At 42.7% G+C, this 103,307-nt stretch overlaps 6 protein-coding genes across 9 annotated transcripts; 4 read left to right on the top strand and 2 right to left on the bottom strand.

Moving 5' to 3' along the window:
- Nucleotides 1-20,853: 20,853 nt before the first annotated feature.
- LOC112069905 (chromodomain Y-like protein 2) lies at nucleotides 20,854-54,531 on the top strand. The gene is made up of 7 exons (XM_024137296.2): nucleotides 20,854-21,120; nucleotides 31,177-31,852; nucleotides 35,769-35,986; nucleotides 49,657-49,829; nucleotides 50,315-50,525; nucleotides 50,677-50,820; nucleotides 51,170-54,531. Exons 1-7 carry the CDS (start codon nucleotides 21,094-21,096, stop codon nucleotides 51,326-51,328), a joined length of 1,608 nt encoding a protein of 535 aa, XP_023993064.1. The 5' UTR covers nucleotides 20,854-21,093; the 3' UTR covers nucleotides 51,329-54,531.
- A 3,120-nt stretch (nucleotides 54,532-57,651) lies between these two features.
- LOC112069904 (COX assembly mitochondrial protein 2 homolog) lies at nucleotides 57,652-62,969 on the bottom strand. 2 transcript variants are annotated; one of them, XM_024137294.2, is made up of 5 exons: nucleotides 62,587-62,969; nucleotides 62,013-62,079; nucleotides 61,804-61,874; nucleotides 58,264-58,335; nucleotides 57,652-58,130 (listed from the first exon to the last, which is right to left on the bottom strand). In XM_024137294.2, exons 2-5 carry the CDS (start codon nucleotides 62,047-62,049, stop codon nucleotides 58,047-58,049), a joined length of 264 nt encoding a protein of 87 aa, XP_023993062.1. In that variant the 5' UTR covers nucleotides 62,050-62,079; nucleotides 62,587-62,969; the 3' UTR covers nucleotides 57,652-58,046. The 2 variants fall into 2 exon arrangements, with proteins under 2 accessions (XP_023993062.1, XP_023993063.1); XM_024137295.2 differs by lacking the exon at nucleotides 62,013-62,079 and having other exon boundaries at nucleotides 61,804-61,915; nucleotides 62,587-62,947.
- Nucleotides 62,970-63,414: 445 nt separating this feature from the next.
- Nucleotides 63,415-70,285, top strand: LOC112069903 (centromere protein N-like). Of its 2 annotated transcripts, none has more exons than XM_024137293.2 (10): nucleotides 63,415-63,715; nucleotides 63,905-63,950; nucleotides 64,054-64,113; nucleotides 64,282-64,355; nucleotides 64,502-64,675; nucleotides 64,792-64,893; nucleotides 65,046-65,100; nucleotides 65,240-65,349; nucleotides 65,444-65,570; nucleotides 70,068-70,285. In XM_024137293.2, exons 1-9 carry the CDS (start codon nucleotides 63,545-63,547, stop codon nucleotides 65,567-65,569), a joined length of 918 nt encoding a protein of 305 aa, XP_023993061.2. In that variant the 5' UTR covers nucleotides 63,415-63,544; the 3' UTR covers nucleotide 65,570; nucleotides 70,068-70,285. The 2 variants fall into 2 exon arrangements, with proteins under 2 accessions (XP_023993061.2, XP_070294868.1); XM_070438767.1 differs by having other exon boundaries at nucleotides 65,444-65,565; nucleotides 70,066-70,249.
- A 244-nt stretch (nucleotides 70,286-70,529) lies between these two features.
- On the top strand, nucleotides 70,530-81,135 carry LOC112069902 (ATM interactor-like). Its single transcript, XM_024137292.2, has 4 exons — nucleotides 70,530-70,883; nucleotides 74,714-74,839; nucleotides 77,598-77,797; nucleotides 79,328-81,135. Exons 1-4 carry the CDS (start codon nucleotides 70,653-70,655, stop codon nucleotides 81,105-81,107), a joined length of 2,337 nt encoding a protein of 778 aa, XP_023993060.1. The 5' UTR covers nucleotides 70,530-70,652; the 3' UTR covers nucleotides 81,108-81,135.
- Nucleotides 81,136-84,301: 3,166 nt separating this feature from the next.
- On the bottom strand, nucleotides 84,302-88,628 carry LOC112069901 (uncharacterized protein C16orf46 homolog). Of its 2 annotated transcripts, XM_024137291.2 has the most exons (4): nucleotides 88,450-88,628; nucleotides 87,409-87,466; nucleotides 86,799-87,029; nucleotides 84,302-86,521 (listed from the first exon to the last, which is right to left on the bottom strand). In XM_024137291.2, the coding sequence occupies exons 3-4, from the start codon at nucleotides 87,000-87,002 to the stop codon at nucleotides 85,634-85,636; spliced, it is 1,092 nt and encodes a 363-aa protein (XP_023993059.1). In that variant the 5' UTR covers nucleotides 87,003-87,029; nucleotides 87,409-87,466; nucleotides 88,450-88,628; the 3' UTR covers nucleotides 84,302-85,633. The 2 variants fall into 2 exon arrangements, with proteins under 2 accessions (XP_023993059.1, XP_023993058.1); XM_024137290.2 differs by lacking the exon at nucleotides 88,450-88,628 and having other exon boundaries at nucleotides 87,409-88,439.
- A 602-nt stretch (nucleotides 88,629-89,230) lies between these two features.
- On the top strand, nucleotides 89,231-91,205 carry LOC112069900 (protein phosphatase 1 regulatory subunit 3E-like). The gene has a single exon (XM_024137289.2). The coding sequence runs from the start codon at nucleotides 89,375-89,377 to the stop codon at nucleotides 90,296-90,298; it is 924 nt and encodes a 307-aa protein (XP_023993057.1). The 5' UTR covers nucleotides 89,231-89,374; the 3' UTR covers nucleotides 90,299-91,205.
- The last annotated feature ends 12,102 nt before the right edge of the window (nucleotides 91,206-103,307 follow it).

Raw genomic sequence — 103,307 nt, 5'->3', positions numbered from 1 at the left:
TTGTGTGTGTGTGTGGTGTGTGTGTGTGGTGTGTGTGTGTGTGTGTGTGTGTGTGTGTGTGTGTGTGTGTGTTGTTGTGTGTGTGTGTGGTGTGTGGTGTGTGTGTGGTTGTGTGTGTGTGTGTGTGGTGTGTGTGTGTGTGTGTGTGTGGTTACCTTTGTGAAGGACTTGTCTGCCCTCTGCAGGGTGAGAAGAGACACAGTCATCTCATTCACCAAACTCCTATGATGATGGGGCCACCAAACACCTCGTATTTTACTACGTTATGAAATAGAACATAATTAGTTATATTCTAATATCTAAATGTCATTGCATTACAAGTTTAGCTACAAGTTTAATTAAAACTGAACAGGGAGTTTCATCTTCCTAACAGATTAGAGTGGCTTGTGAGAGGAGTGACTGGAAAAACACACATCACTCTTCAGGTCTAATTTCTCCAATCTACAAGCTAATTCGCACAACTGCAAATAAGATGTAATGTAATTTCCAATTAGGACATGACACTGCCATTCAGTCAGTCAGATGTTGTGGAGGGGATGCGTCTGTCTCAAATCAAATCACATCAAATTGGATTTGTCAAATGTGCCGAATACAACAAGTGTAGACCTTACCGTGAAATGCTTACAAGCCCTTAACCAACAATGCAGTTCAAGAAATAGAGTTAATAAAATATTTACTAAATAGACTAAAGTGGGAAAAAAATTATAATCTAAAAGTAACACAAGAAAATGACTAAACAATAACGAGGCTATATACAGGTGGTACCGGTATCGAGTCAATGTGCGGGGTGTACAGGTTAGTCTAAAGACCATTAGATGAGAAGCATGTGATGATGCTATCTGTTCTGATTAATAATGACGTCACCTGATTCAGCTGGGCTAATGGCGCTCTATTCATTYCTGCTGCTGCATTAACATGTGATTAAGAATGTTGAGCGTCCATCAGAGAAATGCTGGTCTGTTAGAGAAATTRTTGAAAGCGTATCGTAGTAGGACGGAGTTGTACTTCTTCACTGATCTAAGGTCAGATTTACATTTCTACCTCCTATGGTTATGGTTAAGATTGGGGGATGGTTARCTGATCCTAAATCTGTGCATGAAGCCAGGGCAACATCTACCAACAGTTTAATGTGGTGGTCTGTAGGAGAGGTAGCAGTGTAGCAACGTTTTCTTCTATAATACAACAACGCCATCTAGTGCGTGATCAACTGAAGCGTGCCGTGATGTCCCGTTTCAGTCAACCTGTCCTTAAGTAAACAGATTGTATAGAGTAGACTACATTATGACCAGGGACTGGTTAACAATTAGAGGTGATACTGTTCTTTACCTTGATGTATTCAGGTGGGTCCTTGATGTCCTCCTCTCATTCACCTCCTGTACGGCCTCAGTTCTTCATGTAGAGCCAAGCAATACAGCTCTGCTCTCTCTCTCTCTCTGAAAGTCCTGTTGTGGGATGGGTATGTTTGCATAGTGTTAGACTTTACAGCACAGAGGACAAAAATACAGCCAAGAACAGTGGTGGAAAAAGAACCCAATTGTCATACTTGAGTAAAAGTAAAGATACACTATATGGCCAAAGGTATGTGGACACCTGCTCGTTGAACGTCTCATTCCAACATCATGGGCATTACTATGGAGTTGGTCCCTCCTTTGATGCTATAACAGCCTCCATCCACTCTTCTGGGAAGGTTTTCCATTAGATGTTGGAACATTGCTGCGGGAACTTCTTTCCATTCAGCTACAAGAACATTACTGTGGTCGGGCACTGATGTTGAGCGGTTAGGCCTGGCTCGCAGTTGGCATTCCAATTCATCCCAAAGGTGTTCAAAGGGACTGAGGTCAGGGCTCTGTGCAGGCCAGTCAAGTTCTTCCTCACCGATCTCGGCAAACCATTTTTGAATGCTTCTCGCTTTGTGCACGGTGGCATTGTCATGCTGAAACAGGAAAGGTACTTCCCCAAACTGTTGGAAGCTTCCCCAAACAAAGCTTCCCCAAACTTCCCCAAACAAAGTTGGAAGCACAGAATCACCTAGAATGTCATTGTATGCTGTAGCGTTAAGATTTCCCTTCATTGGAATTAAAGGGCCAAAAATCAGCCACAGACCATTATTCCTCTTCCACCAAACTTTACAGTTGGCACTATGCATTGGTGCAGGTAGCGTATCTGCAAAACCCAGATTCGTGGGTCGGACTGGCAGATGGTAAACCGTGATTCATCACTCCAGAGAACGCATTTCCACTGCTCCAGTGTACAATAGCGGGAAGCTTTACGTCACTTTACACCAGCTTAACACCGCAAGCTTTACACCAAACACCAAGTGTTTGAGGTGATGTGTTGATGGGGGTTCGTTTTCTCAGCCTCAACACTGGAGATGAATAAGATATGGACCTGACTGGCAGGACCTCCGCACTACAGAATATATGAAAAACATTATTGCCCTTCAATTAATTACCCGCCCAGCCTCCCAACTTTTACTGACCTGCAGCTTTCAGCAGACGTCCGGAGACATTTATATACAAAATGTCTTTTGGCAGAAACCTGCTGCCTGGATCAGCAGGTGATTAAAGTTTGATCGGAAATATACGGTTCGGTTCTGATTGAAATAGACGCTCAATCCATTTGTTGCATTCTATTATTTGAGTGCTGGCTGATTTAGTACCTGAACAAAAACCCTGCAGGCCTATGGACACCTCTCGGCCCATCAGATTGCACGACCGGGCTAACCGTTTTATACGCTTTTTGGGTGAAACCTTTTTTTATGAAAAGTACAGACCATTATACAGTGGATAAACTATTAAAATATGTATTATTATCATAATGATATGATCTTAATTAATTCATTGGGTTATGTGCGTCACAGCACCGGGGTCTTGTAAGAGCTCTCCTACAATGACAAGCTTGTGAAAAGTTAGGTGAGTACTGGTACAGTGCGGCATATCTGTTTTATTTACTGGTCAATGGAGTCTGTAAAGTCCTTTTATTTGAAGCGCTAGATGAGGACTCAAGACAGTGAATTCATGCATTATGTACTGGCCATTAATTGCCTTCGAGATGAACTAGAGATGAAGACAAACAGCCGTAAAAGCCTGAATGTTTCATGACTTCTAAGGTTTCCTGCCCTCCTCTCCTCCTCTTCTGTGTCCTCTCTTCCCTACTTCCTATCTCTCTCTCTTCTCTCAACTGGTCCTTCCTTAGTGTTGGCCGGCTTCTCTAGCCTCCATCCCAACCTTTAACTCATTTTCCATCTATGGCTCCAGATCCGATCATCTCATCTAGGTGTCTCTAGGCCCTCTCCTCTCTATGTGTATGTCTATTATCTTCACTCATCTAGGTGGTTCCTTCCTATTCCCATCTGTTAATCATATCTAGTCGCTCTATCTAATCTAGGTGTTCCTTCACCTCTCCTCTCCATCTGTATGTCGCATATTATCCTCTCATCTCTCTAGGTGTCTGCCCTCTCCTTCATCTGTGATATTCCCATATCTGATCTCTCATCTCCTCTAGGTGTCCTCCCCTCCCTCTTCCTCTGCCATCTGTAATGTTCCTTATCCAGATCTATCCTCTTCATCTCATCTAGGTGTCTCGCCCTCTCCTGCTCCATCTGTATGTCCATATCTATCTCTCATTCCTGCTAGGTGTCCTCCCCCTCTTGCCTGTGCCATCTGTTAGTCATATTACTCCTCTATCTAACTGGTTGTCCTCGCCCTCTCCTCTCCATCTGTATGTTCGATATCTATCCCTTCTCTCCTGCAGGTGTCTCCCTTCTTGCTCATCTGTATGTCCATATCTTCCTCTCATCTCATCTAGGTGTCCCCCTTCCTCTCCATCTGTATGTCCATATCTATCCTCTCATCTTCTAGGTTCGCTCCCTCTCCTCTCCATCTGTATTCATATCTATCCTCTCATTCTCTCTAGGTGTCCTCCCCTCTCCTCTCCATCTGTAATGTCAGCATATCTAGTCTCTCATCTCATTAGGTGTCCTCCCCTCTCCTCTCCATCTGTATGTCATTCTATCCTATCATCTCGGTGTTCTCCTCCTCTCCATCTGTATGTCCATATCTATCCTCTCATCTGCTCTAGTGCTCCTCTCCTCTCCATCTGTATAGTCCATATCTATCTCTCTCTCCATCTAGGTGTCCTCCCCTCTCCATCTCCATCTGTATATCATATCTCCCATCCTCTATATTCTCCTCTGGTGCTCTTCTCCTCTCATTGTATGTCCCCATATCTTTCTCTCTTCTCATCTAGTGTCCTCCCCTCTCCTCTCCATCTGTATGTCCATTACTATCCTCTCTATCTCTAGGTGTCCTCTCTCCTCTCCATATGTATGTCCATAATCTATCCTCTCATCTCTCTAGGGTGTCTCCCTCTCCTCTCCTATCTGTATGTCGCATATCGTAGTCCTTCATCTCATCTAGGTGTCCTCCCCTCTCACTCTTCCATCTGTATGATCCATATTCTATCTCTTCATCCTCATTAGTGTCCTCCCCTCTCTCTCCATCTTGTATGTCCATATCTATCCTCTCATCTCCCAGGTGCCTCCTTCTCCTGCATCGTATGAATTATCACTCTCTTTTTGAGGCCCTCTTTAAATACCTCCAATATAAGGGAGGTGTTTAGGTTTTTTGGAACAGGCCGATGTTTTTAAAAAAGCCTCCATGAAGAGAACACCAGTGAAATTCATAGATTGTTGTTAGCTAAAGTGATGTGTGATATTTTGCAGGACATGAACAGCAAAATTAGATTAGGAGTTTAMTCAGCCATGCAAATGTTTACACAATTAAATGCAAATCAGGCACACATTTGAGCTGAAGGACATTGTCTGCCCAAAGTCACATTTCATTCAGCAAGTAGTATCCTTGGGGTAAAATTAGTGATATGGCCTGAATTTGACCAGCACTGCAGGACAAGCCCTGTCTTACAATTGCCTCTGCTAACATTAGCCGTAACTATAGGCCTTCTCATGAGTCATTCCACATCCCTTTTGATTAGCTGAGGTGATTCGGTCAACTGTGAAACGCATATCTAGAAACAATTGTTATTTGATTGTGATTGGAAACCTTGAACACTTAAATATTATCGAAAAATAAATGTACAAATACATAATATGCACTTATTTTTGGCCGTTTTTTCCACCGATTTCTTTTGTAACAGTTTTGAGCCAAAATATTTTTTACAATGTAAAAATATGATATGAAAGTTGAGTTTCTGAGTTTTCCAAAACAATATTGTGTGCAGTGATCAGGGCCAGTCCTAGTCTTTTGGGGGCCCTAAGGCTAAATGTTTTAGTGGCCCCAACTTGATGGTGGAGAATAATTTTTCCTGCAATACTAAATTTTTTGCCATTTGGCGTAGATTTTCTTTTGAAGTTTTAAAGCAAGTTTGCTGCAATTCTACACATTTTGTCATGACTTATGCTATGTTAATATGATATGAGTGACTAACGAAATCTATGTGGGCCCCCTGGAAGTCAGGACCTCTGGACAAGTGCTCTGTGTGCCCGGCCAATAATTCGACCGTGATTACTACAAGTTTAGATAGCTGGCTAGACTAACTTACCAATAAAATAAATAAATAAAAAATATATGTATAACATGTTTACATAACATAACAAGAGAAAAAGTGCTGATGGACAACCACATGTTTAAATAGCACCTTGTGTATTCTAGTATTCTAACTCTCAACAGTAAGTAACATTTTTTAATTGGGGTGGGGTGCCCCTTAGCGACCACGGGACCCTAAGCGGTTGTGTTTGTGGCTTAGTGGCTAGCGGCTAGATAGAGGATTTTCTAGATAGAAGCCTGTTTCATCATGGGCAGTGCCATTGAGGACTTTCACAATTTTGAAGTAGTCAACTGGGTGGGACTTCCTATGGGTTAAGGAAGGCTCAAGTAATTAAATCTGGGTCATCAGGAGGGATCAGCCAATGAATTATGCTCGTGAGCAAACATTCAATAACTGCAGGTGGCATTGAATCCCCAACCTTGGCTTTATACCTGTTCAGAAACACACTCCTGGTGGCAGTATGCCTCCTTTCAGTTTGTTTACCAATCATAGATGACCTCAATAACACAGTCTGTGCACTCACAGATGCCATAAAGGGACATATACAAAGAAGAGTCCTTTATCATTCTCTATGCTAGCGACCCATATTGACTAGGGACGACGTCATGTGATGAAACATTCATTTTCAATGGAGGGAAAGCGATGAGACGCTGAGTGGGCGGGGGAGCGTTGGGTGAAGGCGAGCAGGATCAAGAGAGCATGAACAGGGCGGGACTGAAGTTGGGGAAAGCTGAACTTTATACAAATGCTCAGCAATATTGCGGCGCAATTAACCAATCGAAGCTCACCATAGCTTCCAGACCCTACTGGATTGGCTGTTGATACCTAGCACTACGTACAATGCTGTCGGCTTACTAGCACCCATATGATGGGTGAAACTAGCGTGGCTAGGCAAAGTATCGCTGTGTAGTTAATCACGGCCGTAGGGCCGGCCCTGGCGATGAGTATTTACGGTTAGACGGAGGGTCGGGACCACTGTACACATTGACCCTGCTGTGGTCAATTGTTCAAATGAGAACATGTGGTTATATGGCCTTGGGTTCACCAGAGCTACCTTAACTACAGCAGAGCAACCATACAGACGTCATGAAGCCAATCCGCTTACATGTCAAGGTGCAGACACGAGCAATAAAATAAATCAATAAAGAGATTAATTATTGATTTCATATTTATTCAGTTAAAGGGAGAATATAAGTTATATTTTGTATTCAGCAAACCACTGTGTTTGTTCAAGGGAAGACATGTCAAGTCTCTATCTGTGTCTCATTGTGGCCAAACCATTGAACAGCTAGCTGTCGATGACAGTATGTAGGACGATGTCAGAGAACTCTAAATACAAAGACAATATTTTCTAAGTTTGTACTCTGACACAGTCGTTCAATTGGTTTTGGCGCCGAACATTTGTTTGTTGCTCCGCTAGGTTAATTTGTCTTATCATGCTTTTTGTTAATTTAAATGTTATCACTAACAAGTGCACATGTTTTGGGGTAATGAGATCACGAGAGATCGTGTTTAGAACTTAGACCTACCTGCATTCTTTCTAGCTGAAGAGGTGACATTTTGGGAATTTATTTCTGTCTTGCTTGCAGGAAGGTGACTCAAACAGCAAGTAGACTAGTGGTTAGAGCACTGAGCCAGTAACTGAAAGGTTGCTAGATCAAATCCCCGAGCTGATAAGGTAAAAATCTGTCGTTCTGCCCCTGAACAAGGCAGTTAACCCACTGTTCCTAGGCCGTCATTGTAAATAAGAATTTGTTCTTAACTGACTTGCCTAGTAAAAAAAAGTAATAATAATTTAAAAACAAAGCGGTATTCAGAAGCGGTAATTATCATGTGGTTTGGGTGATGCTAGGCCTTGTCGCTAACCCTAGGGGAGAGTGTATTGTGTTGCAGGCAGGTGCAGAGATAGAGCTCTACCTGTGCAAAGCACATGCCCCTTTGCCATTCCAGTCTCCAAAGTGTACTTTTGGGTGATGGTATAATTATTATTCATTTTTTTTAATATTGTTTTTGTCATTTTTGTTCGGAACCGACTGCCCGCATGTCATCATCAAGTTCGCCACACCCACACCCTGTTCGTTGGTTCCACCTGTTGATCTAACCTGTAGCCTACAGAGCTCGTGTGCGCCCAGTTGCGCCTGGTATCCAAACGAACATGGCTTGAGAGATGCGGTTACCGGTCGAGTGCGTGTAGCTAGCTAGCTACCTAGTTTAAATATCAACAATACTGCCACAGCAGCATTACACTTCATTAACACTTTATAACACTTGATTTAGCCTACACCATCATCAATATTCGGTCTGGTTGGCTGATACACAGTAGAGAGAGGCAGAAAGACATAGAGGTAGGCCTCAAATACAATCAGTAAAAGAAATGGAGCTAGCTAACTAGCAGATTTACATCAATTATCATCATCAATGATCAGCTGATAGCCCACCTGTCACAGCTGTTGAAAGGAGAGGACCAAGGTGCAGCGTGGTGAGCGTACATTTTCTTTATTTTAATCAAAATGACACCGAACAAAATAATAAACACTACAAAACAAACCGTGAAGCTAAAGGCAAAGTGCCCTAAACAAAGTCAACTTCCCACCAACACAGGTGGGAAAAAGAGCTACCTAAGTATGGTTCCCAATCAGAGACAACGATAGACAGCTGCCTCTGATTGAGAACCACGCCCGGCCAAAGAAAAATAAAACATAGAAATAAAGAAACTAGAATGCCCACCCTAGTCACACCCTGGCCTAACCAAAATAGAGAATAAAAACCAGTCTATGGCCAGGGCGTGACAGTACCCCCCCCCCCCCCCCCCCCCCCCASSGTGCGGACTCTGGCCGCAAAACCTGACTCTAAAGGGGAGGGTCCGGGTGTGCCTCCTTTACGGCGGCGGCTCTGGTGCGGGACGTAGACCCCCCTCTGCCTTTGGCTCCCCCCACTTTGGTAGCGCCTCTGGTGCGGGGACCCTCGTTGCGGGCCCCGGACTGGGCACCCTCGCTGCGGGCCACGGACTGGGCACTATTGCTGCGGTCCCCGGACTGGGCACCCTCGCTGCGGGCCCCGGACTGGAGGCTGTCGCTGGAGGCTCCGGGCTGGAGACCGTCTCTGGAGGCTCCGGGCTGGAGACCGTTTCTGGAGGCCCCGGGTTCTGGCTGGATGCCCACTTCCACCCGGCAAATGCGGGACGCTGGCACCGAGCACACCGGCCTGTGAATACTCAACCGAGACACAGTGCGCATCACCCCATAGCACGGGGCCTGACCAGTCACATGCTCGCCACGGTAAGCACGGGGAGTTGGCTCAGGTCTCCAACCTGACTCAGCCACACTTCCTTGCCAGCCGTGTTCCCTCATAACGCTGCCGCTCCGCCTTAGCTGCCTCCAGTTCCTCCCTTGGACGGCGATACACCCCAGCCTGCCTCCAGGGTCCCTTACCATCCAGGATCTCTTCCCATGTCTAGGAGTCCTCTCTACCACGCTGCTTGATCCTTTGGTGGTGGTGGGAAGTTCTGTCACAGCTGTTGAAAGGAGAGGACCAAGGTGCAGCGTGGTGAGCGTACATTTTCTTTATTTTAATCAAAATGACACCGAACAAAATAATAAACACTACAAAAAACTAACCGTGAAGCTCAAAGGCAATGTGCCCTAAACAAAGTCAACTTCCCACCAACACAGGTGGGAAAAAGAGCTACCTAAGTATGGTTCCCAATCAGAGACAACGAATGACAGCTGCCACACCCGGGTGTGGTTCCCAAACACAAAGAAAACATAGAAATAAAGAAACTAGAATGCCCACCCTAGTCACACCCTAGTCACACCCTGGCCTAACCAAAATAGAGAATCAAAACCTCTCTATGGCCAGGGCGTGACACCACCCTCTTTTCCTGATGTCAATCGTCTTTAGGTGGCACTCTTACTAGCTTGCTTACAATTTGTGATGATGAGTGAGTGTGTTGTTGCAGAAATAAATAGGCATATGCAACAACAACAAAAAGGTATTATGTTATGAATTTCGAGATATGATTTATGAAAGTATTTAATTTATATTTTGAGCACATGCCCCCTGAAAGGTGAAACGTCATCGGGTTTTTGGTCACCTCTCTGACCAAGGCCCTTCTCCCCTGACAATTCCTTCGACCTCATGGTTTGGTTTTTGCTCTTACTGGCACTAACTGTGGAACCTTATATAGACAGGTGTGTGCCTTTCCAAATCATATCCAATCAATTGAATTTACCACAGGTGGACTTCAATCAAGTTGTAGAAACATCTCAAGGATGATCAATGGAAACAGGATGCACCTGAGCTTAATTTTGAGTCTCATAGCAAAGGGTCTGAATACTTGTGTAAATAAGATATTTCTGTTTTATTTTTTTTATACATTTGCAAAAATGTAAAAAAAAATCTGTTTTTGTTTTGTCATTATGGGGTATTGTGTGTAAATTGATGAGGGGAAAAAACAATTTAAACCATTTTAGAATAAGGCTATAACGTAACAAAATGTGGAAAAAGTCAAGGGGTCTGAATACTTCCGAATGCACTGTACGTTAGTCTGTGACTGATCATTGAAGTCGTTTGTGGTGACGAGGGGCGTTGTACGAAACAAAGTAATCAGCTATTGGATTGTCTCTAACCAATCAGCGTATCAAATGCCGCTTTACCCACGTGTGTTCTGGCTCTAGCCCAACCCACTGAATTCTGAACAAATCACACCGTCCTGAATGTGTTTGCATTCAGTGAAGGGTCGGGGAGGTACTCAGATCCAGATTCACTGTGGAGAATAAACTAACGTCTGTAGGTGTGGCGTAGAGTTTTGCCGGAGGATGGAGTCTGGGTAGCCAGGCAATATTTTCCTATCCTCACTGTAATAAAAGTTCTCATACTAGATATTGCAGCGTGACCACGCTATTTAAAAATGCACCAAATACAACAACCTTACAGTGAAATGCTTACTTACAAGCCCTTAACCAACAATGCAGTTTTAAGAAAAATACCTAATCAAATAAGAAATAAAAGTAACAAATAATTAAAGAGTAGCAGTAAAATCACAATAGCGAGGCTCTATACAGGGGGTACCGGTATAGAGTCAATTTGCGGGGGCACCGGTTTGTCGAGGTAATTAAGTAACTGATTCCACAGCCTTTTTTTCTTTACTCAACTCTTCAGTCAAAGTGTCACCTGAACTTGACATTTTTAGTTGGTCCAAGCTTAGCTCCAACATGAGAAAAACGTAGGTAAAAATTCTGTCAACTTAAAATGATGTGTTTGCTCAATTTGCCTCATATGTTCATTCAACTAGATTTTTTAAATTTTTGTATTATCTTACCTAAAACTAGTCACAGTGCTTTTAACATACGTTTTAAATGTACATATTTGACACGCATTGACATACATGATTACATTGTGCATGTTCCTTCATACAGTAATTAGTATTCAACATCTCTTCACCTGGGATTTGAACTCACATAGTAAAATGAATATAGTAAAATATGTACATATGTACATTCCTGTATTATGTCCAGTCCCTGTGTTTTCAGAACCCTGCATGAACACAAGTATCCAGTGTACAATTAGGTTTCCTACCAAACATGTATACAAACTTCAAATAGACTCTGGAGTTCCACTGAACACCTTAGAACTGATGTACATTTTTCCGAATTGTCCATTTTCATCTGATCCAGCTAGATGCTCTTGTGATCTCTTTCTGTTCCTGCACATTATCCTCCCCTGGCTAAAGATCACAACGTCGACTCCAGAGTGTGCAGTGCTGAGTGTGTTGTGCTCTGGGCTGTGACAAAGATTGTATTTCTGCACCAATGGGACCAAAGGGGTTGTATTTCTATGTTGCACAATAGGATCAATACGTTAGCAATCTAACTTTTATAAACTTTGAATAGAGACTCTCCAAAAAGACTGTTTTTTTTTGTCCAGGAGTTGGCTTCATCAGGGTCCATGAACCTGGATTTTAATTCCCAGATGAATGTTGAATAAAAGGTTGGATAGAAATATATGAATATGCGACATTTAGAGAATCTAGATAATCAGATATATAAAGTTGTTAAAGCTGGCTAATTCATTGATGCTGCTTTGTGACATAGCCCCTATACTGTTCAGAGCCTGTGTGTACACAACACGCACTCCTACACTCAATGAGGAAGTGGGCATTTCCTGGTAGTGTTTACATAACTCCAGCTAGATGTTGCCCTCAGGAACTGATGTAGGATCTGGGTCAGCTTACACTCTTTGAATTGTAACCTTTGAGGAAAGGGGAAAATACAAACACTGACCTAAGATCAGTGTTAAGGGCTAGTTTATCCAACTGTGTTTACATGGTGCTGTGTGGCTGCTGTCAAACACACAGAGCATATTTGGCGATGTTAACAAAAATGTATGTGAACAGTCAGGTTTGAAACCATGTTGTATATTTGCCATATGGCTGTGTTAGCATGCTAGCTAAAGTCGGGGCATTTGCAAATGCAAGTCTGCAGGTCTCAAACAAGGGTGATCATTATGTGAGCTTGGCTCACCCAATCCAGTTTCCTTTTTCTCCTAATGCATTGAAATGGGACAGCTCTATGTTTTCATTTTGCCCCCGCCCAATGCATTGCTTTAGAAAGAAACCGAAATCTGCTCTTCTGCAATGAGAACATCCCTACCCCAGACATTGGCAATGATGAATAAAAGTAATTCCCCAGCAAAGGCTGCTCCAGAACGAACAGCCACTTGAGGAGCAAAATAAATCAAAGTTCTGGGGAGTCTCACACAAGGCGATAAAGCCTGAAGTTATGTATTACTTTTGTCTGATGCCTCATGACTGTTTTCGACTGAATCCTTTGCGGGCCACCAGGAGAGAAATGAATAAGCTATGTAGAGCATGGGGCTGCTGCGAGGAGGAATGGCTACTGTGATAGAGTGGAATGGTTCCTCTTTCTCTGGTCAAGGATTCACAAACTGTTACTGTGTAACCACACTGCCTGTTCTGTGGTGCAGAAGGAAATATTCAGCTCTCTAAAAAGCATTTGGTGTGGTGCATGTTCCATTTCTCACACAATTGATGATATCAACTCAGCATCAGGATGTTGTTTAACCCAAATTCTGGAACATTGCTCATGGCAGCCATTTTTTATTTGTCCTCTAATCATTTGTCTCACTCTCACTCTTTCTGTCTTTCTCCGTCTATTTCTTTCTATTTCTCCCTATCTGTCATTGTCTCTATTGCTTACTCTCTCTGTCTTTCTCTCTCTTTCTCTTCTCCTCACTATCTCTCTTGTTTCTCTTCCTCACTAACTCACACTCTTCCTCTCTCTCTAGAAGGCTTTATTTATTCATATGCAGTGCTCCCTGCTCCTCTCTCCTGGCTACCTGCCACATGACTATGGTTTGACCCTGTTAGAGCTGAAACACATTACCCCGTGTCAGGGCCGGCCCTAGACATTAGCAACCCCCGACCGCAAGAAATACATAATTTTTTAGGAACTAAGTCTGGGTCTCAACTTACTGTTGAGAATTAGAATAGCAATTTCAAAATGTGATTGTGCATCAGCAGTTTTTCTCTTGTTATGTCAGTCACTGACTGTCACTCAATTATCCCTTGACAGCTATTTATTTTGGTATTGGTAAGTTAGTCTACCCAGCTGTCTAAACTTGTAGTAATCATGGTCAAATAACCGACCGGGCACGCAGGGCATGTGCCCAGGTGCCCTGACCTACAGGGGGCCCCCATTGATTTTGTTCGTCACTCTCACTCAGATATCATATTAACATGGCATAAGTCTTGGAAGAATCTATAGAATTGCAGGAAATTAGCTATAAAACTGCAAAATATTCTCTCCACCCCATGGAAAAATGTGTAGAATTGCAGAAAACCTTCTTTTAACTTGCTTTTAATGCATAAGCATGGTAGCAATTGAAAGGGAACCGTTTGGAGATTATGGGAATATTATTAGACCAGTTGAGGACACAACAGTTCACCTAACACAAGACCGACTCCAAACATTACACTGTTGATTACACTGTGAATTTTACATTTACTGTACACATTTGCCACATTTGTATGATAACGAAATGTGAAAATACTCTGGATACGTTCAGTAAAATAACTGGAAACCACACACCCTGAGGCTGCATTCATCGTAGCTGGGGATTTTAACAAGGCTAATCTGAAAACAAAACTCCCTAAATTCTATCAGCATATCGATTGTGCTACCAGGGCTGGTAAAACCTTGGATCATTGTTATACTAACCTCCGCGACGCATATAAGGCCCTCCCCCGCCCTCCTTTCGGAAAAGCTGACCACGACTCCATTTTGTTGCTTCCAGCCTACAAACAGAAACTAAAACAACAAGCTCCCTCGCTCAGGTCTGTTCAATGCTGGTCCGACCAATCTGATTCCACGCTTCAAGACTGCTTCGATCACGCGGATTGGAATATGTTCCGACACTCGCATTAACATCTGTTAACCATGTGTATGTGACAAATAAAATTTGATTTGATTTGATTTGAAATAATAAGAATATTCTTTAAAATGTGGGGTAGGTGCAACATAAGACAACAACAGTGATAAGGGTTTGAGTAAGAGGAAACTGGTGTCTCCAAGTAGCCACACATCTCTCCAAAGTGTTGACAGTTCCTAAGTAATTTCAATGCACTTGTATGACTCAAAGAAGTGTCTTCAACTATAAGGTGCTTTTTTGAGCTCTCCTAGCTGTGCTGTTGAGGAACTAGAGCAAGAACACTTGTAGTTGTTTTGTTTGGAACACAGCCCTGCAGTTGTTTTGTTTGGAACACAGCCCTGCATCCCCGCCATCACACAATTACTGTTGTTTACGCAATCCAAAAACGTCCATTATAAATGACAATCTGGGTCAGGTGGGCATCATTTGAAAGGTTGTTCTATTGCCAACATGACTAGCTAAGTTATAAAATATGATCTTACAATGTTAGGCTTTCACAGGGCAATTCAGAGAAACAGATCATAATGTTGGTGCGTATAGAAAGGAGTTACACATGCCACTTTGTCTGTTTTCTTAACAATAGACAAATATAGGCTCATTCTGTTCAGAACAACCCAGGGTATGACGCTATGTCATCTTGTAACCGTACATCAAACATAGCGATTATAAACGTTGACACTGTACATGACATTAGTTTTATGTTGACGAAATGTGAAGTGAACATTTGGCTTGCTTGTATGACATCAAAGCGGTATTTACAGTTGAAGTGGTAAGTTTACATACACTTACGTTGGAGTCATTAAAACTAGTTTTCAACCACTCCACAAATTTCTTGTTAACAAACTACAGTTTTGGCAAGTCGGTTAGGACATCTACTTTGTGCATGACACAAGTCATTTTTCCAACAATTGTTTACAGACAGATTATTTCACTTATAATTCACTGTATCACAATTCCAGTGGGTCAGAAGTTTACATACGCTATGTTGACTGTGCCTTTAAACAGCTTGGAAAATTCCAGAAAATTATGTCATGGCTTTAGAAGCTTCTGATAGGCTAATTGATATCATTTGAGTCAATTGGAGGTGTACCTGTGGATGTATTTCAAGGCCTACCTTCAAGCTCAGTGCCACTTTGCTTGACATAACGGGAAATCAAAAGAAATCAGCAAAGACCTCAGAAAAAAATTGTACACCTCCACAAGTCTGGTTCATCCTTGGGAGCAGTTTCCAAATGCCTGAAGGTACCATGTTCATCTGTACAAACAATAGTACGCAAGTATAAACACCATGGGACAACGCAACCGTCATACCGCCCAGGAAGAAGATGCGTTCTGTCTCCTAGAGATGAACGTACTTTGATGCGAAAGTGCAAATCAATCCCAGAACAACAGCAAAGGACCTTGTGAAGATGCTGGAGGAAACCGGTACAAAAGTATCTATATCCACAGTCAAATGAGTCCTATATCGACATAACCTGAAAGGCCACTCAGCAAGGAAGAAGCCACTGCTCCAAACCCGCCATAAAAAAGCCAGACTATGGTTTGCAACTGCACATGGGGACAAAGATCGTACTTTTTGGAGAAATGTCCTCTGGTCTGCTGAAACAAAAATAGAACTGTTTGGCCATAATGACCATCGTTATGTTTGGAGGAAAAAGGGGGAGGCTTGCAAGCCGAAGAACACCATCCCAACTGTGAAGCACGGGGTGGCAGCATCATGTTGTGGGGGTGCTTTGCTGCAAGAGGGACTGGTGCACTTCACAAAATAGATGGCATCATGAGGGAGGAAAATTACGTGGATATATTGAAGCAACATCTCAAGACATCAGTCAGGAAGTTAAAGCTTGGTCATAAATGTTTTATTTTTTTTCACCTTTATTTAACTAGGTAGGCTAGTTGAGAACAAGTTCTCACATACAACATCACAGAGTTACACATGGAATAAACAAACACACAATCGAATTATACAGTAGAAAAATCTATATACAGCATGTGCAAATGAGGTAGGATAAGAGAGGTAAGGCAATAAATAGGCCATGGTGGTGAAGTAATTACAATATACCATTAAACATTGGAGTGATAGATGTGCAGAAGATGAATGTGCAAGTAGAGATACTGGGGTTCAAAGGAGCAAGATAAATAAATAAATAACAGTATGGGGATGAGGTAGATTGGAATGGCTATTTACAGATCGGCTATGTACAGGTGCAGTGATCTGTGAGCTGCTCTGACAGCTGGTGCTTAAAGCTAGTGAGGGAGGTAAGAGTCTCCAGCTTCAGAGATTTTTGCAGTTCGTTCCAGTCATTGGCAGCAGAGAACTGGAAGGAGAGGAGGCCAAAGGAAGGATTGGCTTTGGGGGTGACCAGTGAGATATACCTGCTGGAGCGCGTGCTACGGGTGGGTGTTGCTATGGTGATCAGTGAGCTGAGATAAGGCGGGGCTTTACCTAGCAGAGACTTGTAGAAGACCTGGAGCCAGTGGTTTTGGCGACGAGTATGAAGCGAGGGCCAGCCAACGAGAGCATACAGGTCGCAGTGGTGAGTAGTATATGGGGCTTTGGTGACAGAACGAATGGCACTGTGATAGACTGCATCCAATTTGTTGAGTAGAGTGTTGGAGGCTATTTTGTAAATGACATCGCCGAAGTCGAGGATTGGTAGGATGGTCAGTTTTACGAGGGTATGTTTGACAGCATGAGTGAAGGATGCTTTGTTGTGAAATAGGAAGCCGATTCTAGATTTCATTTTGGATTGGAGTTGTTATAGTGAGTCTGGAAGGAGAGTTTACAGTCTAACCAGACACCTAGGTATTTGTAGTTGTCCACATATTCTAAGTCAGAACCGTCCAGAATTGATACTGGACGAGCGGGCAGTTGCGGCGCAGCACGGTTGAAGAAATGGGTCTTCCAAATGGACAATGACCCCAAGCATACTTCCAAAGTTGTGGCAAAATGGCTTGAGGACAACAAAGTCAAGGTATGGAGTGGCCATCACAAAGCCCTGACTCAATCCTATAGAAAATTTGTGGGTAGAATGAAAAAGCATGTACGTGCAAGGAGGCTACAACCTGACTCAGTTACAACCAGCTCTGTCAGGAAGAATGGGCCAAAATTCAGCCAATTATTGTGGGAAGCTTGTGAAAGGCTACCCGAAACATTTGACCCAAGTTAAACAATTTAAAGACAATGCTACCAAATACTATATTGAGTGTATGTAAACTTCTGAACCACTGGGAATGGGATGAAAGAAATAAAAGCTGAAATTTTACAGTGCCAAATCTGCCATTTCAACCTGTCTATGGGTGTGAGTGCTTAGAACCCCAAAAGGCTAGGGCCAGCCCTGTCCCCTGCTTCAGAACTGAGGTATCAGGGATGGAATGGTGCATACCCCTTCCTCTCTACCTTGTGGAAGAGCCTGGAACTGGATGTAATAAAGTAGAGGGGACATTCTCCTAGTTCGTGTGATTGGAGGTCAATGTTGGGATTCTGGCCAATCATCTTTTGGCCTATAGGGTTGATAGGATATCATACACTGTTCATTGTTGATGCCTTCTCTCACACACACACACACACACACACACACACACACACACACACACCACAACACACACACACACACACACACACCACACACACACACACACACACACACACACACACACACACACACACACAACACACACACACACACACACACACACACACACTCCAAAACCTCTCAAAGGTTTATGCAATGCACCTTTCTCAAACACCTCAGGTACTGTGTCACAGGATAACAGGGTTGCATTATACAGTTGAGTCTCTGAGTGACTTCAGATTATTCTGAGATATGTATCATGTGCCATATGTTTACTGCTCTGGGCAAGTGTTCTGCACACATCAGTTGTTTATGAAAGCATCCACAACAATATGATGAGTTCTGATAAATCTTTCTGATGCAATGGAACAACAGTGGACTAAGAAAATGCCTGAAATGGTTGAAAAGACACAAATCAAACAATTACTGAATGAAGTCTGTTGAGGACAGATTGTTTGAGAAAGAAATGTCTTAAATATCGCCAATAATGAGTAATCACTCCCACTGATACAAGGTCAAATATGTCTGTGAGGACTCTGTGGCTCAAACACAAAATTTCTATGGTTTATAATGACTTCAAGTGCTGTAAAAGACGGCTGAACTTTGATGTGTAAACTACAGGGGGAATAATGAGATAGATAAAGGCTTTTGTAGCAGATTTGTTATTGTATGAACACCTCAGAGGCAAAGCATAGTTAAAACCTAGCTCTGTCAAGAAAGCAAGCCACATAAGCCCATGACTAAAGGCTTGATGACAACAACATAACAGTACAGATTTTCCAGAATAGATGAAGTGTAAAATGGGGTTTTAAAATGTAAATAGACTACGGAAATGACCATTGCTATGGGATTCACACTGGTTGTTTTTTTATTAGACAAACACTTCCATGTATGACATTTAGAAGTGATAACAAACCACACCCACTACTTTCCTGCTGGTTTGTCTTGTAACATATAGAAGTGGGACACAGAGGCTATATATTACATGCTGTATAACAAAGTAGAGTAGAGTCCTTGCAGTTCTGTCCTTCTCTCCTTTTGCTCTCTGTGACCAAATATTTGGGAGTAGGTATGAGGTGAAAGTGCAAACAGAGAGCTGAATCATGTGTTCAAAAGGGCACACCTTCCGTTGTGCCTGATAATTGTGTTGTCATTCTAACAGTGAAGGGCATAAACCCTTTGTCATGGTCTGAAATAGCCATGATAACATGGGCGTTTGCCAAAGCAGCAGTAACATGTACTTAAGGGCAGGTACGATGGGTTATTATGCAGTCATAAGTCATTGTAGACTTATCAGAGCACTTATAAACCCATCATAGCTTAGTAGTACTGTACATGACAGGCCTACAGCGGTTTTGTAGACGGAGACATTTGTGTCCATCATACCAATACCGTATAGTGTTTTCACAACTAGAAATACAGAGAATTAAACTTTTTCAGGGATGTCATTTCTTATTCTTCTCTTCTCCCTCTCTCAGTTTGGCCTTGCTTTGCACATAACACTTTGCCTAGTCATGCCAAATACAATGAAATGCAGAGCCGCTGGAGGTATATGAGACTCTGGTGTTGGTGCACCTCCGGCCTAAACAGTCCAAACAGTTTCAGCAAAGGGAAAAGGTGACTTATCCTCAGAGGGATCTCATACAGCAAACTGGAATCTACTCAGACTAGACTTCCTCTCTGTCATTTCCTCATTCCCTTGCTGCCAGAGATGTCCCTAATTTTAAAAGCAAAACGTGTCTGAGTCAATGTTTTAACATGCCAGTAACATCCTACAAATCCTTCTCACAAAAATGTTCAGCACTTGTTTTCATACTCCAAGAGAGGGTTGTGTAACAGTTATAAAGTGGTGTCAACCTCTGACAACATTGAGGAAACTCCTAGGTTAATTTGCCTGTCATTAAATGGCCAGGGAAACCATGATTCAGAATGAGGCTGTATGAACTGCAGTAGGAGAGAGAGCGCAGACAGGGGAGAGTAAATGGGGTCACAGGAAGATCCACAGCCTAATTTCCCATCAACCGTGCTGCGGTGTGGCTGTAGAGGCCGTTGTTGGGGTGGGGGTTGAAGGGTTTTGTTTGTTGTCAGCCACACACCACACACACACCACCACACACACACACACACACACACACACACACACACACACACACACAACACCACACACACACAACAACACTAACACACACACACACACACACAACACACACACACACACACACACACACGTAGCCTTACTGGAACACAAATAACCCCTACTGTATGTCTCTGTGGAGATAAACCAAGTATCTCTAAATATCTGGTGAGTAGGGGCTAAATGTGTGTTGAGCATTTAAGAGTTTAATATGAAAGCAAACCACAGCCAATTAAAGGGGTATCACATGACTATAATATATAGAGCAATAAAATCTAAATTATCTATCTATTTCCCTCATACACTTTCCACTAAACTGTAAACTGTCAATAATTGCCGATGTGACATACACAACTGTTTAAAGTACCATACTGTTGCTTATCACTGTCTTCAGTCTTCTTTGCATTGCATTATGGCTATTGCCCATTTGTCAAGTCAAGGCTGGGCAACCCTGGATGTGGAATGCAACAGGTTCTGAAGGATTATGTTTTAAAATGTAAATAAACAAATGTGAGTCTACACTATGTCAGTATTGAAAAAGCAGTGATAATCCTATTCTTAATTAAATGAGTTTAGCCACCAACTAAAACACGAAGGTATTCAGAGGAGCACGCCTATTTTATTAAGCATTTAATTTACACCTAATGAGTAAATGTAACCCATTCATTATTGGAAAAGTAGGCCTATCTCATTTAAGGTAAATAAATGTTAACAACTATGTTATTACATGGAGAACAGTCATTACAGTGAGTGTCAGGGTCATCGTGTCATTTTAACATTTAATGTGGAAAAATTGCAGTAAAATGGAAGAAGGCAATATGTTTACTATAATTTGCAATGACAGTTCTTTAATAAAATGTACTACATTGCATACATCCCAATAACACATGTGCTAAGTGAAATTGATTCTAAAACCAATTAGTTCTTCAAATGATCGTCTCAATTCAACTGGACAGACAGGAAAGCAAATTGGACTCATTTGGTGTCCCTCAACGGAAGACGTCTATTCATCAGCCATTTGGTTCATGGAGATTGGGCTACCTCTACAGCACAGACAGCGCAGGGGACTGGAGCACATTTCACACATGATTACGTTCATACGTTGACTAATTTCAGTCATCCACTCCGCACTGAATAAACAGCACCGCCCCAATCTCCCCTTGGTTGTTTGTTTTAAGTGAAGAGCGATCCATCGCAGAGCGCCGGGCTCGATTGACACTGTCTGATGATCTGCTACTGCGGCTGGCTCAGAATAACAAGGCTGCTCGCTAATACCTGTGTATCGGGGCTTTCGCCAAAACACCGAGCGAATAGGATCCAAAAAAGCCAACAAGGCAAGCAAGAACGCCGCGCCGCCGAAGTCCGCACCACATGATGGCTTCGGGAGACCTTTACGAGGTACTGTGAAACCATGTCTAAGCGACATACTCTGTAGTATTGACGAATACTGGAATTAGGAAGTAAGGGGAGGTCCTCGTTTATGGTGAAAAAACGAAGTCCTAAACCCTTTAACAGGCGTAACTAACCAACCCTCTCGAGAAGATGAGGCTCGTCTTTTTTTCGATGTGCCTCGGCGACTTTTGTATCGGGTGAATTGTATAGAGTTGTGAGTGTTCGAGTTCGCGATAAGATCATAAAATATAAACTCCCTGTCGGTCGCGCTTGTTGAAAGTCATGATAAAGTGACAAGAGGACTAAACGGAGACGTTAAATTGCTCCAGACGGGTGATGTTTAGGGAAGGTGCGCATGCCAGAGGATAGGCAATGTATTATTAGCCTAGCAAACATTTAGTGGAGGTGACAACAATGTAGTGGAGAAGCTTCGATGGAGTTATTGTGGTTTAACTAGATGATGCATGTGTCATGCCAGAATGTGCGCCTCAACAATTCCGGGGCGAAAAGTTTGCTACATGTTGGGTGATGGAGGGATGGAATAGCCTAGAAGGTCTCGATGATTACGCGCACATCCCACTGGGCACATACGTCAGTTCAACGTCTAGTTTTGATTTAGGCCTAGATTTGGTTGAGTTTTCAACCAACGTGAATTCAACGTAAAATCAATGACATGGTGCATTTTTTTGTTGGATTTAGGTTAAAAGTTGGGTGAATAAAGATGCCCTTATGTTGATGACTTTTTGCAAATCCAGTTCTCCGCGTTGATTCAACGTCATCACATTGCTTTTCGGGGGTGGAAATTATGTGGAAACAACGTTGATTCAACCAGTTTTGGCCCAATGGGGGTGGCATGACTTTTATGGTGATAGATTGACCAAGATGTTGGCAGCAATAAGTACAGTCTTCCATGCTTGTATTGTGCTTATTGTTGACAATGTTGCTGACTCCAACTCTTCTTTATTGGAGGAGTGGTGTCATGCGACCATGTTTCAGTTTCTTTTCACCATGGCCTATACCAGTTGCACTACAAGGTCATAAACTAGTTGGATTGCCTGGTCATCACCAGATAGGTAAATAAGTTGCCTTGCACTTGACCTATTGTGTGGCATGTCACCATCAACTGTTGACCAGGTTGACATTAGTGCTTGTTCTCAGCTGTGAGCTATTTCCTGTGGTTTGTTGTCATAACTAAAATGTGTGCTTTCCTCTGATTTATTGGCTAGGAATTCTCTGTGACATTGTTTCACTATTGCTTTGAGAAATGGTTTAGTCAGTTGAAATGGCTTCTGAAAATATCCCCGTCTGACTGTTTTCCTTAGGCTGTAGTGATTTATTATAATTCTTATTCATTACATTTACATTTGAGTCATTTAGCAGACACTCTTATCCAGAGCGACTTACAGGAGTGAGTGCATACATTTTCATACTGACCCCCCTTGGGAATCGAACCCACAACCCTGGTGTAGCAACCGCCATGCTCTACCAATTGAGCCATTAGTAATAACAAGTCATTTTTAGTCATTAGGAATAACATTGTCATAAGGCCTACATTTCCTGTGTTTGCTGACATAGTTGGAAAATGTGCATGTCCACTTTCCACCAAATACTCCTCTTCAGGTGTTTGAATCCATATTCATTTTAATCGTTGCACCGTAAAAAAACTTTAAAAAACAATGCAGTAATGAGAAATGCACTTAAATGATGGGAGGTCTGTTGCTCTGTATAACCTAACAAGCCCAGGTCACATTTCATATGGCATATTAATTGGCTACAATGTAAATGTGCAATTTCTGACTGTCAAAATGGTGGCGATCACTTATTGAAATTGACAGTTAGCACATGTTCCTTCTGGAAGTGCCTTTTTTGCACATAGATCTGTGTATTCCAGTAAGCGAGGTAAACTGGTTCAATCACATGTGGTAATACAAGTATGAGAGGAAGACTTCACTATCAATAGTGTCCCTCTGTATGACTCATGAATTGGATTCAGGAAATGTAGGCCTGTAAGTGTGTTACATGTGAAGGTGTGTTTAGGCTACCTAACAGACTGTAGGACTATGATACACTTCGTTTAGAAGAATTAAGAAGCTATGATTTGCCGAAGAGGAATTTGAACTGTAGTTTTTACTTTCCAATTAGGAACTACAACATCTAGGCCTATACACCCAGTTAAATGCCATGCAAGTTGAATCAAAATGATCTGAATCAAATTTGAAACATTGAAGAGCTCAGAATTATTGATATTTCAAGATCATGTCTCAACTTTGTGAAATTAAGTTTTCAGAGGAATATCTTTGAAATATAATAGGCCTATGATTGTACAATTATGCTACTTTCTTATGCACCATCACTCAGACATTAATCTCTCTGTTTCTCTCTCTCTGCTTCTCTTTCTGCTTCTCTCTGTCCACACACACACTCTCTCTCTCTCGCTCTCACACACACACACACACTCATTTTATGTTCTCCTTCTCCATATCTCATATTGATTGAGATGGTCTGGTCTATTCAAATGGCCACCTACACTAGATGCCCCAAGCTCCAATGTCTCAGAACACCTGCAGTTCTGCTAAATCCTCTGCTGTGTGACTGAGCAGCAGTAATCCTATGGATTAGCAATAGATAGGCTATATTTAGGAGTTTGTGTTATGTTATCAAGAAATGCATGATATGATGTAGGGAAATATGAATATTCTGTTATAGAAATAAATCACATTTGTACGCCTCCAGAAAATGTCATGAAAGTGGTCATGGAGTGAGCTAAATTAGAACCTTTTGATTAGTCAGCAAGTGATATAAATATTGTTCAACTTGATGAGCTGTCAAGGTGCAGCTGAAATAATCATCAGTTCATTATTCTCTTCATTTCAAATTCATAAAGTAATCAAGTTGTTAACCATCAACATGCAGCCTTTATCAGCACAATTGAAAGACACAACACACGACCACAAGTTCTTGTTCAAAACAAACGTAGTTGTAACTGGCCATTGGGAGCGGTGGAGAGAGACTGGAGGAAACGGGGTGACCTCGCAGGGGGAAACATGAGGGCAATAAACTATGCATTGCATGGGAGATATACAGCACTTAATGGGTCGCCAAATACACTGAAGCTGTCTCAGAGACAGTATACTCACAATGTGTTCTTTGAGTCTTCAAGCCCATTGCTTAATTTGAGATTTGGCTTCTTTCATGAATTCGGTGTTCACCAACAAACATAAATGTCAATTTAATTGTAGAAGGACTAAATTAACCCCTATGACAACCTTTAAACTGCAGTACTCATCCCTGGAAGACCTCAGTGTGTTCCTGCTATACCTAGGCTCTGGGTACTGTGAACAGGATGCTCAGGACAGGCATCTCCCCCTCCACTGATTCCCTGCCAGCTCATAGTCATGTATTGTGTGTGTTGTTGAACCCCTCTCCAACTCACTCCCCTTGTCTGTTTTACTAACCTGAGGAAGGAGAGTGTTTTCTCTCTCTAAAGTCGGCTTTGATCTGGTTAGTGTGACAGTGCGCGGGGAGGTAAGCATCATAATCGTCTCTTCATGACATCCCTGCTGCTCGCCCATCTTAGGTTGTTTAGTCATACTAATGTGCACAGCACCTTGGGTGGCAGGAGCATTTGTCACTGCTGGAGCTCAACAGCTCCACATCCACACCTAAAGCCTTTAAAATTAAACATTCTCCTGATAGCCTAGTTGGAATGCAGAGGGAATAGAGGAGGTGTGTGTGTGTATTTATATTTTGTTTCTCGTGTTTATGTCCACTTGTCTGCAAATGTGCACGTAATCAGTGTTTCTTGGCTTGTGACTCCTATTGAATAGTTGGTGAACAGGCATACAGAAATAATCAATTTGGAAGTAAGAACCCAGCAGGGTGACATGTCAGGTCCGGCCACTAACAATGGACCTTATGTCAGAGTGAGAAAGAGGATGTTACGGTCTCATTACACCAGCCCAACTGTGTGTGTGTGTCTGTGTATGTGCATGCATGCATGCGTGTGTGTGTGTGTGTGTGTGCGCTACTGAGATTGAACGTCTGCCCCCTGCTGATTGTCCCCCTTGGGGGTGGTCATTGTCAGAAGGAGCAGACTGGCCAGGGCCACCATGGCGCTGTAAGAAGCAGCTGGCTCCAGGGAATGAGGTGAAGACTCCACAGCACAAGTCTCTTTAATATATCTCCTCTCTCTGGTAATGAGCAAGCTGGGCACAAACCACCATTCAGGCTCAATATGATACACTGTGTACAGTGCATTTGGAAAGTATTCAGACCCCTTCACTGTTTCCACATTTTGTTACGTTACAGCCTTATTCTAAAATGTATTAAGTAAATAAAAATCCTCATCAATCGACACACAATTTCCCAGAATGACAAAGCGAAAACAGGTTTAGACATTTTTGCAAATTTATAAAAAATAAAAAAACAATACCTTATTTACATAAGTATTCAGACTCTTTGTTATGAGACTCTAAATTGATCATCCTTCAGATGTTTCTACAACTTGATTGGAGTCCACCTGGGGTAAATTAAATTGATTGGACATGATTTGGAAAGGCACACACCTGTCTATATAAGGTCCCACAGTTGACAGTGCATGACAGAGCAAAAAAACAAGCCATGAAGTCGAAGAAATTGTCCGTAGAACTCTGAGACAGAATTGTGTCGAGCCACAGATATGGGGAAGGGTACCAAAAAATGTTCCGCGGCATTGAAGGTACTCAAGAACACAGTGGCCTCCATCATTCTTAAATGGAAGAAGTTTGGAACCACCAAGACTATTTCTAGAACTGTCCTCCTGGCCAAACTGAGCAATCGGGGGAGAAGGGCCTTGGTCAGAGAGGTGACCAAGAACACGATGGTTACTCTGACAGAGCTCATCTGTGGAGATGGGAGAACCTTCCAGAAGGACAACCATCTGTGCAGCACCACCAATTAGGCCTTTATGGTAGATTGGCCAGGCAGGAGCCACTCCTCAATAAAAGGCACATGACAGTCCGCTTGGAGTTTGCCAAAAGGCACCTAAAGGACTCTCAGACCATGAGAAACAAGATTCTCTGGTCTGATGAAACCAAGATTGAATTCTTTGGCCTGAATGCCAAGTGTCACATATGGAGGAAACCAGGCACAGCTCATCACCTGGCCAATACCATCCCTACGGTGAAGCATGGTGATGGCAGCATCATGCTGTGGGGATGTTTTTCAGCGGCAGGGACTGGGAGACTAGTCAGGATCGAGGGAAAGATGAACTGAGCAAAGTAGAGATATCCTTGATGAAAACCTGCTCCAGAGCACTCAGGACCTCAGACTGGGGTTCACCTTCCAACAGGACAACGACCCAAAGCACACAGCCAAGACAATGGAGGAGTGGCTTCGGGACAAGTCTCTGAATGTCCTTGAGTGGCCCAGCCAGCGCCCGGACTTGAACCTGATCGAACATCTCTGGAGAGACCTGAAAATAGCTCTGCAGAGCTTGAGAGGATCTGCAGAGAAGAATGGGTGAAACTCCCCAAATACAGGTGTGCCAAGCTTGTAGCGTCATACCCAAGAATCAAGGCTGTAATCGCTGCCATAGGTGCTTCAACAAAGTACCGAGTAAAGGGTCTGAATGCTTATGTAAATGTCATATTTCATTATTTTTTGTGTGTGTAAATTTGCCAACATTTCAAAAAAACTGTTTTTGCTTTGTCATTATGGGGTATGGTGTGTAGATTGGGGGGTCTTTAATCCATTTTAGAATAAGGCTGTAATGTAACAAATTGTGGAAAAAGTGGGGTCTGAATACTTTCTGAATGCACTGTAACTGTTATACACAGGCCAGCATAGTATCAATGTGGAGCGGCTCTGTATTTATATGTACCTGTTGCTCATCCCATCACTGTCTGGTAATGGGCAGATGGCCATTTGGGCTCAGTGTCCTACTATGTGTTAATGGGCTTGCTGGGAGGCAGACGGCCATTCCGGCTTTCTGTGTGTGTGTGTTACACAGATGTGTATGTCGTGTTGAGCTCTGCTCGCTCTCTCCTGTGTGGGAGTAAATTACTACTTTTTGTTACTCCTTTTTTCTTTTAAAAAGGCATTTCATTACACTCTCCTCTGTACACACACACACACACACACACACACACTGCCCCTCCCACCTTCGATGCGAGGGCTAAGTCAAGCTCCATTGAAGTCATGTGGGTGGGAGGATGTTTTCTAAAGGAAAGGAGAAAAGCATTTGAACTGGAGGCAGGCAGCTACATAGCTAGTTGGGAGGGTAAAGTATAGTAGCCAGACTGATGTCTGCATGCTCCTTCGTGTGGGAGTCTGCTTGTCTTCCCACAGCATGTCATCCGCAGCATTGTGTATGAGACCACTAAACACCAAGGAAATGCTGGGGCTAAATGTCAGGGCACTTCCATCTGGTACAAGGTTAACTGCTGAAGAAAAGCAACTCTTGGCAAGATGTGAGGTTGTGTGATGGAGGTCTGGATCAAGAAATGGATTACAGTATAAAACAGACTCTGTTCTCAATAAAACACCCCCTTTTCAATACTAATTTGGTTTCTATCTTTGTTGTACTGTCAGAGAACAACCAAGGTCAACAGTTCACGTTAGTAGCTGACAATCAGTGTACTGTATATTCATTTGCAAACTAAGAGGCCATCACAGATTATTGAAGAGGACACCATAGATAGAGTTATGTCTATTAACACACTTGAATTCTACAGTGTGTGGCTTCCTAAATGTGATAATAAAGATTGAATGAGCCTATTATTGCTTTTCTGCAGCATGTAATGATGGTTATTGGAATAAAGCATGAATGGCTACAGAGAACCTCAGTGAGGTCCCTGAAGCATCACGGTCTGCTGCTAGTTTCTCCAGTGCCATTATCAACTGCTTCCATGAGAACAGGAGATCTAGGGGGAAGGTCCCTCCTGAGATGATGTGGTGGAGGGCGTGAGAGAGCTGCTGTCAACCAATTAGGCTTGTTTCTGTCTGCTTGGTCTCTGGGGGAGGACATGCAACAGGAGAACACCTGTACTACACGCACATCTATACACACATGAACATACTCCGAAAACAGAATGTTATACAGAATAATATAGACCACTGAAAGGGTCATGACCCATGACCCAGAGAACATAACCTTTATTATGCATCCGAGTGTCTGTGTGTAGAATGGAGAAAGCTCCCCCTTGACTATTTGTATTCTGTGGTCATTCATAATGGCTCTGTCATGTGTGTGTGTGTGTGTGTGTGTGTGTGTGTGTGTGTGTGTGTGTGTGTGTGTGTGTGTGTGTGTGTGTGTGTGTGTGTGTGTGTGTGTGTGTGTGTGTGTGTGTGACCATGAATATCCACAGTCATATTTAAGGGTTCTCCATGATAGCAGCCTACATGTCAGCCTATGGGTTCTTATCTCCTTCCCGCAGTGGGTCCTACTGTATCTGCCACCGGCAAGACGTTACAAATGTACTTTTAGGAATCAACTATCCCCGGAAGCCGAGAGACATACACTACATGACACCACTACAAAAGTATGTGGACACCTGCTTGTTGGACATCTCATTCCAGAATCATGGGCATTAACATGGGAGTTGGACCTCGCTTTGTACACATGGGCATTGTCATGCTGAAACAGGAAAGGGCCTTCCCCAAACTGTTGCCACAAAGTTAGAGGCAAAGAATTTTCTAGAATGTCATTGTATGCTGTAGCGTTAAGATTTCCCTTCACTGGAACTAAGGGGCCTAGTCCGAACCATGAAAAACAGCCCTAGTCCATTATTCCTCCTCCACCAAACTTTACAGTTGGCACTATGCATTGGGGCACATTCTCCTGGCATCCGCCAAACCCAGATTAATCCGTCAGACTGCCAGATGGTGAAGTGTTATTCATCACTCCGGAGAACGCGTTTCCACTGCCCCAGAGTCCAATAGCGGCAATCTTTACACCACTCCAGCCGACACTTGGCATTGCGCATGGTGATCTTAGGCTTGTGTACGGCTGCTCGGCCATGGAAACCCATTTCATGAAGCTCCCGACGAACAGTTCTTGTGCTGACGTTGGTTCCAGAGGCAGTTTGGACCTCTGTAGTGAGTGTTGCCACTGAGGACAGACAATTTTTGCGAGCTGTGCGCTCCAGCACTCGCCAGTCCTGTTCTGTGAGCTTGTGTGGCCTACCACTTCACGGCTGAGCCGTTGTTGCTCTTAAACATTTTCCCTTCACAATAACAGCACTTACAGTTGACCGCGGCAGCTCTAGCAGGGCAGAAATTTGACAAACTGACTTGTTGGGAAAGGTGGCATGCTATGACGGTGCCACATTGAAAGTCACTGAGCTCTTCAGCAAGGCCATTCTTCTGCCAATGTTTGTCTATGCAGATTGCATGGCTGTGTTCTAGATTGTATACACCTGTCAACAACGGGTGTGGCTGAAATAGCCAAATCCACTCATTTGAAGAGGTGTCCGCATACATTTGCATATGTCTAAGTAATTCATGAAGTTATCTGTGCTAGAATAGTCTGAGATGTTAAGTTTTACTCTAATTTTGAATGGAGATGAGATATGCTGCCCTGAAGTTCCCAGCTCTCTGGAGTTGGTACTATTGGCCGGCTTGAGTAGTGTTAATATAGAGTTTAGGAAGAAGAAGTGCTTTGTGCTTGTGTCTGTAGCTTATACTGTAAGTGTCTATATGTCAAAACCAAATTATTTGGTCACCTTTGAAACAGATTCTTCCCCTTCAGAGATCCTTCTGTTTAGTCAGGGGTGTGTGTGTGTACTATTCCACTGACTTCTACTCTTTATCAGTACATTTGTGTTCCTCTGCCAGTCCTTCTGTGTTGGAGCCAGGATGGAATTGCTTCTATTGTTGGTCTTTCTGTTTGTGTGTGTGCTGTTCTTATTGAGTCTGTCTGTGTCAGTCTACACTTTAAGGTATGTGATTTGTATTATTTGTGTTTTCCAGATATAGCCGCTGAACATTGAACGCTTCCTCGTTGGTAATGGACTTGTTCGGTGCTACCAAACATGGTCTCCATCATTACCAGCTCTCCTGAGTCTAGTTATTGTGCATTTGAGAATATGTCAAAAACACCCTGCCTGTCTGTTACACAATGGACAAACTAGACTGTAGTGTAGGCATTATAATCASCMATTTCWTTTCATGTTTCTAAAACAATGAAATCTCTCAAGTGAATGAGAAAGTGCCCATTGCTTTCAGACAGCAGTTTGGAGTCACGCTTCTCACTTGTCTATTGGCACGACATGGCTTTCACCTCGAAGTGATTATTAAATAGTTTGACAACCCTGTTTGGAAGCTTTCAAATGATATCAAACCCAACTGTTTATCTTTTTTCAGTGATGAAACATGGATGTCTCATGGTAGGGTGGGTATGCAAAAGGGGTCAACTTTGAGCACCTTTATCTCCTGAATGTTTTGGCAATTATGTCAAGCAAGTCACTTTCTGACCACTTCTACCATGGGCAAACATGCATGGAAGGTTTCGTTCAAATCCAAAGTGGGGCAGTCAGAAAGTGATTGAATCCATATAGAACTGCCCGTATGCCAAAATACTCAGTCTGTCAGCTCCACATTTGACATTATTGAAGTTACAAACTTGAAATGTACCACTCTGACTTGATGATCAATCCTCTATCATCATCCACAGAACAGATATCTGGTTCATCTGTATGGTGTGATCACAGTGCTGCTCCCATTGTTCCTCTCCTACATCTCCCATAACCGCTCTCTCTAACGCATGGTGAGAGCTTGCCTATCAGCACAGCAATTCCAGAACAGAATCACTGATAGACTGGTTATGCTAACATTAAAGAGGAGAGATTCAAAGTGGAGCTCTAACCTAGTCAGACTTTATTTACATCCCTATTACACATGCTTACTAGAGAATGACATGGTGACAGGTGGTACTTTTTGAATCTGATTTGAAATCATTACAAATGGTATCGTGTGCAAATTTATGAATGAATCGCCAAGAAACTGATAGGTATTTATTAGGTAAGGATAATGTCATTGAATTGTGATCATGTCTGACTCTCTTTCTTGATTTTCTCCCTCTAGGTGGAGCGGATCATGGACAAGCGGCGCAACAAGAAGGGCAAGTGGGAGTACCTGATCCGGTGGAAGGGTTACGGCAGCAAGGAGGACACCTGGGAGCCCGAGCACCACCTGCTGCACTGTGAGGAGTTCATCGACGGCCTGCATCTGCACACCCAACACAAACGACCCAAACCCCCCAAGCTGCCCCCCGGGACGGCAGGGGGACCGTGGAGGCCGGGAGGGCCCCCAGGGGGGGTTGGACCACACCTCCTATCCGCCCGTCCTCCCGCCCCAGACACCCCGAGAGCACGAGCAGAGGCACGTAAGAAGAAAAGGACTAGTGTTAGTCCAGGGTCCGGGGTTAATCCTGAGGCAGGAGTAAGGGAGGGCATGGGTTTGGGGGTTGGTACTGGAGCTTCTCAGAAGCAGAAGAAGGTGAGCGGAGGTGGAGCTGGAGGAGGAGGGGGGGGGAAGCATGTCTCTCCACACAGGATGACCAAAGCTATGCCGTACAAGGCTCCTCCGGGGGGACTGCAGTTTGTGCCCCCGGTAAGGGCCCCTCATAACGGACTACAGAATGGAGAGATGGACCCTGTCCTGTACCGGGCAGCAGCCGGGACACACAGACTGACCCATGACACGGAGAGGGTGATGGGGGGCATGGAAACCTCCGGGACACCGCTGGTCAATGAACTAGGTAAGTGACGCACTCTGGATGGTGTATATATACCTTTATTATAGATAGTTGGACCATGAGTTTGTCCTGGCCAAGTGACCTGGCCAGGAAACATTCGGGCCCCTAGCTATTGATTGAATGAACATGTGCAGAGAACTCTAGGATTTCTAGTAGGATTGATAGACAGAGGGATAGACGGAACATTTACATCACAGCTTGAGGTGATGCTGGTTTGCTCAGTCAGCTTGCTATCTTGCCAATGGTAGCTTACATAGTAGCCCAGTGGAAATTACATTGTTATATTGTTGTTGTCATTTTCGTTTTCACTCAATTCCGATTCAATGTAGTTTTGTTCTCTATTGAATTACAGTGATTCCAGCGGGATGGGAATATTTGAAATGGAAACGCATTGTATCCTGGACAGTTAGTTACATGCCATAGTGGATTTGGTAAACCAGGTTGTATCTCAGCATTGTACCARATGTATAAGATGTAGATGAGACAGCCAGAGGATGCCTCYGTAGCCTATAGTTGAATGCATGCTCTGTGAGGTCCTTATGGTTCAGTATTGTACTACTGAGAGTGGTGATAAGGACAGTGAATTTCAGTCCCGGGTCACAGTCCAAGACTAGYCTCATTGAGTTAATGATTATATTTATAAAGTCCTTTCCACCTCTGTCAGGGTCAAATCACAATGTGTGGGGGCTGTTTGTCATCACATTGATAGTTAGATTCTTCTACATTTGTCTGGATAGACTGGCTGTTTGTCATCACATTGATAGTTAGATTCTTCTACATTTGTCTGGATAGACTGGCTGTTTGTCATCACATTGATAGTGGTAGTATTTTGCACTCTTATTATGATTTTGTTTTAGTACAATCTCATACCCAAGCAAATCAGTGCCATGTGGCAAATTTAACACATTACAGCATACTGATGATATACTGAAGGCAGTTAATGGCCACATTACCACAGTGTGTTACACTTTACAACTTGAAACACAATACTATTGTACACCTCATATTTGTGTTAGGTGTGAATCATGTTCTATAAAGCATTTTATTGTTACTGTTCTCTATTATCACTCAGGATAAGCTGGAGCCCTAGGCCACGGTAGAGCTGTGAAGATGTTGAATAATGTTCGGTTATCTGACTAGAACAAGACATGGAAAGTCACTGGATTTATTTGCGTCAAACTACGAAGAAAAGCCAAAAGCAGGCATGCTTGTATTACCCTTGTAAAAAGCATAAACAATCTGTGTGTTTCCACAGACAATTATTGTTTTCCTATCCAGAATCAGTAGACCCCAGCTGAAAGGCACAGCAATGGGCTCATAAATGTGACCTGTTTCAAGAAGCTAGGCTTATGTCGTACGTCACTACTTCACAGGAGAGGCATTTGAACGTAATTGTTTTATTTTTATAAAAATGTGTTTTTGGGCAGAAATGCCTTCTGGAATATGTGAACGTTCATCTGTCTTAATAACAAACTTGTATGCCATGTGTAAATAGAAATACAATTGTTAAATTACGAGCCTAGTTGGTTTAGCCACGGAAAAAGGCAGTAACCTTCCCGCTAGCCATGATTGGCTGAGATAATTGCTGGGCTGGACTTGCCGAGAGATGAGTTTGGATTGGTCTGCCATGTAGGATGCTTCTGTCAATAACAGAAGCCTTCCTACCGCAGATTTTTTGAAAGATTTAACGTTAGCCATGGAGAACTGCAAAAGTGTTGCTACTGCTCGAAACAACATTGCTTCCCTGAATTTAGCAGGTGCTATTGACAAAGTGGGGAAAAGTTGTGGACTACTTTCTGCACACGGTCAGTGTGAACTGGAGTGACTTGACACAACGCAGGCCAAACAAGTTGTACAAACAAAACAGAAACACAGGACGTCCTATTTAGTCAGCTAAAGGGGTTCCAGAATGCTTTGAAGCATCCATCCATGTTTACGGGTAAGAGTCTAGCTACACTTTCAGATATTATACATGTCTAATTTAGTCAGAAAGTCGTTTTCATTGCAAGTTAAAATGTACTGTTACCTAGCAACCGTTAGCTTGCTGGCTCGCTAGCTACTGTTGCGTGTGATCTGTGTAGTAATATTATTTGTATCTCAGAATGCCTTTTGCATTGCTAGTTATAGCCTAATGTTAGCTAAATAGCTAACAATGAACCTAGTTGGTTAGCTTTAGCTACCTGCAGAAACATACTACAGCATTTCATGCATGGTGGCTAGCTATGACAATCAGTTTGTATTGCTAGTAGTATGGGTTGGGGACTATGATTAATTGTTTACCTAGCTAGCTACATGTCTAAACAAAAGACTCCACTTCGCCAGATTACATGACCCATCAAGTTAGGTGTGTCTGGGGGTGATTACGGCCATCTATTGTATTTCATGAACATGTGTACATGTCTAGACAATAGTGACTCATCCACATATCTAGATGTGGCTGGGGTTATAGCATTTCTTTCACATGACCCATCAATTTAGACAAGTGTGTCTCGGTAAGCGTCATCTAATAATTATAACATATTTGTACAACATTTCTATCTGAACACTTTCTATTTTGATATTGCTACTATGGAAATATACAAGTAACCATTTCACTGTACCATTTACACCTTTTGTATCCTGTGCATGTGACAAAAAAACTTTGATTTTGTTTGATATAGTGTGTGATTACCAGAGACGGTAATGTAAACAACAACATTGCCTGCACCAAAGGCAGATTAGTATATAGGCAAAGGACTACATAGTGTATTGTTACCTGGAGTTGTTCCTTATTGTAAGCTACTACATTCACCACTTTTAGTCTTGAAATCTTTGGTTTACCTTCATAGAAACATTTGCCTCAATATGGTCCCATCGCAACGAGTGTAATAGTTTATTGGTTGGGTGATAACATTGACCTACGATGTCTAATGTCACGAGATGACAGAGGATGACAGAGCCTTGGATTGTAACATCTGGCTGGGGTCTGGGGACTCTGAAAGGCCTACCTACCCCTGAGGGATCAAACCAAGGTTTGGACACTGTTTTCCAGCATTTACGATCTAGCTCTTTTTCCCATGGTCAAATCAGATCATAGAATACTTGTGCTGAAACATTTGTTGTGATGAAATATATTTGTAGAAATAGAATAAATGATCATTGTAGTTGGTAATGTCTCAATGGGTCAAGTTATGTTTTCCTTGGTCAGTAACTGAATGTTGGTCCCTGTTTGGTCTTCTGTGCTCAGTAACTGTTCTATGTTGACCTGTAAACAAAATGAGTCACTTTGTGTCTCTCTGAGGATCCTAGTCTTGCATTTGAATGTTGCCACAGTTTACCCCAGACTGGGGAATTGGTGTGAATCCATTCGCTGTGCTCATTTGCAGTCATGCCTCTTTCATTGTCTTAGAAACGAATAGAATCAAGATGGGGTCTGATTCAGTAGTTATGATACGTTGACAGGAGCAGCATGCAAAATGAGGATGATGTTTCCTGATGATAAAAATTGATATAGCCTTCTCACTCTTTCAAGGGAGTATTTTAAGAAAGTGTGAATAGACAACTATTGACATACAAACAGAGCAATATAGTTGATTTAGTTTTTTTTCTTCGATATCAGTAATGCACATCCCAGCTCTACAGAAGTTAAAATATTATTTGCATGTCTATTGTGTCACTAGCTGAGCTGGCACTTGCAGTACAACTGTGTGCACAAACGCTGTCTCTGAATAAGTCTTCCAGTGAAGAGGCTCAAGTACACCCCTTGAGATGCACCATGTCGTTTTCCAGGAAAGTCTCTCTTAAAGTAGGGTACACTGCTCTGACTCCTGATGGATCCTCAGCCCATCATGCACTCTGCCCATCATGCACTCTGCCCATCATGCACTCTGCCCATCATGCACTCTGCCCATCATTCATTCTGCTCCATATGTTCCAACAGGCTCCACACTCTCCAACGGTGAGGTGAATCTGCACAGCTCTGTGAAGAGGAAGCTTGGAGAGGACAAAGGCTACGTGTTCCACAAGCGGCTGAGGTACAACGTGCGGCAGAACGAGAYCAACTGTCGATTCCGTGACATTGTCGTCAGGAAGGAGGAGGGCTTCACGCACGTGCTGCTCTCCAGCCAGACGTCTGACAACAACGCACTAACACCAGAGGTAGGGGATACGATACACACACACAACANGCACTAACACCAGAGGTAGGGGATACGATACACACACACAACAACAACGCACTAACACCAGAGGTAGGGGATACGATACACACACACAACAACAATGCACTAACACCAGAGGTAGGGGATACGATACACACACACAACAACAATGCACTAACACCAGAGGTAGGGGATACGATACACACACACTCATGAATGCACGCACACACACAACAACAATGCACTAACACCATAGGTAAAAGCTTTGACACAGAAATTGGACTCAAGCTGTGCATTACCTTTTTGAATAATTCAGTACCTAGTGTTTTTTCCCATGTATGTACTGGAGCACTACATAATGTATATGTCACTATGCATTGGCTCACATTTTAAATGAGTAAAAATGTGACTCGACTGAATTACGGCTTGATATAGGAGAAAACCCACTGCCTCTCAAATGACACTGGTGCCCAGTTATCAGAGAGTCCTTAACTAATCATTACCACTGCTGAAAAGCTGGTATTAATTGGCCAATTAGTTCCTCTACTGCTCTGACTCCACGGTACTGGAGGCTTTGTCCTGGCTAACTCACAACATGGCTGTAACAACTAGGGCCAATGTTTGTTCAATTTACTTTTTCGCACCCTCAAAAGAGCTTATGTCATTGGCGACTGTTACTGTAGAAAACTGCCATGAGCTACCGGAGAAGCTCTAGTTATATGCAAGATTCCCTTGCACAAAATCCTTCTGCTTAAGTGTGGAATAAGGCTTACTCATCCACTCTCAAGTGCTGTATTTCCGTACTGCTCTTCTATGATATATTCCATATATTTCCGAGCTGAGTGGTCCTCCTTTAGAACATCTTCTCTTAGGAGATGTGTATCTGTCTATGTGTGTGTTTGACTGACAGCTGACTGCTTATTTCCCCAGGCATCAAGCTATTAATGGGGTGGCAGGTAGCCTAGTGGTTAGAGCGTTGGACTAGTAACCGATAGGTTGCCAGATCAAATCCCCGAGCTGACAAGGTAAAAATCTGTCGTTCTACCCCTGACGGACTGACTTGCCTAGTTAAGTAAAATAAAATAAAAAGCTGTATGCTGTCATGTATGAGTCTGACACTTCCCTGTGCATCCCAGTAGGCCATGACATAATTATATGTTTGTTTTGTAAATCAAATCAAATGTATTTATATAACCCTTCTTACATCAGCTGATATCTTAAAGTGCTGTACAGAAACCCAGCCTTAAACCACAAACAGCAAGCAATGCAGGTGTAGAAGCACGGTGGCTAGGAAAACTCCCTAGAAAGGCCAAAACCTAGGAAGAAACCTAGAGAGGAACCAGGCTATGAGGGGTCCAGTCCTCTTCTGGCTGTGCCAGGTGGAGAATATAACAGAACATGGCCAAAATGTTCATAAATGACCAGCATGGTCAAATAATAATAATCACAGTAGTTGTCGAGGGTGCAGCAAGTCAGCACCTCAGGAGTAAATGTCAGTTGGCTTTTCATAGCCGATCATTAAGAGTATCTCTACCGCTCCTGCTGTCTCTGGAGAGTTGAAAACAGCAGGTCTGGGACAGGTCAGGGTTCCATAGCCGCAGGCAAATCAAATGTTATTGGTCACATGCAGATGTTATTGCGAGCAGATGTTACTTAGCGACAGCGGTCTCACTCTTACCACCTCTCGTCTTCTCCATGTTAATGTGCTCGCTCCCTCAATCACTCTCTTACCCTCTTTCCACCTTTGGACACTTTCTTTCCTTTAACCAAGCCTGTAGATGACCATTACTCTGTATATGGAAATGCATATTTAACTGGCTCTGGAGTGTGCTTGACGTGATCTTATACAAGGTCAAAAGCAACCCAGTATTTTTCATGGAACATTTGCCCTCTGCTGTATGTTCCTCCAGTTGTGCCAGATAAATTAGGGATCATTGGGGGTGAAAACCTTCAGTCTGTGGAATCACTCATGCTTTGTCTTTTTTTCTTCATATTATGTCTATTTCCGATAAGCTACCCAGGAAAGGGCAACAAATAGCCCATATTATTATATTTAGCCTGAGAAATAAGGTTTATGAAATCAATAAATTGCTAAAATCAGTTAACATTCAAACACTGCCTTCAGAAAGTCATCACACCCCTTGATATTTTCAAAATTTAGTTGTTACAGCCTGAATTTAAAATGGATTATATTGAGTTTTTTGGGTCACTGGCCTACACACAATACCCCATAATGTCAATTTGGAATTATGTTTAAAAAGTCTGGCTGCACATCTGATTTGGCTAACATACTGTAAATTGAGAAATTATGTGACTAAACTGAAAAAAAATAAGAATAAATTGTATTATGAAACCAAGATAAATTACAAAGTAAGTTTTGAATACTTTAAATGAAATTATCGGCAGAAAGACTAATTCAACTCAATCTTTCATTGAATCAAATGCCTCGTTTGTCACACAACCTTTTGATGTTGCCAATTACTTTAAGGTAGAGTGGCCAGACGGAAGCCACTCCTCAGTAAAAGGCACGACAGCCTTGCTTGGAGTTTGCCAAGAGGCACCAAAAGGACTATGACCATGAGAAACAAGATTCTCTGGTCTGATGTTACCAAGATTTAACTCTTTGGCCTGAATGCCAAGCGTCACATCTGGAGGAAACCTGGCACCATCCCTACGGTGAAGCATGGTGGTGGCAGCATCATGCTGTGGTGATGTTTTTCAGCGGCAGGGACTGGGAGACTAGTCAGGATTGAGGGAAAGATGAACGGAGCAAAGACCAGAGAGATTCTTGATGGAAACCTGCTCCAGAGCACTTAGGACCTCAGACTGGGGCAAAGGTTCACCTTCCAACAGGACAACGATCCTGAGTACACAGCCAAGACAATGCAGGAGTTGCTTCGGGGCAAGTCTCTGAATGTCCTTGAGTGGCCCAGCCAAAGCCCAGACTTGAACCCGATCGAACATCTCTGGAGAGACCTGAAAATAGCTGTGCAGCGATGCTACGCATCCAACCTGACAGAGCTTGAAAGGAGCTGCAGACTAGAATGGGAGAAACTCTCCAAATATACACTACCATTCAAAAGTTTGTGGTCACTTAGAAATTTCCTTATTCTTTAAAGAATAGCAAAACAAAATTGTCTATTGAAATAACATTAAATTGATCAGAAATACAGTGTAGATATTGTTAATGTTGTAAATGACTATTGTAGCTGGAAACTGCAGATTTTTTTTATTTTATGGAATATCTACATAGGCGTACATAGGCCCATTATCAGCAACCATCACTCCTGTGTTCCAATGGCACGTGTTAGCACGTGAAGAAGAAAGTTATTTGTTTCTGGCCATTTTGAGCCTGTAATCGAACCCACAAATGCTGATGCTCCAGATATTCAACTAGTCTAAAGAAGGCCAGTTTTATTGCTTCTTTAAAATCTGGACAACAGTTTTCAGCTGTGCTAACATAATTAGAAAAGGGTTTTCTAATGATCAATTAGCCTTTTAAAATTATAAACTTGGATTAGCTAACACAACATGCCATTGGAACACAGGAGTGATGGTTGCTGATAATGGGCCTATGTACGCCTATGTAGATATTACATAAAAAATCAGCCGTTTCCAGCTACAATAGTCATTTACAACATTAACAATGTCTACACTCTATTTCTGATCAATTTGATGTTATTTTAATGGACAAAAAATGTGCTTTTCTTTCAAAAACAAGGACATTTCTAAGTGACCCCAAACTTTGAAACGGTAATGTAGGTGTGCCTAGGTTGTAGCGTCATACCAAAGAAGACTCAAGGCTGTAAACACTGTTGAAGCTCCTTTGGCAATGTACTGAGTAAAGGGTCTGAATATTTATGTAAATGTGATACTTCAGTTTATTTGTAATACATTTGTAAAAATGTCAAAACCTTTTTGTTTGTCATTATGGGGTATTGTGTTTAGATTGATTAGGAAGAAAAAAAGTGTCAATTTTAGAATAAGGCTGTAACGTAACAAAATGTGTAAAGTCAAGGGGTCTGAATACTTTCCGAATGCACTGTATGTCATGCATGTATTGATGTCATAGAGCAGCATTCAATCAGTCATTCTGTATTGCGTTTATTTTAGTCTGTCTATGCAGTATTTGTGGAACCCCCACTGGGTGAGACCATTATTCCATGAACCCTGAGGTCGTCTGGAGCCTCCATAACCCTGCCATCACCCCACTCACTGACCTTAACCCATGTAATCTGGTTACTAGGGCAGGGACAATACCGGTATCTCAATATTTTTCCCATGGCAAAAATGAAAGCACGAAGCAAGTCTTTGGTCCTTTTTCAAAACCTGCTGTATGTTAAATAGTGTGCTATAGTTTGGAAAATAAATAGATGTGGCTCTGGATGACAACACAATAATGTTTGTTTCCAAAATTAGGGCTGTTTTCCTAAAGAAGTTAAGTCCGCTTCGTGTTTTGTTTCCTTGCCACGACACTAACGAGTATCACGATACTGGTATAGTCCAGTCCTACTGATTACCCCCTGACCCAAATTAACCAGTCTCCCAGTCAACTCAATTCAACATCTCCTACACACTGCATAATCCCTCCTGAACTTCAGCCGGATGTGGTGTGTGTGTTTGTGTGTGCATGCCTGCTCCTGTGTGTGTGTCGATGTCAGATGAATTAATCCGGCTCAATTCAACCTGGGGACAGACAGACAGGGTAGGAGAGTGATACTGACACAACTGGAGGGGGTGAGGCTGGCATGGTAGGCTGTCTGTAGCGGTGGTGAAGACACTGCAGCCATACAGTGTCATTCAGAAGCCAGCCCTGTACACAGGCCCTGCCTGGGAGCCATTTCCAGGAAGCAGCGGGGGGCATCCACAACAAATTGGACTAGAACCATATTACGTGTCGCTCCCTGAGAAGGGAAATTCACCACATCAGGGACAGACAGCCAAAAGCTGTGTGTGTGTGTGTGTGTGTGTTGTGGTGTAGAATGAATAGTGTAAAGGTGACCATGGATACAGTGGGGCAAAAAAGTATTTAGTCAGCCACCAATTGTGCAAGTTCTCCCACTTAAAAAGATGAGAGAGGCCTGTAATTTTCATCATAGGTACACTTCAACTATGACAGACAAAATGAGAAAAAAAATCCAGAAAATCACATTGTAGGATTTTAATGAATTTATTTGCAAATTATGGTGGAAAATAAGTTATTGGTCACCTACAAACAAGCAAGTTTCTGGCTCTCACAGACCTGTAACTTCTTCTTTAAGAGGCTCCTCTGTCCTCCACTCGTTACCTGTATTAATGGCACCTGTTTGAACTTGTTATCAGTATAAAAGACACCTGTCCACAACCTCAAACAGTCACACTCCAAACTCCGCTATGGCCAAGACCAAAGAGCTGTCAAGGACACCAGAAACAAAATTGTAGACCTGCACCAGGCTGGGAAGACTGAATCTGCAATAGGTAAGCAGCTTGGTTGAAGAAATCAACTGGGGAGCAATTATTAGGAAATGGAAGACATACAAGACCACTGATAATCTCCCTCGATCTGGGGCTCCACGCAAGATCTCACCCCGTGGGGTCAAATGATCACAAGAACGGTGAGCAAAATCCCAGAAACCACACGGGGGACCTAGTGAATGACCTGCAGAGAGCTGGGACCAAAGTAACAAGCCACCATCAGTAACACACTACGCCGCCAGGGACTCAAATCCTGCAGTGCCAGACGTGTCCCTCTGCTTAAGCCAGTACATGTCCAGGCCCATCTGAAGTTTGCTAGAGAGCATTTGGATGATCCAGAAGAAGATTGGGAAAATGTCATATGGTCAGATGAAACCAAAATAGAACTTTTTGGTAAAAACTCAACTCGTCGTGTTTGGAGGACAAAGAATGCTGAGTTGCATCCAAAGAACACCATACCAACTGTGAAGCATGGGGGAAACATCATGCTTTTGGGCTGTTTTTCTGCAAAGGGACCAGGACGACTGATCCGTGTAAAGGAAAGAATGAATGGGCCATGTATCGTGAGATTTTGAGTGAAAACCTCCTTCCATCAGCAAGGGCATTGAAGATGAAACGGGGCTGGGTCTTTCAGCATGACAATGATCCCAAACACACCGCCCGGGCAACGAATGAGTGGCTTCGTAAGAAGCATTAAGGTCCTGGAGTGGCCTAGCCAGTCTCCAGATCTCAACCCCATAGAAAATCTTTGGAGGGAGTTGAAAGTCCGTGTTGCCCAGCAACAGCCCCAAAACATCACTGCTCGAGAGGAGATCTGCATGGAGGAATGGGCCAAAATACCAGCAACAGTGTGTGAAAACCTTGTGAAGACTTACAGAAAACGTTTGACCTCTGTCATTGCCAACAAAGGGTATATAACAAAGTATTGAGAAACTTTTGTTATTGACCAAATACTTATTTTCCACCATAATTTGCAAATAAATTCATTAAAAATCCTACAATGTGATTTTCTGGATTTCTTTTCCTCATTTTGTCTGTCATAGTTGAAGTGTACCTATGATGAAAATTACAGGCCTCTCTCATATTTTTAAGTGGGAGAACTTGCACAATTGGTGGCTGACTAAATACTTTTTTGCCCCACTGTATATATTCTAAAAGCAAAATGCATGTGTATGCAATACGTGTGTGTTAATTTGTCAGCGTGTGCTTGTGCATGTGTGTTCGCACTGGGCTTGTCTTTGCACTCTGTGTGTGTGTGCGTGCTGCCCTAGGCTTGGCCTCTGGGCCGTGTGTCTTTCCACGCCATGCAGCGTCTGTGTGGGTTGAGGTCAGCGGGCTAAGCATCCCTCCACAGAGAGCTATCCACCAGGGGAAACAGCGTTAGCACGCTAAAGGCAGGTAACACTCCTGCTAGTACAACTTAAATCCTATATCCCTCTGAGGGAGTTATGAAAGAAATAATACTAGAAATGGGAACTCACTATAGCTGCTACAAAGGAAACCCCTTTGACATCTAATAAAGCAGTCTTTTTTATGATTTCTGTTTTTTTAACTCCCTTTCAGCCCTTCCTCAACTCTTCATACAAGCTAACCACTTCTTTGGTATTTTATTAGGATTCCCATTAGCTGTTGCGAAAGCAGCACTCTTCCTGGGGTCCAAACAAAACATGTCATAATAAAGACATTAATAAACAGAACAGCTCAAGGACAGAACTACATACATTTAAAACATCACACACAGCCTACATATCAGTACATACCCACACATTATCTAGGTCAAATAGGGGAGAGGCGTTGTGCCGTGAAGTGTTGCTTTATCTGTTTTTTAAACCAGGTTTGCTGTTTATTTGAGCAATCTGAGATGGGAGTTCCATTCAATCATGATTCTATATAATACTGTATGTTTTCTTGCATTTGTTCTGGATTTGGGGACTGTGAAAAGGCCCATAGTGGCATGTCTGGTGGGGTAAGTGTGTGTTTCAGAGCAGTGTGTAGGTTGACTATGCAAACAATTAGGAATATTTAAGTAGTGTTTCTTATAAAGAAGAAGTGGTGCAGTCAGTCTCTCCTCTACTTTTAGCCAAGAGAGACTGGCATGCATAGTATTGATATTAGTCCTCTAATTACAGTCAGGAACAAGATGTGCCGCTCTGTTCTGGGCAGCTGCAGTTTTTCTAGGTCATTCTTTGCAGCACCTGACCATATGACTGAGCAATAATGAAGATAAGATTAAACTAGAGCCGGCAGGGCTAGCTTTGTGGAGTGGGGTGTCCAAAAAAGCAGAGCATCGCTTTATCACTGACAGACCTCTCCCCATTTTTACAACCATTGAACCAAAATGTTTTGACCATGACAGTTTACAATCTAAGGTAAAACCAAGTAATTTAGTCTTGCTCAACAGCCCCATGTATTCTTATTCAGATTCAGCTGAGGCCTAGAACTTAGGGAATGATTTGTACCAAATAAAATGCTCTTAGTTTTAGAGATGTTCAGGAATAGTTTGTTACTGGCCACCCATTCTAAAGCTGACTGCAACTCTTTATTTAGGGTTGCAGTGATTGTGTATAGGGTTGAATCATCAGGATACATACAGTGCATTCGGGAAGGTATTCAGACCACTTGACTTATTCCATATTTTGTTATTTTACAACCTTATTCTAAAATGGATTACATTGTTTTTCCCCCCCCCATCAATCTACACACAATAACCCATAATGACAAAGCAAAAACAGTTTAGACATTTCTGCAAAATGTATAAATAAATAAAAAAACTGAAATATGACATTTACATAAGTATTCAGACCCTTTACTCAGTACTTTGTTGAAGCTCCTTTGGCAGCGATTACAGCCTCAAGTCTTTTTGGGTATGACGCTACAAGATTGGCACACCTGTATTTGGGGAGTTTCTCACATTGTTCTCTGCAGATCCTCTCTAGCTCTGGCAGGTTGGATGCGTTGCTGCACATCTATTTTCCGGTCTCTCCAGAGATGTTTGATCGGGTTTAAGTCCGGGCTCTGGCTAGGCCACTCAAGGACATTGAGACTTGTCCGGAAGCCACTCAAGCATGGTCTTGGCTGTGTGCTTTGGGTCGTTGTCCTGTTGGAAGGTGAACCTTCGCCCCAGTCTGAGGTCCTGAGCGCACTGGTGCAGGTTTTCATCAAGGATCTCTCTGTACTCCGTTCAGCTTTCCCTCGATCCTGACTGGTCTCCCAGTCCCTGCCGCTGAAAAACATCCCCACAGCATGATGCTGCCACCACCATGCTTCACCGTAGGGATGGTGCCAGGTTTCCTCCAGAAATTACCCTTGGCATTCAGGCCAAAGAGTTCAATCTTGGTTTCATCACACCAGATAATCTTGTTTCTCATGGTCAGAGTCCTTTAGGTGCCTATTGGCAAACTCCAAGCGAGCTGTCATGTGCCTTTTACTGAGGAGTGGCTTTTGTCTGGCCACTCTCCATAAAGGCATGATTGGTGGAGTGCTGCAGAGATGGTTGTCTTTCTCCACAGAGGAACTCTGGAGCTCTGTCAGAGTGACCATCGGGTTCTTGGTCACCTCCCTGACCAAGGCCCTTCTACCCCGATTGCTCAGTTGGGCTAGGCAGCCAGCTCTAGGAAGAGTCTTGGTTGTTCCAAACTTCTTCCATTTAAGAATGATGTAGGCCACTGTGTTCTTGGGGACCTTCAATGCTGCAGACATTTTCGGTACCCTTCCTCAGACCTGTGCTGCGACACAATCCTGTCTCGGAGCTCTACGGACAATTCCTTCGACCTCATGGCTTGGTTTTTGCTCTGACATGCTCTGTCAACGTTGGGATCTTATATAGACAGGTGTGTGCCTTTCCAAATACTTTCCAGTCAATTGAATTTACCCCAGGTGGACTCCAATCAAGTTGTAGAAACATCTCAAGGATGATCAATGGAAACATGATGCATCTGAGCTAAATTTCGAGTCTCATAGCAAAGGTTCTGAATACTTATGTAAATAAGGTATTTTTTTATTTTGTTGCAGAAAAATAAAAACCTGTCTTCACTTTGTCATTATGGGGTATTGTGTGTAGATTGAGGGGAAACAAATATTTAATACATTTTAGAATAAGGCTGTAACGTAACAAAATGTGGAAATAGTGAAGGGGTCTGAATACTTTCCGAAGCCACTGTAGAGAGGAGGTTTGATAGCAGCAGCAATGTCAAGTTAGGATTCTGCCTTCTCTGTAATTAAGGGGAAGATTTATGCTGGGATCTAGAGCCATACACACTGATGGCTCTGTCTGTAGCCTCAGTTTCTTTGGACAGGTGTGAAGAATTACACTGAACAAAAATATAAACCCAAGGTGTAAAGTGTTGGTGCCATGTTTCATGATCTGAAATAAAAGATCCCTGAAATGTTCCATACACACAAAATGCTTATTTCTCTCAAATGTTGTGCACACATTTGTTTACATTCCTGTTAGTGAGTATTTCTCCTTTGCCAAGATAATCAATCCACCTGACAGGTGTTGCATATCAAGAATCTGATTAAACAGAATAATCATTACACAGGTGCAGCTTGTGCTGGGGACAATAAAAGGCCACTCTAAAATGTGCGGTTTTGTCACACAACACAATGCCACAGATGTCAAGTTTTGAGGGAGTGTGCAATTGGTATGCTGACTACAGGAATGTCCACCAAATCTAATTTGATATAAACCGGCCTCACAACTGCATTTCCGGCGACTTGTGGGCGAGTGGTTTGCTGATGTGACATTGTGAACAGAGTGTTCCATTGTGACGGTGGGGTTATGGTATGAGCAGGCATAAGCTACGGCCAAACAAACACCATTGCATTTTATCGATGGCAATTTGAATGCACTGAGTTAGCGTGATGAGAACCTGAGGCCCAATTGTCGTGCCATTCATCCGCCACCATCACCTCATGTTTCAGCATGATAATGCACAGCCCCATGTCGCAAAGATCTGTACACAATTCCTGGGATGCTCTGGATTAATGTGCTCGACAGCATATTCCAGTTCCCGCAACTTCGTCACAGCAATTGAAGAGGAGTGGGACAACTTTCCACAAGCCACAATCAACAGCCTGATCAACTCTGTTACATGATGACTGACTGGTTTTCTGATCAATGCCCCTAGTTTTCTTTTAACCTCTCTTGGGTAGGTAGCAGTATTTTCACCTCCGGATGAAAAGCGTGCCCAAAGTAAACTGCCTGTTACTCAGGCCCAGAAGCTAGGATATGCATATAATTGGTACATTTGGATAGAAAACACTCTAGAGTTCCCAAAACTGTTAGAATAATGTATGTGAGTATAACAGAACTGATATGGGCAGGCGAAACCTGAGAAATCCATCCAGGAAGTGGAATTATTTTCATGTGGCTGTTTTTCAACTCAATGCTTATAGAGAATCCAATGGGTTAGGAATCAGATTGCAGTTCCTATGGCTTCCACTAGATGTCAACAGTCTTTAGACATGGTATCAGGCTTTTATTTTGGAAAAACGACGAGTAAACAGACATTTTGGTCAGAGGACAGAGGAACTTTGCAGACCTGATTCGGCGCACTCCCGTGAGCGCGCCGTTTGTTATTTTTCCTTTCTATTAAACGGTATTGTTCGGTTGAAATATTATTGATTATAAAGACAATAAACAACCTGAGGATTAATAATAGACATTATTTGACATGTTTCGACGAACTTTACTGGTATTTTAGTATGTATTCGTCTGCCTGTTGTGACCGCCTTGGAGCCATTGGATAACTGAACAAAACGCGCCACCAAAACTGGGACATAAAGAGGGACTTAATCAAACAAAACGAACATTTGCTATGTAACTGGGTGTCTTGTGAGTGCAACCATATGAAGATCATCAAAGGTAAGTGATTAATGTTATCGCTATTTCTGACTTTAGTGACTCCTCTACTTGGCTGGTAAATGTTTGTATGCTTTTTTTTACACGGGGCGCTGTCCTCAGATAATTGCATGGTATGCTTTTGCTGTAAAGCCTTTTTGAAATCTGACACAGCGGCTGGATTAACAAGAAGTTAATCTTTAAGCCGATGTATAACACTTGTATATTTTATGAATGCTTATTATGTGTATTCCTGTATTTTGAATTTGGCGCTCTGCAATTTTACCGGATGTTGGCCAGGTGGGACGCTAGCGTCCCACATACCCTAGAGAGGTTTTAAAGTGTCTGTGACCAACAGATGCGTATCTGTATTTCCAGTCATGTGAAATCCATAGATTAGGGCCGAATGAATTTATTTCAATTGACTGATTTCCTTATATGAACTGTAACTCAGTAAAATCTTTGAAATTGTTTCATGTTGCGTTTAATTTTGTTCATTAAATATTGATCTGATTGCTCAGTTAGATACATTTAAGTCGGACGTTTACATACACCTTAGCCAAATACATTTAAACTCAGTTTTTCACAATTCCTGACATTTAATCCTAGTCAAAATTCCCTGTCTTAGGTCAGTTAGGATCACCACTTTATTTTAAGAATATGAAATGTCAGTATAATAGTAGAGAATGATTTATTTCAGCTTGTATTTCTTTCATCACATTCCCAGTGGGTCAGAAGTTTACATACACTCAATTAGTATTTGGTAGCATTGTCTTTAAATTGTTTAACTTGGGTCAAATGTTTCGGGTAGCCTTTCACAAGCTTCCCACAATAAGTTGGGTGAATTTTGGCCCATTCCTCCTGACAGAGCTAGTGTAGCTGAGTCAGGTTTGTAGGCCTCCTTGCTCGCACACGCTTCTTCAGTTCTGCCCACAAATATTCTATAGGATTGAGGTCAGGGCTTTGTGATACCTTGACTTTGTTGTCCTTACGCCATTTGCCACAAATTTGGAAGTATGCTTGGGGTCATTGTCCATTTGGAAGACCCATTTGCAACCAAGCTTTAACTTCCTGACTGATGTCTTGAGATGTTGCTTCAATATATCCACAAATATTTTCTTCATCCTGATGCCATCTATTTTGTGAAGTGTACCAGTCCCTCCTGCAGCAAAGCACCCCCACAACATGATGCTGCCACCCCTGTGCTTCACGGTTGGGATGGTGTTCTTCGACTTGCGAGCGTTCCCCTTTTTCCTCCTAACATAACGATGGTCATTATGGCCCAACAGTTCTATTTTTGTTTCATCAGTCCAGAGGACATTTCTCCAAAAAGTACGATCTTTGTCCCCATGTGCAGTTGCAAACTGTAGTCTGGCTTTTTTATGGCAGTTTTGGAGCAGTGGCTTTTTCCTTGCTGAGTGGCCTTTCAGGTTATGTCGATATAGGACTCGTTTTACTGTGGATATAGATACTTTTGTACCGGTATCCTCCAGCATCTTCACAAGGTCCTTTGCTGTTGTTCTGGGATTGATTGGCCGTTTTCGCACCAAAGTACGTTCATCTCTAGGAGACAGAACGCGTCTCCGTCCTGAGCGGTATGACGGCTGCGTGGTCCCATGGTGTTTATACTTGCGTACTATTGTTTGTACAGATGAACGTGGTACCTTTAGGCATTTGTAAATTGCTCCCAAGGATGAACCAGACTTGTGGAGGTCTACAATTTTTTTTCTGAGGTCTTTGCTGATTTATTTTGATTTTCCCATGATGTCAAGCAAAAAGCCACAGAGTTTGAAGGTAGGCCTTGAAATACATCCTCAGGTACACCTCCAATTGACTCAAATGATGTCATTTAGCCTATCAGAAGCTTCTAAAGCCATGACATAATTTTCTGGAATTTTCCAAGCTGTTTAAAGGCACAGTCAACTTTGTGTATGTAAACTTCTGGCCCACTGGAATTGTGAAACAGTGAAATAATCTGTCTGTAAACAATTGTTGGAAAAATTACTTGTGTCATGCACAAAGTAGATGTCCTAACCGACTTGCCAAAACTATAGTTTGTTGACAAGAAATGTGTGGAGTGGTTGAAAAACAAGTTTTAATGACTCAAAGTATGTAAACTTCCGACATCAACTGTATAACCTGTTTTACCTGTCTCTAGCTATAGATAAAGAAGGTATCCTACAGCTACGCTTGCATTTCCTGTAGTGTGTACACACTCTCATCTTGTCTGTAGATCATGGGGGTAATGTACAGCAGGGCTCTGATCTGATAGTTCAATCTTCCCTCTCTCTTCCTCCCCCCTCCCTCTATCTCTCTCTCTCCCCACCCTAACTCTCTTTCTCACTTTCTCTCCTCCCTCTCTCTCTGTGTAGATAATGAAGGAGGTGTGTCGGGCTCTGGGGAACGCAGCAGCTGATGACAGTAAGCTGTTGCTGCTCAGTGCTGTGGGGAGTRTCTTCTGYAGTGGCCTGGACCCGTCCTACCTGATAGGACGCCTCTCCACAGACCGAAGGAAAGAGAGCAGCCGCATTGCTGACGCTGTACGGTAAGAGAGGAACATAAGCTATAGCCACACACACACACACACACACACACACACGCGCAGAAGTAACACACAATTGCAGTTATCCACCTAAAGAAGGCTACAGCAGGAACAGAGAACACCGCACACATACACATGCACACACACCTACACACTTACCTAGACATCTCTTACCGTTAGTGCATTGACTTGACGTCTTACCAAGGTAAATTATCTTAGCGCACTGGAAGATCATTTTGCTTATTTTAACCTAAAAAAGGCTTGATACAAGTAGGTAAGATAAATGATCTTATTTAAAGATATTTGATCTTAATTTGTCTTGGTAAGACATCTCATTATCTTAGTGCACTGGCAAATAATTTTTCATACTAAAAACGAAGTCTGCTTGCCCTGATTCGCCTAAAGCAGGATAAGCACGAATAAACACAAAGACACAGTCATATTGTACTGTATAGTTTATACTCACTGTTTTGTGTCTCCTCTCCCAGGGACTTTGTGCTGGCGTTTATCCACTTTAAGAAGCCCATCGTGGTGGCCATCAACGGGCCTGCCCTGGGCCTGGGGGCAGCTATCCTGCCTCTATGTGACGTGGTGTGGGCCAGCGAGCGGGCCTGGTTCCAAACGCCCTGTGCCGCCCTCCGCCTCACCCCCTCCGGCTGCTCCTCCTACACCTTCCCCCAGATCCTGGGAGTTGCTTTGGTGAGTCTGGTTGCCTGGTCCACTGTGCAGGTTTTTGTTCAAGCTCTGCAGTAAAACACGATTCAACTAATTATTCAAAGTTTTACATCTATATTACCTTGTTGTACATTTTAAAAAATGATCTCCCTGTCACCGCCTCTCACCTTGACAGACCAATGAGATGCTGTTCTGCGGGAGGAAGCTCACGGCACAGGAAGCCTGCAGCCGGGGCCTGGTGTCACAGGTATTCTGGCCAACCACGTTCAACCAGGAAGTGATGCTGCGCGTGAAGGAGATGTCCACCTGCAGTGCTATGGTAGGCTTTTCTGACATAGAGATAGTCATGTAGAGCTGTAATGCTATATCCCAGGCCTTGCGCTAGGAGCCTGCCAGGAGCATTGGTCTATAAATTGAATATAACTCTCAGATAATATTATCTAACCACAAACAGAAACCACAAATAAGTGAAAAGGGAAATATATATATATATATATATATATGTGTGTGTATGTGTATATATATGTGTATGTGTGTGTATATATGTGTGTGTGCATGGGTTCTGTAACTAATACAGTACAATGCTGCCAGATCAAGTGTAAAAATGAAGGGCCTCGATCTATGACGCAGGCTGCCTCTTACTCTCTGTTTGACCCTGTGTGTGGAAGGTTCTGGAAGAGTCTAAATGCCTGGTGCGGAGCATCCTGAAGTCGGTCCTGGAGGAGGTGAATGAGAAAGAGTGTCAGATGCTCAAACAGCTGTGGTGCTCCACCAAGGGACTGGAGGCGCTCTTCAGCTACCTGCAGAGCAAGGTGTATGATAACTGACCTCTACACACCTGCAGAACTATCTATGGGCCACGAGATCTGGTCTTCAGTTACCTACTGAGCAACATCCCTGAAGATATAGGGCTTTGATCTTCAGTTACCAACAGTCTTCTTTAACAACCAGCAGAGCGTAGTTTGCCAGTCTCTGAGGCCTTATCTCCGCACATCAACATCTGGGTCTGCAGAGCACCACCATCAATGTTTTTTTTTACTTTGGTCATCCCTCAACTTCCCTGCCTGTAAGAGGGGATCTGCAAAGCATCAACTTCTGGAGAGGATTCATCTGTAGGATTCCGTCTGCGTTCATAATGGCCTGCTGGGAGTCCAGTGACCGTGAACAAGGCTCTTCAGGAAACGGATGCACAGCAGCAGAACGTTGTGGGAGTGCGTGGAGCCAAAAGAGCTCATCTGATGGCTAATGTCATTGTTCAATTATTTATTTGAAAATGTATTTAGATTTGATCCTAAATAGAAAAAAAGCATACCACGTGTATATATTTTCTATTAGTCTGCTGCTGTTTTTTTTGTATCGTGCTTTAGTCTTTCTGTTTTGAGGTGAAGTGTCCTCCTGGGCTCTGAGGTGTAGTGAAAATCAAAGCTATGCTTGAGGTCAGAATGGAACAGATTTTCTCACCTTACATAGCAGTAACCCTGGCCAAAGAAGTAAATAATAATTTAAGTGAAACCTGTCCATTGAATTAGGTGTGGTGTAATAGGAGGGCCACTGGGGAAGAGTTAGAGSTAGGTCATGCCCAATGATACACACCCATAAKTGGGAAGTCAMTGTGAMTGGGCAGTGTTGACAGTGAACTCTTTYTKGATTTATATAGGCCGTTTTGYGATGCTCTTTTGGAAGTGTTTATTCAATTGCTTGTATTTGGTTTGTCAGTAAGGGTGTGTTTGACCTCTGATTGAATGTGAATATATAGAAGGGCCCTCTTTGACCACGACCAGCACTCCCATAGAGAACCAGAGCTGTCTGATGGCATCTTTTCATTAGAATGTGGAGACTGTCGATAGATCAAAAGGAGACCTCTCCCTGGGAAAGGGAGGAAAGAGAGAGAATGAGAGAAAGAGGGTGAGACATACGTCATCATCATTATTATATCAGCAGCAATATGTGCAGCGTCATCATTATCATCAAGGTACATATATGACATGTATTACAGTACAAAGGTGTAGCGGGGGTGGTTTGCTTAACTACTCTTCTGTGTTGACTAACCTTGCCTGAGACCTGAAGTCTTCTTTTGGCTCCCAGAGCTAATGCCCTGCCTTTAGCTCAGTGGGCTACTGCAGTCTTGAATCGTGAAGACGACCAGGGTTTGATACCCCGTTGATTATAAAGGCATGTATATTACATTGTGAAGAGTGTAGCTATGATATCTGGACAGATAATTATTTTGATATTACCTTGCAATCGGTTATTAGTGAGACATTGTGTATTTTTGTAACCACAGAAAGAAGTTTTGTCCCAAAGTAATCACTGCACTTTTCGTCTGTTGGCTGTCTGTGTTGTGAAGATGCAGTAGTAGTGCAGATAATACCTGCATGTGATGATGGCTTCAGGAAATGGGAAATATATATCTACATATATTGTATGTATGGATATCTATTTTTGGTTTACCCAATAATGAAATGTGGTTTTGTGGAAATTGTTTTGTATCATTCAGGAARTGGTGGGTTTTTGCAGTTGTACACATATATATGAACCATGTAGGTGTTATATGGTGTAACTATATGCATGTACAATATTGCAGATATGTGTGTTGCCTGTCAAAATACTTTACATTTCAGGGTATGTTTTGTATTGCCATAGTAAGCAATGTTAGAAATCTTGCACAATTATTATTTGTATTTATTTAAAGTTAGTGCTCAAGTTCCCCTTGGGGCTGCAGTGCCATAATGTTTCCCTTTCCCAAGAGGCATCTTTCTCTCTTATCTTCTGTTCCAGATATTCTCAGTAAATTGCTTTTTTCCCTAGATCTGCACTGTGTGATAGTAGTGACACAACAAACACACACAAAAAAATGGTTACATGTAGCATAATTATGTTTAAAGGCTGTTGATAACCACTTTATGCAAAACTTTAAAACATTTAAAGTAATATTGCTATTAACAGCTCTGACAAATCAAAGCTCTATCAATTTCTAATCAACCATTCCCAATTATATTTGAATAACACTTTCCCTGAATTTCCCCAATTGATTTATTATTTGCGTGTTGATCAGTGTATTGCTAAAGTATAGTGTAAGATTAAATGTATATTAATATATTTGAGATTTGAGTTTTGCCTGTACCTCTCTCCAACCTGGTCTCAGAGCATTTTGTATTATTCTGTACGTAAACCCATACACTCCATTTAGTATGCGATGTTACTTCTGTATGGTATGTATTCATTTGTGGATGTCCATCAACCGTTTCGTATGATATGTTACGAATTTGCAAAATATACAATTATATTACGATTTGCTAAACGTATGATATGTTACGAATTCTAGCTAGGTGGTTAACATTAGCTAGCTGGCTAACATTAGCTGAGGTTAGGGGTTAGTATTAAAGTTAAGGAAGGGTTAGCTAACATGCTAAGTAGTTGAAAACTAGCTAAAAAGTAGCAAGTAGAGGAAAAGTTACTAATTAGCTAAAATGAAAAACTTGGTCGTGATGAGATTCGAACTCGCAACCTTTAGGTTGCTAGACGTTCACGTTATACACCAACCCATCCACACCAAACCAACTCATTTTTGGCTTAAGTTAACATCTGTCTTATCTAACCATACCAAACGTAACATATCATACAAATTTGTCTCTCGGTTTACATTTACTTTGTTACGTATAGTATGAGACAAGGCTGCTCTCCCAGGACCCAAATAGAGTAACATTGTGTTTGAATGATGCATTTGAATAATTTGAAGTAAAACTGTTATAATTCAATTGAGGACTTACCCTTGAAAATTATGACCGGCCCTGTAAGCCATGTGTTTAGGTTTAGTTTGTAAACTCCTATCTCCATATGATGTTTCTATGCATCTTCCAAGCATTTACAAACCTATTACATGTTGAGTTTCTACTCCTTTCTCTAGTCTAAAATCACACCTCGGGGTGCCTTAGAAGTTGTATCTTTTGTTTGTAGGATGCTGTATCCATACGTTGTGAGAGTTTTTGGGGGTCGAGCTGCTTTGAATAAACTATAACATTAATTTAAACATGGTGTTTTTGTTGTGTGTTTAAAAACTGTTTTGTTCCTACTTAGTCATCACTCCTACAAACTTTATTTTTGTTTGCTGCATTTTTATAGTACCAATGTCCTTGTTTGGATAAAAGCACACATAATTTGGATCAGATAAATACAAACTAAAAGAGCATCCATCTGTCCTTGGGATCCTCTCCATTGAAACACGCCACTTAAAATAAACATGAATGGGTTGCTCCTCTATGGCACTCACTATAACCCTCTTCAGCATTTTTTTTCACCGTCACTCTGCTTTCCAGAAATGACTGGGGGCCTAATGCTAAACCGCTGTGAGTCATCTGGACAGGAAGAGGAGGAGGATTTTTGCTCTGAATGAAATATTACAATGTTGCACACAATTACCTAGTGGCATTCGTTCAGGATTTAGGCAATACCAACCATGGCTGTCTCTGTAGCATTTCATTCTGCATAATTAAGATGATCATCACTTAACATTTACAAAGTGCATGGTATTCCTAGTGCTAACTGCTGTATAGATGGTCATTGTATTATGTTTCTCTGGAAGATCCACTAACCTTATGGATGTCCAGATTAGAGGTCGACCAATTAATCGGAATGGCCAATTAATTAGGGCCGATTTCAAGTTTTCATAACAATCGGAAATCGGTAATTTTGGATGCCGATTTTGCCGATTTTTTCTTTTTACACCTTTATTTAACTAGGCATGTCAGTTAAGAACACATTCTTATTTTCAATGACGGCCTAGGAACGGTGGTTTAACTGCCTTGTTCAGGGGCAGAACGACAGACTTTTACCTTGTCAGCTCAGTGATTCAATCTTGCAACCTTACGGTTAACTAGTCCAACGCTCTAACCGCCTGCCTCACAAGGAGCCCGCCTGTTACGCGAATGCAGTAAGAAGTCAAGGTAAGTTGCTAGCTAGCATTAAACGTATCTTATAAAAACAAACAATCAATCAATCATAATCACTAGTTATAACTACACATGGTTGATGATATTAGTAGTTTATCTAGCGTGTCCTGCGTTGCATATAACCGATGCCGTGCGCATTCGCGAAAAAGGACTGTCGTTGCTCCAACATGTACCTAACCATAAACATCAACGCCTTTCTTAAAATCAATGCACAGAAGTATATATTTTTAAACCTGCATATTTAGCTAAATGAAATCCAGGTTAGCAGGCAATATTAACCATTAATTGTGTCACTTCTCTTGCGTTCATTGCACGTAGAGTCAGGGTATATGCAACAGTTTGGGCCGCCTGGCTCATTGCGAAATAATTTGCCAGAATTTTACGTAATTATGACATAACATTGAAGGTTGTGCAATGTAACAGGAATATTTAGACTGATGGATGCCACCCGTTAGATAAAATACGGAACGGTATTTCACTGAAAGAATAAATGTTTTGTTTTCGAGATGATAGTTTCCGGATTCGACCATATTAATGACCTAAGGCTCGTATTTCTGTGTGTTATTATGTTATAATTAAGTCTATGATTTGGTAGAGGAGTCTGACTGAGCGATGGTGGGCACCAGCAGGCTCGTAAGCATTCATTCAAACAGCACTTTCGTGCTTTTTGCCAGCAGCTCTGCTGTTTATGAATTCAAGCCTATCAACTCCCGAGATTAGGCTGGTGATAACAGTGGATTGTTCAGGATGAATGGAAGCTGGATATGAACAAGCATCCGATGAGGACTTGAGTGAATCCATTAATCAATCAAATGTATTTATAAAGCCCTTTTTACATCAGCTGATGTCACAAAGTGCTGTACAGAAACCCAGCCTAAAACCCCAAACAGCAAGCAATGCAGATGTAGAAGCACGGTGGCTAGGAAAAACTCCCTAGAAAGGCCAGAACCTAGGAAGACACCTAGAGAGGAACCAGGCTCTGAGGGGTCGCCAGTCCTCTTCTGGCTGTGCCGGGTAGAGAGATTATAACAGAACATGGCCAAGATGTTCAAACGTTCATAGATGACCAGCAGGGTCAGATAATAATCACAGTGGTTGTAGAGGGTGCAACAGGTCAGCACCTCAGGAGTAAATGTCAGTTGGCTTTTCATAGCCGATCATTCAGAGTTAGAGACAGCAGGTGCGGTAGATAGAGTCCAAAACAGCAGGTCCGGGACAAGGTAGCACGTCCAGTGAACAGGTCAGTGTTCCATAGCCGCAGGCAGAACAGTTGAAACTGGAGCAGCAGCATGACCAGATGGACTTGGGACAGCAAGGAGTCATCAGGCCAGGTAGTTCTGAGGCATGGTCCTAGGGCTCAGGTCCTCCGAGAGAAGAGAAAGAGAGCGAAAAAGAAAGAGAGAGAAATAGAGAGGCAGGATATAACCCCACCCACTTTGCCAAAGCACAGCCCCCACACCACTATGGGATATCTTCAACCACCAACCTACTACCCTGAGACAAGGCCGAGCATAGCCCACGGAAATCTCCACCACGGCACGAACCTGAGAGGGGCGCCATCCGAGACAGGAAGATCACGTCAGTGACTCAACCCACTCAAGTGACGCACCCCTCCTAGGGACAGCATGGAAGAGCACCAGTAAGCCAGTGACTCAGCCTAATAGGGTTAGAGGCAGAGAATCCCAGTGGAGAGAGGGGAACCGGCCAGGTTGAGACAGCAAGGGCGGTTCGTCTCTCCAGTGCCTTTCCGTTCACCTTCACACCCCTGGGCCAGACTACACTCAATCATAGCACCTACTGAAGAGATGAGTCTTCAATAAAGACTTAAAGGTCGAGACCGAGTCTGCGTCTCTCACATGGATAGAGACCATTCCATTAAAATGGAGCTCTGTAGGAGAAAGCCCTGCCTCCAGCTGTTTACTTAGAAATTCTAGGGACAGTAAGGAGGCCTGTGTCTTGTGACCGTAGCGTACGTGTACGTATGTACAGCAGGACCAAATCGTGAAAGATAGGTAGGAGCAAGCCCATGTAATGCTTTGTAGGTTAGCAGTAAAACCTTGAAATCAGCCCTAGCCTTAACAGAATAAGGCTGTGAATATGACACTGACACATTTGTAAATGAATTAAATGTCCTGTGAGCTTGGAGGTTTCACATATAAGTAAAGCATCTGTTGACTACCCATAAGAAAATAACAAGGCAATTCTGTGTTTTGATACACTTTATTCAATAGAAATCCAGTGTTCATTCATTATCCCCAGTCAGATACGCAGACAATTTAAAACAATTATTTTGTTAAGTACTTTAAATATGCAATCAACCATGATTGCATGGGTGTTGGGTAGCAGTCCTCGAAACAGACCCCCCATATGAGCTCTGATCCCTGAGTAGCGAAATGATCATCCACCACTCTCTATGACAATCCACCCAACACTATTCAACACACATACTGAAACCGACACTATGAGAGACCTCTTGTGGCCAGATGTCCAGGCAGTAAGGTAGGCTTCTCATGGTAGGTCCCAGTAAGTCCCAAGTCCTCCAATACCCAGTTCCTGTGCCACCTTCCTGGAGCATCGGCTCAGCCAGTACTGCCATTCAGAAGTCTTCCTTAGGGCCGTCTTTCAGCCTCTGTCTCATCTCTTTAGCATGCTGTTTGCTTTTCTCCCTCTTTGCAATTCGCTGTTGATCAGAAAGAGAAACACACACACATTGTTGAAAATACCAAAGTGCACCCATCAATGAAATATGACAAAAGTAGTCATCTGGTGAGGCATCCCTTTCGAATTAAAACCAAATTGCTGGTAGTCCTCACCTCGTCCTTCAAACAAGCTCTCATGGCACGGTCCATATCATTGCAATGGCCAAAGAACTTCTTGACATTGTGCTGAGGATGAGACATTACAACATGTTTTTGACAGGTAAGAGTGTAGCTATACTTGACTGCTCCTACACATTAGTTCAGAACAGCTACAGTGTAGAGCAATACAGTAGATCTTTCAGGTGGAGGTCTATGTTGGACATGTTCTTAGACGCTGTTGAGTCGTTCCACCTCAAAAAGCACAAAGAATATAATTTTTACACCCACCATCTCAGATTGTTCTGAAATCGTTTCTGTAGTTAAACATATTAGATTAGCACTCCTGAAACATTAATTTGTTGAAATATAATTATAATTTATAATTATATATAAATATAATATAATTTGATCGCTGAGAAATTAAGCTAATTGATTGCACCCTAATTGGCCATAATTTCTAGGATTCATATTATCTTTAATAAATATATACTGAACAAAAATATAAACGCAAGGTGTAAAGTGTTGGTCCCATGTTTCATGAGGTGAAATAAAAGATCACTGACATCTCCATAAGCATAAAAAGCGTATTTTCGCACAAATTTGTTTACATCCCTGTTAGTCAGAATTTCTCCTTAGGCAAGATAATCCATCCACCTGACAGGTGTTGCATATCAAGAAGCGGATTAAACAGCGTGATCATTACACAGGTGTACCTTGTGCTGGGGACAATAAAAGGCCACTAAAATGTGCAGTTTTGTCACACAACACAATGCCACAGATATCAAGTTTTGAGGCTTTGTGCAATTGGCATGCAGAGTGCAGGAATGTCCACCAAAGCTGTTGCCAGAGAATTCAATCTTCATTTCTCTACCATAAGCTGCCTCAAACGTTGTTTTAGAGAATTTGGTAGTATGTCAAACCAGCCTCACAACTGCAGACCACGTGTAACCACACCAACCCAGGCTTCTTCGCCTGCGGCATAATCTGAAACCAGCCATCTGGACAGTTGATGAAACTGAGGAGTATTTCTGTCTGTAATAAAGCCCTTTTGTGGTGAAAAATTCATTCTGATTGGCTGGGCCTGGTTCCCCAGTGGTGCCCCTGCCAAGTCATGTGAAATACATAGATTGGGCCAAATTAATTTATTTCAATTTAATGATTTCTTTATATGAACTGTAACTGTAAAATCGTTGAAATTGTTGCATGTTGCGTTTTTATATTTTTTTCAGGATAATACCTAACTTCTGATTTGGACCATAATTCTTCCTAGCATGAGAAATCCAAAAATCAAAAGCCACCCAGACCTCCCCACCAATCCCACCTTAACAACTATGATATAGTACTCTATGTGGCAGGTAGCCTAGTGGTTAGAGCGGCAGGTAGCCTAGTGGTTAGAGCGTTGGACTAGTAACCGAAAGGTTGCAAGATTGAATCCCGAGCTGACAAGGTAAAAATGTGTCGTTCTGCCCCTGAACAAGGCAGTTAACCCACTGTTCCTAGGCCGTCATTGAAAATAACAATTTGTTCTTAACTGACTTGCCTAGTTAAATAAAGGTCAAATAAAAATAAAATGTCTGACAAGTAGTATGGAGCTGCTGCTTGGAGTCTTCATCCTTTGTCATGTATTCCCTGTGATGTTATTTACCATAAATTAGTGTGAAAGTACCAGGTTTTGCCTACTAGATGCCGCTGTTTCTGCTACTGCCACCACAACCTTTTATCCATTTCGCTGGTCTCTTGTGTTTATTAAATATCAAAACATTTTCTTTGCAACTTTGGGTAGAAAACCAATATCTTTTGCTCATGATGAAAATAAATTGTATGGTCATCCTCACAATTAAAGCCAGTCCTCCATGAAAGCAATTCCGTTTGTCCTTCTCTTAGGCTTAATTTGTGTCCAGGAAACGGCCCCTCTGTGTGTGTGATTTATATCCCCTTCAAAAATGGTCTGGGTTAGTTAGGCCATTCCTGGCGAACAAGCAAACCATTAGGCTATAGCAGTTCTAACTGTTTCAATGGTAAAAGTCCCAAACACACACTGTATAGTGTTTTTGCATTGGTAATGGTTTTGGGTTGGGTTTAATGGTACATGTCACTAATCACACTACATACAGAGATGTTTTCTAATCATTTTATTGAAAAACATGGAATGCCATGCAATGGTTTATAATTGTATTATTTTATTAGGGTTGTCATAACATTTTAGTTACTAGGCCAAGTTTTGGGCTTGTAGGAAAAGTGTTCATATGGGAATTGCTACATACGTATAGCCCTCTCAGAAAGCTGCCATTTGTTGGACTATTCATGGGAAGTGATCCATTTTTAAAAATTATTATTATTTTTCCACCTTTATTTAACCAGGTAGGCCAGTTGAGAATAGGTTCTCATTTACAACTGCGACCTGGCCAAGATAAAGCAAAGCAGTGCGACAAAAACAACAACACAGAGTTACACATGGGATAAACAAACGTCAATAACTTAAAGGTCCCAATGCAAACATTTTTACATCAATATCAAATAACTTCTGGGTACCAATTAAGCAACTTACTGTGGTTGTTTTCCATTAAAATTGTCCAAATTAAACAAAAATAGCTTCTTAGCAAAAAGCAACTTCTCAAGCAAGAATTTAGCTAGGACTGTCTGGAAGTGGTCTAAGTGGGGAGGGGAAAACTTAGACCCCCCACCCCCACACACACACACCTGAAAACTAGCTGTTACTGGCAGAGAGTTTTGGAACTCTTTCTTAAAACTCCATACCGCCAAAACAAGCTGGAATATTAGGCAGTCTTTTCAAAAAGCTCTTACACTAAAAGGGCATGATCATTATTTCATTATATTCATTTCATTATCATCATTATTTAATTGGAAATATAAATAAAACACAGGGAAATCACATATTTGACTGCACTGGGCCTTTGATAAGAACCACAAGAGACCAGCAAAATGGATAAGTGTGTGGTGGCAGTAGCCAGAACAGCGGCATCTAGTGGGCAAAACCTGGTACTTTCACACTAATTTATGGTAAATAATGCAAGAGACTTCAATGGATAACTTCTCTAAACGGGGAAAAACCATCACCAGATTCCCAGAGAATACAATAAAAAAAGGGTGAAGAAGCAATACTCCAAGCCTCACAGCTCCATACTACTTCTGAGACACAGAAAACTGATACTGTATACTGGTTGTTGGGGTGGGATTGGCCTGGGGTGTGGTGGGTCCGTGGGTGGCTTTTGACCATTTTCTTGGATTTCTTATGCCTTATGCAATGGTAGGAAGAAGTTTGATCCAAATCGGATGTTGGGTACTATATTTGTTGAATATTATGTGAATCCTATAAATTAAAAGGGCCTATTCAGGAGCAATCAATGAGCTTAATTTCTCAGAAATAAAATAAAATTTCAACAAAATAATGTTTCAGGAATGCTAATCTTATCTGGTTCTAACTAGAGAAACGATTTCCGAACAATCTGAGATGGTGGGTGTAAAGGCTTGCTGAAATGACATGGAATGAAATGACCCAGTCTATGGTTCTCAGGCAAGTATAAAATAACTTACCTCCGTGTGGCACTGCTTCAGCAGGTTTATCAGTATGTTGCACTCGTCCGTGTGCAGGTGAGGCGACAGATCAGGGTGCATTCTGAGTTAAGGGCTTACCACTCCAACAATACTGGAAAGACAAACAATACCAACCATGTTTGTGACTACAATGCATGCTGAAAATTACTATTTGGGTTTCTGTAATGTGTGTCTACTCTAAAGGATACTCCATCCACCCAGTCCCTCTCCATCCTGCAAACTCATGGGGATGATCCGTTTTCTGTTTACACTTACCTGCAATGAAAGAGAAAACAGGTGTAAAACACAGGTGGGCAGGTTAAAACTAATACAAGTCTAGGTAAAGACATGGATAGCATTGCCTGTGTGGGTTAATGAAGGACAGAGTACCAGACACAATGAGGAGTGGCAATTGTCATACAAGCCCATCCTTTCATCCTGATTAATCTCAAAACTGTGATTACCCGAAAAGTGATTTCAGCCTCTACTGTAACAAGTAGGCTAGCAGTTGGCAGCGTTGTTATAAACAGTCATAAAGTTGTGGTTGTATAGAGATGGACTTTGTTACATATTCAGAGACCGGTTGAAATAGACTCAAATCTGTATGCAGCAAAGGGGCCAAGTTGTGAAATTGAATGATGCTAGCTAGCTAGTTAGTTACAGACTGTTCTAGCTACAGTACAACTCACAGACTGGTTGCTAGTACTGTAGCTACCAAAATAGACTGGAATTACCTTAAAAGCTGTGAATAGAATAAGGTAGCTAGTTAAATAAAGATATTACCAGTTCAGTTGGGATATCATTGAGATATCTATCTTCCAGGAATAGAATATATCGTAGATAGCAAGTTGACCAAATGTAGCTAGCTGCCAATGCCTAGTAGCGAGAAATACCACTTAAGGGCAAATGCAACGTTCTTTCAACCCCTTGTTTTAACTCCTATTACTGCCAGGTTACTGTCGATGTATTTACATCTAACTAGCTACTGTACAAATCTTGAAAAATGTGTTTAACAATTCTGACATAGCATTCAATTGTAAACCTAATAATGTATTTGATAAAAGGAGGACATGCTGGTAACATGCTAGCTAGCTAGCTACACTTCTCTCACTCTTTCGTAACAGCAAAGACAGTACACTCAGTGGAAAATGATAACCTGATTGACATTACAGTAGCAAATCAGACACCTGCTACCGTTGGATGGTGGTCCAATCACATTCATTGTTGATCACATGTGGGCGGGCACTCCCTCAACGGGCACACAGCAAATAACTCCAGTCATTGCACGACTGGAACATAAAACACATTTTATTACATATTTATGTACGATTGTAATATGTATGCATTATAGCTATATCATCAAATGTAATTAATCCTAAACACTGTGCATCTATGCCTCTCCAGCAGACGGCGCCATCGCATATTGCAGTGGAAAGACGAATACATTTTTACGAAACAAAATCTCAGATGTCAGTTTTCTATTTATTTTGTTTTTACACGTTTTTGGTTTAATTTAGCACAATCTTAAACCACATTTACTAACATCTAACACATTTAAAGCATGTGAATATGTGGAAAACGTTATCTGAAGAGGAAATTACGAAACAGGAAGTGTGACCCACCAAATAATTCCGATTGGTTGACTCTCGTTCGGCGGTTTGTTTTGTATTTGCGTGTCTGCTGTTAGCTTGCTATCTAATGCGTTTTAAGAGTTTACTTGGTTAAAACATACATTTTAAGCATGGGTGACTCTACAAATCGTATATTGCAACGTTTGATACGACGAATCCCTTATCAAATGCTCCAGACAATGTTTGGCAAGTGGACTCATCTATCAAGGGAGGACCTGCATTCGCTGGACTTCACACAACCAAAATGGGTGTTGACAGAACATCTACTGGCTCTCTGTGAGGTAGATGTAGCTGCTTGACTATATAGTTAACGTTACCTATCTAAGTAGCTTTCTAGTGATGTGATGTTCTCTTTAGCTAACTTGTTCATTTAATCTAGCTCACCTTAACAGTTCATCGTGGGCTAAGTGTAATCAACATTTTTTGTTATACTTTCAACCTTTCTGATACACTACTTTTATCTTTCCCAGGAGAAGGGCTTGACAGTGAAACACATCACAGAACTCGAAATGATCTGTAAGTGTTATCTGACCGTGTGAATTAACTAATTTCCCCCTCAGTAGCCAATGGTCTACTTAGTTGTCAGTAATAGATAATACATTTCACCAATGCTTTCCAGATATCATTGAGAATCCGAACCAGGGAATGTGGCATGGCTTCCAGCTCCTTGATGCAGAGGGTAAATGAAAGTCTCTAATACCTTGCTGTACATGTATTATCTAAGTGCTTTCACTGACACTCACAAAGTTCCATTTGAAAATGGACCCTAATCAATATTAGAGTTCCAAGGTATTAGAGGTAGCCTAATCAGCATTACTGTTCATTTCAAGTATATTTTTCTTCACAGAGGATGCACCATCCATTGAGCTGACACWGTTCAAGGAACAGTTCAAGGCCAACCTCACAGAGCTCATCAGCCATGTATGTATGACTTCCAGCTTTTATATGCTTGGTAGAAAAGACAGAACTAACATTCATTAAAATGGACATTGGCTTGTAATGTCCCTCAATTGCTGTGTTTGCATGTGCCATCTCTGTCAATGCCTGTGTTTGTCTTTCCTTCCAAGGTGTCTATTAAAATAAAGAAACACACAGATGAGGCCATATGGATACGTGTTGCCTGGGGGGACAACTTCACAAAGCCTTACCACCTTAAACCCACATACGTTGTCCACCATCTTCAGACCCCTTATGTCTTTGTGACCGGCGTGACTTCAAAGCATAAGCCTCTTTTAAACCAGGCAAGGATGCTTTTTAAATTGCCCCTGGGGGGATTCATAACGTCATATTGCAATGCTTTGAATTCTGTTTCTATGGTCTGTATCGCCTGTTAAACAGACTGAGTTCTGTCATACAGGCCTTGGTTCTGGCCACCAGATATGGCTCTATGAAGGACGCTCACCTCAGTGGACGGAACCTCACCGCCATCAGAGACCTACTGATGAGGCAGTACCAACAGGTAGGCCTTGGCCCTGTGCCCTGTCCCCCAAGGACAGGACACGGGCCATATAAAAGCCTTTATCATGACCACCCCACTACTTACTGCTAACAAAGAAAGCCTATAGAACTAACTAGAGATTCTGTGTTCTGCACCTTGTCCTTCATTCATAGGTGTTCCCCACCAAACATCCAAAACCTCTTCAGGAAAAGAATCCTGTCCCTAGAAGTATGTTTTGTTGTCTGCTTATAAAATACAATTGTAATGTATAGATGAACATAATCATGATGACAACCACATCTAATTAGATATCAATAGAATATTGACATAGTTTATGTTTCACTGACATTCTATTTTCTAATTTTAGACCCCAATATAGAGAAAGAACAGGCTGAGAATACAGAGAACCGTCTTCAGATGGCCCGTGAGGCCTTCGGCGATGGGACACTACCTCAAATGCAAAAAGCTGTCTACAAGGTGCACGAAGTTGAACTATGGGTTGTTTACAAAAAGCTTTCTCCTCGTGTGCCTGCTATGCTGTGTGTGACAATGTATTCTGCTCTATTTTCAGCTGGAGACCAAGTTCCGAGATAACTCTAACAAGACGTTGACAGGCAGAGAAGAGCCCTTCAGAGGAGTGGTGGAGTTTGCCAGCACCAACCTCCTAGAGTCACTCAGGCACTGTGTGTGGTCCTAAGGTGAATCGTATCTTATAGTCTGGGGCTGGGCTTGTTTAATATCCCCTTTAATCTCTGTCAATGGGAAGAGCCACATCTTCTAGTTTTTTAACCTTTATAACTTGGCAAGTCAGTTAAGAACATCATCTGGTGATGTAGAGTGAATCCAGCCCTGCAGTACCTAGCTCCACTCCTATTCCCCAGGCGCCTCTCTTTGATGACTTTCGTAACCGTAATAGCCTTGGTTTCATCATGTTAACATTAGAAGCCTCCTCCCTAAGTTGTTTGTTTCACTGCTTTAGCACACTCTGCCAACCCGGATGTTTTAGCCGTGTGTCTGAATCCTGGCTAGAAAGACCACCAAATATTCTGACATTTTCATCCCCAACTACAAGATTTTCAGACAAGATAGAACGGCCAAAGGGGGCGGTGTTTGCAATCTACTGCAAAAGATTGCCTGCAGAGTTCTGTTTTACTATCCAGGTCTGTTCCCAAACAATTTGAACTTCTATTTTAAAAATCCACCTCTCTAAAACAAGTCTCTCACCGTTGCCGCCTGCTATAGAACCACCCTCTGCCCCCAGCTGTGCTCTGGACACCATAATGTGAACTGATTGCCCCCCATCTATCTTCAGAGCCTGAGGCTCTGGACCTAAATTGGAACATGCTTAAACCCCAGCCATCCTACAATTCAAGCTTGATGCCTCTCAATCCACACAAAATTATCAAACCTACCAGGTACACACCCCAATTCCGTAAACACGGGTACCTCATAGATATCATCCTAACCAACTTGCCCTCCAAATACACCTCTGCTGTTTCAACCAAGATCTCAGCGATCACTTGCCTCATTGCCTGCATCCGTAATGGGTCAGCGGTCAAACGACCTCACTCATCACTGTCAAACGCTCCCTGAAACACTTCAGCGAGCAGGCCTTTCTAATCGACCTGGCCGAGGTATCCTGGAAGGATATTGATCTCATCCCGTCAGTAGAGGATGCCTGGATATTTTTTTTAAATGCCTTCCTCACCATCTTGAATAAGCATGCCCCATTCAAGAAATTTAGAACCAGGAACAGATATAGCCCTTGGTTCTCTCCTGACCTGACTGCCCTTAACCAACAGAAAACATCCTATGGCGTTCTGCATTAGCATCGAACAGCCCCCGTGATATGCAATTTTTCAGGGAAGCTAGAACAATATACACAGGCAGTTAGAAAAGCCAAGGCTAGCTTTTTAAGCAGAAATTTGCTTCCTGCAACACAAATTCAAAAAAGTTCTGGGACACTGTAAAGTCCATGGAGAATAAAACACCTCTCCCAGCTTCCAACTGCACTGACGATAGAAACACTGTCACCACCGACAAATCCACTATAATTGAGAATTTCAATAAGCATTATTCTACGGCTGGCCATGCTTTTCACCTGGCTACCCCTACCCCGGTCAACAGCACCTTCCCCTCTGCTACTCGCCCAAGCCTTCCCCATTTCTCTTTCTCCCAAATACAGTCAGCTGATGTTCTGAAAGAGCTGCAAAAATCTGGACCCTTACAAATCAGCCAGGCTAGATAATCTGACCCTTTCTTTCTAAAACTATCTGCTGAAAGTGTTGCCACCCCTATTACTAGCCTTCAACCTCTCTTTCGTGTCGTCTGAGATTCCCAAAGATTGTAAAGCAGCTGCGGTTATCCCCCTCTTCAAAGGGGGGACACTCGACCCTAACAGCTACAGACCTATATCTATCCTACCCTGCCTTTCTAAGGTCTTCGAAAGCCAAGTCAACAAACAGATTACCGACCATTTCGAATCCCACCATACCTTCTCCGCTATGCAATCTGGTTTCAGAGCTGGTCATGGGTGCACTCAGCCACGCTCAAGGTCATAAACGATATCTTAACCGCCATCGATAGAAACAATACTGTGCAGCCGTATTCATTGACCTGGCCAAGGCTTTTGACTCTGTCAATCACCACATCTCATCGGCAGATTCGACAGCCTTGGTTTCTCTAATGATTGCCTCGCCTGTCACCAACTACTCTCTGATCGAGTTCAGTGTGTCAAATCGGAGGGTCTGTTGTCCGGGCCTCTGGCAGTCTCTATGGGTGCCACAGGGTTCAATTCTGGACCGACTCTCTCTCTGTATACATCAATGATGTCGCTCTTGCTGCTGGTGATTCTCTGATCCACCTCTACGCAACGACACCATTCTGTATACTTCTGGCCCTTCTTTGGACACTGTGTTAACAACCCTCCAGGCGAGCTTCAATGCCATACAACTCTCCTTCCGTGGCCTCCAATTGCTCTTAAATACAAGTAAAACTAAATGCATGCTCTTCAACCGACGCTGCCTGCACCTGCCGCCTGTCCAACATCACTACTCTGAACGGCTCTGACTTAGAATATGTGTACAACTACAAATACCTAGGTGTCTGGTTAGACTGTAAACTCTCCTTCAGACTCACATCAAACATCTCCAATCCAAAGTTAAATCTAGAATTGGCTTCCTATTCCGCAACAAAGCATCCTTCACTCATGCTGCTAAACATACCCTTGTAAAACTGACCATCCTACCAATCCTCGACTTCGGTGATGTCATTTACAAAATAGCCCCAAAACCCTACCAATAAATTGGATGCAGTCTATCACAGTGCCATCCGTTTGTCACCAAAGCCCCATATACTACCCACACTGCGACCTGTACACTCTCGTTGGCTGGCCCTCGCTTCATACTCGTCGCCAAACCCACTGGCTCCAGGTCATCTACAAGACCCTGCTAGGTAAAGTCCCCCTTATCTCAGCTCGCTGGTCACCATAGCAGCACCTACCTGTAGCACGCGCTCCAGCAGGTATATCTCTGGTCACCCCAAAACCAATTCTTCCTTTGGCCGCCTCTCCTTCCAGTTCTCTGCTGCCAATGACTGGAACGAACTACAAAAATCTCTGAAACTGGAAAAACTTATTCTCCCTCACTAGCTTTAAGCACCAGCTGTCAGAGCAGCTCATAGATTACTTAGACTGTACCTGTATGCATAGCCCATCTATAATTTAGCCCAAACAAGCTACCTCTCTTTACCTACTGTATTTATTTATTTACATTCTTGCCCACCATATTTTTATCTCTACTTTACACTTCTTCACTGCAACCAACCATCCAGGTTATTTATTTTAATTATGTATTTTTTGTTAATCGTGAGTAATATGACCTGCTCTGACAAGCTGGTGCTTATAACTTGAGGGAAGATAAAGTCTTTCAAGATTCAGATGTACTTTTCGCCTATGCCTCCACTCGTTCCACTACATCTCGCACACAACTGGGGATGAGGCTGCAAAATTTATGAAGATTTGGTTTTATTTGGTGAGTTACTAAGTAGAGATATATTACTGCTGGAGCGTCGTCGCTTCCAAGCTGACGGTGCTGCTATGATGCTCGACCTCACTTGCTCACATTGTATATAGACTTATTTTCACTTGTATTATTGACTGTATGTTTGTTTTACTCCATGTGTAACTATGTGTTGGTTGTATGTGTCGAACTGCTTTGCTTTCTTGGCCAGGTCGCAATTGTAAATGAGAACGTGTTCTCAATTTGCCTACCTGGTTAAATAAAGGTGAAATAAAAAAGAACAATTTTTTATTTACAATGACGGCCTACCCAAGCCAAACCCTAACAACGCTGGGCCAATTGTGAGCCATCCTATGGGACTCCCAATCACGGCCGGTTCTGATACAGCCTGGAATCGAACCACGCCTCTAGCACTGAAATGCAGTGCCTTAGAACGTTGCGCCACTCGGGTGCCCCATTAGAGCTGCAGAGACAACAAATTATGAACAATAGCTCTCTCTTTCTGCACTTTTTTCCATACCCTCAGGTTTAGAAGTCACGTCTTCCAGGTGATGCTCAGCGTTATAACGTTTTATTTGATGTGGTTATAGTTAACTGCTCATATATGGCTCCGCTTCTTTATTCAATTCTGTCCATGGCCACAAGGGGGCAGAGGAACCATGACAGACTTTCATTGTGTCCTTCTCATTCTCCAGACAGATGTGCTGAGTTGTTTGATGCTTTTTGGAGGGTCTGCTAATAAGTGAGTGGATTCGATTAGACTGAACTGGGGTGAATCAGGCAATGGCCAGTCACATGACCGGCTAAAACCGGTGAGGGCGGAGTACCCTGCTCAAATTGAACAGTAATATGCTAAACCTGGCCATATTGTCAACATGGCAGCGTGATGGATCATTCTGAAAAATACAACATGTCTTTTCCATAAAAATGTATGTTCACATCTTCAAACTAGTTTTCTTTTGGACAGTAGATAGTGATATATCAATGAAATCCTAACTCATTACTCCATGTGTTACATCACTTTTGTTTCGTGCGGGGCACCCGGCTCATGCCAGAGAAGACGCACAGATTTAAAAAAATAAAAATAAATCACTTTTAACCCTGTGCAAACTCAGCCTACCCCGTGAACAGGGTGGGTAAAAATGTATCCACTCAGTAATTGCTTGTGTTTTACAGGTATGGCGTCAACCCCAGTCACCCCTCTTCTCTCATCCATCACACAGAAAGGGAGAAACTATTTTGTTATCACAGACAAAGGAGTTTAAATCAAATTTAATTATAAGAACTACCAGAACAAGTAGTGTATATTTTGTATTAAATGTGTTAACATTTTATGGGGTTTAACATATATTTTTTAGAACACCTTGTTTACCCATTCACTCTGTCCTTCGCCCAAGTGTTAACAATAATAATCATATTGTATTGTTTCTCAATTAATATACTACAATCTGTACTCGAATAAATGTTATTGGATGGATTTTTTTACTTTGTTACTTGAGTAGTGTACAGCAAAGGGTCATGGTTTGCTTGTTTTACATTTTTGCACATGTAATATGTCATAGAAGTAGCTACAGTATTGCCACTTGCCCAGCCCTCTGATGTTGCCAGGACGCTTGTGTGGGAGTGGCTATCTGTTGCTAAGAAAGGTCTCCCGGAAGTGGACCCGTCCTCGTATTTTCCGGACCATATTTTCTTGGCTTGTTTGCAGCAGCGTTTCTGCTGCTTGAGGAGCAGTTGGTTTGGTGACTTGTCAACAGAAACATGGCTGCCTCTGCGTCCGTGAAAGCATACCGAAACGATAACGCTTCCATGGGCAGTCAAAAATGCATCGAAGAGCCCCCCGCACCGACGCGGGAGATTATCAAACCGTCAATCATGGAGCTCACCAAAGAAGTGCGGACCAATATCCTATGCACCGTGGAAGGATGTGGCAAGATTCTACCGAACACGCCAGCCCTGAACATGCATCTCGTGAAGTCCCACAGAGTAAAGGTAGCTAGCTTGTTAGCCTATTTGCAAGTTAATCAAAGGGGCTACTGACATTCCAACACGTCGTCTTTCTATTTTTCAATTCATGATGCTTGTATTACTAACTAGTTACGCGAGCTCGTTAGAGGCATGCTTATTGGGAAAACGGCAAGTCATTGTGCACTGTTTGAGGCCAGTTCTTTGAAGTTGGCTAGCTACAACTGTATATTGCTGACAACGTTACTTTCTTACTATTGTGTTACATTGCTTTAATAAGCAATGTTTCAATCATCCTAGGCTAGGATCATAGCTGTATGAGACTGATTATCCGCGCTAATGTTATGTTAACTAGCTTTCTTGTACTGCCTTTACATGTCAGCCATACAAATATATTATCTGTTAAAATCCACACGGTTAGATGTGCACAATAATACGAATATTTCTGATATTCAGATTAATATAATAGTACGTTTAAAACGTTTACATGCTTTGCAAGAACAACGATTTCACAAATAATCCTGTTTTATATAGACATCTGAAATTAGGCTACTGATGGGACTTTTGATAAATGCCGAAAATCGCCAATCAAAATAAACGTTCTACCACATTGACCATGTTATATTTAAGACGATCTGATTCTGCGTTAGGACATATAATGTTTGTAAGTGAAAAGATGCATACTTTCAGTTTTTCCGAACTCACGCATGAGGGAGGCTTGCGCTACGGGTGCTGGCACGTGCCCAGATCAAATACACCGCTGGAACGCCAATTAAACTGTTTACATGCCATAATTCGAAGGTTGCTCCGAAAACCAGGTGTTTTAATCGGTTTATGTTTACTTCGATGATAAGCAGAGTAAGGTGTTTACATGACTAATGCCATACTCAGTTTAATATCGAATTATTAGTGTGCATGTAAACATACATGTCTCCATGCCCACATAGCCTAACTGCGTGTCATATTATTGAGTCATTTGGTTCTCAAGAAGTTTCTGGAAATTCAAGCAATTTAAAATAACCCTCAGTGAATTAATGTTTAAATGGCTGAAGAAGATGGGCTAAGCCTGAGATGTGCAATGAAATCAGTCTGGTCATACAACCAACTGTCATACTGTCTTTAGGCTAAATATGAAAACTAGTTATAGTTAAGGAAAGTCTTGGGGACATTGGTCCTCCTCTTAACTGAAATGTATGCAATGTCCTCGCCTAGTCTTGCTGCCCCGTGGAAGTCCTAGTGATTCCAGTTTCCCCCAAATGAATGCTGTTCTCTGCTGGGATCTAGCAATCCTTTGGCTTTCTACAGACGGCGTTCGTTGGGAAAAAAAATGTCTCTTATACACATCTAGATGTGTATAAGAGACAGCTAGCAATCCTTTGGCTTTCTACAGACGGCGTTCGTTGGGAAAAAAAAGAAAATGTGAATGTTTGAATTTGAATTAGGTCTGAAAAGCACTTCATGTTCCTCATTTCCCCACATAAGTGCTAACTGTTCTCAATATTGAACTAATTAAACTGGGCCTAATGCAGGAGAAAATGCATGGTGCAGCAGTTCATGAAGGAAACAATGTCAATCTGAACAAAATGGTGTCAAGTGAGCATAGTCTTAGATGTCTATGACTGTGTGAAAGGGCTGACAGAGGCAAGGCATTCTTCCTTATCAGGTTCTCCGCTAAAAGCACCGTTTACCGCTGGGACCATGTGACTACAATCCCAACGCTCTGTTTTAACGTTTAGAAACGTCAATTATCGCTTGCGATACGGTTTTCGAAACATATGGAACTTAACTTTCATTTCAAGGAGAAATAATCTTTCAATAAAATACATTTACTGTAGCAGGTTTGCACAGATCCATACGGCTGTGTGCCTCCAGCCACACACGACACATCCTCCCCGGTTACGCTTACACACAGGTGTTCGAGCACGCTAGTTAGCACAGGTGGTCGCCTCTGTCTTCCGTATAAAACCGCTGTAACATGGAGCTATGGCCGCGTGGGAACACTAACCATTTAAAGGTGTGTAGTAATTTAACATTTCGTTTAAAAATATTTATATCTCACTGATATTAAAGACGTGTTACTTATTACGTTTCCAAAACCGTATCGCAAGCAGTGCGTGTTTAACATTCAGAATTAGCGTCGGGGCTCATAACAGAACTCCCCCGGCCAGAAGATACCTTCATAAATAGACACTAAAGGTAGTTATGGGCTAACGCTACTCAACCGGAGTCATCAGGCCAGGAAAGCACCGGCTGCTTACTGTGCCTCCGCTGTTACGCACTGGCCAGGCTTGTTATGTTTTATTAAGGGATGCAGAAAGAGATGTGATTTGTGTTATACCACGGTTGTCGCTGGACACTCACTGTGCCTTAGCTCGGCTGAACTGCCATATCACATTTGCTGGCCAACTGCTGGATGTGTGTGTAACAGGACAATCAATTTAATTTCACACACTTCTGAACATTACAACAGGGTACTCAAATATTAGCCTACTGTACTAAGCAGGCTGTAGTGTAGACTAGTCACACTTTGCATATTAAACACTTTTGATGACCTGACTTCTTGAAGTAGCCTACTGACAGATTTTCAGTTTGTATTTCCTAGCTGCGATGCTGCTCAGCAGACCCTACCCAAGCTGTCTTGTAGCAGACAGAAACAAAGCTATCTCTGCCCTGCCTGCCTGTATTACCGTCTGGCGATGCACTGTGCCTGGTCTGTCTGCTGGGAAGGAACATAATAGTGTCATGGAGAGCAGCTCAGGGACTGTGCTCTGGCCTAGAACAGACCGTCTGAATGTTAACCTGCTCATCTGCTGCTGCAAGACACCAGTGAGTCCATCTGCTGCTGCAAGTAGCCTATGCAGAACTGTATGCCTCTGACGTAACCTTTACAATAATATAAKATACACTGTGTCTGTTTACTGTGAAGACAGATCATTTTAGCACTATGCAGGATGTTTATGTATATTAGCCTAACTTCCATCGAAATGTCTCTTTTACTAGTACTGTACCAATTTTGGACTGCCGAGTGGTGTAACGGTCTAAGACACTGCATCTCAGTGCAAGAGGCATCACTGCAGTCCCTGGTTCAAACCCAGGCTTCATCACATCCGGCTGTGATTGGGAGTCCCATAAGGCGGTGCACAATTGGCCCAGCGTCGTCCGGTTTTGGCCGGGGTAGGCCGTCATTGTCAATAAGAATTTGTTCTTAGTTGACTTGCCTAGTTAAATTAAGGTTTAATAAAAACCAATGACACAGTAGATGTAGCCTGCTAGGTGACCTTGGCCAGTGAAATATTGCAATGCTAATAATGATGGTTAGGCTGTACACACGGGTCGATGCTGAGGTCTATCTGTGGCCTGTGAGTGTGTGCTGTACTCTTACATAAGCATCATGCTGCTGTTCATTGAGTTAATACAATGTGCTGCTGACAGCTGCTTCGGCACGGCTGTCTGGAGACTGCCAGGAGTGTGGAGTGATGTAGCACACTGGAAAGCACAAACTCCATGTGCTGTTAAACTAATAATTTTCATCTCAACCTCTTTAAAGTCATAGATGTGGACCCTCCATCTGGACCGCCTTCGTCTGTGTATTTGCCATTCGTATGGTTTTCTACAAAGGATAATTGGCGTGTCCATCCGCTGGATGTTTTCATTGTAATGGTACTCAGAGGCTAAAATCATCACTAACTAAAGTATAACTAGGCCTAGCCTTTAGCTCAGCAGTCTTGAGAGTTGTGCTGATGGCCTACCTTTCTACTTGTTGGTTAGCCTACATTATTTCAGTGCTGATAGATGACACTAAATCTTAAGCCTATAATATCACAATCTAATCATTCATCCTCTCTCTCTCTCCATAGGACGGTCTTGTCAACCCCACCATCAGGAAGGTCATGAAGGGTTCTCAGAAGCTCTACTGTTGTCCCATAGAGGGCTGTCCGCGAGGCCCCAACAGACCCTTCTCCCAGTTTTCCCTGGTTAAACAGGTACCACATCCCTACAGTCAGTCTAAGATCTGTATAATGCCAGAGATAGCCTGACTGAAACCACCCGAGTTAGACTGTTAGGAATGTTGTTAATAATAACTAAAACAATTTCTAGATTTAGATAAAACTATAACTAATTGAACTCTGCACGCCTAGTGAAAGAGATTTGTGCTGTGGGTTATAAAGTAAGCAGAAAGGGTCGTTAAACTATGGTTGAACTGACCCAACTTAGCCCTGAGATGTTTAGATAAGGCAGTGGGTAACTTTTTAGGTCTTCCATTATCTTGAGTTGTCTGCTAAAGTGGTAATAAATTATAGTGAGCCTTCAGGAGAATAGATTATATTGTGTGTCATGTGTGTGTGCTGGGGAGTTGGAATGAACTTTTGAACCTGTTTTATATTGGTCAGGAGGAGGAGATTTATTCTGTAACCTATGACGTCATATCTTGTATATAAACTGTTGTTTATGGTCAAATGGTAGCGTGCTCCGAGAATAAATACTATTATCAAATTTTAATAAGACTGTATCCTGTCTATTTTATCTTAATAAGTATCTTACAAGTTCTTATAAATAGACAGATTGATTTTAATTAATGAGTACATAGAGGAATTATTTAATTCCGTTATCATAGACTCATGCAGATTGTCTAATGAATGGAAAGACTGAGACAGACATTACCTCCTGGTTTTTCCCTTAATCACTTTCCAGTCCTGCTTTGGATCTCCCCTGAGATCCTCATGGTGGATGGGAATTGTAAATGACAGGAAAGTGTGTGTGTCTAATAATTATGTCTCAATAGAGAGGCTTTTGAAGTATAACTAGGAAATTGGAATTAGTGAACAAGAAGGGAATAATACATTCCTTTATTTCTTTTTTCCAGTTCATGTAACGAGTAACCTCCTCTCATAGCCCTATGTACAGTTGAAGTCAGAAGTTTACATACACTTAGGTTGGAGTCATTAAAACTCGTTTTTCAACCACTCCACAAATGTATTGTTAACAAACTATAGTTTTGGCAAGTCGGTTAGGACATCTACTTTCTGCATGACACAATTTTTCCAACAATTGTTTAAAGACAGATTATTTCACTTATAATTCACTGTATCACAATTCCAATGTGTTGTATAGCACACTGTATTACTTATACAACTAATATAAGGACAGGACATGAGACTGGAGTAGAAATTAACGTGGGCATTGTTTAATGCGTTTCACAGGAAGAACATTCCAAGCATTTCAACGGGGGGGGGTTACAGGTACCCTAAAGGGACAAAACTAGAATTTCAATACACAACACAATGAGTCAGAAGTTTACATACACTAAGTTGACTGTGCCTTTAAACAGCTTGGAAAATTCCAGAAAATGATGTCATGGCTTTAGAAGCTTCTGAAAGGCTAATTGACATCATTTGACTCATTTGGAGGTGTACCTGTGGATGTATTTTAAGGCCTACCTTCAAACTCAGAGCCTCTTTGCTTGACATCATGGGGAAATCAGTCAAGACCTCAGGAAAAAAAAAAAATAGTGGACCTCCACAAGTCTGGTTCATCCTTGGGAGCTATTTCCAAACGCCTGAAGGTACCACGTTCATCTGTACAAACAATAGTATGCAAGTATAAACACCATGGGGCTACGCAGCCATCATACCACTCGGGAAGGAGACGCATTCTGTCTCCTAGAGATGAACGTACTTTGGTGCGAAAAGTGCCAATCAATCCCAGAACAACAGCAAAGGACCTTGTGAAGATGCTGGAGGGAACAGGTACAAAAGTATCTATATCCATAGGAAAACGAGTCCTATATCGACATAACCTGAAAGGCCACTCAGCAAGGAAGAAGCCACTGCTCCAAAACCGCCATAAAAAGCCAGACTACGGTTTGCAACTGCACATGGGGACAAAGATCGTACTTTTTTGGAGAAATGTCCTCTGTTCTGCTGAAACAAAAATATAACTGTTTGGCCGTAATGACCATCGTTATGTTTGGAGGTAAAAGGGGGAGACTTGCAAGCCAAAGAACACCATCCCAACCGGTAAGCACAGGGGTGGCAGCATCATGTTGTGGGGGTGCTTTGCTGCAGGAGGGACTGGTGCAATTCACAAAATGGATGGCACCATGAGGAAGACATTTCTTGTGGATATATTGAAGCAACATCTCAAGATGTCAATCAGGAAGTTAAAGCTTGGTCGCAAATGAGTCTTCCAAATGGACAATGACTCCAAACATACTTCCAAAGTTGTGGCAAAATGGCTTCAGGACAACAAAGTCAAGGTATTGGAGTGGCCATCACAAAGCCCTGACCTTAATCCCATAGAAAATTTGTGGGCAGAACTGAAGAAGCGTGTGCGAGCAAGGAGGCCTACAAACCTGACTCAGTTACACCAGCTCTGTCAGGAGGAATGGGCCAGGAATGGGCCAAAACCCAACTTATTGTGGGAAGCTTGTGGAATGCTACCTGAAACGTTTGACCCACATTAAACAATTTAAAGGCAATGTTACAAATACTAATTGAGTGTATGTAAACTTCTGACCCACTGGGAATGTGATGAAAGAAATAAAAGCTGAAATAAATCATTCTCTCTACTATTATTCTGACATTTCACATTCTTAAAATCAAGTGGTGATCCTAACAGACCTAGGACAGGGAAGTTTTACTATGATTAAATGTCAGGAATTGTGAAAAACTGGGTTTTAAATGTATTTGGCTAAGGTGTATGTAAACATCCGACTTCAACTGTATATTCTGCTCTATCCAGCACTTTATGAAGATGCACGCAGAGAAGAAGCACAAGTGTTCCAAGTGCAACAACGGCTACAGCACAGAGTGGGACCTGAGGCGCCACATAGAGGACTGTGGGAGGACCTACCGCTGCACGTGTGGCTGTCCCTACGCCAGCAGAGCAGCGCTACTGTCACATATCTACAGGACCGGCCACGAGGTCCCCACAGAACACAGGTAGACACAGAATGTACAAAACATAAGAAACATGTGCTCTTTCCATGACATAGCTTTCACCTGGTCAGTCTATGATCCCTTATTGATGTCACTTGTTAAATCCACTTCAGTGTAGATGAAGGGGAGGAGACAGGTTAAATAAATATTTGTACGGTTTGAGACAATTGAGACGTGTATGTGTGCTATTCAGAGGGTGACTGGGCAGTACAAAATATTTAAATGCTTTTGAACGGGCTATGGTAGTAGATGCCAGGCACACCGGTTTGTGTCAAGAACTGCAACGTTGCTGGGTTTTTCATGCTCAAGGGGGGGGGGGGGGTATGCAAATCAATATTAGTAATGTTTTGTTCACTCGGTGTATACTGGATATCATACTGGAGGGCAGTGTTTCCATTAGCAGGTTATTGACGGGTTTTGGCCGATTTAAAAAAAATAATAATAATTAAAATTTGTAAAGTGGCTGTTCCACTGGATGTCATAAGGTGAATGCACCAATTTGTAAGTCGCTCTGGATAAGAGCGTCTGCTAAATGACTTAAATGTAAAATAAAAATTAAAAAAATACACAAGGCATAAAATATAAGCATTGCCGGAGCCATTGTCCAGCAAAAAACATCCTCCATAAATCACATTAGCTACACATGGAGGTTGGTTCACGTCGTCTTTCAATGATCTCTCTACTTTGCTTGTTTAACTGCCTGCCTGTCTGGCTTGAGCTCATGCTCTCACTAGCAAATTAGCATTGTATCAACTGGAACTGGCCCACAAAATGTTCACATGCCAGTCTGTGACACACCGCTGCATGCACGCGACTCAAGGGAGAAGGATGATTTTATGCTACACGAATCTCCCTAAAATAGAATTTACAGTAATATCCACCTAGGAGGAATATAGGATATTAAATAATCGTGCTTCCCTACTCTTCCTCTTATCTACTGCCTGTTTGTGTAGTTAACTCAAAAATACTTGTCTAGCTACTGAACCAAGGATGGAGGTACAGACAAGTGGACAAATAGACACTGGAACAAAGGATTTTGACAAGCCAGGTGGACAGATTGAGACATGCATTGTGCAAGGAGCCAACGTTCACTTGGTAGGCTATCCTTCCTCCTTGCATATTGCAGTCACTTCCATGTGGTGTCATTGACTCGGCAGTGGGTGCTCCTAAAAGCATTATTCTACACTTGACATTCAAATGGGTTTCTATTAAATAAGTATTTTATCAGGTTGGACATGCTGTTGGAGGGGATTTAAAGATGGTGTGGACACGTGGTGGCAGAGAGGCTCAAAGTCTTCAAGTGTCATGCAGTTTATCCAGTAAACCATGTAATTATTCAATAACAGATCATGTTGGGTCAAACGCCTGCATGCACAACGTGGCTTGAGAACAGACCTTGAATATGACTGCACAAYGATTAAATGAGARTGCTGCCACTGCACCTTGCTTTTATTAGTGTTTGTCAAAGCTTTATAACTACCTACTGYTGTTTTGTCTGCTTKACGTATTCTCTCCTCTGCCCTGTGTTTGCAGGTATCCACCAGTGAAAAAGCGGAAGATGGAGAGACAGATAAATGGAGCAGAAAAAGTCAAGCCCACTGAATTCATGTGTCAGATYATAAAAACAGACAGAGAACTTTCAGAGGACTCCCTCCCTCCAGACAGGGTCTGCCACAACATCCCCCCTAAACACCTCCACAAACTCCTCCTACCCAAGCCYGAAGTGGCTCTGGTGAATTTCCCTGTGATGCAGCTGGCCCATCTCCCYGTCCTCCTCCCCTCCACAGAGAGYGGGGTTCTGAGGTCTGTGGTGCTGGCYRTGGACAGCCRGGGMTCCTTCAGCACCCTCCAMCTCATGCCCCAGTCCATGGGGKCCRTGRTGCCYCACCTGGACCCTAAGACCCTGGGCTTCAGGGGCAGCATGCCTGYCTCCCGCTCCAGTCTGGGGCYTGTCAGCATGGGGGTGCAGGTAAGTCTGGAGTCATTGGGCTCTGGCGATGACCTAGGAGGAACCAGGGGGAGCAATACCTCCACCAACATCCAGACAGACATCTCATACTTGTCCAGGATGCCTGTCGGGGTGGGGACGGAGGTGTGCCCCGTTGGTGAGTCGTCAGTCTCATCGTGTTCTCAGACAGATATTAGTGTGAGTGCTCAGGTCCTGCTGCCGGTCAGTGTAGAGACCCAGACGTTCCCTTCTAAGGCTAAAGCCACCACCACCATCGGGGCGCAGACAGACACCCACACCCTCAGCCAGCTGCCATGCCCCTATTCCTCCCCATCTCAGTCCCCCTACATTACCAAGCAGACTCAGACCAGACTCGCCCTGGCTGGGTCAGAAGAGAGGGCTCAGATGGACCAGGCCATCATGTGCTCAGACCTCTTCGACAGTTAYTCCCTCAGYGTCTCAACACAGACKGCACTGACAGACGGACRCTTCAGAACCCACGGTGTAGACGACCCCCTCTCCGGCGTTGGTAACGGTCTCTATGACGACGACAAGTCAGCAGGAGGCATGTGTTTTGGCGTACAGACAGACGATCTCCAGTCGGGCAGCGTGGCGGACAACCAAACCCAGACCACCTTGGCTCTGTTCAACGACCTGGAGAATATCTTGTCAGGTCACTCTCTGTCCGGTCACCAGACGCAGATGGATTCTTCAACAGGCTGTGGGTCAGGTCTGGGYTCTGTTCAGGAACAGCACACGGGCATYGAYTTTGACTTTGAGGAATTCCTGAACGCRGCCCACATCCAGACCCAGACGGAGGAGAGCGAGCTGAGCGGTCTGGGGGCTGACACGCCCCTGGAGGTCCTGGACATCCAAACCCAGACAGACTTCCTCCTCCTGGAGGGCCTGGGAAACGGTGAGGGGCCGGGTCGGAGCCAGGCCAGCGACCTGGAACTGGAGATGTTTGACACCCAGACCCAGACGGACCTCAACTTCCTGCTGAAAGCCGGATGCCACATGCCACTGGGCAACATTCCGCGCCAGTCCAGCTTCTCCATGAGCACAGAGTCCTCTGACACTGAGACACAGACCGACCTCCGCCGATCGCTGACACCAACACCAAACTCCAACACCCTTCCCTCCGTGTCCCAGGGTGACCAGACCAGGCTCTTGAGCAGCACGGAGACTCAGACGGTGACCGACACATCTTCTGAGGGCCTCGGAAACCTCTTCCTGACCAGCAACGAGACGCAGACAGTCATGGACGACTTCCTGTCAGCTGACATGGCCTGGAACATGGAGTCCCACTTCAGCTCGGTGGAAACGCAGACGTGTGAGGAGCTGTTTGCTCTTTCAGCACTCTGAGAAGCCCATCAGCTGAACCCCCCCCCCCCCCCCCACACACACACACACACACAGGGCTACCACCTCAGCCCACACAATGGGTTTCTGGTTTCCGTCAAGAAGGTCCTGGGCTCCTACTCATCATCCTCTACAGTCTATGTCCCTCTACTACTGAAGGTTTAGGTGTAGAAGTGAGCCACCTTAAGAAGTCTTAGGACATTCTACAGGGGGGTAGCATGTCTAGGATAACATGTCCAGACATCTCCCTCATGCTAGATCTAAAGCACTTTATTATAAGTTCATGGATATGATTTCCTATTCTTGTTTACATGTTTATTTGCACGTCTTACTACTTAAATATATATTTTGTCTGAAAAGCCAGTTTAGTCCGTTTTCAAAGTTTTAACACTGTTTGCTGTAAGAGAGTATGTAATGCCTGTTGAGCCTTTCCTTAATCATACTGCTATTGAATGGCTTCCGGCAGATTTGATGTGGCACAAACATACTAGTGAAATTCTAAAATAGTTGCCGCACTCCCATTGTTGACATGTGATTGTGAAGTACAGTCTTGTAGAATTGCCCCATTGTTACAGGGCCACTCAACTATAAACTGGGTCACCACGTTAGCAGACTAGCCTGTCATGGTCTTTGACTTATTTATTAGCTGGCTGTAAGTATATAGCAGCACAGTGTGCTGAAGTGATGTAGAGAAACACTATGAGGATCTAGCTACTCACTAGTCACTGTGATTACATTGTGATTGTGTATGTCCACCATATACAGTGCCTTAAAGTATTCACACCCCTTGACTTTTTCCGCATTTTGTTGTGACAAAGTGGGATTAAGTGGAACAAAAAATGGAAAATATAACGAATATATCTTCATTAAATAAGTATTCAACCCCCTGAGTAAATGCATGTTAGAAGCACCTTTCAATTACAACTGTGAGTCTTTCTGGGTAAGTCTTTAAGATCTATCCACACCTGGATTGTGCAACATTTGCCCATTTATTATTTTCTGAATTATTCAAACTCTGATGAATTGGTTGTTGATCATTGCTAGACAACCTTTTTTGGGTCTTGCCATAGATTTTCAACTAGATTTAAGTCAAAACTGTAACTCGAACATTCGGGAACATTCACTGTCTTCTTGGTAAGCAACTCCAGTGTAGATTTGGCCTTGTGTTGTAGGTTATTGTCCTGCTGAAAGGGGAATTCATCTCCGTGTCTGGTGGAAAGCAGACTGGACCAGGTTTTCCTCTAGGATTTTCCCTGTGCTTAGCTCCATTACGTTTCTTTTTTATCCTGAAAAACTACCCAGTCCTTAATGATTACAAGCATACCCATAACATGATGCAGCCACCACTATGCTTGAAAATATGGAGAGTGGTACCCCAAACATAATACTTTGTATTCAGGACAAAAGGTGTATTGCTTTGCCACATTTTTTGTATTGTGGAGTAAATACAATGTTGATCCATCCTCCATTTTCTCCTATCACAGCCATTAAACTCTTAACTGTTTTAAAGTCACCATTGACCTCAAACCTGTGCAGTTTCCTTCCTCTCCTGCAACTGAGTTAGGAATACACCATCCAAAGTGTAATTAATAACCTCACCATGCACAAAGGGTTATTCAATGTCTGATTTCTTTATTTTTACCCATCTACCAATAGGTGCCCTTCTTTGCGAGGCATTGGAAAACCTCCCTGGTCTTTGTGGTTGAATCTGTGTTTGAAATTCACTGCTTGGCTGAGGGACCTTACAGATAATTGTGCGTGGCGGGTACAGAGATTAGATTTTTTTATTTTTTTTTATGACTATGTTAAACACTTAGTGTACACAGTGTGAGTCCATGCAACTTGTTATTTTTACTCCTGAATTTATTTAGGCTTGCCATAACAAAGGTGTTGAATACTTACTGACACCAGCCATTTCAGCTTTTCATTTTACATTAATTTGTACAATTTCCTAAAACGTAATTCCACTTTGACATTATGGGGTATTGTGATAAGGCCAGTGACAAAACAAATCTTAATTGAATTAAGTTTAAATTCAGGCTGTAACACAATTTTTTGGGGGGGGGAAAGGCAATGGGTGTGAATACTTTCTGAAGGTACTGTATAACGACCCCACTAAATGTTACTGAACATAAACTGATGAAATATTACAATTTCTAACAACATTTTCTTGAACTATACTCTAAAGTCTACCATATTAGTCAACGCTAGCTGTTGGTATCATTACAATATTTTACCTCATTTGCACATGCATCCCATTCAAATTTCAAGAAACAGACATCTGTTGAGACCTTTTGTGAAGTTCACATTCAATAAAAATAGCTCCAAGTTTTGAGTATTTCTCCATGTTAGATTTCGATCTGTTGGTGCCTTAAAACACGTTTTTTTTCATGATGTATTTTGTTATGTTTCCATTGGTCAGTGATGCTCTAAGCAGCTTTATTAGGTAGGAAGAAATTCAGGATCAAAATGTATTTAACATTTACATTATATTTATTTGTGGAGGGTGTATTGGAAGAATACTTCAAATACTTGAGTGTCTTTAATTTGCATGTTGAATATGTTTGAATGCCTTCTATGAGTTGTATTTGGAAAAAGCTGTTTTGTATTATACATCCATGTTCTAAGAATGCAATGCAGTATTCTTTTCCAAGGCAGCATTTGTCCTACTGTGGTACACTATCAATATGTAAAGAATTGTACCCAGAAACGGCAGAATGTAGCCTACATGACACTGTGCCCATACTACACAACATGGCTTAGTTTTTGCACTGCATCTTAAAGTAATCGAAACAGGACTGTTTCATTCCAGTTTATAACAGACTTTCATACTCAACCACATTTCATAACAATGTATTGTGCTGTACTGAAAACACTACTTATATTTAATTTAGCGTTCTTGAACTTGATTATAATAGCGTTGAGGGGAGAAACTGCCTTGCTTAAAAAACATGTACATTAGACTACATGGCAGGGTTGAAGTCAATTCCATTTGTATTCCAAGCAATTGAGAAAGTAAAGTAAACCAAATTCCAATTCTGAATTTTCCTCATTTTGAAGAGAACTGGAATTTCAATGTACTTCCTGAATTAAATGGAATTGATCCTAACCATGCTACATGGGGATGTCAACTCAGCGCTTTGGTTTTTCTCAGTAGGGAGTGCATGCAGTCTTTGGTGCCAATATAATTTATTTCAGTTGCTTTTCTGTTTGCAGCATTATCTGTTGTATTTCAGTTGCCTGAATGTGTAGAAGGTCGATAAAGGTTGCGTCTCGCTATTTGTTTGGTTGTTGATGCTATTCAGTAGATGCTAAATAATAAACTGTTCAAAAAGGGTTGATTGTTTGAGTTGATGTAGTAGCTGGTTGTTTGTACGAGCTTCGTTTCAGTTCACTTCAAATCAAAGGACAGTAATACAGTGCTGTATAAAGCCAAGTCAAATATTTTGTTACTGGTTAAAGCACACACTACTTTTGAGTTACAACACCATACTCAATATTGTACACACTCAATGTGCTCTTTTTCAGTAAATGTCAGTCACAGTTTTCACCTGGGTTGTGTGGCAGTACAAGTTAGTTTACTATGTACATGTATTATGCTCAGTCCGTTTGAATACAATATTGTAATTGTGTAAATCATTTGGAATACGATACTAATCCCTCCGCCCACACACCTATGCTGTCACAGCCCCTCAGAATCACAGTGTGGTTCACTTCTAGCATGTAATTCAATAGGCTACCACAGACATCTTCACATGGGTTGGAACACTACAATCACTGACTGCTCATTCTATTAGAGTGCACTAGCATGCTTTGGCAATGGCTCAGATCATGTTTTGTCTTAATGAGGAGTTCTGACTTAAGAATGTCTGCAGTTTAACATTCAGGAATCCAAGAAACCGACCTAGACCTCAGCATTGTAGAGTAGGTAGCATAGTTGCTGAGAAACTAAAAGCTCAAGTGTGAGCACCACAATAGAAGCTCATGCAAAATGTTGGACTGAAATCATACATGCATACATACATTTATCACTCCATTTAAAATGATTCACTCATGTCCAGGTGCGTGGAGTGTTTGTAATTAAGGAAGGCTCATGTAACAGTTAAATTATTTCACTCTGAATAATCAGTGGTAACAAATTAGCATACCATGTCTACACAATGTATTCTAGCAATCTGGACTACTTTGCATTGCTGATGCTAGATTGATGGCATATCACAGTGATGATGGACCAAATTCTATCTTTTGATACTCATGTAACGCATTAATAAACTGGTTATACGATGAGGCTGAGGTAGTATAGCCTATAAATCACATAGAACTAACGAATCTGGAAACTCATATGCCAATTCCATGTAGTTTAATACGACCAAGTTGAATTCGTCACAGCTTTTTTTTTTTATACAGTCATCAGTGTCATACAAAAAATATGAAAACATTTCACAGAAATTGTCTTTTTAATCACAAACCCACAAAGGCTGAGCTTTTGGGTTGGGAGAGAGTATGGAGTGCAAAGTAACAGTCTCTGTTCAGAGTAGTCTCTGTGCAGAGGCTGGGATGGGCACCCTGGTTCCAAACAGAATGGGCAGTTGGGGCTCTGCACGCTTCAGGCTCTTGGTCTTCAGTCCAAAGTAGAGTCTATGAGCACTGCTGGTCCGGGGATCCTGTCTGAGGTGTCTGTCCAGGGGGTAGGTGGCGCGGGGTAGAGGATCTGACAGTGTGCTGAGGGGCATGTCACATCTCTTGAGGATGGGGATGCTGAAAGCAGACAACAGGTGGTGGCTCTGCTGGCTCTCCACACCTCCTCCACTCTCCCCGGCAGGTGTGACACCGTCTGACCCAGCCGCTGCGGTCTCCCCGTCTGAGGCGCTGCGTCCCGGTCCAGCGTCCCCCCTCCGGAGCTGGCTGGTGACCTTAGGGTGTCTGGGCTGGGAGGTCTTCACGGGCGGTAGGACGGCGAAGCTGTTGATGATCAGCGTCATGGGACACTCTGAGGCTGAGTGGTGGTGACCCTGGGAGGGGGCCGAGCCCAGCAGTGAGTCACTGATCTCACACACCTCAGCCTTGTCCTCCACCATCTTGTCTCGGAGTGTCAGTTGCTGTGTGGCTTTCTGAAGGTCCCTGAAGGACTCTGGTGGGGACTCCTCTGAAGAGATGCTAGAGGTTTGACTGTAGGGTCTGTTCAGGAAGTCTCCCAGGGTTGTGGGGGGGGGTTTCTCCCATGGGTCCACGGTGGAATCCCAGAAGGACTCAGGGGAGTGGGTTAAGCTGAATTCAGAGTCAGGGGGGTCCGAGAGCTTCACGAGGTCCACACACAGGTGGCAGTGGTGGTCTGTGTCTCCAGTCTTGACCCTCTTTCCTCTCCTCTGGGTCTGAACCAGGCAGCCAAGTGGAGTAGTTCTGCCCCAGCCCCGGATCTGTCTCAACAACAAACACAACAGCATTAAGGGAAACGTAATTACATTTTAATCAGTGTATCGCAATTAAGAGAAAATTAAGTTTCACCTTTTAAGATGATTTCTGAGATTGAATGTAGTTATAAACAGTGAATAAACATACTAACACTGTTTCACTTTGTCTTAACTCACATGAAATTGAAGTGTGTATCTGGTGCCTACGTAATAATGTGACACTGGCTGAATATCATTCACAATCTAGCCAAAAATAAAAGAGTAACCGCAGTGTATTACTCACAGCTTCCTCCCATCCGGAGAGACAGAGAAACTCAAATGGCTCCTGCTCTTTGGATGAGGTATCATCGCTGATATCCAAAAGGGCATCGACATGGCCCCTGTTGGGTAGTTGGCAACTCTGGTCCCATCCTGTGTACTCGACTGCCACACTTCTGTCTTCAGCCACTTCTACAGGCGCCTGATCCCATTCCTTGAATTTGTCCATTCTAAGATGAGCCTTTCAGGGTGAAATCTGTTGAGAGTGAAAAAACATCTCTAATTAGGCACTCATCATGTAGGCTCGTTGGTAAGAGTGGAGATAAATGTACACAAACAGCAAGCAACCTATAATTAATTGTAAGCGTTGCAAAACTATTTGTAAGATATCTGAAGACATGTAGCCTTTGACGTCAACTTTATGACATGTTAACTCAGTGTTAACAAACTTGTTAACCCTGTTTACAAAACCTGTCCATTAAAATTATTCAAACATTCTCGCTAGCTAGCAAGAGAACCTCACATTTCTCCCTATCTACTAACGTTAACGTTAGGTAAACACTGGCAACTTAAGTAGGAAACTTGATCTAACGTTAGCTGAAGCCATTAGCAAGGCTGTAAAAGAGACAACTTACCATTAAAGGGGGTCGAGTTCGACATTTTCCTCAGCAATACCATACAAGCATTTGCTCCCTGGGGGTTTTACATTCAACTTAATAGGCAGTAACATAGAATAGTCATCAAATATTTATTACAGTTTTGCAGCTATCAGGAGACAACCCCAAACAAAGTCAAAGACGTGCTTGGCCCACGAAGTGTTTGGAGTGGAGATAGAACGTCGTTGCTATGACAACTCCGCTACAACAGGGCGCTCAGAAGTGACGTGGTGGAAATGTAGAGGGAAAATGGTAGGGGGCGTGAGAAAACAAATTGCAGTTGACAGGTTGTTGCTAATTTCCATGTTATCTAAGAAAATGTAACAATTTCTAGACCTGGATTTGCTGCTTGTTACAATTCGTGATTTACAGCATGGTGTGTCCACTATGTTGCTGACTATTTCATTCAATATCTATAATTAAGACTAACCCTAACATTTCTGTAATCTATAGTAAGATGTCATATACAATATAATCTCATATAGCCCATTATAACAGTATTAAAATATGCATACTATAACGTAAGGCTATAAAATAGTGGGCATGGGCCTATGTTAATTTGATTCAGATCAGTGCTTGACTTAGATTGAAATAGGTTCCGGTACTCATTTAGGTGGCAGTACTGTTAATATTTAGGTGCGGGAGCTCCACGACACTTTTGAGCTAACATTCTATAATATTAACAGGAGCTCAAGCAGTAAAACATTTGAGGTGATGGAGCTCCTACCCAAGTCAAGCACTGATTCAGATTGGCCAATGCTTCATATCTTGGCTACAGTAGGTGTAGCACATGGCGATGTATGAAACTCCTCAGCCTGAACTGTCCCCACTTGCGCCAGCGAATAGTTAGCTTTTCGAGTGGCATCGACTGTCGCTTCTCGGTGGCGGTGGTACTCGCAAGCGGCGTGACGTCCTTTACATAGGCCTACAATTTTACATTATGTAAATTATTTACAGGTATCTAGAATATACTCTCAAAGCTAGAGTCCTTGTTGAAACAATAACAAAGTGGCCACCCACCTCTGTTTCGGTATAAAAAAAACGGATAAAGGAAGTTGTGTGTTTATAGCTCATGGCCGAAATGAGATTGCCTAGCTGCCCATCCACATCGCTCCGGCCAAACGCCACGCCCACTAACGTTTCTTCTCTGTGAAGCAATCGGTATAGCAGCGGAATTAAATTCAGGATGAGTCGTCAGGCAAGAAATGAGACGTGCTATTCAGCACGTCGTGGTCCAGCCAGGCACAAACCTTAAGACTGTAATGTCATGCCTCTCACTGGTTCCCCCTAGCTCGGTGCAATTTTATGTGCACTGTGGCTGTTTTGTATGCTGCATTGTTGTCTCTACCTCCTTGACATTTGTGCTGTTGACTGTGCCCAATAATGTTTGTACCATGTTTTGTGCTGCTACTATGTTGTGTTGCTACCATGTTGTGTTGTCATGTGTTTCTGCCTTGCTATGTTGTTTTCTTATATTGTATTTATTTACTTTTTAAATAATCCCAGGCCCCGTCCCCGCCAAAGGCCTTTTGGTAGGCCGTCATTGTAAATAAGAATGTGTTCTTAACTGACTTGCCTAGTTAAATAAAGGTTAAATAAATAAAAAGCTCAGCCACACACACACCTTGACTGGGACATGCTGCTGGAAACGCGCACAAAGATAAGGGAATCCCATATTTCATATTCTTTAATAATGAACGAATTTGTATGCCTGTGAATGAAATCTAAAATGACGTTAGGTAGGCATGTCTGTTATTTGTGGTGCGTTGTTCTAGCTGCACTTGCAGAAGCTTGGCTTATTGGTTCAGAAATGCGCAGTGTCACAGTCTGACGTGGTACTACGGCGCCTATCCGTGTGTTTATATCTGACACCTGACGGCGTGTTCCTTTCTCAGTGCCTCTGATCACGACCACTTCGACCAAAGACAAGCGACTCTCCCGCTTTATGGAAACCGAGGCTGTGCGTTCTGTTGTGGTCATGCTGCCTCCCAAGAACTGCCTCCCGAGGAACTACAGCTGCATAGCTGGGTTGTTCGGGAGCTTGACAGCAGACCCGAGACTAGAAGACGWRGAGGGGATGGAGCTGAACGGAACAAGCGAGCCCATCGAGATGCACCATGTGGTGGATGAGAGACCAAGAGGCCGGGAATCCTTCCTCAAACCSCCGCAGAGTCCGAACCTGCGCCGGAGGTGCAAGTCTCTGCCGACCCCCATAGAGAGAGCGAAGCTTGAGATCTCCCGCAGCCGGAGTCCCTGCAGCCAGAAAAAGGTCCGTTTCGCCGACTCTCTGGGTCTGGAACTCACCTCTGTGAAGCACTTCAATGACACAGACATGCCCGATGTGCCGGAGCGCATAATGGCCAGATTCGACAGGGGTCCCCTCCATCTGAACCCCTTTGACAAGTTCCCCAGGGCACCGACCAMCCAGTCAAGTTTTATGGAGCTGCAATTCAAGAACCCCGGGACCCTGCCAGGCTTTACTGAGAAAGTGAAAGAAGTGAGAGTGTTGTTGGAGTGTGCTGAAGCMGACGAGTTCASTCTGTCGGGCGTCGTGCGGGTTTTGAACATGGCTTTCGAGAAAAGTGTCTATTTGAGGTTCTCAATCAACAACTGGATAACCTTCATGGACAGTCTGGCATCATATATCCCAGAATCAAGCGACGGCATGACAGACAAATTCTCCTTTAAGATAATCACCCCAACAACGTTTCTGGAGAGCGGAGGCACATTCCAGTTTGCCATAAGATACTGCGTTGGTGGAGATGAGTATTGGGACAATAATAACGGGGTCAACTATAAAGTGCGACGCCACAGGTTTAAGATTTCTCCACCCCGTGAGTGGGAGGATGGCTGGATTCACTTCATCTAACCTGCATGCGTCCTTGGCGTTCTCACCGGCGCACTGTGTGTGTAAAGCAAGCAATCTCTCCACGGGCACCGCTTTACCATAATGAAGAATAGGGCTACCATAGGCTATAGCCTCTACACATTGTGTTAATAATCCAACCGCCGTGTAAAGCTGTACACTCAGTCATTTTTTACATTGTTTGGGTTGTTTTATTTTTCACCACCGTCACAATGGGTTTGTTTCATGTCATTATGTTTGACAGATTTGACAGGATTGAAAGACAAGCCCTTCATTATGTGTCAGGCGCGGGAGGTAAATCTGCTGTATGATAATTAGCCTTGGTGTTGGGAGCTTTGTAGTCCTGTGCCCTTTGGTGTGGCACAACTATACTCTTATGTAATGGCACGTGCCATTGAAAACGTGCCAGGAATATACCCCATTTAAGCATCACTATCCCTCTAAAACGCAGCGGTACTCGATTCAATCCCCACCTTTGACTATTTTATTAAACATCTTGTGCGATGTCTTAACTGTCAACGACTGCTTATAAAAAAACGGAGGAAAATGGTTATGAAAAATACTAAGACAGCTTCCCGCCCGTCTTCTCTTTGTTTATTTCCGATAGCATGGGACAGCTCACGTGCATCCCCCTGTGTACCTGTTATGCCGGATTTCAATCCGATTCTCTCTCATCTGAAAACTCAAGCGGATGGGGCAGGCCGAAGCTCAGTCACAACAATATTCGCACTGGACCAACAAAGGAAATATCAAATTGTCATTTGTTTTACCAATTCCTCATCTTTTCATCTTCTTGGATCTGCCTTATAACTAAAGGGGAACGCTGCTGTGCTTTTATCTTGATCAATATTGGGTGTATTCAGTTTTATAACTATTTGAACATGAATATTTCAATGTTGGGGAAATGTTTAAACCCCAGTTTTATAACTATTTGAACATGAATATTTCAATGTTGGGGAAATGATTAAACCCTCTCTATAGCACTGCTCAACGAGATGATTTTAGAAAAAGGAAATCATCTCACGAGCCTTGTTCGCTGATTATAAATGCACCAGAATGTTTTCTCCAGAGGATGGTAACCAATAGCAGGAGAGTAGACTGGGTCAGAGTGGAGCCCTACAGTCTAGCAGTAGGCTAGCCTATTAGGATGCTCTGGTATGACCCCAAACATGTTACATAATAATATGTGGATCTTTACCACTCTCAAATGCCATATGCATTATTTTAAACTAGAGGACATGTATATTTGACAAAAAAAAACTATTGTACAGAACATTTTGTTCAGGATCTTATACTAGATTTTTCTCTGCAGTGCAGTCTGCATATGTCTAATTGATTTCCAGCACCACTAATCACAGATCTGCCTAAACTTAATGGCATTACAGGTGATATTTTACAACATTCCTGTTGTGACACTCTTGATCTCAACCAGTCACAATAATTCACCAGGTGTCTTGTAAACAATAGTTGAGGATAGCTCTAACCCTAAGGTCCACTGCAGAGTCAGTCACCACTGCCTCACCCATACAGTATCTCTACCTTCTTCAAGGTTGAGCTTTAATGACAAAATCCACAGGCATATCACTCCATTTTATAACTGTTATTACACAATGATAAATTACAGAGACAGATACTGTTAGACTTTTGTTTCTGTTCCTTGTTGGACCTGAAATGCAACTGTTCCTGTGGAAAATTATACATTTACCTCAGATCGTTTCTAGAGTGCGGACCTGACGATCTTCCAGAAATTCCAGGTTTCTCTCCTTTTATTCAGGTTGAACAAAACAAAACATTATTTTTTTATGAAGTACAGTAGAACCAAAATAGTCAAACTCACGCCATTTTTAAAACACATCCAGTCCAGTAAAACAGTAGCATTTCATTGTCAGTATTTTGTAAATAACTTCCACTGTGCAATGTTGTATTTTACAGTAGGACTATGGTGATGACAGCATCTAAACTACTTTTACTGATTTCAAAGTTGTAATGTTAGACTTGGCTGATGATATAGAAAAGAGCCGTGTTTGTTTGGTAGGACTACATATTGTACAGTTGATGCTATTGCACTGGTGCTTCATGCTGATATCATTTGTTGACACATTGGCATCACATAATGCATGTGTCAAACTCCTTCCACTGAGGGCCGAGTGTCGGCGGGTTTTTGCTCCACCCTTGTACTTGATTGATGAATTTAGGTCAACAATTAGTAAGGAACTCCTCTCACCTGGTTGTATTTGACACCCCTGACATGAGGTGAGTGACCTCATTATGGATGGATGTCAAACTAAACTTAGGTTATGTAACGCAACAGCCCACATTACACAAACGGTTTGTCTACATGTGTACTGGATGTACAGCATGTTTACATTCGAGTTTGTATTTATTTGGGTTGTTATAATTTGTGGGAGTTTTCTATGACATGAATGCTTGGAATGTATCAATATTTTGTTTTGAGTAGGACGCCTCTGAGAGATCAGCAACTTGGAGATGTATCTGTTTAGAAAATGGAATGCATCTCTGAGACTAACAGATGTAGTTATATAATATAGTTAGTTACTGTTGACTGGCTATGGTGGTCAGTAAGAAAAGCCTGTCTTTACATGATCCAGGACTTGGAGGGAGCTTGGTCAGATAATTCAACCCTTGAGATTGAAAATGGAAAATAGACTACTCATGTGACCACTGAGCATGTCCAAATGACTCAAACAATTTAGCAGAGTTGTTTGGCTTATAGCAGAGTTGTTTGGTTTCCAGAGTCCAGCGGTTGGCTCTTTCTAATATCTCCATGGGAAATCTGTAGAGCCTGGTTGGACCAAAATAACCTCACTCATGGTCTCACGTCCACCATGACATCAACCGACCTCTAGGGCTGCACGATATGGGCAAACAAATGTAATAGCGATTTTTATTTTTAACAAATATGGTTATTGCGATTTGACGTGCGATAAATATCAAAATATTTGGGTGAACTGTTGGAATTATAGAAATAGACTGAATTATAGCTAAGTGGAAAGCAGCATCGTTCTTGTTTGGAACAATTTGTTGACTGCATTGACCTGACGGATCAACATGCACATGTATAGTCAATCATCTAACAGCGAGGGGGAGGAACTGCGCTGCTTGAGTGACAGGGGGCGAGGCTTAGTGTGTGTGCGAAGCAGCCGCAAGAGGAGAAAAAAACGGAGTTAACTCTAAAACCTAAAGTTACTCAAGGCTGAGATGCGTTTCAAAAATATTGCTTATGATATGGATCTTTTACGATATGGATATTGCACATGTCAATATGTGATTTTGATGTGAATTCGATTAATTGTGCAGCCCACTCTTGAGTTGAGACATGACCATTGGTTGACACTGGTTGGCCTCACTGTGTTCAGAAGCATGCTAGTCTGTGCAGTCAGTGAGTTCCACACACGGCAGCTGTATCTCCACAAAGACTACTGTGGTCAACAAGATGTCACGCCTTGTCATAGATTGTTTTATGTTCTTAAATCTGATTAAATATAATAGGTATTTTTCCTCATGTAGCTTTGTGCTTATGATTTCTGTTAACTGTAAATATTATCTCAATAAGTGTACATGTAGTACAGTATGATTTCAATCATGAATTGTTTCAATCAAAACATTTCACTTTGTGAATATGTGATGGAGGTAAAGATGTTTTATAGGGGAAGGATGAAAGGCTTCCAGAAACAGACAGCATAGGGTTTGTTAACACAATGTGAGCTATATGAATCACTCCAATATATTGTATCACTCTGCGCCGGAGGGATACATCCGAGGTGACGATTTACAGATTTACTCCCGTGTACACCTGTGTCACAGCTGTGGTCCGCCCCTATATATAGACCCCATGGCCGCGACACCTTCTCTACATCATTTTTGAGGCGCCTCTAGCACCGTAGAGGATTGGAATGATCCATATAGCTCACATAACCGTGGTTACATACGTAACCTTCGTTATGTTTCACTATATTGGATCACTCCAATATATTGCTATACATATACCAGATTAGTCAGTGCTAGAGGGACATGGCCAGCCAGCGGCGAAGTCCCAGTGCGGGACCGAGACGCAGGGGCCGTAAATGTGGAACGGGGTCCCGGCCCTGTCCCCGGAAGGGGAGGCGACGCCCAGGACCGCTGAACCAACCGCAGAAGGAGGTGCCACATTTACCCGATAGTACCTAGCAAATGTGCAAGAAGAAGCCCAGCTGGCCGTAACACAGATCTCAGCGAGGGCCTCTCAGTAGAGCCCAGGACGCAGCCACACCTTGTGTTGAATGTGCTACCACAGATCCCAGCACTGGCATGCCAGCCAGGCGGTATGCTGTCGTAATCGTGTCCACGATCCAGTGAGAGAGCCTCTGCTTTGATTGCCCAGCCCCCGGGACTCTCTCACCATAGCAGACAAAGAGCTGGTCTGTTGTTCTCACTGACCATGTTCCCTCCACATAGGCAACCAGTGCACAGCATGCCAGAGGGAGGCCCAGACTCCCCCACCACTGCCGGGGGGGCCGTAAGCAGACAGGATAAAAAGGGTGTTCACATGGCTGTCTGACAGAACCTTCAGGGGGAATGAAGGGTTGGGGCAGAGAGATATACTCCTCCCCCCGGGGTCCATCCGGTAGCACTTAGAACTTACCGAAAGAGCATGGAGCTCACACCTCTTCAAGAAAGCCACCTTCATAAAGAGGTGTTTCAGAGAGGCAGACTCCAACGGTTCGAAAGGCGGCTTTGCCAAAGCTGCCAAGACCACATCCAGATCCCAGCTCGCCATTGAGCGGGTCCTAGCTGGACGCAGGCGACGAACACCCTTCATAAACCTGGAGACCAAGGTATTGCGCCCCACTGGCCTGTCCATCCACCCCACATGGCAGGCAGATATAGCGGCTACATACCCACTCAGTGTAGAGGCTGCCAAGCCCTCATCCAATCGAGACTGCAGGTATTGGAGGACATACTGCACCCCGCATGACTCGGGCACAACCTCAATACCAGTGCGCCAAGAGCAGAACATCCGCCAGTGCAACTGGTATGCTGCGGTTGTAGCCGGCGCCCTTGTGCTCTGCATGGTGTTCATTACACCCTCCTGTAGTCCTAACATGGATCATTGGTGCCGTTTAGTGGCCAAGCCCACAGACTGAGGCGGTGCGGCCTCGGATGCCACAGAGTTCCCCTGGCCTGAGACAGCAAGTCCGGTCTCAGGGGAAGTTGCCAAGATGTCCCAGACAACAGAGACAGGAGAAGGCTAAACCAGGGTCATCTGGGCCAGTATGGGGCCACCAGAAGCAGACGATGCTCTGCCATCCTGGTCCTGTCCAGCACAGCCTGGATCAGGGGAAAAGGGGGGAATGCGTAAGCTCCAGCCTTGGCCAATCGTGAGCCAGAGCATCCAAGCCCAGAGGCCCTGGTGGCTCCGACATGGAGTACCACAGGGGGCAGTGTGCATTGTCCAGGGAGGCAAACAGGTCCACCTGCACCGTCCCGAACTTGTCCCACAGGTGCTGCACCACCTGGGGATGTAGGCTCCAGTCCCAAGATGACGGACCCTCCCTCGAGAGCATATGCACTGACACACTCAGGATGTTAGGTACATGCGCTGCACGTAGAGATGCTAGACAGCCCAGAGCTCCCATGCTATAAGATTGAACCGGTGGGACCTCAGTCCACCCTGATGGTTGATGTAAGCCACCAATGTGGTGTTGTCCGTTCTCACCAATTTAGACATTGGTGAGAACATGTCTTCCTTTCAGATGTGGAAGGAAAGACCGCAGGGCCATGGAGTCGTAGTGTAAAGCTAACAAAACACAAGCAAGACAAACCGTGGGCGGAAGATACAGATCACCCGTGCGCAGCAAGTGGAGCACTCAAGAGGAGGGGCTGGCCATGTGGCCAGCTGCTCCAGGCTGCAAACTGGCAGTGAGTATACTTCCACGCAAGATATTACACTTACCAGTGACTTACCAAGCAAACTTCAGAAAGTTTGTACCTCAAACCATACGGACGTCCACCAAGAAAATGAAAGAGAACTTGTCGCGGCCATGGGGTCTATATATAGGGGCGGACCCCAGCCGTGACACAGGTGTACACAGGAGTAAATCTGTAAATCCTCACCTCGGATGTATCCCTCCGCCGTGGAGTGATACCAGTAAATTGGAGGGATCCAATATAGGGAAATATAACCACATTTTATGATCACTCGCTGATGTTTATCTGTTTTTATGTGTCACATATTGAATGTCTTTCTGCTATCATATTATGTCGTATAATAGCATTTCAAAAACAGGATTGCAAGAGGTGGATGGATACCCAACTCAGAACTAGAAAGTAAACTAAAAACAATCTGAACAAAATAGAATTTCAGGAAATGTCCTTTAAAACTGCGRTACGCCACTGAACCTTATGCCAAAATGCGGGCGGGGTCCCAGGAATGATAGGGTTATTGTATAAGGTGTAACTAAAGATGGTTCCGCATTGCCTTATGGTTTAAAGTTCATACTGAAATGAACACATAAGAGGTCTAAGCTGTGAAGGGATGTTATGGTAGGTTGATCACACATGTGCTAACAGTCTCGACAGTCAAATCATACTGGATAGTATGTACTGGGACTAAGCTGAGGGGGTCTTTAGGCTAAAGAGTTGCATGCATGCCACTAAAGACAACATACACTTTGGAGTATCTGAAACATCTGAAAGGAGTGACTAATGATTGTAATATTGAGCTACTCAAAGTGATAGTGCACTTTGAGTATGAAAGCTAGGAAAAGAGGCATGGTTTGGTTTGGTATGTCTCTTCTGACTTTACATGTATCCTGTGAATTGCTACAACCAATATGTTCTCCATCCCCAGTCATGTTTGATACACAGCTTTCTCTCCACTGTGAAATGTTATAAATCTGAAATAGTTTAATTCAAGTTCATTTTACTCATATGTGGAGTGGAGGAAGTGAATTTCCCTTGGTTTGACTTATATGGTTATCAGTATTCTTCTTTTGAACCTATGCAAACCTTAGTACTGCAATCCATCATCTGTCTGTGTTGATGTGTCTTGGTGTCTGACGTTATGTTTGAGCTAATGTTTATCACTGTTATCTGGCTGTTTGCATGCACGGCGGAAGTACCCCTGTTATTTTATGGTGAGTTTGTAATGTAGCCTATATTTTATTGAAACAACGGCAATAAAGGCCTTTGTGATGGGAAATTTAAACGTGTTTTAGTTTTGTCCATTTCCTTTATCACGCTACAGTCAGCAGCATGGTATATTTAAGCAATAAGGCACGAGGGGGTGTGGTATATGCGCAATATACCACAGATAAGGGCTGTTTTTAACCACGACGCATCGCGGAGTCGCTGGACACAGCCTTAGCCGTCATATATTGGCCATACTACCACAAACTCCAAGGTGCGTTACTGCTATTATAAACTGGTTACCAATGTAATTAGATCATTAAAAATAACTGTTTTGTCATACTCGTGGTATATGGTTTGATATACCACGGCTGTCAGCCAATCAGCATTCAGTGCTCAAACCACCAGTTTATAATAACCTTTACCTTAACCTTTCATTACAATAGCTTTATTAACTCAACTAGAATCAATGTCACAGTATCCTCTGAGATAAACAGGTTTAATACAAAACTCTACAGATTAATTTCCCTGCGGGTGTGATTTTGATTGTATTATGAGAGATCTCATTTTCTCCTCTGAATGCTCCATTGCTGTCTGTTCTGCTCTGAGCTGACTGGCTCATTTATCAGACGACCGTCTAATCCACACAGGGCCTAGTCCTGTAGGCCATAAAATGTCTTGCTGCGCTGCGGATGCCAGCTACCCAGCCACTCGCCGCAGTCATAACGAGACACATGTCCTTGATTTGATCAGCTTTGTCGGCACGCCCCCTCAGTGTTGCATGGTGGGGTTGCATGGGTGGTTTTGGAGGGCAGGAGGACAGGCTGAGGATCTCTTGTCATCAGGAGGGTTGGCTTCAGACACAATTTTGTCTCTGACATGTAGGCTGTATATCAGAGAACAGGTACTCTTGGTGTCCTTGACTTTTTCCATTCTGATGGATGGGCATATTCTTATAATGTCTTCATGGTATAGGTATCTATTTATATGCAAGGGCACACAGAGTTCCAGTTACAGCCGTATGATATACCATGACATTTCATTAGCTAGTCATTGATCTGTTCAATAGATTGCATTGAGCTCTCCATTGACTAGTTTCCTCTCAAAAGATTGATTGTTCTGGAGCACACTTCCTATAGGATGGAATCATAATAGTGAAAGACATATGGATGGAATCTTAATGGTGAAAGAATATGTCAATCTTGACTGTACTTAGATGCAGTAGTAATTATTGCCATGAAATCAGGCACCATATCCATCATTGATTCCCTTGACTCTGACCCAGTTAGAATATGAATGAGGACATATTGAACTGAGCCTCAGCCCCTGTTATTTTTGCTATTCACAACCAACGATGAGGGCTGAGGGAGGATAAGAGAGAAGGGTGGTAGAAGGGTATACCTGAGGAAACAGTCAAGCTGTTTGCTTCTCGCCAGATGACAACTCTACCTGTGTTTGTGTGTGTGTGTGTGTTTGTGTGGTGTGTGTGTGTGTGTGTGTGTGTGTGTGGGTGTGTGTGTGTGTGTGGTTGTGTTGTGTGTGGTGTGTGTGTGGGTGTGTGTGTGTGTGTGTGTGTGTGTGTGTGTGTGGTGTGGTGTGTGTGTGTTGTGTGTGTGTGTGCGTGCATGCGTGCGTGCAGTTGCCTCTCCTAAATGTAAAGGGAGAGTTAGAAAATCTCAGTTCTGATTCTAGATGTCTCCAAGAGTCTGTGTGGAATGGGTGTAGAGGTCGTTTTGGGTACATAGTCCCTTTTTGAAATACCTTCTGGGTTTAAAAACACAACAATTAGTTGAATTTGTCACAGGTAACCTCCAGCTCACCCTTTGAGTTGATGTGAATAAACTGAGTTTAGACCGTTGTTTTATAACAATCGTCCACACAAGCCAAACATTCATCACAGTGAATATGATTGATAATGTTATTATACTCCAACCTAGCCTGCTCTGACTCAGTGTGTATCAGTCAGCAGTGTCTGGTGCACCGCACAGAACACAAGTAGTCAGAGAACCAGACAAACAGAGCAACCCAAAATTGGGGCTACATTGACAACCTAGATTAACCTGTCTACCCCCGGGGTTCCACTAGCGGAACTCCTCCCACATTCCACTGAAAAGGCAGAGCGCGAAATCAAAAATATTTTTTTAGAAATATTAACTTCACACATTATGACGTAAGTTCTCTAATACGTAGCTGCAATTCTTGATGTAGGACTGTAGAGAATATAACATCTCTTTTTGTATTTGGTGTGGTGAATTGACCAAGGTCAACAGATGTCTTAACATACGAAATATCGAACGTGGTTTTAAAATTGTTTTTTAACAGCCGAGTAAAACACAACGCATTTAATATTAATTATGGTTAAAAGTCCGGCAACATCGACTTCTAGACTTAGTGATTCAAACACACCAGCCAGGACAGGTTTTTTCACTAGCATCAGGTAAGCTTCTGCAATCATTCATACTTCGCCTAATGCGCGAATACTTAATGCGCGAACTTGGTTGAAACTCAATCGCATATGAACTGATATCCTATAGAAACAAAAATATTTTCTAATAAAAAATCAATGATTGATCAGTCTTTATTAATTTACAGGATATATTATTTCGGCGATCAATAAATCTGGGTACTGTTTTTGTTCTAGGGATGTGGAGAAGGAAATAAACCTGGGTGCCGCATATAGTTGGAGAGTAATCACAATCAGTTTCTCACGCGGGGCATTTGAAGGACCAGAGGCTACCATGCACAAGTACCATCAGAAATAGCATACCTATCGTAAGGCGGATGCCAGAGTTAATTGTTACATAAGATGATCCAAACCCGCTAGAATGGAGTATTATCATTATATGTGAGTTGCTCTCATCATAAAACATTTCTGGAAAAATTTTTGGTCTGTTCTCCTGCACTAACGCATGGTGGTACAGATAGTGATGAATCAGACATAGAGCATCGCTTGTGGTAATGCAGCCACTATTTTCCGATTTTTTTAAGTGCTTTTAACAGCGAAACCACCAAGACCTAAACTAGAATTGCACTCGAATTCGATCATCTCATCTGAACGAGTAGGCGGGCGTTAGGCGTTCTCTGGAAAGGATTATGACAATAATTAGATCAGATTACCAGTGAAAAAATCCGCTGAAAATTCATAAACTTGGGTTGTATTGTAATTTTTTTTACAATTAGCAAACTATTTGGACATGTATACAATACAGTGCATTGTGCATCGGTGATAAGACCGATTGCCCTGTTTAACTGAGTCGACATTATAGAGATTCATCAGGTCCGTAGAATGGTTCGAACTATTAAGCTTTAAAAGGATATCCATTTCTGGACTTCAACTACTTTCAAATGATGAGAGAGTGTGGAGTGCCCCTGAGGCGGCTTTTTGTCTTTTGGTATGGACCATAGATATCGTCACCAAACACTATAAATGGATCTGGGTCTGGATAGCGAGATCTTGACTTAAATAAGCACTAGCACCAGAAAGATTCGTAGCTATGTTCTAGAACAAAAGGGAGCCGGAGATGTTGAGTTTGCTTTTACAAAAGCGAGTAGCCAGTCTGAGGACGACCACAATCGCATCCTAACCAACAAAAAAAGAGACTTGCATTATCTTGTAGAAAATCCGCTGAATAGAGAATCCAGCGAATACTAGTGAACGCGTCGTAAATGTGGGGTCGAGGCGGATCACTAATAATCTGCCCTAATTAGTATATCAGCTTACTTACAATAGCGGCGTAAACGCAGCGAGACAAACCGCATCTCAGCTCATACTCAAGGCCGTGTCAGCGATCAGCGATAGGGCACGCTATAGCGCGCGAAGCAGAATAAACACACCACGCAAACACTGACTATGAACACACACTTTTACCATCAATACACTTCATACACTCATCCACGCATGACAGCATCACAACCTTAATCACCACCTACACTCACATCACACCACACTACACTGTACACTACTCACATTGCGATCATTCTGTTCGAAAATCTGGCATATTCTAACGAGCTGAAATTCACGTGGTTATAATCATCTGTATGACAAACTTAAGCACCAACCTTTTTTATCCCGATGTCCGGATATATTTCTGACACTCACCTATTCTGACCAAATAACTATTCATAAACTTTACTAAAAAATACATGTTGTATAGGAAATGATAGATACACTAGTTCTTAATGCAATCGCTGTGTTAGAATTCTAAAAATAACTTCATTACGACATGCAGCTTACGTTATAGCGAGAGAGCGCCCAAAATCTGGGCGCAAACTAATAGTAAACATGTTCGACAGATATATGAAATAACATCATAAATGGGTCCTACTTTTGATGATCTTCCATCAGAATGTTGTACAAGGGGTCCTTTGTCCAGAACAATCGTTGTTTGGTTTTAGAATGGCCTTTTTCCCTCTCGAATTAGCAAGCAAAACTAGCCAAGTGGCGCTAAGCTGTCCATCGTCACCAAACGCAAAGAACGCAACACGCTTAAACTCCCGAAAAAATTTCAATAATCGGATAAAACTATATTGAAAAAACATACTTTACGATGATATTATCACATTTATCAAATAAAATCAAAGCCGGAGATATTAGACGTCTATAGCGAATGCTTTTCAGAAGCCAATACTGATGACCTTTATGCGCTTCCTGAACAAAGGAATTCGGGGGTCATGTCATTCCAAGCTCTCTCTTTTGACCATAGAAATAACTAGAAACCCCATTTCACCTCTCACAGCCTATTGACATCTAGTGGAAGGCGTATGAAGTGCATGTATAGTCATAAATTTCAAGCAAATTGATAGGGAGGCCCTGGAACAGAGCCTCGATTTCAGATTTTTTACTTTCTGACAGGAAGTTTGCTGCAAAATGAGTTCTGTTTTACTCACAGATATAATTCAAACGGTTTTAGAAACTWGAGAGTGTTTTCTATCCAATAGTAATAATAATATGCATATTGTACGAGCAAGAATAGAGTACGAGGCCGTTTAAATTGGGCACGATTTTTCCCCAAAGTGAAAATAGCGCCGTCTATCCTCAACAGAGGATGCTAGCAGACTACAGGCAGTCTCTATGGGGGTGCCACAGGGTTCAATCCTCAGGCCGACTCTCTTCTCTGTACACATCAATGATGTTGCTCTTGCTGCTGGTGATTCTCTGGTACACCTCTACGCAGACGAGACCATTCTGCATACTTCTGGCCCCTCTTTGGACACTGTGTTAATTAACCTCCAGAAGAGCTTCAATGCCATACAACTCTCCTTCCGTGGCCTCCAACTGCTCTTAAACGCAAGTAAAACTAAATGCATGCTATTCAACCGATCACTGCGAGTGAGTGTTGGAGGCTATTTTATAGATGACATCACCGAAGTCGAGGATCGGTAGGATGGTCAGTTTTACGAGGGTATGTGTAACGCCCGTCGTCAGAAGGAGTGGACCAAAGCGCAGCGTGGTAAGTGTTCATGATTTTATTTATTATCAAAAACACTCGGACAAATAACAAAACGAAAGCGCACAGTTCTGTCAGGTAACAGAGACTAAACAGAAAATAACTACCCACAAAACACAGGTGGGAAAAAGGCTGCCTAAGTATGATTCCCAATCAGAGACGATGACAGCTGCCTCTGATTGGGAACCACACTCTGCCAAAAACAAAGAATAGAAAACATAGAAATAAAGAAACTATGCCCACCCTAGTCACACCCTGGCCTAACCAAAATAGAGAATAAAAACCTCTCTATGGCCAGGGCATGACAGTATGTTTTGCAGCATGAGTGAAGGATGCTTTGTCCGGCGTATAGGAAGCCAATTCTAGATTTCATTTTGGATTGGAGATGCTTAATGTGAGTGTGGAAGGAGAGTTTACAGTCTAACCAGACACCTAGG

This window comes from Salvelinus sp. IW2-2015, unplaced genomic scaffold (genome assembly GCF_002910315.2).
Source record: "Salvelinus sp. IW2-2015 unplaced genomic scaffold, ASM291031v2 Un_scaffold1144, whole genome shotgun sequence".
Taxonomy (NCBI): Eukaryota; Metazoa; Chordata; class Actinopteri; order Salmoniformes; family Salmonidae; genus Salvelinus; species Salvelinus sp. IW2-2015.
Note: the sequence above shows the minus strand (reverse complement) of the source record. Positions and strands in the feature narration are given on the sequence as shown.

Bases quoted from the DNA above. Each gene is read 5' to 3' on its own strand.
- LOC112069901 (XM_024137291.2), bottom strand. From the start codon at position 87,002: ATGGACAAATTCAAGGAATGGGATCAGGCGCCTGTAGAAGTGGCTGAA. The intron at 86,522-86,798 runs GTGAGTAATACA...TTGTTGAGACAG, and splicing joins TCTCCGGATGGGAGGAAGCT to ATCCGGGGCTGGGGCAGAAC.
- LOC112069904 (XM_024137294.2), bottom strand. From the start codon at position 62,049: ATGAGTTTGCAGGATGGAGAGGGACTGGGTGGATGGA. The intron at 58,336-61,803 runs GTAAGTTATTTT...TCTCATCCTCAG, and splicing joins TGAAGCAGTGCCACACGGAG to CACAATGTCAAGAAGTTCTT. The intron at 58,131-58,263 runs GTGAGGACTACC...TCTGATCAACAG, and splicing joins GAGCTTGTTTGAAGGACGAG to CGAATTGCAAAGAGGGAGAA.